General features: G+C 41.6%; 5 protein-coding genes across 5 annotated transcripts; 4 read left to right on the top strand and 1 right to left on the bottom strand.

The window, feature by feature from the left end:
* Positions 1 to 34758: 34758 nt before the first annotated feature.
* Positions 34759 to 58441, top strand: LOC120041344. Its single transcript, XM_038986285.1, is given in 8 exon segments — positions 34759 to 34768; positions 35217 to 36433; positions 36435 to 36475; positions 46792 to 47451; positions 47713 to 48287; positions 51183 to 51337; positions 52779 to 52953; positions 57577 to 58441. Coding segments are annotated over 8 exon segments (3597 nt in total). The 3' UTR covers positions 58341 to 58441.
* Positions 42808 to 49161, top strand: LOC120041345 (piggyBac transposable element-derived protein 4-like). Its single transcript, XM_038986286.1, has 4 exons — positions 42808 to 43036; positions 43560 to 43598; positions 44257 to 44371; positions 46636 to 49161. Exons 1-4 carry the CDS (start codon positions 42886 to 42888, stop codon positions 48431 to 48433), a joined length of 2103 nt encoding a protein of 700 aa, XP_038842214.1. The 5' UTR covers positions 42808 to 42885; the 3' UTR covers positions 48434 to 49161.
* Positions 58442 to 81901: 23460 nt separating the features above from the next.
* LOC120041346 (zinc finger protein 883-like) lies at positions 81902 to 91175 on the top strand. Its single transcript, XM_038986287.1, has 2 exons — positions 81902 to 82650; positions 89208 to 91175. Exons 1-2 carry the CDS (start codon positions 81984 to 81986, stop codon positions 90293 to 90295), a joined length of 1755 nt encoding a protein of 584 aa, XP_038842215.1. The 5' UTR covers positions 81902 to 81983; the 3' UTR covers positions 90296 to 91175.
* Positions 91176 to 92876: 1701 nt separating this feature from the next.
* Positions 92877 to 102051, top strand: LOC120041347 (gastrula zinc finger protein XlCGF26.1-like). Its single transcript, XM_038986288.1, has 2 exons — positions 92877 to 93359; positions 100361 to 102051. The coding sequence occupies exons 1-2, from the start codon at positions 93053 to 93055 to the stop codon at positions 101782 to 101784; spliced, it is 1731 nt and encodes a 576-aa protein (XP_038842216.1). The 5' UTR covers positions 92877 to 93052; the 3' UTR covers positions 101785 to 102051.
* A 27457-nt stretch (positions 102052 to 129508) lies between these two features.
* Positions 129509 to 135193, bottom strand: LOC120041348 (gastrula zinc finger protein XlCGF7.1-like; the record flags this gene model as incomplete). The annotated part of the gene is made up of 2 exons (XM_038986290.1): positions 129509 to 130638; positions 135150 to 135193. Coding segments are annotated over 2 exons (730 nt in total), but the record flags the coding sequence as incomplete, so codon positions are not given.
* Between the last annotated feature and the right edge of the window lie 7918 nt (positions 135194 to 143111).

The following is a 143111-nucleotide window of genomic DNA, read 5'->3' as shown; positions in this document are numbered from 1 at the left end:
CCTGTATTGGCGATTTCCTGTTTTGATGGTTCGACTTAGGGCATAGCAGGATTTCTTATAAGCTTCCGGGTTAGAGTCCCGCACCTTGAAAGCGGCAGCTCTACCCTTTAGCTCAGTGCGGATGTTGCCTGTAATCCATGGCTTCTGGTTGGGGTATGTACGTACAGTCACTGTTGGGTTGACGTCCTAGATGCACTTATTGATAAAGCCAGTAACTGATGTGGTGTACTCCTCAATGCCATCGGAAGAATCCTAGAACATATTCCAGTCTGTGCTAGCAAAACAGTCCTGTAGCATCTGCTTCATTTGACCACTTTTTTATAGACCAAGTCACTGGTGCTTCCTGCTTTCATTTTTGCTTGTATTTATGGTCAGATTTGCCAAATGTAGGTCATGGGAGAGCTTTGGACGCGTCTCTGTGTGTGTAGTAAAGGTGATATAGAATTTTTTCCCCTCTGGTTGCGCATTTAACATTCTGATAGAAATTAGGTAAAGCTGTCTTACTGCCAGCGTCTGTCTGTGGTGGTAAATAAAGAGCCATGAACAATGTTTATGAAAACTCTCGTGAAACCGAAGATATTACAGTTTTTGATGTCCCGTTGGGAGTATATTCGTGATCGTCGTGTAATTTATTGTCCAATGTTGGCAAGTAATGTTGATGGTAAGGGCAGATTTCCCGCTGTCGGCAGATCCTTCCTCTATTCCTGCGTCTCTTTCTCTTGCCTCTTCTTCTCTCAATGACGGGGATGTTGGCCTTGTCGGGTGTCTGAAGTACATCCTGTGCTTCCTGCTCGTTGAAGATTTTTTTTGTTCATATCATAACCAAAGTTACTCAAAGGATTTGATGATCTGATGGGGCGGCAGGTAGCCTAGTGGTTAGAGCTTTGGGCCAGTAACCGAAAGGTTGCTAGATCGAATCCCCGAGCTGACAAGGTAAACATCTTGCCTAGTTAAATAAAGAATATATAGGTCTAGGTATTGTTTTGACCTTCTTGTATTTTAGGTTTTTCCTAATTAATTCTACTTTAAGTTAATAAAGTATTTTATTGTTGAAATCTTTTCTTTGTTTTTTTAAGCCTCACTGCTTTATCACATGGCCACATTCCCATGTTCCAATGTGAATTCTTTAAAACTTCTCTAGGATATGTGGGACGCTAACGTCCCACTTGGCCAAAAGCCAGTAAAAATGCAGAGCGCCAAATTCAAATAAATTACTATAAAAATCAAACTTTCATGAAATCACACATGAAAGACACCAAATTAAAGCTACACTTGTTGTGAAATCCAGCCAACATGTCTGATTTCAAAAAGGATTTACGGCGAAAGCACACCAAACAATTATGTTAGGTCAGTAGATAGCCACAGAAAACACAGCCATTTTCCAGCCAAAGAGAGGAGTAACAAAAAGCAGAAATAGAGATAAAATGAATCACTAACCTTTGATGATCTTCATCAGATGACACTCATAGGACTTCATGTTACACAATACATGTATGTTTTGTTCGGTAAAGTTCATATTCATATCCAAAAAATCTGAGTTTAGGCGGGACGCTACTGTCTCACTTGGCAAAATGCCAGAGAAAATACAGAGCGCCAAATTCAAATTAATTACTATGAAAATTACTATAAAAATCTAACTTTCATTAAATCACACATGAAAGTCACCAAATTAAAGCTACACTGGTTGTGAATCCAGCAAACATGTCAGAATTCAAATAGGCTTCTCGGCCAAAGCAAACGATGCTATTATCTGAGGATAGCACAATAGTAAACAAGGACAGAGAAGCATATTTCAACCCTGCAGGCGTGACACAAAACGCAGAAATAAAAATATAATTCATGCCTTACCTTTGACGAGCTTCTGTTGTTGGCACTCTCTGTCCCATAAACATCACAAATGGTCCTTTTGTTCGATTAATTCCGTCGATATATATCCAAAATGTCCATTTATTTGGCGCGTTTGATCCAGAAAAACACAGCTTCCAAATTGCTCAAACGTGACTACAAAATATCTCAAAGGTTACCTGTAAACTTTGCCCCAAAATTTCAAACTACTTTTGTAATACAACTTTAGGTATTTTTTGACGTTAATAATCGATAAAATTGAAGACGGGATGATCTGTGTTCAATGCAGGATTAAAACCAAATATAGCCAGCTTTCTGCTCACGCGCTTCTATCTAACAGGACACTTAATGTGACTCTCATTCAAGATGGCCGTACTTCTTTATTACACAAAGGAATAACCTCAACCAATTTCTCAAGACTGTTGACATCCAGTGGAAGCGGTAGGAACAGCAAGCAGGTCGATTAGAAATCTGGTTTCCCAATGAAAGCTCATTGAAAAGAGAGTGACCTCAAAAAAAGAAAATCTGAATGGTTTGTCCTCGGGGGTTCGCCTGCTAAATAAGTTCTGTTATACTCACAGACATGATTCAAACAGTTTTAGAAACTTCAGAGTGTTTTCTATCCAAATCTACTACCAATATGCATATCTTATCTTCTGGGGATGAGTAGCTGGCAGTTGAATTTGGGTATGCTTTTCATCCAAACGTGAAAATACCCCTATCATAGAGAGGTTTTAAGAGATGGGTGGGTCTAAGGCTCTAGAGGTTGTGAAAGATGCTAAATGGGTGTGAACAAAGAGCAGCACTGAAGCTATACAACAATAGACAATGTAAAACTGTTAATGGTTTGCCTAATGGGGGAACCTGGTGAGATAAATACTGTTAATGGTTTGCCTAATGGGGGAACGTGGTGAGATAAATACTGTTTATTTGAGATAATGTTCAGATAATCCAGTTAGGAAATTTGGTTAAAGTATTCCTTTTTCTAAATAATATGTTTCCTAAGGATTAATGTTTTGTGAACAAAGAACAGCACTGTAGCTGTACAACAATAGACAAAAAGTAATCTGACACACTGCTTAGGGTTTCAGCAACTTCAATTATTTATTTATAGCCGAGAATAATCCACTATACTACTGTGAAAACAATAAAACAAAATATGTCTATTGTTGCTCACTTGACTGTCTTGTTAAGATAATTGTCAAATAAGTTTATAAAAGCATTTAAATATTCATTACAGATGTAAATTGTTGTACGACATCATGGGCATCACCTTTTAGCTCAAATAAAAATAAACAGTGGATTACTGCTGTTGTGGGCCTTTAACCATCTGTCTGACTTTGTCGTCCATACAGGAGAGAGACGGGACTATTGTGGATCCTCTGGGGAGTCTACAGGAGAGAGACGGGACTATTGTGGATCCTCTGGGGAGCCTCAACTACATCATGAAGCTGACGAGGCAGAAAAGAGTCTCTCCACATCAGAACATCTCAAACTCCAGCAGAGACCCACAGGGAAGAAACCTCACCACTGCTCTGACTTTAGAAAGAGTTACTCAAGATCATATTCACTAAAAGCACACCAGAGAATTCACACAGGAGAGAGAACATATCGCTGTAATCAATGTGGAAAGAGGTTTGCTCACTTAAAAATACTGATATTACACCTGAGAATACACACTGGGGAGAAATGTTACAGCTGCTCTGATTGTGGGAAGAGATGCACCTCTTTAGTAACCCTTAAAATACATCAAAGAATCCATACAGGAGAGAAACCTTATAGCTGCTCTGACTGTGGGAAGTGTTTTGTTTTGTCAGGACATTTAAAATCACACCAGAGAATTCACACGGGAGAGAAACCTTATAGCTGTGACCAATGTGGGAAGAGTTTTACTCAGTCAAACAACCTGATATCACACCAGAGAACACACACAGGCGAGAAGCCTTACCACTGCTCTGACTGCGGTAAGAGTTTCTCAAGAACAGATACACTAAAAGTACACCAGAGAATCCATACAGGAGAGAAACGTTATTGCTGCTCTGACTGTGGGAAGAGTTTTTTTTGGTCAGGACATTTAAAATCACACCAGAGAAGACACACAGGAGAGAAACCTTATAGCTGTGACCAATGTGGGAAGAGTTTTACTCAGTCAAACAACCTGATATCACACCAGAGAACACATACAGGAGAGAAGCCTTACCACTGCTCTGACTGTGGGAAGAGTTTCTCCAGATCAGATTCTCTAAAAAGACACCGGAGAACACACACAGGCGAGAAATCTCATAGCTGTGAACAATGTGACAAGAGATACTCAGATAAAAGATCTCTGATTAAACATCAGAAAATTCATACATGAAGGAGTTGTTCCATGATATCAATTAAATAATAATATGGAGTATTTTAATGATGTTCTATTGATTTCAGTTTAATGTGGATATTAGCCTCATCAGGGGAAAAATCCAGGTTCTGAATTGAAAGAGTACCATTTAACAAAAAAAGTGTTGTGTTACACTTACCGCATTGGTGACCCACTTGAATTCAAATACAACACTTCAAAATGTAGCTAGCTGTTTGCTACTAATTGTTGTTTAACCGGTGATGTACACATTATTCCCAGATTCCGAGTGGTTTTTGATCTGTTCGTTTTATCAGGATATGCAACGTCATCTCCCCCCTCTCGTGAATTTTTTTCCCAAGTTCTATCGATATGAATGATGACAAATAAGTGTTGCTTTTCTCTTCGTTTTGGGGACCCCTACATTTAAATGCATCACCCAAAATGTAGATGACTGTCTTCTGCTAATTGTAGTTATTCCACTACTGAAGAAGCATGACTCAAATCACCTCATATTTCAAACATTCAGCCTGACAACAGATACATGTTTTTTGTTAATTGCTGCTAATACCTATTAACAAAGTGGCTTTGATTTAGAATATTTCATAACATTTTCAATTCATGTTACATTTGCAACCAACTTACAATTTTTATAAATGTTTATAAAACAATGTAGTAAAACAAGCTTATATTTGTGGTTGGATATTACATTCTATTCTTACTATTTTAATCAATGTCATTTCCTTAGAATGCTCATTAGTCTTTTTTATTGTTATTCTTTAGTTTTTTTTATCCTCTGTTGTGTAGTAAATATTTCAGTTTTTATTTTTAATTAAAAAATAATAATAATCCTGTGAAGCACATTGCTTTGCGTCCATGTCTGACGTGTGCTATATAAATAAAGCTTGATTTGATTTGAACATATTGTAGAACAAATTAACCCAATGAACGACCAATCAACAGACTCTTGCAAAACAAAATAACAAATATGCGTAAAAGCAACCCATATCTTGGTCCATCTTAGTACGATAAACTATAAATTCAGTATAGGGCGGCAGGTAGCCTAGTGGTTAGAGCGTTGGGCCAGTAACCGAACAGTTTCTGGATCGAATCCCAGAGCTGACGAGGTAAAAATCTGTTCCCTGGTAGGCCGTCATTGTAAATAATAATTTGTTCTTAACTGACTTAAATTAAGGTTAAAGTAAAAAATAGCTTCCATCATGTAAAAATAGTGTTTATCACTTTTCAACCAATCCAGTACATTTTTGTTGAACATGTTGAAATTGTATTGTAATATAGAAATACTCATCAACTGGCTGAGTCTCCATTTAGTTTGGAAATTATGTAGGTTGGGGGAAATGATCCAACCATTATGTAGGTTGGGGGAAATGATCCATCCATTATGTAGGTTGGTGGAAATGATCCAACCATTATGTAGGTTGGTGGAAATGATCCAACCATTATGTAGGTTGGTGGAAATGATCCAACCATTATGTAGGTTGGTGGAAATGATCCAACCATTATGTAGGTTGGTGGAAATGACCCAACCATTATGTAGGTTGGTGGAAATGATCCAACCATTATGTAGGTTGGTGGAAATGATCCAACCATTATGTAGGTTGGTGGAAATGACCCAACCATTATGTAGGTTGGTGGAAATTATCCATCCATTATGTAGGTTGGTGGAAATGATCCAACCATTATGTAGGTTGGTAGAAATTATCCAACCATTATGTAGGTTGGTGGAAATGATCCAACCATTATGTAGGTTGGTGGAAATGATCCAACCATTATGTAGGTTGGTGGAAATGATCCAACCATTATGTAGGTTGGTGGAAATGATCCAACCATTATGTAGGTTGGTGGAAATGATCCATCCATTATGTAGGTTGGTGGAAATGATCCAACCATTATGTAGGTTGGTGGAAATGATCCAACCATTATGTAGGTTGGTGGAAATGATCCATCCATTATGTAGGTTGGTGGAAATGATCCATCCATTATGTAGGTTGGTGGAAATGATCCATCCATTATGTAGGTTGGTGGAAATGATCCAACCATTATGTAGGTTGGTGGAAATGATCCATCCATTATGTAGGTTGGTGGAAATGATCCAACCATTATGTAGGTTGGTGGAAATTATCCATCCATTATGTAGGTTGGTGGAAATGATCCAACCATTATGTTGGTTGGTGGAAATGATCCATCCATTATGTAGGTTGGTGGAAATGATCCATCCATTATGTAGGTTGGTGGAAATGATCCATCCATTATGTAGGTTGGTGGAAATTATCCAACCATTATGTAGGTTGGTGGAAATGATCCAACCATTATGTAGGTTGGTGGAAATGATCCAACCATTATGGAGGTTGGTGGAAATGATCCAACCATTATGTAGGTTGGTGGAAATGATCCAACCATTATGTAGGTTGGTGGAAATGATCCAACCATTATGTAGGTTGGTGGAAATGATCCAACCATTATGTAGGTTGGTGGAAATTATCCAACCATTATGTAGGTTGGTGGAAATTATCCAACCATTATGGAGGTTGGTGGAAATGATCCAACCATTTTGTAGGTTGGTGGAAATGATCCAACCATTATGTAGGTTGGTGGAAATCCCCATTGACTGAGGATGAGGGGTCTCCATTTTGTAGATGTGTAATAATGATGTTGAATAATAATAATAAACTACATTGATCAATCTGACTCCATTATTGTGTGAATGCTATATATCAGGGCAGCGATTAATCACTGGATGAATTCTTCAAAGAGTCGGTTGGGAAGGATTTACTTCGGACGTCCAACACGGCCCTCATCCCCGTCATTCGCAGGGGGAAAAGACAGAGATATCGTGCACGACTGTCTGGGTGCCTTGTAAGGATCCGTCGCCGCGAGGGTAATCTACCTTTACCATCGGTCCTATTAGCCAACGTACAATCAAATCGATAATGAAATAGACGAACTACGAGCAGGTATAGACAAACTACGAGCACGTATATATTCTACCAATGGGATATTAAAAACTGTAATATCTTATGTTTCACTGAGTCGTAGTTTCACTGAGTCGTAGCTGAACGACGACATGATTAACATACAGCTGGCAGGTTTTAAGCTTTTTCGGCAGGATAGAATAGCAGCCTCTGGTAAGACAAGGGTGGGGGTGTGTGTATATTTGTAAACAACAGCTGGTGCATGAAATCTAAGGAAGTCTCGAGATTTTGCTCGCCTGAGTTAGAGTATCTCATGATAAGCTGTAGACCACACTGTCTACCTAGAGAGTTTACATCTGTATTTTTCGTAGCTGTCTTATATACCACCACAGACCGATGCTGGCACTAAGACCGCACTCAATGAGCTGTATACGGCCATAAGCAAACAGGAAAACGCTGATCCAGAGACGGCGCTCCTAGTCGCTGGGAACTTTAATGCAGGGAAACTCAAATCCATTCTACTTAATCTCTACCAGCATGTAAAATGTGCAACGAGGGGGAACAAATAGACCACATTTACTCCACACACAGAGTACAAAGCTCTCCCTCGCCCACCATTTAGCAAATCTGACCATAATTCTATCCTCCTGATTCCAGCTTACAAGCAAAAAACTAAAGCAGGAAGCACCAGTGACTCAGTCAATAAGAAAGTGGTCAGATGATGCTAAGGACTGAAAATTACTGCTGAGCCCTTAGGAAACACTGGAACTATTGTTCTCTCCTGCAGTGTTTTTTATAACTGTATATGCATGGGCTTGGTCTCATGAGTAGAAGGTGTTAACGTAGGCAGTTGCATCACTAGGAGTTGACTGCAAGCATAATAAAGCAACTTGGACTGTTTTTATTTTGCAGAACTTACTCTGAAACATACGTGCTGTGTCGTCAACTTCTGTCTGCAATTGCATTAATACAGGTTTGATTGATTTACTTAAAGAAGATATTGTCTGATTGTTGATTTCACCAATAAGCCAATGATTGACAAGGAACAAGGAACCTACCCCAACAATACCCTCCGACGAACCATCAAACAAGCGAAAAATAAGCCACTGTAGTTTTTTTTTGAGCGAGAGTTAAGACGACTTTCAAGTGGTAAGACATGCATAACAGCAACAGAAACCATTAGTAAGAAGGGGCTAGAAGCGTCTTATATGGTGAGCTACCGAGTGGCTAGGACAGGCAAGCCCCGTACTATAGTGGAGGACTTAGTTCTTCCTGCTGCCGCGGATATGGCTGGGACAATGCTGAGGGAAAAAGCCCCAAAAAAACTATACAGACAATGACTTTATCAAACAGCACTGTTTCGCGACTTATCAGTGACATGGCAGGAGATGTTTTGAAACAATTACTGCTTCGCATACAAGCCAGTGAATTCTATGCGTTACAGCAGGATGAGACAACAGACATGGCGGGCCTGGCACAGCTCCTGGTATATGTCTGTTACGTTTATGGGGGGTCAATTAAGGAAGACATCCTCTTCTGCAAACCACTGGAAACCAGGACAATAGGAGAGGATATTTTTTAAGTACTGGACAGCTTTGTGACATCAAATGGACTTTGGTGGACAAGATGTGTTGTTATCTGTACTGATGGCGCAAAAGCCATGACAGGGAGACAAAGTGGAGTGGTAACGCGTGTGCAAGCAGTTGCTCCCGACACCACTTGGGTACACTGCAGCATCCAACGAGAGGCTCTTGCTGCCAAGGGAATGCCTGACAGCTTGAAAGACGTTTTGGACACTACAGTGAAAATGGTTAACTTTGTTAAAGCAAGTTCCCTGAACTCTCGTGTATTTTCTGCACTATTCAATGATATGGGCAGTGACCATGTAACGCTTTTACAACATACAGAAGTGTGCTGGTTATCAAGCGGCAAAGTATTGACACTTTTTTTTTTAAATTGAGAGACGAGCTTAAAGTTTTCTTACTGACCATCATTTTGGGTGCTCAATTATGCAGGTACTTTCCCGAAACTGATGACACAAACAACTGGATTCGTTATCCCTTTCATGCCCTGCCTCCAGTCCACTTACTGATATCTGAACAAGAAAGCCTCATCGAAAATGCAACAAGTGGTTTTGTGAAAATGTAATTTAATTAGAAGCCACTGACAGATTTCTGGATTGGGCTGCACTCAGAGTATCCTGCGCTGTTAAGACACGGATGCCTTTTGCAACCACATACCTATGTGAGAATGGATTGTCAGCCCTCACTGGCATGAAAACTAAATACAGGCACAGACTGTCTGTGGGAAATTATTTAAGACTGAGACTCTCTCCAGTACAACCCAGCATTGCAGAGTTATGTGCATCCTTTCAAGCACACCCTTTTCATTAACCTGTGGTGAGTTATTCGATAAACAAATAAGATTTTATATGTAAGATGGTTAAATAAAGAGCAAGATTATTGATTATTATTATATTATTATTTGTGACCTGGTCCTATAAGAGCTCTTTGTCACTTCCCACGAGCCGGGTTGTGATAAACACTCACACTCATTCTTATGTTTAATAAATGTATCGAAAAGTGTGTGTGTGGGAGGCTTACAAGATGACAAAAAAAACATTTGAGAGTGCGCTGACCCTGGTGCTAGAGGGGGTACGCAGCTGGAGGTTGAATGTTTGAAGGGGTACGGGACTATAAAAAAGGTTAGGGAACAACTGCCCTAGACCCACTCCAATTTGCATACAGATCCACAGATGATGCAATCTCTACTGCACTCCACACTGCCCTTTCCCACCTGGACAAAAGGAACACCTATGTGAGAATGCTATTCATTGACTACAGCTCAGTGTTCAAAACCATAGTGCCCTCAAAGCTCTTACTAAGCTAAGGACCCTGGGACTAAACACCTCCCTCTGCAACCTGATATTGCACTTCCTGACGGGTCGCCCCCTGGTGGTAAAGGTGGGGAATAACACATCCACCACGCTGATCATCATAAAGAGGGCCCCTCAGGGGTGCGTGCTCAGTCCCCTCCTGTACTCCCTGTTCACTCAGGACTGCATGGCCAAGCACGACTCCAACACCATCATCAAGTTTACCGATGACACAACAGTGGTAGGCCTGATCACCGACAACAATGAGAGACTATAGGGAGGAGATCAGAGACCTGGCCGTGTAGTGCCAGGACAACAACCTCTCCCTCAACATGATCAAGACAAAAGAGATGATTGTGGACTACAGGAAAAAGAGGACCGAGCACGCCCCCATTCTCATCGACGGGGCTGCAGTGGAGCAGGTTGAGAGCTTCAAGTTCCTTGGTGTCCACATCACCAACAAACTAACATGGTCCAAGCACACCAAGACAGTCGTGAAGAGAGCACGACAAAACTTATTCCCCCTCAGGAGACTGAAAAGTTTTGGCATGGGTCCTCAGATCTTCAAAAGGTTCTACAGCTGCACTATCGAGAGCATCCTGACTGGTTGCATCACTGCCTGTTATGGCAACTGCTCGGCTCCCGACCGCAAGGCACTACAGAGGGTAGTGCGTACGCCCCAGTGCATCACTGGGGCCAAGCCTCCTGCCATCCAAGACCTCTATACCAGGCGGTGTCAGAGGAAGTCTTAAGAATTGTCAAAGACCCCAGCCACCCAAGTCACAGACTGTTCTCTCTGCTACCTCACGGCAAGCGGTACCGAAGCACCAAGTCTAGGTCCAAAAGGCTTCTTAACAGCTTCTACCCCCAAGCCATAAGACTCCTGAACAGCTAATCAAGGGCTACCCAGACCCCTCTTTTACGCTGCTGCTACTCTCTGTTGTTATTGTCTATGCATAGTCACTTTAACTGTACCTACATGTACATATTACCTCAATTACCTCAACTAACCGGTACCCCCGCACATTGACTCTGTACCGGTACCCCCTGCATATAGCCTCGCTACTGTTATTTTACTGCTGTTGTTTAATTATTTGTAACTTTTTTTTTTGTTCTTAAAACTTAAACATTGTTGGTTAGGGCTTGATATAAGATGCAAGTGTCTAGGTTTACCATTATGCAATTATTATTAAGTTGAGGAACAAGGAGCTAATATCTTGCAATTGATGTATTAGCATTAAATGATTGAGTTAACCTTAGCTCAGAGATGCACAGTTAGAGACTGAGCATATATGCTATGTACAGTGCGTTTGAAATATCATAAAAATAATAAATATGTATATGTACATAAATATCATTTCCCCACATATTATTATGTTATTTTTCTAAACGGGTCAAATTATTCTATAATTTATTTAAAAAAATAATAATCCTCATCAATCTACCCAAAATACCCCATAATGACATCACAATACCCCATAATGACATCACAATACACCATAATGACAAAGCAAAAACAGATTTTTATATTTTTTTGCTCATTTATAAAAAATAAAAAAAAACAGTAAATATCACATTAACATAAGTATTCAGACCCTTTACTCAGTACTTTGTTGAAGCACCTTTGGCAGCGATTACAGCCTCGAGTCTTCTTTGATATTGTAACGATCGTCGTAGGTGGAATTAGACCAAGGTGCAGCGTGGTACATGTTCATGCTTTTTTATTTTAAAAAAACAAACACCAAACAAAACAACAAAAGAACAACGAACTTGACGGCTCACCAGAGCTAACAAAAACAACATCCCACAACCTAAGGTGGCAAAACAGGCTGCCTAAGTATGATTCCCAATCAGAGACAACGATAGACAGCTGTCCCTGATTGAGAACCACACCCGGCCAAAACATAGAAACACAAATCATAGAAATAAAGAACATAGAATGCCCACCCAAATCACACCCTGACCAAACCAAATAGAGACATAAAAAAGGCATCTCTAAGATCAGGGCGTGACAGGTATGACACTACAAGCTTGACACATCTGTATTTGGGGAGTTTCTCCCATTCTGCTCTTCAGATCCTCTCAAGCTCTGTCAGGTTGGATGGGGAGCGTCGCTGAACAGCTATTTTCTGTTCAAGTCCGGCCTCTGGCTGGGCCACTCAAGGACATTCAGAGCCTTGTCCCGAAGCCACTCCTGCATTGTCTTGGCTGTGTGCTTAGGGCCGTTGTTCTGTTAAAAGGTGAACCTTCGCCCCCAGATGAGGTCCTGAGTGCTCTTGAGCAGGTTTTCATCAAGGATCTCTCTGTCCTTTTCTCCGTTCGTCTTTCCCTCAATCCTGACTAGTCTCCCAGTCCCTGCTGCTGAAAAACATCCCCACAGCATGATGCTGCCACCACCATGCTTCACCGTAGGGATGGTGCCAGGTCTCCTCCAGATGTGACGCTTGGCATTCAGAGCAAAGAGTTCAATCTTGGTTTGATCAGACCAGAGAATCTTTTTTATCATGGTCTGAGTGGGCTCTCATGTGCCTTTTACTGAGGAGTGGCTTTCGTATGGCCCCTCTACCATAAAGGCCTGATTGGTGGAGTGCTGGAGAGATGGTTGTCCTTCTGGAAGGTTGTCCCATCTTCACAGAGGAACTCTGGAGCTCTGTCAGAGTGACCATCGGGTTCTTGGTCACCTCCCTGACCAAGGTCCAATTCCCCCGATTGTTCAGTTTGGCCGGGCGGACAGCTCTAGGACGAGTCTTGGTCACCTCCCCGACCAAGGTCCAATTCCCCCGATTGTTCAGTTTGGCCGGGCGGACAGCTCTAGGACGAGTCTTGGTCACCTCCCCGACCAACGTACATTCTGGAAATCATGTCTCACACTTGGTCATCGCTCCTGAGTGGCGCAGTGGTCTAAGGCACTGCATCTCAGTGCAAGAGGCGTCACTGCAGTCCCTCGAATCCAGGCTGCATCACATCTGGCTGTGATTGGGAGTCCCATCGGGCGGCGTACAATTGGCCCAGTGTTGGCTGGGGTGGGCCGTCATTGTAAATAACAATTTGTTCTTAACTGACTTGCCTAGTGAAATAAAGGTTAAATATATATATTTTCTTTAAATAGTTAGTAGAATAATGATTGGAAAGATGTTCAACTTTTATAAGAGACAGTTAGCAGCAGCCTCTTCTTCGTCTGCAGTCGCAGAGGTTGGAAATGAGACAGAGAGAGTCAAAGCCTAGAGAAACCATTAACCTGGTGAGAGTCATCAAACGCTGGGAGCAAACCTTCTATTTCTAGGAGCACTATTATACCCTCTGTCCCTGTCCCTCGCTCCTCTCTCTCCCATCAGCCTTATACCCTCTGTCCCTGTCCCTCGCTCCTCTCTCTCCCACCAGCCTTATACCCTCTGTCCCCTGTCCCTCGCTCCTCTCTCTCCCACCAGCCTTATACCCTCTGTCCCCTGTCCCTCGCTCCTCTCTCTCCCACCAGCCTTATACCCTCTGTCCCCTGTCCCTCGCTCCTCTCTCTCCCACCAGCCTTATACCCTCTGTCCCTGTCCCTCGCTCCTCTCTCTCCCACCAGCCTTATACCCTCTGTCCCTGTCCCTCGCTCCTCTCTCTCCCACCAGCCTTATACCCTCTGTCCCTGTCCCTCGCTCCTCTCTCTCCCACCAGCGTTATACCCTCTGTCCCCTGTCCCTCGCTCCTCTCTCTCCCACCAGCCTCTTACCCTCTGTCCCTGTCCCTCGCTCCTCTCTCTCCCACCAGCGTTATACCCTCTGTCCCCTGTCCCTCGCTCCTCTCTCTCCCACCAGCCTTATACCCTCTGTCCCTGTCCCTCGCTCCTCTCTCTCCCACCAGCCTCTTCGAGCTGCTAGAGGTCATGTCTTTACTTACCTTCTTCTTTTAGTAGGAAAGCTAATGTGTTTTTTTATCTTCATACTATCAAGATAATTCTTATTGCATGCTGAATATTTCAAATGCTCTAAAACACATATTTATCATCAGACAGCAGCTCACGTTTTCACAAGAGGCTGTAGTTACATCGTAGATAATAGCACGCCATTGGCTGCCTACATCACCAGGGGTATGTACGGGACTTCTGATTGGTTCCAAGTTTAGGCGTTTGGCAAATTTGCCTGATCAGACAGTGTTAAAATATAATTTTTATGAGAAAATGTGCAATAATTGAAGGTGACAACAAATGTTATAGTCATCATATCAATATTTTACTGTGATATTTTACCCACTCCAATATGGCGATGTGTGACTTTAAGGCGATGCTGCTAGTGTGACGTATAATCTAGTCGACGGGACGCTTCTTTCAACAGCAGCAACAGTCAGCCACCTCGGTAGCTTGCTAGCCAAAATAGACGAACAAATAAAGCTCTTTATAGTATAGTAGCCACTGTGTTTTAAACCCTCTTCTGTCGTCTAGTTAGTTATCCGATTTAATTTAATATTTACGGTGTTGTTATTGGTCAGCTAGCTGGCTGGTTAAGTTAGCATTAGCCTAGCTAGCTAACAACCCCGACCATGAGCTCACTAAGCTACTCTCCTCCTGCTACAGAAGAGGAGGCCTGCTGGACGGAGAAGGAGGCTCTCGTGAAAGAGGAGGCGGAAGAGGAGGCTGTTACAATACAAAAACAAGTAGAGGGTGAGGCTGTTACAGTGAAGGAAGAAGAGAAAGACGTTACAGTGAATGAGGAGGTAGAGGCGTTCAGAGTGAAAGAGGAGGAGGAGGAGGAGATGACTGTCACAACGAAAAAGGAGGAGGAAGAAGAGGAGGAAACTGGATATCTGGTCCCGGTTTCCCAAACGCATCTTAAGGCATCCAATGGTTCTAACGATGAACTTAGCCATAAGATGGTTTTGAGAAACCGTTCCCTGATTAACACTAGTAAGTGCTGTCTTAAAAACAGAGGCATAAACTCTGCAGTTGTTGAACTGATGTGTGGTGTTAAAGGGGGAATCTGCAATTGCATCTATATATTGACTTTTAAATTATTTAGGACTTGCCATCCGTAAGGTCAAAATGATAGGTTTAACCAGGTTGAGGCTATACAGTGTTTTATTACAAACAGTGGCATTATACAAGCTTATGTTTTGGTTTCTGGTGGGGTAAGACAGTTGAAACATTTTAGGCATTTATAAGTTATATTCTTCAAGAATCAATGGCTGTAAGGGCTGACCCCATTTAGTCAGCTGGTCGATTGTTTTGGTCGACAGGCTGTTGGTCGAGCAAGATCTTTTTAGTCGAGCAGTCGCAAATTATATACATGTTTTATACATGGTCCCATCTGGGAATGGATGGTCCATTTACTTCTAAATAAACTGTTCAACTTCTTGGACCATTCAACAGTCTAGATTTACCAGGTTATTACTTCTAAATAAACTGCTGTTCACCAACTGGACCGTTCAACAGTCTAGATTTACCAGGTTATTACTTCTAAATAAACTGTTCACCATCTGGGACCATTCAACAGTCTAGATTTACCAGGTTATTACTTCTAAATAAACTGTTCACCATCTGGGACCATTCAACAGTCTAGATTTACCAGGTTATTACTTCTAAATAAACTGTTCACCATCTGGGACCATTCAACAGTCTAGATTTACCAGGTTATTACTTCTAAATAAACTGTTCACCATCTGGGACCATTCAACAGTCTAGATTTACCAGGTTATTACTTCTAAATAAACTGTTCACCATCTGGGACCATTCAACAGTCTAGATTTACCAGGTTATTACTTCCAAATCAAATCAAGTTTATTTTATATAGCCCATCGTACATCAGCTAATATCTCGAAGTGCTGTACAGAAACCCAGCCTAAAACCCCAAACAGCAAGCAATGCAGGTGTAGAAGCACGGTGGCTAGGAAAAACTCCCTAGAAAGGCCAAAACCTAGGAAGAAACCTAGAGAGGAACCAGGCTATGAGGGGTGGCCAGTCCTCTTCTGGCTGTGCCGGGTGGAGATTATAACAGAACATGGCCAAGATGTTCAAAATGTTCATAAGTGACAAGCATGGTCAAATAATAATCAGGAATAAATGTCAGTTGGCTTTTCATAGCCGATCATTAAGAGTTGAAAACAGCAGGTCTGGGACAGGTAGGGGTTCCATAACCGCAGGCAGAACAGTTGAAACTGGAATAGCAGCAAGGCCAGGTGGACTGGGGACAGCAAGGAGTCATCATGCCCGGTAGTCCTGACGTATGGTCCTAGGGCTCAGGTTCTCCGAGAGAGAGAAAGAAAGAGAGAAGGAGAGAATTAGAGAGAGCATACTTAAATTCACACAGGACACTGGATAAGACAGGAGAAGTACTCCAGATATAACCAACTGACCCTAGCCCCCCGACACAAACTACTGCAGCATAAATACTGGAGGCTGAGACAGGAGGGGTCAGGAGACACTGTGGCCCCATCCGATGATACCCCCGGACAGGGCCAAACAGGAAGGATATAACCCCACCCACTTTGCCAAAGCACAGCCCCCGCACCACTAGAGGGATATCTTCAACCACCAACTTACAATCCTGAGACAAGGCCGAGTATAGCCCACAAAGATCTCCACCACAGCACAAACCAAGGGGGGGCGCCAACCTAGACAGGAAGATCACGTCAGTACCTCAACCCACTCAAGTGACGCACCCCTCCTAGGGACGGCATGAAAGAGCACCAGTAAGCCAGTGACTCAGCCCCTGTAATAGGGTTAGAGGCAGAGAATCCCAGTGGAGAGAGGGGAACCGGCCAGGCAGAGACAGCAAGGGCGGTTCGTTGCTCCAGAGCCTTTCCGTTCACCTTCACACTCCTGGGCCAGACTACACTCAATCATATGACCTACTGAAGAGATAAGTCTTCAGTAAAGACTTAAAGGTTGAGACCGAGTCTGCGTCTCTCACATGGGTAGGCAGACCGTTCCATAAAAATGGAGATCTATAGGAGAAAGCCCTGCCTCCAGCTGTTTGCTTAGAAATTCTAGGGACAATTAGGAGGCCTGCGTCTTGTGACCGTAGCGTACGTGTAGGTATGTACGGCAGGACCAACTCGGAAAGATAGGTAGGAGCAAGCCCATGTAACGCTTTATAGGTTAACAGTAAAACTTTGAAATCAGCCCTTGCCTTAACAGGAAGCCAGTGTAGGGAAGCTAGCACTGGAGTAATATGATCAAATTTCTTGATTCTAGCAGCCGTATTTAGCACTAACTGAAGTTTATTTAGTGCTTTATCCGGGTAGCCGGAAAGTAGAGCATTGCAGTAGTCTAACCTAGAAGTAACAAATGCATGGATAAATTTTTCTGCATCATTTTTGGACAGAAAATTTCTGCTTTTTGCAATGTTACGTAGATGGAAAAAAGCTGTCCTTGAAACAGTCTTGATATGTTCGTCAAAAGAGAGATCAGGGTCAAGAGTAACGCCGAGGTCCTTCACAGTTTTATTTGAGACGACTTTACAACCATCAAGATTAATTGTCAGATTCAACAGAAGATCTCTTTGTTTCTTGGGACCTAGAACAAGCATCTCTGTTTTGTCCGAGTTTAAAAGTAAATAAACTGTTCACCATCTGGGGCCATTCAACAGTCTAGATTTACCAGGTTATTACTGCTAAATAAACTGTTCACCATCTGGAACCGGCAGGAGATCTCCAGCCGCAGGGTTTTCTTCAGGGGGTCGACCACCGTGGTGACACGAAGGCCCCTGAAGGACGGGGTCCAGCCACGGAATTGGAGTCGGTACCCCTCGAGCATTGTGGACAATACCCCAGGGGAACTCCACACCCTCGTCCCAATTTGCCCTTTGAGATTGGGAGAAGCGTCCGAGGCCTGGGGAATGGGTGTGTCAGGGGTCCTGCCGGGGCCCGCCTCTCCTCTGACGCCCCCGAGTGCCTGGGTCCCCCCGGCACATCCCTATGGCGGTGACGGTTGACAGGTCGTAGCTCCACTGCACGCAGTGCCCCCCCCCCCCCCCCCCCTGTCGTCCCCCAGCACAAGAAGATGGGGCAGGAGAGGGACCCCACCGTCGTTTAGTAATTAGCAGAGAACCCACGCTATGGCGGGGAGCAACATAGAACAAGTCAGTCGTCAAGTTGTGTAAGGTCATTTACATTTTGTGGCAGCAAGAGCCACCATACTAATGGATGCACACAGAGTTGTAGTGTAACATTAACAAAAACACAAGTACGACAGATCAACCGCACACAGCGAGTGGAGCACTCAAGAGGAGGGGCGGCCATGTTGTGGCCAGCTGCTCCAGGCTGCAAACAGCCAGTGAGTATACTTCCACGTAAGATATTACACTTACCAGTGACTTACCAAGCAAACTTCAGAAATGTTGTACCTCAAACCATACGGACGTCCGCCGATAAAATGAAAGAGAACGTGTGTCATGGGGTTTATATATAGGGTCGGTCCCCAGCCGTGACACAGGTGTACACGGGAGTGAATCTGTCAATCCTCACCTCGGATGTATCCCTTCGCCTCGGAGTGATACCAATATATTGGAGTGACATACGTACATACCTAACCTTCGATCCAGTATAGCTCACATAACCGTGGTTACATACGTAACCTTGGATCCAATATAGTGAAACGTAACCGTGGTTACATACGTAACCTTCGATCCAATATAGCTCACATAACCGTGGTTACATACGTAACCTACGATCCAATATAGCTCACATAACCGTGGTTACATACGTAACCTTTGATCCAATATAGCTCACATAACCGGGGTTACATACGTAACCTACGATCCAATATAGTGAAACGTAACCTTCGATCCGATATAGTGAAACGTAACCGTGGTTACATGCGTAACCTTCGATCCAATATAGTGAAACGTAACCGTGGTTACATACGTAACCTTCGATCCAATATAGTGAAACGTAACCGTGGTTACATACGTAACCTTCGATCCAATATAGTGAAACGTAACCTTCGATCCAATATAGTGAAACGTAACCGTGGTTACATACGTAACTTTCGATCCAATATAGCTCACATAACCGTGGTTACATACGTAACCTTTGATCCAATATAGCTCACATAACCGGGGTTACACACGTGGGGGAACCTGGTGAGATAAATACTGTTAATGGTTTGCCTAATGGGGGAACCTGGTGAGATACATACTGTTAATGGTTTGCCTAATGGGGGAACCTGGTGAGATAAATACTGTTAATGGTTTGCCTAATGGGGGAACCTGGTGAGATAAATACTGTTAATGGTTTGCCTAATGGGGGAACCTGGTGAGATAAATACTGTTAATGGTTTGCCTAATGGGGGAACCTGGTGAGATAAATACTGTTAATGGTTTGCCTAATGGGGGAACCTGGTGAGATAAATACTGTTAATGGTTAGCCTAATGGGGGAACCTGGTGATATAAATACTGTTAATGGTTTGCCTAATGGGGGAACCTGGTGAGATCAATACTGTTAATGGTTTGCCTAATGGGGGAACCTGGTGAGATAATGTTCAGAGAATCCATTTAGGCAATTTGGTAAAAGTATTCCTTTTCTAAGTAATATGTTTCCTAAGGATTAATGTTTTGTGAACAAAGAGCAGCAGTGTAGCTGTACAACAATAGACCAAAAGTAATCTGACACACTGCTTAGGGTTTCAGCAACTTCAATAATGTATTTATAGCCGAGAATCATCCTCTATACTACTGTGAAAACAATAATACAAAATATGTCTATTGTTGCTCACTTGACTGTCTTGTTAAGATAATTGTCAAATAAGTTTATAAAAGCATTTAAACATTCATCAAGGACGTACATTGTTGTACAACATCATGGGCATCACCTTTCAGCTAAAATAAACTGTGGATTTCTGCTACTGGGGCCTTTAACCTTCTGTCTGACTTTGTTGTTCACACAGGAGAAGGATGTGACTATTGTGGATCCTCTGGGGAGCCTCAACATCATCATGAAGCTGATGTGACAGAGAAAAAATCACAATCACACCAGAGAATACACACAGGAGAGAAACCTTTTAGCTGTGATGAATGTGGGAAGAGTTTTACTCAGTCAAGCAACCTGATATCCCACCAGAGAATACACACTGGAGAGAAGCCTTACCACTGCTCTGACTGCGGAAAGAGGTTCTCAAGAGCAGAGAACCTAAAAGTACACCAGAGAATCCATACAGGAGAGAAACCTTATAGCTGCTCTGACTGTGGGAAGAGTTTTTTTTTGTCAGCACATTTAAAATCACACCAGAGAATACATACAGGAGAGAAACCTTATAGCTGTGATCAATGTGGGAAGAGTTTTACTCAGTCAAGCAACCTGATATCCCACCAGAGGATACACACTGGAGAGAAATGTCACAGCTGCTCTGATTGTGGGAAGAGATGCACCACTTTATCAGACCTCAAAAGACATCAGAGAATCCATACAGGAGAGAAATGTCATAGCTGTGATCAATGTGGGAAGAGTTTTACTCAGTCAAAGAACCTGATATCACACCAGAGAATGCATACAGGAGAGAAGCCTTACCACTGTTCTGACTGCGTGAAGAGTTTCCCCAGATCAGATTCCCTAAAAAGACACCAGCGAACACACACAGGCGAGAACCGTCTTAGCGAGAAATCTCATAGCTGTGAACAATGTGACAAGAGATACTCTGATAAAAGATCTCTGATCAAACATCAGAAAATACATACATGAAAGAGTTGTTCCATGATATCAATGAAATAATGTCACAATGTAGAATGTTTAAACATTGTAGTAGGAGCATTTTAATGATGTCACAATGTAGAATGTTTTAACATTGTTGAAGGAGTATTTTAATGATGTCACAATGTAGAATGTTTTAACATTGTAGAAGGAGTATTTTAATAATTTCACAATGTAGAATGTTTTAACATTGTAGTAGGAGTATTTTAATGATGTCACAATGTTGTAGGAGTATTTTAATGATGTCACAATGTAGAATGTTTTAACATTGTAGTAGGAGTATTTTAATGATGTCACAATGTTGTAGGAGTATTTTAATGATGTCACAATGTAGAATGTTTTAACATTGTTGAAGGATTATTTTAATGATGTCACAATGTAGAATGTTTTAACATTGTAGAAGGAGTATTTTAATAATGTCACAATGTTTTAACATTGTAATAGGAGTATTTTAATGATGAAAAATCCAGGTTCTGAATTGAAAGATTACTATTTAACATAAAAAGTGTTGTGTTACACTTACTTCGTTGGTGACCCACTTGAATTAAAATGCAACATTTCAAAATGTAGCTAGCTGTTTGCTACAAATTGTGCTCTAACCAGTGATGTACACATTATTCACTGATTCCGTGTGGTTTTTGATCTGTTAGTTTTAACAGGATATGCAACGTCATCTCCCCCCTCTCGTGCAATTTATTTCCAAGGGATATCGATATGAGTGATGACAAATAGTGTTACATTTCTCTTAGTTCTGGGGACAACTAAATTTAAATGCATCACTCCAAAATGAATATGACTGTCTTCTGCTAATTGTCGATATTCCACTATTGAAGAAGCTTGACTCAAATCACCGACTCATATTACAAACATTCAGCCTGACAAAAGATACATGTTTTATTATTCCATTCCTCACCATTAAGTGAATTATTGCTAATACCTATTAACCATTATCAATCAATCAAGTTTATTTTATATAGCCCTTCGTACATCAGCTAATATCTCGAAGTGCTGTACAGAAACCCAGCCTAAAACCCCAAACAGCTAGTAATGCAGGTGTAGAAGCACGGTGGCTAGGAAAAACTCCCTAGAAAGGCCAAAACCTAGGAAGAAACCTAGAGAGGAACCAGGCTATGAGGGGTGGCCAGTCCTCTTCTGGCTGTGCCGGGTGGAGATTATAACAGAACTATGCCAAGATGTTCAAAAATGTTCATAAGTGACAAGCATGGTCAAATAATAATCATGAATAATTTTCAGTTGGCTTTTCATAGCCGATCATTAAGAGTTGAAAAACAACAGGTCTGGGACAGGTGGCGGTTCCATAACCGCAGGCAGAACAGTTGAAACTGGAATAGCAGCAAGGCCAGGCGGACTGGGGACAGCAAGGAGTCACCACGCCCGGTAGTCCCGACGTATGGTCCTAGGGCTCAGGTCCTCCGAGAGAAAGAAAGAGAGAAGGAGAAAATTAGAGAGAGCCAAGATTTTCAAAATGTTCATAAATGACAAGCATGGTCAAATAATAATCAGGAATAAATCTCAGTTGGCTTTTCATAGCCGATCATTAAGAGTTGAAAACAGCAGGTCTGGGACAGGTAGGGATTCCGTAACCGCAGGCAGAACAGTTGAAACTGGAATAGCAGCAAGGCCAGGCGGACTGGGGACAGCAAGGAGTCATCATGCCCGGTAGTCCTGACGTATGGTCCTAGGGCTCAGGTTCTCAGAGAGAGAGAAAGAAAGAGAGAACGAGAGAATTAGAGAGAGCATACTTAAATTCACACAGGACACTGGATGAGACAGGAGAAGTACTCCAGGTATAACCAACTGACCCTAGCTCCCCGACACATAAACTACTGCAGCATAAATACTGGAGGCTGAGACAGGAGCGGTCAGGAGACACTGTGGCCCCATCCGAAGATACCCCCGGACAGGGCCAAACAGGAAGGATATAACCCCACCCACTTTGCCAAAGCACAGCCCCCGCACCACGAGAGGGATATCTTCAACCACCAACTTACAATCCTGAGACAAGGCCGAGTATAGCCCACAAAGATCTCCACCACAGCACAAACCAAGGGGGGGCGCCAACCCAGACAGAAAGATCACGTCAGTAACTCAACCCACTCAAGTGACGCACCCCTCCTAGGGACGGCATGAAAGAGCACCAGTAAGCCAGTGACTCAGCCCCTGTAATAGGGTTAGAGGCAGAGAATCCCAGTGGAGAGAGGGGAACCGGCCTGGCAGAGACAGCAAGGGCGGTTCGTTGCTCCAGAGCCTTTTCGTTCACCTTCACACTCCTGGGCCAGACTACACTCAATCATATGACCTACTGAAGAGATAAGTCTTCAGTAAAGACTTAAAGGTTGAGACCGAGTCTGCGTCTCTCACATGGGTAGGCAGACTGTTCCATAAAAATGGAGATCTATAGGAGAAAGCCCTGCCTCCAGCTGTTTGCTTAGAAATTCTAGGGACAATTAGGAGGCCTGCGTCTTGTGACCGTAGCGTACGTATTGGTATGTACGGCAGGACCAACTCGGAAAGATCGGTAGGAGCAAGCCCATGTAACGCTTTATAGGTTAACAGTAAAACCTTGAAATCAGCCCTTGCCTTAACAGGAAGCCAGTGTAGGGAAGCTAGCACTGGAGTAATATGATCAAATTTCTTGGTTCTAGTCAGGATTCTAGCAGCCGTATTTAGCACTAACTGAAGTTTATTTAGTGCTTTATCCGGGTAGCCGGAAAGTAGAGCATTGCAGTAGTCTAACCTAGAAGTAACAAATGCATGGATTAATTTTTCTGCATCATTTTTGGACAGAAAATTTCTGATTTTTGCAATGTTACGTAGATGGAAAAAAGCTGTCCTTGAAACAGTCTTGATATGTTCGTCAAAAGAGAGATCAGGGTCAAGAGTAACGCCGAGGTCCTTCACAGTTTTATTTGAGACGACTTTACAACCATCAAGATGAATTGTCAGATTTAACAGAAGATCTCTTTGTTTCTTGGGACCTAGAACAAGCATCTCTGTTTTGTCCGAGTTTAAAAGTAGAAAGTTTTCAGCCATCCACTTCCTTATGTCTGAAACACAGGCTTCTAGCGAGGGCAATTTTGGGGCTTCACCATGTTTCATTGAAATGTACAGCTGTGTGTCATCCGCATAGCAGTGAAAGATAACATTATGTTTTCGAATAACATCCCCAAGAGGTAAAATATATAGTGAAAACAATAGTGGTCCTAAAACGGAACCTTGAGGAACACCGAAATGTACAGTTGATTTGTCAGAGGACAAACCATTCACAGAGACAAACTGATATCTTTCCGACAGGTAAGATCTAAACCAGGCCAGAACTTGTCCGTGTAGACCAATTTGGGTTTCCAGTCTCTCCAAAAGAATGTGGTGATCGATGGTGTCAAAGGCAGCACTAAGGTCTAGTAGCACGAGGACAGATGCAGAGCCTCGGTCTGACGCCATTAAAAGGTCATTTACCACCTTCACAAGTGCAGTCTCAGTGCTATGATGGGGTCTAAAACCAGACTGAAGCATTTCGTATACATTGTTTGTCTTCAGAAAGGCAGTGAGTTGCTGCGCAACAGCTTTTTCTAAATTTTTTGAGAGGAATGGAAGATTCGATATAGGCCGATAGTTTTTTATATTTTCCGGGTCAAGGTTTGGCTTTTTCAAGAGAGGCTTTATCACTGCCACTTTTAGTGAGTTTGGTACACATCCGGTGGATAGAGAGCTGTTTATTATGTTCAACATAGGAGGGCCAAGCACAGGAAGCAGCTCTTTCAGTAGTTTAGTAGAAATAGGATCCAGTATGCAGCTTGAAGGTTTAGAGGCCATGATCATTTTCATCATTGTGTCAAGAGATATAGTACTAAAACACTTAAGTGTCTCTCCCGATCCCAGGCCCTGGCAGAGCTGTGCAGATCCAGGACAGCTAAGCCCTGGAGGAATACGCAGATTCAAAGAGGAGTCCGTAATTTGCTTTCTAATGGTCATGATCTTTTCCTCAAAGAAGTTCATGAATTTATTACTGCTGAAGTGAAAGCCATCCTCTCTTGGGGAATGCTGCTTTTTAGTTAGCTTTGCAACAGTATCAAAAAGAAATTTTGGATTGTTCTTATTTTCCTCGATTAAGTTGGAAAAGTAGGATGATCGAGCAGCAGTGAGGGCTCTTCGGTACTGCACGGTACTGTCTTTCCAAGCTAGTCGGAAGACTTCCAGTTTGGTGTGGCGCCATTTCCGTTCCAATTTCCTGGAAGCTTGCTTCAAAGCTCGGGTATTTTCTGTATACCAGGGAGCTAGTTTCTTATGACAAATGTTTTTCGTTTTTAGGGGTGCAACTGCATCTAGGGTATTGCGCAAGGTTAAATTGAGTTCCTCAGTTAAGTGGTTAACTGATTTTTGTCCTCTGACGTCCTTGGGTAGGCAGAAGGAGTCTGGAAGGGCATCAAGGAATTTTTGTGTTGTCTGAGAATTTATAGCACGACTTTTGATGCTCCTTGGTTGGGGTCTGAGCAGATTATTTGTTGCGATTGCAAACGTAATAAAATGGTGGTCCGATAGTCCAGGATTATGTGGAAAAACATTAAGATCTACAACATTTATTCCATGGGACAAAACTAGGTCCAGAGTATGACTGTGGCAGTGAGTAGGTCCAGAGACATGTTGGACAAAACCCACTGAGTCGATGATGGCTCCGAAAGACTTTTGGAGTGGGTCTGTGGACTTCTCCATATGAATATTAAAATCACCAAAAATTAGAATATGATCTGCTATGACTACAAGGTCTGATAGGAATTCAGGGAACTCAGAGAGGAACGCTGTATATGGCCCAGGAGGCCTGTAAACAGTAGCTATAAAAAGTGATTGAGTAGGCTGCATAGATTTCATGACTAGAAGCTCAAAAGACGAAAACGTCATTTTTTTTTTTGTAAATTGAAATTTGCTAGGTTGGTGGAAATGATCCAACCATTATGTAGGTTGGTGGAAATGATCCAACCATTATGTAGGTTGGTGGAAATGATCCAACCATTATGTAGGTTGGTGGAAATGATCCAACCATTATGTAGGTTGGTGGAAATGATCCAACCATTATGTAGGTTGGTGAAAATGATCCAACCATTATGTAGGTTGGTGGAAATGATCCAACCATTATGTAGGTTGGTGGAAATGATCCAACCATTATGTAGGTTGGTGGAAATGATCAATCCATTATGTAGGTTGGTGGAAATGATCAATCCATTATGTAGGTTGGTAGAAATTATCCAATCATTATGTAGGTTGGTGGAAATGATCCAACCATTATGTAGGTTGGTGGAAATGATCCAACCATTATGTAGGTTGGTGGAAATGATCAATCCATTTTGTAGGTTGCTGGAAATTATCCAACCATTATGTAGGTTGGTGGAAATCCTCATCGACTGAGGATGAGGGGTCTCCATTTTGTAGATGTGTAATAATGATGTGAATGCTATAGGGCCCATAATCGTATCCAGAGGATTTAGGTTGTGAGTGTCGCGTCACCACTCAGAATACTATAGAGATGATAATGGCGCCGAAAGAGATGGCTGTCGTTTTGCGATCCCGTTTCCATCTACCTTTACCATCGGTCCTATTAGCCAACGTACAATCAATAATAAAATACACAAACTATGAGCACGTATATATCCTACCAACGGGACATTAAAAATAATATCTTATGTTTCACGGAGTCGTGGCTGAACGACGACACGATTAACATACAGCTGGCGGGTTTTAAGCTTTTTCGGCAGGATAGAATAGCAGCCTCTGGTAAGACAAGGGGCGGCCGCCTATGTAGATTTGTAAACAACAGCTGGTGCATGAAATCTAAGGAAGTCTTGAGGTTTTGCTCGCCTGAGGTAGAGTATCTCATGATAAGCTGTAGACCACACTGTCTACCTAGAGAGTTTACATCTATATTTTTCGTAGCTGTCTATATACCATCGATGCTGGCACTAAGACCGCACTCAATGAGCTGTATACGGCCATAAGCAAACAGGAAAACGCTCATCCAGAGGCAGCGCTCCTAGTGGCCGGGGACTTTAATGCAGGGAAACTCAAATCCATTCTACTTAATCTCTACCAGCATGTAAAATGTGCAACGAGGGGGAAAAAATAGACCACATTTACTCCAAACACACAGAGACGCGTACAAAGCTCTCCCTCACCCACCATTTGGCAAATCTGACCATAATTCTACCCTCCTGATTCCTGCTTACAAGCAAAAAGTAAAGCAGGAAGCACCAGTTTTTTTTAAATGAGTAGGTGTGTCCAAACTTTAGACTGTATATGCTGGAAATCATGTCTCACATTCAGCATAGTTAGTAATGATAATAATAATAATGAATGGATTGGTAAGATTTTGGCACGTCAACTTTTAGATTGTTAGTAGGAAAGTCAATTTTGTATTTATTTAATTTTTTATTTAACCTTTATTTAACTAGGCAAATCAGTTAAGAATAAAATTCTTATTTACAACGACAACGCCAAACCATGTAAACCACCTAAATATACTCACATTCACTATACAGTTAGTATTTGAAACTCAAACATGAATTTCTCTACTGTTTTTTCTGTCATCCTAAAGGCTCTTTATCAGTTTCCATGGTATTGGTCAGCTGCTATTTGAGAACTCATGTGGTTTAGAAATCAAACTTTGGTTATCTTATTGCACAGCACTTTGTACAACTGTTTCTTAGAGAAGATTGTACCGCAAGGTATGCTATATGTGTAGGCTATGCTATATGTGTAGACTACGCTGTATGTGTAGGTTACGCTATATGTGTAGGTTACGCTATATGTGTAGGCTACGCTATATGTGTAGGCTACGCTATATGTGTAGGTTACGCCATATGTGTAGGTTACGCTATATGTGTAGGCTACGCTATATGTGTAGGCTTTCAGACTTTCAATAAATTGGATAAATGGTCCATGGAGTTACCTCTTCATACTATCAAGAGAATTCTTATTGCATACTGAACATTTCAAATGCACTCTAAAACATATATTTATCTAATTTCAGTCTTTGGGAGCTAGATACATCTGTTTCTCTTCATCAGCTCTGCCCACTTCCTCGCTTGTTCTGCCCACTATGATTAATTTGCTCCCATTGGAAACGACCGGTTCTGGTCTATCTTGGGTTAGTTTTGAAAGTTAAATCTTTGGCCAAACAGTCCGTGAAGAGCATGATGTGTTGCTGACGTTAGCCACCGAGCTAGTATAAGACCTCCGTAGCACAGAGTATTTCAATTTGACATTGCAAAATTGTGCATTGTGGGTAGTTTAGAAGATATGCGGAAATAAGTTAAATATGTAATAACGCAACAACATAACTGTTTGTACTTATAGGTAACCAGATCGTGACTACATCTCAGTTACTAAGTCTTTAACCAGAATGTGTTGTTACATTGGTGGGTAAAAACGAATGCTTCCTACCCTTTAACTTTTTATCTGAAAATAAAATGTACGTTTTACTCAAATGCGTTACCCACTCCAGTTAGCAGACGGCGGTCTGAGACTTTAAGGCAATGCTGTTAGTGTGACGTATAATCTAGTGGACGGAACGCTTCTTTCAGCAGCAGCAACAGTCAGTCAGCCACGTCGGTAGCTTGCTAGACAAAATAGACGAACCAATAAAGCTCTTTAGACGCTTTAGTGTATATTAGCCACTGTGGTTTAAACCCACTTCTGTCGTCTAGTTAGTTATCCGATTTAATTTGATATTTACGGTGTTGTTATTGGTCAGCTAGCGGGCTTGTTAAGTTAGCATTAGCCTAGCTAGCTAACATCCCGACCATGAGTTCACCAAGCTACTCACCTCCTGCTACAGAAGAGGGGATCTGCTGGACGGAGAAAGAAGCTCTCGTGAAAGAGGAGGAGAAAGAGGAGGCTGTTACAATACAAAAACAAGTAGAGGGTGAGGCTGTTACCGTGAAAGAAGAAGAGAAAGACGTTACAGTGAAAGAAGAGGAAGACGCGTTCAGAGTGAAAGAGGAGGAGGATGTTACAGTAAAAGAAGAGGAGGAAGAGAAAGACGACGATGCAGTTTTTGGAGTGAAAGAGGAGGAGGGGGAGATGATTGTTACATCGAAAAAGGAGGAGGAAACTGGATATCTGGGCCCGGTTTCCCAAACGCATCTTAAGGCATCCAATGGTTCTAATGATGAAGTTAGCTGTAAGATGGTTTTGAGAAACCGGTCCCTGATTAACACTAGTAAGTACTGTCTTAAAAACAGAGGCACAAACTCTGCAGTTGTGGAACTAATGTGTGGTGTTAATGAGGAAATATGCAATTGCTACATCCATATTTGGACTTTTAAATTATTTATTTATAGCCACCCCAAATAAGCTTTTTTTACCCCAATGTTTAGAAACAATGTAAATCAACACTGTATAGACTCAACATGGTTAAAACTATAATGTTGATATCATGGATGGTCAGTCCTGGCATCCATAGGTCTGTCTATGAATTTGAGAGTAGTTACATTTCTCCAACCCCATCATCATCTTATTAGCAAAACAGTGGTGGAATTACAGCTTTGTTATTGTTTCAACTGCAGATTGGTTGATTTGATTGTGGCTTTTTTAAAGGGGCAACCTAGGATTTAAACAGCAACCAAATGTCAGCCCTGTAAATGTCAACCGTAACCCAACACCTAGCGACCTCGTCAAGAAGGTCAGACATCTTGGGATAACGGTTATAAGGCGTTGGCTTGACAGTCACTGAACTCACTATGTATACAAGGACCTTCCAGAAGGTCAAAATGATCGGTTTAACCAGGTTGAGGCTATACAGTGTTTGTTTACAAACAGTGGAGTTATACAAGCTTATGTTTTGGTTTCTGGTGGGGTAATACAGTTGAAACATTTGAGGCATTTATAAGTTATATTCTTCAAAAGTCAAATATACAGTCAGTGTTTACTCTGTGGTCATTTAAGTGTGGCTCTGCGACACGGTATAATCATTGCCGCCACACCAAAAGAAACATCCTATTTCTACCAAACATAGTTTCAATAAAGTTCTGTAAAGCACGTTCGCTTTTCTTGGGTTCAAAGATGAGTTCTGAAGGTTATTCAGCTCTGTGAGCTGCGGCCTGCAACTCCAGAAACCCAGCGTGCCAGTTGTGCCCAGTTCTTAGTACTGACGCTCTGCCAGTTGTGCCCAGTTCTTAGTACTGACGCTCTGCCAGTTGTGCCCAGTTCTTAGTACTGACGCTCTGCCAGTTGTGCCCAGTTCTTAGTACTGACGCTCTGCCAGTTGTGCCCAGTTCTTAGTACTGACGCTCTGCCAGTTGTGCCCAGTTCTTAGTACTGACGCTCTGCCAGTTGTGCCCAGTTCTTAGTTCTGACGCTCTGCCAGTTGTGCCCAGTTCTTAGTACTGACGCTCTGCCAGTTGTGCCCAGTTCTTAGTTCTGACGCTCTGCCAGTTGTGCCCAGTTCTTAGTTCTGACGCTCTGCCAGTTGTGCCCAGTTCTTAGTACTGACGCTCTGTCAGTTGTGCCCAGTTCTTAGTTCTGACGCTCTGCCAGTTGTGCCCAGTTCTTAGTACTGACGCTCTGCCAGTTGTGCCCAGTTCTTAGTACTGACGCTCTGCCAGTTGTGCCCAGTTCTTAGTACTGACGCTCTGCCAGTTGTGCCCAGTTCTTAGTACTGACGCTCTGCCAGTTGTGCCCAGTTCTTAGTACTGACGCTCTGCCAGTTGTGCCCAGTTCTTAGTACTGACGCTCTGCCAGTTGTGCCCAGTTCTTAGTTCTGACGCTCTGCCAGTTGTGCCCAGTTCTTAGTACTGACGCTCTGCCCGTTGTGCCCAGTTCTTAGTACTGACGCTCTGCCCGTTGTGCCCAGTTCTTAGTACTGACGCTCTGCCAGTTGTGCCCAGTTCTTAGTACTGACGCTCTGCCAGTTGTGCCCAGTTCTTAGTTCTGACGCTCTGCCAGTTGTGCCCAGTGCCCAGTTCTTAGCTCTGCGGCTCCTCCACTCACCCTTAAATTGCATCCTGTAAACTATTATCATTTCCTGTATACTATTATCATTTCCTGTATACTATTATCATTTCCTGTAAACTATAATCATTTCCTGTATACTATAATCATTTCCTGTATACTATTATCATTTCCTGTATACTATTATCATTTCCTGTATACTATTATAATTTCCTGTAAACTATAATCATTTCCTGTAAACTATAATAATTTCCCCAATACGTTATTGAGCTCATTTCTGGGGGTGGAAATTATATTTTAGATGGTTTGAGTTTTTTTCCTTTAAAACAAAAAGTCACCAGAACCAAGCTTTTGAGGGACTTATACATATTTGTTTTGGGGGGGAGGACCCCGGAACCCCCCCTTAAACGCCCCCCACCAACTAGCTAACTTTCCCCCAGAGGAAACACTATATACACTGTATATCCCTTGACTTTTTTCACATTCACAGCCTTATTCTAAAAATTCATTCAATGTTTTTTTTTCTCACCTACACACAATAACCCACAATGACAAAGCAAAAACAGTTTCTTAAAGAAATGTTTACATAATAAATATAATATAATATTTTTTTTAAACTGATGTCACATTATCATAAGTATTCAGACCCTTTACTCAGTACTTTGTTTAAGCACCTTTGGCAGCGATTACAGCATCGAGTTTTCTTGGGTATGACGCTACAATCTTGGCTAATGTGTATTTGGGTAGTTCCTCCCATTCTTCTCTGCAGATCCTCTCAGATCATCTCATGTCCGATTGGATGGGGAGTGTTGCTGCGCAGATATTTTCAGGTCTCTCCAGAGATGCTCGATCGGGTTCAAGTCTGGGCTCTGGCTGGGCCACTCAAGGGCATTCAGAGACTTGTCCCGAAGCCACTCCTGTGTTGTCCTGGCTGTGTGCTTAGAGTCGTTGTCCTGTTGGAAGGTTAACCTTCATCCCAGTCTGAGGTCCTGAGCACTCTGGAGCAGGTTTTCATCAAGGAACTCTCTGTACTTTGCTTGGTTCATCTTTCCCTTGATCCTGACTAGTCTCCCAATCCCTGCCGCTGAAAAACATTCCCACAGCATGATGCTGCCACCACCACCATGCTTCACCGTAGGGATGGTGCCAAGTTTTCTCCAGATGTGATGCTTGGCATTCAAGCCAATGAGTTCGATCTTGGTTTCATCAGTCCAGAGAATCTTGTTTCTCATGGTCTGAGAGTCTTTAGGTGCCCAAGGTCCTTCTCCCCCGATTGCTTAGTTTGGCCAGGCGGCGAGCTCTAGGAAGAGTCTTGGTGGTTCCAAACTTCTTCCATTTGAGAATGATGGCCACTGTGTTCTTGGGGAACTTCAAAGCTGCAGAAATTTGTTAGTATGCTTCCCCAGATCTGTGCATTGACACAATCCTGTCTCAGAGCTCTACGGACAATTCCTTCGACCTCATGGCTTGGTTTTTGCTCTGACATGCACTGTCAACTGTGGGACCTTATATAGACAGGTGTGTGCCTTTCCAAATCATGTCCAATCATATGAATTTACCACAAGTGGACTCCAATCAAGTTGTAGAAACATCAAGGATGACCAATGGAAACAGGATGCACCTGAGCTCAATTTCAAGTCTCATAGAAAAGGGTCTGAATACTTATGTAAATAAGGTATTTCTGTTTTTTATTTTGAAAAATAAAAGTCTGTCAGTGGTATGAATACTTGGTAGAACTGTTATACAGAAACCAGCTATTCTCTGAATTTTGCAAAAATATAAACTTGTTTTCGTTTTGTCATTATGGGGTATTGTGATGTCATTATGGGGTATTGTGATGTCATTATGGGGTATTGTGTGTAGATTTCTTAGTATTTTATTTGATCCATTTTAGAATAACGTAACAAAATGAAAAAGTTAAGGGCTCTGAATACTTTCCGACGTGGATCTCCAGCTTAGTGTGTTTAAAGTGGGACAGAAAAACAACTAATTCCCTGTACATTCTGATATACTGTAAGTGTTAAGAAAAAAAATTCTCTGCAAATTACCACATACCACAGGGATTATATATATATATATAGAGCCATTTTATAGGTGGATTTAATGGAATTTGTAAGGGCCTAAAGGCCGTTATGGGGAAAAAGACCTGGAGGTAACAGTTTGGAGAGGAGTAATGGAAGAAAATAGCACAGCACAGTACCGCAGTCAACAATTTCATTAATTCATAACAATCAATTAATTAATTCATGTTTGAACCTATTTTTCTGTAATTTGTCTACCAGTAGAAGGAGATGGTCGAGGGTGAACAAGTAATACTTCAGGTATTTTGTCTTTGTACTCTGAGCTTGTTGCTTGGACTTGGGGGTCAATTCATGTTATTGATGGTATACAGCTTAGAATGACTTAAAAAAAAAAAAAAAACATTTTTAAACATATCCGGGTCCAAAGGGCAGAACAGAAATATGCTCTCAGGCAATTTGGTGAAAGTATTCCTTTTCTAAATATGTTTCCCAAGGATTCATGTAGAGAAAGTGTGAAAACCAAAATGTTTGAATGCCTTTTTGTCCTGAATGGGATTCTAAGTGTATCACCTTTTTGAAGCTGCGTTAGAGGGCACAGCGGCCTGGTACTGCTGGAGGCGTCACTACAGACCCGGTTTCGATTCCGGGCTGTATCACAACCGTCCGTGATCGGGAGTCCCATAGGGCGGCGCACAATTGGCCCAGCGTCGTCCGGGTTAAGGGAGGATTTGCCCGGGGGAGCTTTACTTGGCTCATCGCGCTCTAGTGACTCCTTGTGGCGGGCCGGGCGCCTTCAGGCCAAGCTCAGTCATAAAGTGAACAGTGTTTCCTCCGACACATTGGTGCGGCTGGCTTCCGGGTTAAGCGGGCGGGTGTTAAGAAGCGCAGTTTGACGGGTCATGTTTTGGAGGACGCATGACTCGACCTTCGACTTCCCGACGAGTTGCAGCGACGAGACAAGATTGAAATTGGGGAGAAAAAAGGGGGTACATTTAAAAAAATAAAAAATAAAGCTGCATTACTTCCTCATGTTTCCTCCAATCACAGTGTATGATGCGCCATTTAGAAGCTCTGGGTCATTACTTCCTCATGTTTCCTCCAATCACAGTGTATGATACGCCATTTAGAAGCTCTGAGTCATTACTTCCTCATGTTTCCTCCAATCACAGTGTATGATACGCCATTTAAAAGCTCTGGGTCATTACTTCCTCATGTTTCCTCCAATCACAGTGTATGATACGCCATTTAGAAGCTCTGAGTCATTACTTCCTCATGTTTCCTCCAATCACAGTGTATGATACGCCATTTAGAAGCTCTGAGTCATTACTTCCTCATGTTTCCTCCAATCACAGTGTATGATACACCATTTAGAAGCTCTGAGTCATTACTTCCTCATGTTTCCTCCAATCACAGTGTATGATGCGCCATTTAGAAGCTCTGGGTCATTACTTCCTCATGTTTCCTCCAATCACAGTGTATGATACGCCATTTAGAAGCTCTGAGTCATTACTTCCTCATGTTTCCTCCAATCACAGTGTATGATACGCCATTTAGAAGCTCTGAGTCATTACTTCCTCATGTTTCCTCCAATCACAGTGTATGATACGCCATTTAGAAGCTCTGGGTCATTACTTCCTCATGTTTCCTCCAATCACAGTGTATGATACGCCATTTAGAAGCTCTGCCGAAGGCCTTGAGGCCGATATGTAAAGCTTAATAAAGAGCAGTGTGGGAGTTTCTCCTCTTTTCTCTCATGTTATTCCATTGAATACCAGGCACCTGCAACAAAAACATCAGCTCAGATGTGCAAGTGCCTTTTTCGAAGTTGTGATAGTGGCACAATATGTATTTTGGATGCAGCAGTTGTTAGCTTGAATGCTAACGCTCATTGACATAGGCTGGTAGCAAAGCTAGCCACAGAGCATTTTACTGGTTGAAGTCGGAAGTTTTTTTAAAAAGTATTAAAGCAGTTGATTTGCGACGACACAAACATATTAAGCAATAAGACATTTCAAATGAGCCTTACAATTATAATCCAATAGTGGTGTGAAATGCACTCGTATTCAACCTGTAAATGGAGGCTATTTTTGCTGTCAGCCAATGAGAACTCCACTGAGTTTTCCCCCATGGCGGTGAGTTTGTGAATAGACACAGAGGTTAATGTGCAATTTTTGCAATCACAGAAAGGGGCCTGTATTGGAGGGGCCTATGTTAGTGGGGCCTATATTGGTGGGGGTTATATTGGTGACAAAGTCTGCTTAGGGTTTCAGCAATATATTGGAGGGGCCTATATTGACGGGGCCTATATTAGTGACAAAGTCTGCTTAGGGTTTCAGCAACTGTAATAACTTATTTATAGTCTACAATCATCCACTTTACTACAAATAGGAAAGAAATAAGACAGAATATGTCTATTGTTGCTCACTTGACTGTCCAAGACAATTGTCAAATAAGTTTGTAAAAGCATTTAAACATTAAGGACAAATTATTGTACATCACGGGCATCACCTTTTAGCTAAAATAAACAGTATGTTTCTGCTGTTGTGAGCCTTTAACCATCTGTCTTACTTTGTTGTTCACACAGGAGAGAGACCTGACTATCGTGGATCCTCTGGGGAGCCTCAACTACATCATGACACTGACGAGGCAGAGAAGAGTCTCTCCACATCAGAACATCTCAAGAAACAGCAGCGGAAACGCACAGGGAAGAAACCTCACCACTGCTCAGACTGTGGGAAGAGTTACTCAAGATCAGATGCACTAAAAGCACACCAGAGAATTCACACTGGAGAAAAATCTTATAGCTGTGATCAATGTGGGAAGAATTTTGCTACGTCTAGCAAGCTGACTATTCACCAGAGAAAACACACAGGAGAGAAATCTTTCCACTGCTCAGACTGTGGGAAGAGTTACTCAAGATCAGATTCACTAAAAGCACACCAGAGAATTCACACAGGGAAGAAGTCTCACCACTGCTCTGTCTGTGGGAAGAGTTACTCCAGATCAGATTCACTAAAAGCACACCAGAGAATTCACACTGGAGAGAAATCTTTCCACTGCTCAGACTGTGGGAAGAGTTACTCAAGATCAGATTCACTAAAAGCACACCAGAGAATTCACACTGGAGAAAAATCTTATAGCTGTGATCAATGTGGGAAGAATTTTGCTACGTCTAGCAAGCTGACTATTCACCAGAGAAAACACACAGGAGAGAAATCTTTCCACTGCTCAGACTGTGGGAAGAGTTACTCAAGATCAGATTCACTAAAAGCACACCAGAGAATTCACACTGGAGAAAAATCTTATAGCTGTGATCAATGTGGGAAGAATTTTGCTACGTCTAGCAAGCTGACTATTCACCAGAGAAAACACACAGGAGAGAAATCTTTCCACTGCTCAGACTGTGGGAAGAGTTACTCAAGATCAGATTCACTAAAAGCACACCAGAGAATTCACACTGGAGAAAAACCTTATAGCTGTGATCAATGTGGGAAGAGTTTTACTACATCTAGCCAGCTGACTATACACCAGAGCAAGCACACAGGAGAGAAACCTTACAACTGCTCTGACTGTGGAAAGAGTTTTGTTATATCAGGATATTTAAAATCACACCAGAGAATACACACAGGAGAGAAACCTTATACCTGTGATCAATGTGACAAGAGTTTTAGTCACTCAAGCAGCCTGATAGTACACCAGAGAACACACACAGGAGAGAAGCCTTATAGCTGTGATCAATGTGGGAAGAGTTTTACTGAATCTAGTCAGCTGACTAAGCACCAGAGAAAACACACAGGAGAGGAAATCTTACCACTGTTGTGACTGTGGCAAGAGTTTTGTTTTGTCAGGACTTTTATAAATAACACAGGAGAGAAGTCTTACCTTAACCACACTGCTAACCCTAATGCCTAACCTTAACCACACTGCTAACCCTAATGCCTAAACCTAACCTTAACCATACTGCTAACCCTAATACCTAACCCTTACCTTAACCATACTGCTAACCCTAATGCCTAACCCTTACCTTAACCATACTGCTAACCCTAATGCCTAAACCTAACCTTAAACATACTACTAACCCTAATGCCTAACCCTTACCTTAACCATACTACTAACCCTAATGCCTAAACCTAACCTTAAACATACTACTAACCCTAATGCCTAAACCTAACCTCAACCATACTGCTAACCCTAATGCCTAACCCTTACTTTAACCACACTGCTAACACTAATGCCTAACCCTTACCTTAACCATACTACTAACCCTAATGCCTAACCCTTACCTTAACCATACTACTAACCCTAATGCCTTACCTTAACCATACTGCTAACCCTAATGCCTAACCCTTACCTTAACCATACTGCTAACCCTAATGCCTAACCCTTACCTTAACCATACTGCTAACCCTTATCTTAACCATACTGCTAACCCTAATGCCTAATGCCTAACCCTTACCTTAACCATACTGCTAACCCTAATGCCTAACCCTTACCTTAACCATACTGCTAACCCTAATGCCTAACCCTTACCTTAACCATACTGCTAACCCTAATGCCTAAATAACCCTAACCTTAACCATACTGCTAACTCTAACCTTACATTGTTGTTTTTCATGAATTGAATGCCAAGAGTGTGCAAAGCTGTCATCAAGGCTACTTTGAAGAATATAAAATATATTTTGATTGTTTCAATTTTTTGGTTACTACGTGATTCCATATGTGTGATTTCATCATTTTGATGTCTTCACTATTACAATGTAGAAAATAGTAAAAATAAAGAAATACCCTTGAATGAGTATGAGTGTCGTTATGTTTGGAGGGAAAAGGGGGAGGCTTGCAAGCCGAAGAACACCATCCCAATCATGAAGCACGGGGGTGGCAGCATCATGTTGTGAGGGTGCTTTGCTGCAGGAGGGACTGGTGCACTTCACAAAATAGATGGCATCATGAGGAGGGAAATTATGTGGATATATTGAAGCAACATCTCTTGACATTAGTCAGGAGGTTAAAGCTTGGTTGCAAATGGGTCTTCCAAATGGACAATGACCTCAAGCATACTTCCAAGGGTGTGGCAAAATGGCTTAAGGACAACAAAGTCAAGGTATTGGAGTGGCCATCACAAAGCCCTGACCTCAATCCTATAGAAAATTTGTCGGCAGAACTAAAAAAAGCATGTGCGAGCAAGGAGGCCTACAAACCTGACTCAGTTACACCAACTCTGTCAGGAGGAATGGGCCAAAATCCACCCAACTTATTGTGGGAAACTTGTGAAAAGCTACCTGAAACGTTTGACCGAAGTTAAACAATTTAAAGGCAATGCTACCAAATACTAATTGAGTGTATGTAAACTTCTGACCCACTGGGAATGTGATGAAATAAATAAAAGCTGAAATAAATCATTCTCTCTACTATTATTCTGACATTACACATTCTTAAAATAAAGTGGTGATTCCTAACTGACCTAAGACAGGGAATTTGTACGATGATTACATGTCAGGAATTGTGAAAAACAGAGTTTAAATGTATTTGGCGAAGGTGTATGTAAACTTCCGACTTCAACTGTAAAACCACCGACAAACCCCCCCTGCAACTTACATTTCGATGGACTGACAACATTCAGACATTTGTGTTACAGTCGACAATAAAAAGTCATCAGAAACAGACGTCTTCTCCCTTCAGACGATGACACTCTGACCTGAGTGGGCGGGTGCAGTGTCCAGACGATAACACTCTGACCTGAGTGGGCGGGTGCAGTGTCCAGACGATAACACTCTGACCTGAGTGGGCGGGTGCAGTGTCCAGATGATAACACTCTGACCTGAGTGGGCGGGTGCAGTGTCCAGATGATAACACTCTGACCTGAGTGGGCGGTGTCCAGATGACAACACTCTGACCTGAGTGGGCGGGTGCAGTGTCCAGATGATAACACTCTGACCTGAGTGGGCAGGTGCAGTGTCCAGATGATAACACTCTGACCTGAGTGGGCGGGTGCAGTGTCCAGAAGCACATTTCGAAGCGCTCTGATTGGTTGGGAATGGCAGGGCTATGATGGGTGAGGGATAATTTAGGCAGGCTGAGCAGCCACACTAACAGGACTTAAGGGAAACTGAAGGGACTGCTGGAGGTCATTTTGCAGGGCTCTGGCAGTGCTCCTCATTGCACAAAGGCAGAGGTAGCGGTCCTGCTGCTGGGTTGTTGCCCTCCTACGGCCTCCTCCACGTCTCCTGATGTACTGGCCTGTCTCCTGGTAGCGCCTCCATGCTCTGGACATTACGCTGACAGACACAGCAAACCTTCTTGCCACAGCTCGCATTGATGTGCCATCCTGGATGAGCTGCACTACCTGAGCCACTTGTGTGGGTTGTAGACTACGTCTCATGCTACCACTAGAGTGAAACCACCGCCAGCATTCAAAAGTGACCAAAACATCAGCCAGGAAGCATAGGAACTGAGAAGGGGTCTGTGGTCACCACCTGCAGAATCACACCTTTATTGGGGGTGTCTTGCTAATTGCCTATAATTTCCACCTTTTGTCTATTCCATTTGCACAACAGCATGTGAAATGTATTGTCAATCAGTGTTGCTTCCTAAGTGGACAGTTTGATTTCACAGAAGTGTGATTGACTTGGAGTTACATTGTGTTGTTTAAGTGTTCCCTTTATTTTTTTGAGCAGTGTAGTTCAATGTATTTTTGTAACGTAATAAAATGTGGTGTTTTGTTTGTAAATTTACATTTGTGAATATGAAATTTGCCCAAAATAATAATTGAATTAATTACATAAAATTGTTTCAACTTATTTCTATCGTAAGTAAAGAATCCAAGCAGTACATCTCTCCATAATAGTGTAAAATCTTCATAAATGTGTTCAATTATTATGTAAAGTACTACTTAAGTCGTTTTTTTGGGGTATCTGTACTTTATATTTTAGACAACTTTTACTTCACTTCATTCCTAAAGAAAATTGTGTACTTTTTACTGCATAGATTTTGACAGGAAAATGGTCCAATTCACACACGTATCAAGAGAACATCCCTGGTCGTCCCTACTGCCTCTGATCTGGCGGACTCACTAAACAGAGAACATCCCTGGTCGTCCCTACTGCCTCTGATCTGGCGGGCTCACTAAACAGAGAACATCCCTGGTCGTCCCTACTGCCTCTGATCTGGCGGACTCACTAAACAGAGAACATCCCTGGTCGTCCCTACTGCCTCTGATCTGGCGGGCTCACTAAACAGAGAACATCCCTGGTCGTCCCTACTGTCTCTGATCTGGCGGACTCACTAAACAGAGAACATCCCTGGTCGTCCCTACTGCCTCTGATCTGGCGGACTCACTAAACAGAGAACATCCCTGGTCGTCCCTACTGCCTCTGATCTGGCGGACTCACTAAACAGAGAACATCCCTGGTCGTCCCTACTGTCTCTGATCTGGCGGGCTCACTAAACAGAGAACATCCCTGGTCGTCCCTACTGTCTCTGATCTGGCGGACTCACTAAACAGAGAACATCCCTGGTCGTCCCTACTGCCTCTGATCTGGCGGACTCATTAAACACAAATGCTTAATTTGAAAGTTATTTCTGAGTGTGGGAGCGTGCCCCTGGCTATCCGTAAAGAAAAACATTTAAAATATTTGTGCAGTCTGGTTTGCTTAATATAAGGAATTTGAAATGCTTTATACTTTTACTTTAGATACTTAAGTATATTTAAAACCAAATACTTTTAGACTTTTCCTCAAGTAGTATTTTACTGGGTGACTTTTACTTTTTCTATTAAGGTATCTTTACTTTTACTCAAGTATGACAATTGAGTACTTTTCCCACCACTGTCAATTATACATCTACTGGTGTCTTGCCACAGATTCCTGACATGAATACAATGCCAAAAAAGCAAAAAAGATGCATCACTGTTTCTGGGTGGTCATTACAAAAGGTACAATTTGAAATTATGTTTTTTTTTTTTTTTTTACTTCATATAGTGGTTGGCAGGATAATATTTACGAATAATTTTTAAATAAACTTCCTTAATTTTGTTAATAAGTTGGTTTGTGTGTGGCAACATTCAAACCTTTTCCCAACAGATGTTATCAATGAAACCATTCCAATAAGGTATAGATACAACATCCTGTTGAAACAAGGCTCCTATTGATCTATTGTTGTTGAATGGACCAACATGACATGAGGTATAGATATATTGTTGTTGAATGGACCAACATGACATGAGGTATAGATATATTGTTGTTGAATGGACCAACATGACATGAGGTATAGATATATTGTTGTTGAATGGACCAACATGACATGAGGTATAGATCTATTGTTGTTGAATGGACCAACATGACATGAGGAATAGATCTATTGTTGTTGAATGGACCAACATGACATGAGGTATAGACACAACATTCTGTTGAAACAAGGCATGCATCGTTCTATTGTTGTTGAATGGACTAAAAGAGAATTTTGTGTGGCAACATGAAAACTTTTTTCCAACAGATGTTATCAATAAAACCATTCCAATAATGCATGACATGAGGTATAGACACAACATCCTGTTGAAAGAAGGTTCATATAGATCTATTGTTGTTGAATGGACAAACATGACATGAGGAATAGATACAACATCCTGTTGAAACAAGGCTCCTATTGATCTATTGTTGTTGAATGGACCAACATGACATGAGGTATAGATATATTGTTGTTGAATGGACCAACATGACATGAGGTATAGATATATTGTTGTTGAATGGACCAACATGACATGAGGTATAGATATATTGTTGTTGAATGGACCAACATGACATGAGGTATTGATCTATTGTTGTTGAATGGACCAACATGACATGAGGTATAGATATATTGTTGTTGAATGGACCAACATGACATGAGGTATAGATCTATTGTTGTTGAATGGACCAACATGACATGAGGAAGAGACACAACATCCTGTTGAAACAAGGTTCCTATAGATCTATTGTTGTTGAATGGACCAACATGACATGAGGAAGAGACACAACATCCTGTTGAAACAAGGTTCCTATTGATCTATTGTTGTTGAATGGACTAAAAGAGAAACAAATCTTTCCTACTGATGAGTCAACAGGGGTAATCGTAGGTATGTTCTGAGGGTCTTGACACGTTCCTGAATAATAAAGCAACGCCTGAGGGAATGGCATCTAAAATGATTGTAACCTGTTTAGGTGTTACAGAGACCTTGTGAAGTGATCAGAATTCCTTATAATGAAGTAAAAGACCCTCTGCATTTACCAGTTGTCTCACCAATAGGATATTATTTAGGAACCAATATTATAAAAACAAAGAAGTATTTTCATACAACATGTCCCTATTATTTCATATATAATATATGTGCGGAGTAAAATGTACCAGTTGGCTCACCAATAGGATATTATTTAGGAAACAATATTCTAAAAACAAAGAAGTATTTTCATACAATATGTCCCGATTATTTCATATATAATATATGTGTGGAGTAAAAATTATCCTTAAGAAAAGCTGTCGATGAAAAGCAGAGTTTCAATAGAACGTTCTCAATATTATAAACAAACCAACATGAAGCACACGAACTTTTTTTATTTTCATTTTTTTTCTATTTTTTTTTATTTTTATTAACAACAAATCAATACAGAAAGTACATAAGGGAACACAAGTATATATAGATTATATATAATGGACAATCTAGCACACGAACTCCGTAGTACAGAGTAGATCAATATGACGGTGCAAAATATTGCATTGTGGGTAATTTAGAAGATAGCCGGAAATAGGTTGTAATAACGCAAAAACATTTGTACTTTTGTACATATGGGTAACCAGATCGTGACTGCAACTTACGTTACTAAGTCTTTAACCACAATGTTGTTACATTGGTGTGTAAAAATTAATGCTTCCTAAACGTTAACTTGTCTGAAAATTAAAATATTATTTTCTCTCAACTGCGTTACCCACTCCAGTCAGCAGATGGCGGTCTGAGACTTTAAGGCAGTGATGTTAGTGTGACGTATAATCTAGTGGACGGAACGCTTCTTTCAACAGCAGCAACAGTCAGTCAGCCACCTCCGTAGCTTGCTAGCCAAAATAGACGAACCAATAAAGCTCTTTAGACGCTTTCGTGTATATTTGCCACTGTGTTTTAAACACACTTCTGTCGTTTTGTTAGTTATCCCATTTACGGTGTTGTTATTGGTCATCTAGCTGGCTGGTTAAGTTAGCACTAGCCTAGCTAGCTAACGTCCGCGACAATGAGCTCGCTAAGCTACTCACCTCCTGCTAAAGCAGAGGGGGTCTGCTGGACGGAGAAAGAGGGTCTGTGGCTGAACGTTGTCGTAAAAGAGGAGAAGGAAGAAGAGGAGGATGTCACTGTACAAAAACAAGTAGAGGCTGAAGCCACGGGTATGCCAAAACATATTTTTTTACTGATCTAACTACGTTGGTAACCAGTTTATAATAGCAATAAGGCACCTCGGGGGTTTGTAGTAAATGGCCAATATACCACGGCTACGGGCTGTGTCCGCGATGCGTCGTGCCTAAGAACAGCCATTAGCCGTGGTATATTGGCCATATACCACACCCCCTCGTGCCTTATTGCGTAAATATAACACATGCCTATAACACATGTATCATGAGCTTAGTTCAACTACCAGAATCCAAAATAAGCTTTTTTTACTCAAATAAGGTTTAGAAACAATGTAAATGTAAACCAACACTGTATAGCCTCAACATGGTTAAAACTATAATGTTGATATCATGGATGGTCAGTCCTTTCATCCATAGGTCTGTCTATGAATTTGAGAGTAGTTACATTTCTCCAGCCCCATCCATCATCTTATTACCAAAACAGTGGTGGAATTTCAGCTTTGTTATTGTTTGAACTGCAGATTGGTTGATGTGGCTTTTTTTTTGTTTACTTCTACAGGATCAGTGTCTCTAAATTTGGACAGTTGCTGCTCTGATGGTAAATAATGTACTTACAGTAATCTTGCTCTGATTTGTCATCCTGAGGATCCCAGTAGTTTTGTTTGATAAAATCCATGTTTATATCCTACCCCGATCCATGTTATATACAGTGTTTTGCATGAATTCCGACTCTTTGAACTTGCAACAAAACAATTTATGAAATCTAAATCGGCAAAATGTTGTTTAACCCGGTCAAGTTCGGTTCCTGTGCAATCCCCAGATTCTCTAGAAGGCAACCAAACTTGTTTCATCATTCTACATTATGTATTGGCTAGGCAACACGTCAATTATACCATGAAGGTCAGCCATCATTACTCACCAATGAGACGAGCTGTGTTCACTTGATTGACAGTGTCTTGGTCCAATGACCACCTATCGTTTTGAAATATAACTAGCTAGATAGCCAATGAGCTGGGCTTTCCAGCAGTATGTGAATGCCGTTTGTAGGACAAACAGCCATCATGCTAGAGCTGTGCACAACAGAGTTCATTCTCTGGTGAAAGGAAACAGGACACACTGTAGTTTACGTTACGTTACGCAGCAGTTCCTTCTCTTCTACAAACTTTTCTCAAAACTGAAAAAGTTAAACATGGCTACTAAGAGTGGAAAAGCTAAATCAAAGTCCAAGTATAAACATTTTGATGATATTATTGCAGAAATTGACCGGGAGAGTGACACAGAAGGAATGGATGAGGACTCTGTGAGTGACCAGAGTTTTGATTCCAGCGCGGAAGAAATGTTTTTGGAAGGAAAAGATCCACTTTTAGATCAGTAAGTAAAATAGGTTTTTGTTTCTCATGCTAATGCAGTTGTTTAAATGGTTGCGTATTCATTTGAGAGATTTTTCTTGGATTTTTTAAATATATATATGTGTATGTGTATATTATTAGTTATTTTTTAAATAGTGTATATATATATATATATAACACACAGTACAATCAAAGTTTGGACACACCTACTCATTCCAGGGTTTTTCTTTATTTTTTACTATTTTCTACATTGTAGAATAATAGTGAAGACATCAAAACTATGAAATAACACATATGGAATCATGTAGTAACCAAAGAAGTGTTAATCAAATCAAAATATATTTTATATTTGAGATTCTTCAAAGTAGCCACCCTTTGCCTTGATGAGAGCTTTGCACACTCTTGGCATTCTCTCAACCAGCTTCATGAGGTAGTCACCTGGAATGCATTTCAATTAACAGGTGTACCCTGTTCAACCCTGTTGAGGTAGACACATAGGCTATGCTACTACATTGTATGTTATGTTGGCTATGACATACTGTGGCTTTCTTAACCTTAAACGAGTCACCAACCCGGATCCGGGATCACCCCCCACTCCCCCCCCACTGAGTAGCATAGCTAGCATAGCGTCACAAGTAAATTGTAGCATCTAAATATCATTAAATCACAAGTCCAAGACACCAGATGAAAGATACAGATCTTGTGAATAAAGCCACCATTTCAGATTTTTAAAATGTTTTACAGGGAAGACACAATATGTAAATCTATTAGCTAACCACGTTAGCATAAGACACAATTTTTTTACTCCAACAGTTTTTTCCTGCGTCAGTAGCTATCACTAATTCGACTAAATAAAAATATATATAGCCACTAACCAAGAAACAACTTCATAAGATGACAGTCTGATAACATATTTATGGTATAGCATAGTTTTTTTTTGAAAAATGTGCATTTTTCAGGTATAAATCACAGTTCTACATTGCAGCTGCAATCTGAAATAGTGCTGACGCAGCCAGAACAATTACAGAGACCAACGTCATATAACTAATTACTTATCTTAAAACATTTCAGAAAAATACACAGCGTACAGATATTGAAAGCCCAACATCTGGTGAATCCAAACAATATTTCAGATTTATTAAATGTTTTATAGCGAAAACAAAATGTAGCGCTAAATTAGCATAGCCACGCCAGCCAGAACCAGCTGGGCGCCCCCGACCAGTTCACATGCACGACAGATATATGAAATAACATCGTAAATTGGGTCTTACTATTGCTGATCTTTCATCAGAATGTTGATCAATGTGTCCTTAGTCCTGATGAGTCGTTCAATCCATTCATAATGGCAACTTTCCCTCTTCATTTAGCATATGTACTGGTCGACTGGCCAAAGTAAAAAAAGTCACAGAACGGAACACGGCAAAACTCCCGAAAAAATTCAAATAATCTGATTAAACTATATTGAAAAAACATACATTAAGATGATATGGTCACATGTATCAAACAAACTTCGAGACGGAGATAGTTTTCATCCGTAACGGCAGCAAAACAGTAGACAATCGCACCTCCAAATAGCGCGAATCAGAGAACCGGAAGTTGTCGGTCACGCCAAAGAAATAGGTCTTATTTCACGTCAGTACAAGGTAAACAAAAAATTTCTCCTCTGACGTCCTCTTGACACCCAGAGGAAGACGAATGAAGTGTGTTTCGGGTCATAGGTGGCGTGACCATATATAGGCAGAGCGTTGAAGCGAGCATACACATCTTGCATTCTTCTTCTTGGTCAGGGAAAGTGCTGTCAAATGACTTCTGTTTAACTCAGAGACAAAATTGAAACGGTTTTAGAAACTATAGATTGTTTTCTATCCAATGGTATTAATTATATGCATATAGTAAGAGCAATAATTGAATAAGAGGCAGTTTAATCTGTAGAGGAAATTATGCTAATGCGAAAACAGCACCCCCTATAGTGGCAAGAAGTTTTAATGTCTTATTGGTCAACATATTTCATTATAGTGATTGTGTTCCACCCGTAATGTATTGATGCAGGGCTCACCCGTAATGTATTGATGCAGGGCTCACCCGTAATGTATTGATGCAGGGCTCACCCGTAATGTATTGATGCAGGGCTCACCCGTAATGTATTGATGCAGTGCTCACCCGTAATGTATTGATGCAGGGCTCACCCGTAATGTATTGATGCAGGGCTCACCTCTACTAAAATAAAGGTTAAATAAAATAACAGTAAACTTGAGATCTAACTGAATGTGTTTTAATCCTCAATAGTGGTAGAGACTCTGACTCTGATGACCTCTGGGTGCCACTCCAAAGAGACCACAGTCCTCCATCCCCTACTCATTCAAACGTAGGAACTGGTTCCTCCAGTATGACCCCTGCTGCTGCTGCCTCTGGCTCCACACCCACCCTGGCCCGGCCATCTAGAGGTGTGAAGAAGTCAGCCCAGAAGCGGAGAAGGGCCGGTGAGCCAGCGGCAACTACCACCGAGGCAGAGGACCGCTGGCACACTGTGCTAGAGGATGACGTGGAGCCACTTCTACCAACATTTAGACCGAGAAGGCAGCCAGGACCTCAGCTGGACATGACTGCAAATTACAGCCCCCTTCATCTTTTCCAGATGTTTTTCTCCTTGTCAGTTCTTGATTCGCTGGTGTCTAACACCAACAAGTATGGGGCTAAGAAACAAGTAGGCAAGAAAGAGGCATGGAAGCCCATTTCCATCCAAGACCTGTACTGTTACATCTCACTGGTTATTTACATGGGGCTCGTGAAGTTGAATAACCTGAAGGACTACTGGAGAAGCTCAACACTCTACCAACTGCCTTTCCCCACCACTGTCATGTCATCTAACAGGTTTCTGACTATCTCACGGGCACTTCATATCAGTGACCCACAAGTTGACGACGACAATGACAAGAAGAGAGGCACATCAAGCTTTGATAGGCTCTGCAAAATCAAACCTCTCTACCCCAGCATGGTTGAGGCCTGCAAGACCCATTTTCAGCCCAACCAGAACGTGTCCATAGATGAGAGGATGGAAGCCTCAAAGGATACAAATGGCCTCAAACAATATACGCGTAACAAGCAAACAAAATGGGCTTACAAACTGTTTGTTTTGGCCGATTCTGTGTGTGCCTACACTTGGAATTTGTTTGTTTACGAGGGGAAATCCATCCCAGACACCGGTAAGGGACTTAGTTATGATGCAGTTATGGAATTATTGGATTTTCAACTGCTGGGGATGGGCTACAAACTGTTTGTGGACAACTTCTACACAAGCCCTACCCTGTTCACAGACCTGAGGAAGCTGAATGTGTGGGCTTGTGGCACCATTTGTCCCAACAGAGTGGGTTTTCCCAAAACAAAAGTAAACGACATGCCAAAGAGGGCTGATAGGGGTACCATGCGATGGATTCGTAAAGATGACCTGCTCTTTGTAAAGTGGATGGATACCAGACAGGTGGTCATGTGCTCCAGTATCCACAAATCGTACAGTGGCGATCACGTTGTCAAGCGTGTGAAGGACGCTAATGGGGCATGGACCACTAAAGATGTCCCCATTCCTGCTGCTGTAAAGGATTACAACAAGATCATGGGAGGTGTGGATCTGTCAGACGCTCTGATAGGCTACAACAATGTTCTCCACAAGACAATGAAATGGTACAGGACATTGTTCTATCACTTCATTGACATTGCTGTGGTGAATGCATTCGTCCTTCATAAGGAAATGGCTAAGAGCTGTGGACAGACTCCCATGACACAGCTAGCCTTCAGAGAGCTGCTCATCCAGGAGCTTGCTGGCTACGGCACAAAGTCCACTGCAGCACCTTCTGTCCGCTCTACATCTGTCCCCTCTACTCCTGTCGCCAGTGGTGTTCACCTGCAAAAATACATCACTGCAGACCTGAATGTGCCTCTGGGTAAAAAGAGCACAGCAGGGAGGCGTCGTTGTGTTCTGTGTCACAAGAAATCTTCCATCACCTGCTCTACTTGTTCTGTTACCCTCTGCTTCACAGCAGAGAGAGACTGCTATGGGACTTGGCATCAGCAGCACAATCTGGTGTAGAGGTGTTACCCTCTGCTTCACAGCAGAAAGAGACTGCTATGGGACTTGGCATCAGCAGCACAATCTGGTGTAGAGGTGTTACCCTCTGCTTCACAGCAGAGAGAGACTGCTATGGGACTTGGCATCAGCAGAACAATCTGGTGTAGAGGTGTTACCCTCTGCTTCACAGCAGAAAGAGACTGCTATGGGACTTGGCATCAGCAGCACAATCTGGTGTAGAGGACTGTGGTTTAAAAAAACAAAAAATCAAATTGTAAATAGTTTTTTTCCCCCCCTTCTCACTTTGTGTGTGGTTTGTGGTGCATTTATGACATTAGATCAGTGTTGGCTGCTAACTTGGCCCTTATCTTAAATAGTTCACTTCTGTGTTGGATCAGCGTTCTCGTCTTATGTTAGTACCTTTTACGTAGGGAAGCTAAAGATCCATTATGAATGACATTCCTAGAGGTATGTGTCAACTTACATTTTTTTATTGCCATAGCATTTTAGTATGTTCTCTATAGTCATTAAGTTTTGGGCAAACTCATGAGGGACACCTGGGAGAACTTCATACTAAATATGATGTAGTGCTGTCATTCTTCAACGTATCAGTCTGACACTTTGCTGCCATGTGGTGGACAACAGCTAAATGATCCTTTCAGCTTCCTGTCTCAATGTAAAGGCCTTTTCTTTTGCATTTCAACTTCCTGTCTCAATGTAAAGGCCTTTGCATTTCAACGATGATCAAATAAAAATAGAAGAAAAAATTTCTGTTTGTTTTATCTTATTTTAGATCTATTGGCTCCTGAGTGGCACAGCGGTCTAAGGTACTACAGACCCTGGTTCGAATCCAGGCTGTATCACAGCGGCCTAAGGCACTGCATCTCAGTGCAAGAAGCGGCACTGCAGTCCCTGGTTCGAATCCAGGCTGCATCACATCTGGCCGTGATTGGGAGTCCTCTCACATTCTGAATTCTTGCACTTTCGTCCACCCCAGTTTTATCATTGCAATGTGATACAACAAGTGTCAACGGTTTGCTTTAGGACCGGATTCCACAGAGCAGCTGTTTTCAGTTTACAGTCTGCTGGATTTAGGACTGGCCGTCCAACATTATGCATGCCCACCGTGGTACTGGCCGTCCAACATTATGCATGCCCACCATGGTACTGGCCGTCCAACATTATGCATGCCCACCGTGGTACTGGCCGTCCAACATTATGCATGCCCACCATGGTACTGGTCAGCTGCTATTTGAGAACTCATCTGGTTTAGACATCAAACTCTTATTGCACTTCATATATATATATATATATTTTTTTTACCTTTATTTAAAGGACGACGCTGGGCCAATTGTGCGGAGCCCTATGGGACTCCCAATCACAGCCCGTTGTGATACAACCTGGATTCAAACCAGGGTGTCTGTAGTGACGCCTCAAGCACTGAGATGCAGTGCCTTAGACCGCTGCGTCACTTTGGAGCCGTTGTACAACTGTTTTTAGAGAATATTGTACTGCAAGGTATGCTATATGTGTAGGCTACGCTGTGTGTGTAGGCTACGCTATATGTGTAGGCTATGCTCTATGTGTAGGCTATGCTTTATGTGTAGGCTATGCTCTATGTGTAGGCTACGCTATATGTGTAGGCTATGCTCTATGTGTTAGCTATGCTATATGTGTAGGCTATGCTATATGTGTTAGCTATGCTATATGTGTAGGCTATGCTATATGTGTAGGCTATGCTATATGTGTAGGCTATGCTCTATGTGTAGGCTATGCTCTATGTGTAGGCTATGCTCTATGTGTAGGCTATGCTCTATGTGTTAGCTATGCTCTATGTGTAGGCTACGCTATATGTGTAGGCTATGCTCTATGTGTTAGCTATGCTATATGTGTAGGCTATGCTATATGTGTTAGCTATGCTATATGTGTAGGCTATGCTATATGTGTTAGCTATGCTATATGTGTGCTATATGTGTAGGCTATGCTATATGTGTTAGCTATGCTATATGTGTAGGCTATGCTATATGTGTAGGCTATGCTATATGTGTTAGCTATGCTATATGTTTTAGCTATGTGTGTTAGCTATGCTATATGTGTTAGCTATGCTATATGTGTTAGCTATGCTATATGTATTGGCTGATATGCAGCTGTCGTCTTTAAACCTCCATTCTAGGATACATTACACAAACACTTCTTTCTATATACATGTTTTTATTTGGGTTTCTGTGCAAAGTACATGATTGGAATGTTTCTTTAAGCCTGCAGCTCGATACTTGAAATGAGACATATAATCAGGCCAAAACATGATTCAAAAATACAATTAACTGACATGGATAGGTAGCTAATGAAACACAAATGGACATTTACAGTAACTGGCTATTCAAACTGTAACATTGGCTGGCTTTCAACGGTTTGGCGAGCCCACAATGGTTTGGTGCAACGTGGCCCATCCTGCTCTGCTGAACTGGCACTGGGACCTGTCCTGGATGTTCGCCCATGAGATCCTCCCGGTCAGGGCCGTTATGCATTCCCGAGGCATGGCGAGGACACCCGCGTGCCCCCGACCAGGCTGCGGACAAGATGAGTCGGTGGGCCACTTGCTTTGGGTGTGCAGAGCCGCCAGGGACCTGTGGAAGGAAGCAGGCCCCCTGATCTCCCCGTGTCTGCCAGCAGGGGAGGACCTAATGCCCCAGCTCGTGCTGTATGGGGTGGATCGAAGGCCTATTCCACCGAAGGCCTTCACCTCTGGCCCACCCTCATGTGTCTGAAGGAAGCACTGTGGTAGGTAGCAGAACGAGTAGAGACCAGGCAGTGCCCATGGTAGCCACGGAAGCCCTGGGGTGGTACAGAAGAAAGGGGGCCTCGACCCCAGGCGAAGGGTCCCCCACAACACCCATGGCCCCGGCGGCCATGGACCTGACAGCGGTGCGGCGCCTAGGGCGATGCTCCTAGGGGAGGGATCTCCTCTGGGCCCCGATGGACAGGACGGTAATTGATTCGAAGGAGGCTACTTTGATAAGGACTCACCCCGTTCCTGTACAAAGGACCAAAGACAGCCTGAAAAAAAAAAGACTTTTTAACATAGTTTTCATGTCTTAAACATGTTTTACCTTGTTAAATCATTTGTACACATGTTAAATGGCTTTTACAGAATTTGATGGTTTTTTTACAAGGAAAATTTACTTTTATTTATGGTTGTTTCTATTGTTTTTAAAACATGTACTTTTTAACAAATGTAATAACACTGTTTTATGTTTTAATGCCGTTTTTCTGTGTATAAAATGATGTGCAAAAATATATGAGCTGTTTTAAAAGAACAATAACATTTTTCCCCAAAAAATATGAAAATTGGCTAGCTTTCAATACATTGGATAAATGGTCGAGTTCCCTCTTCATACTATCCAGATAATTCTTATTGCAGCTGAACATTTGCACTCTAAAACATATATTTATCTAATTTCAGTGTTTGGGAGCTAGATATATCTGTTTCTCTTCATCAGACAGCAGCTCACGTTTTCACAAGAGGCTGTAGTTACATCGTAGATAAAAGCAGGCCATTGGCTGCCTATATCATCAGGGGTCTGTACGGGGCCTCTGATTGGTTCCAAGTTTAGGAGGTCGGCAAATTTGCCTGAACAGTGTTAAAATCTACTTTTTATGAGAAAACGTGCAACAATTGAAGGTGACAACAAATGTTATAGTCATCATACACTGTTTTACTGTGATATTTTGCCCTCCAATCAGCAGATGGCGATGTGAAATTTAAGGCCACGCTGTTAGTGTGACGTGTATTCTAGTGGACGGAACGCTTCTTTCAACAGCAGCAAGAATTAGTCAGACACCTCGGTAGGTTGCTAGACAAAATAGATGAACCAATAAAGCTATTTAGTGTATATTAGCTAATGTGTTTTAAACCCACTTCTGTCGTCTAGTTAGTTATCCGCTTTAATGTCATATTTACGGTGGTGTTATTAGTCTGCTAGCTGGCTTGTTAAGTTAGCATTAGCCTAGATAGCTAACATCTCCGACCATGAGTTCACTAAGCTACTCTCCTGCTAAAGAAGAGGTCTGCTGGACGGAGAAAGAAGGACTCGTGAAAGAGGAGGAGGACGAGAAGGATGTTACAATACAAAAACAAGTAGAGGGTGAGGCTGTTACGGTGAAAAAAGAAGAGAAAGACGTTACAGTGAAAGAAGAGGGAGACGCGTTTAGAGTGAAAGAGGAGGAGGATGTTACAGTAAAAGAGGAAGAGAGAGAGGAGGATGTTACAGTAAAAGAAGAAGATAAAGAGGAGGATGTTACTGTTAAAGAAGAAAAGAGAGATGTTAAGGTGAAAGAAGAGGAAGACCCGTTCAGAGTGAAAGAGGAGGAGGATGCAGTTTTTGGAGTGAAAGAGGAGGTGACTGTCACATCGAAAAAGGAAGAGGAGGAAACTGGATATCTGGGCCTGGTTTCCCAAAGGCAACTTACGCTGTACAATGGTTCTAATGATGAACTTTGTCGTGAAATGGTTTTGAAAAGCCGTGCCCTGATTAACACTCGTAAGTACTGTCTTAAAAACAGAGGCACAAACTCTGCAGTTGTTGAACTGATGTGTGGTGTTAAAGGGGAAATCTGCAATTGCTACATCCATATTTTAACTTTTAAATTGTTTATTTATAGCCATTGATTCTTGAAGAATATAACACATGCCTCATGAGCTTAGTTCAACTGTTTTTACCCATCAGAACCCCAAATAAGCTTTTTCTACTCCAATGTTTAGAAACAATGTAAATCAACACTGTACAGCCTCAACATGGTTAAAACTATAATGTTGGTATCATGGATGGTCACTCCTTGCATCTATAGGTCTGTCTATGAATTTGAGAGTAGTTACATTTCCCCGAGAGGCGCAGCGTTCTAAGGCATCACAGTGCTAGAGGTGTCACTACAGACACCCTGGTTCGAATCCAGGCTGTATCACAACCGGCTATGGTTGGGAGTCCCATAGGGCGGCGCACAATTGGCCCAGCATCGTCCGGGCTTGGCCGGTGTAGGCCGTCATTGTAAATAATAATTTGTTCTTAACTGACTTGCCTAGTTAAATAAAATCTTCTTATTACCAAAACAGTGGTGGAATGACAGCTCTGTTATTGTTTAAACTGCAGATTGGTTAATTGATGTGTGGCTTTTTTTGAAGGGGTTAGTTTTTAAAAAGTAACAAAATGGCTGCCCTGACACTTGGTTTGGTAAACAGCTGAGGGATGGGGGCTGGAGAAATGTAACCACTCTCAAATTCATAGAGAAAGCTATTGTAGCAACCTTAACCCAAAACCTAGCGACCTCGTCAAGAAGTTCAAACATCTTGGCGTAACAGTTATAAGGTGTTGGCTTGACAGTCACTGGACCCAGGTTTGAGTTCAGCTCAGGGCAACCCCCTGAATTCACTACACTATGAATACAAGGACTGCACATCCATAAGGTCATAATGATAGTTTTGACCAGATTTTGAGGCTATGCAGTGTTTGTTTATAAACAGTGGTGTTATACAAGCTTATGTTTTGGTTTCTGGCGGGGAAATACAGTTGAAACATTTGAGGCATTTATAAGTTATATTCTTCAAGAATCAATGGTTATACAGTAAATGGGTCTTTCTATAACTGCCAGTGTAGATTTTCTTATGATGTCATAATGATATAATGTCTGCAGGAGGCTGCAGGGACAGTACAAGAAGGGGCGTGTACCATTTTGGCCCTAATTTTAGCTGTCTCAGACAAGTTTTTGAGATCGGAGACAAAATCCCCATGTTGTTGCCTACTTGGGGTGTGCGGCCGTCATCGACGGTCGTTTAATGTGAGCTGGTCAGAGACACAATCACTCTCTCTCCCACCAATTAGTGCGCAAGGCATGTCCGGGTTTGGCCCGGGGTAGGCCATCATTGTAAATAAGAATTTGTTCTTAACTGACTTGCCTAGTTAAATAAATTAAAACAATTGAAATAAGATGCTTTTCTCAAAATAGAAGTTAAATACATTTTAAATAATCTAAATAATATAAAAGGCATGTCTCTCTCCAGATTCCCTCCCACCAATTGGTGCACATTCATTGTTTCCTAACTTCATGGTGTGAATTGTTTGCCCTTTGATTGTTAGTGTCTATCAATTCCCCTGATACATAAATCACCAGTTCTACATTTACCACTAGTTCACTCCCTTTCCTCAGATCATATTAGTGTGTTCAGATGTCTTCATGAGAAGATTTTCCGGATGTCTCCCTGTCTGACAGAGATCTCTGTACCACTTTTCTCAGATCATATTAGTGTGTTCAGATGTCTTCATGAGAAGATTTTCCGGATGTCTCACTGTCTGACAGAGATCGCTGTACCACTTTCCTCAGATCATATTAGTGTGTTCAGATGTCTTCATGAGAAGATGTTCCGGATGTCTCACTGTCTGACAGAGATCGCTGTACCACTTTCCTCAGATCATATTAGTGTGTTCAGATGTCTTCATGAGAAGATTTTCCGGATGTCTCACTGTCTTGACAGAGATCGCTGTACCACTTTCCTCAGGTCATATTAGTGTGTTCAGATGTCTTCATGAGAAGATTTTCTGGATGTCTCCCTGTCTGACAGAGATCGCTGTACCACTTTCCTCAGATCATATTATTATGTTCAGATGTCTTCATGAGAAGATGTTCCGGATGTCTCACTGTCTGACAGAGATCGCTGTACCACTTTCCTCAGATCATATTAGTGTGTTCAGATGTCTTCATGAGAAGATGTTCCGGATGTCTCACTGTCTGACAGAGATCGCTGTACCACTTTCCTCAGATCATATTAGTGTGTTCAGATGTCTTCATGAGAAGATGTTCCGGATGTCTCACTGTCTGACAGAGATCGCTGTACCACTTTCCTCAGATCATATTAGTGTGTTCAGATGTCTTCATGAGAAGATTTTCCCGGATGTCTCACTGTCTGACAGAGATCGCTGTACCACTTTCCTCAGATCATATTAGTGTGTTCAGATGTCTTCATGAGAAGATGTTCCGGATGTCTCACTGTCTGACAGAGATCTCTGTAGCTCTGTACCACCGTAGCTTCAAACACATGTTTATGGGGGTTTTGTATTATAAGATTTCAGTGGAGGTACAGACAGGAACTCTAAGGGGTTAACCTGTCTCCTCCCCCTTCATCTACACTGATTGGACTGGATTTAACAAGTGACATCAATAAGGATCATAACCTTTAACCTGTTCAGTCTGTCATGGAAAGAGCAGGTGTTCATAATGTTTTGTACACTCAGTGTATAAAGTCTTCTGTCCCTGTAAGTTCACATGTGGAACTGCATGAGATGTGTTTTAGTTTCCCATCATTTAGAAATGTGATCCCAATGTCCCACATTGTCCTCTTTATTAATATAAAGACTCATATACAGTTTAGTATTAGTTTTAAAACCAAAATGGACCAATCCTGGATCGCCCCCTGTATTATCAGCCACTGAAATAGGAGAGACTTTGTCCCCTCTCTGTTTGTCTACTCAACCCCCATGTAGCAACCTGATGACTCAGAGTCATGTCAAAAACAAGTACAACGGTCACCGTGGGGGAAAATAACTGCTGTTCACCATCTGGGACCATTCAACAGTCTAGATTTACCAGGTTATTACTGCTAAATAAACTGTTCACCATCTGGGACCATTCAACAGTCTAGATTTACCAGGTTATTACTGCTAAATAAACTGTTCACCATCTGGGACCATTCAACAGTCTAGATTTACCAGGTTATTACTGCTAAATAAACTGTTCACCATCTGGGACCATTCAACAGTCTAGATTTACCAGGTTATTACTTCTAAATAAACTGCTGTTCACCATCTGGGACCATTCAACAGTCTAGATTTACCAGGTTATTACTTCTAAATAAACTGCTGTTCACCATCTGGGACCATTCAACGTCTAGATTTACCAGGTTATTACTTCTAAATAAACTGTTCACCATCTGGGACCATTCAACAGTCTAGATTTACCAGGTTATTACTTCTAAATAAACTGCTGTTCACCATCTGGGACCATTCAACAGTCTAGATTTACCAGGTTATTACTTCTAAATAAACTGTTCACCATCTGGGACCATTCAACAGTCTAGATTTACCAGGTTATTATTTCTAAATAAACTGTTCACCATCTGGGACCATTCAACAGTCTAGATTTACCAGGTTATTACTTCTAAATAAACTGTTCACCATCTGGGACCATTCAACAGTCTAGATTTACCAGGTTATTACTTCTAAATAAACTGTTCACCATCTGGGACCATTCAACAGCCTAGATTTACCAGGTTATTACTTCTAAGTAAACTGTTCACCATCTGGGACCATTCAACAGTCTAGATTTACCAGGTTATTACTTCTAAATAAACTGTTCACCATCTGGGACCATTCAACAGTCTAGATTTACCAGGTTATTACTGCTAAATAAACTGTTCACCATCTGGGACCATTCAACAGTCTACATTTACCAGGTTATTATTTCTAAATAAACTGTTCACCATCTGGGACCATTCAACAGTCTAGATTTACCAGGTTGTTACTTTTTGTTGGGTTCTCATAGGCTTACAATTGTTGTTTTGATTGTTGCTTGAACAGTCGCTAAGATAATATTTGGTTGTGATAGTTGCAAAATACCTGTTTTGGATGCAGCAGTTGTTAGCTTGAATGCTAACACTCACTGACAAGCTGGTAGCAAAGCCACAGAGCATTTTACTGGTTGAAGTGTTTTTTAAGTATAAAGCAGTTGATGTGAGACGATTGCAAACATTTTTGCTCCATGCAGATTTACGACATCCTTATCAAACGGTTTCTGTATTAGCAGGGACGAGTTTCTGCAACTAAATTGTGAATCGCCCTCGTGCGGCAATTTTAGAAAACACAGAAAGGGAACAATATTCTAACCTAATGAGTCTTCAATGTTAAAGTGAAAAAAATAAGACTAAATATGACTGTTGTTGATCACTGACTGTCATGTTAAGACAATTGTCAAATAAGTTTGTAAAACCATTTAAACATTCATTACAGATGTAAATTGTTGTACAACGTCATGGGAATCACCTTTTAGCTAAAAATAAACAGTGGATTTCTGCTGTTGTGGGCCTTTAACCATCTGTCTGACATTCATATTTCACACAGGAGAGAGCGGTGACTATTGTGGATCCTCTGGGGAGCCTCAACATCATGAAGCTGACGAGGCAGACAAGAACCTCTCCACATCAGAACAGCTCAAGAAACACCAACGGAAACCCACAGGGAAGAATTCTCACCCCTGCTCTGACTGTGGGAAGAGTTACTCAAGATTAGATTCACTAAAAATACACCAGAGAATTCACACAGGCGATACAGCTCACTGCTCTGACTGTGGGAAGAGATTCACCACTATAGCAAACCTTAAAATACATCAGAGAATCCATACAGGAGAGAAACCTTATAGCTGTGATCAATGTGGGAAGAGTTTTACTCACTCAAGCTGCCTGAAGGTACATCAGAGAACACACACTGGAGAGAAACCTTATAGCTGTGATCAATGTGAGAAGAGATTTGTTACATCTAGCCGCCTGACTATACACCAGAGAACACACACAGGGGAGAAACCTTATAGCTGTGATCAATGTGGGAAGAGATTTGTTTCATCTAGCCGCCTGACTATACACCAGAGAACACACACAGGGGAGAAACCTTTTAGTTGCTCTGACTGTGGGAAGACCTTTTCAAAATTATATACATTACAATTACACCAGAGAATTCACACTGGAGAGAAACTTTATAGCTGTAATCAATGTAGGAAGAGTTTTAATCGCTCAAGCTTGCTGAAGGTACATCAGAGATCACACACAGGAGAGAAATCTTTTATAGCTGTGATCAATGTGGAAGGAAATGTGTTACATATAGCAGTCTGACTAGACACCAGAGAAACAAATCTTATAGCTGTGATCAATGTGGGAAGAGATACTCTGGTAAATGTTCTCTGATTAAACATCAGAAAATACATACATCAAGGAGTTGTTTCATGATATCAATGAAATGATGTCAAAATGTAGAATGTTTTAACATTGTAGTAGGAGTATTTTAATGATGTCACAATGTAGAATGTTTTAACATTGTAGTAGGAGTATTTTAATGATGTCACAATGTAGAAGCCTAAATGTTTGTCCCCTGTTCTATTGATTTCAACATGATATGAATATTAGCCTCAGGGGGAAAATCCAGGCTCTGAAATGGAAGAGTACTAATTATGTGACTATTTGTGTGATTTAACATAAAACAGTGTTCCGTTACACTTACCGTGTTGGCGACCCACATGAATCAAAATGGAACACTTCAAAATGTAGCTAGCTGTTTTCTACAAATTGTCCTCTAACCAGTGATGTACACATTATTCCCAGATTCCATGTGGGAATGACAAATAAGTGTTCAAATCAAACTTTATTTGTCACATGCGCCGAATACAACAAGTGTAGACTTTATCGTGAAATGCTTACTTTACAAGCCCTTAACCAACAGTGCCGTTCAAGAATAAAATATTTACCAAGTAGACTAAAATAAAAAGTAACACAATGAGAATAACAATAACGAGGCTATGTACAGGGGGCACCGGTACCGAGTCAGTGTGCGGGGGTACAGGCTAGTTGAGGTAATACATGTAGGTGGGGGCGAAGTGACTATGCATAGGTAACAAACAACGAGTAGCAGCAGTGAACAAAAGGGGGGGTCAATGTAAATTGTCCGGTGGCGACTTTATGAATTGTTCAGCAGTCTTATGGCTTGGGGTAGAAGCTGTTGAGGAGCCTTTTGGTCCTAGACTTGGTGCTCCGGTACCGCTTGCCGTGCGGTAGCAAAGACAACAGTCTATAACTTGGGTGACTGGAGTCTCTGGCAATTTTATGGGCTTTACTCTGACACCACCTATTATATAGGTCCTGGATGGTAGGAAGCTTGGCCCCAGTGATGTACTGGGCCGTTCAAACTACCCTCTGTAGCGCCTTACGGTCAGATGCCGAGCAGTTGCCATACCAGGCGGTGATGCAACCGGTCAGGATGCTCTCGATGGTGCAGCTGTAGAACCTTTTGAGGATCTGGGTACCATGCCAAATCTTTTCAGTCTCATGAGGGGGAAAAGGTTTTGTCATGCCCTCTTCACAACTGTCTTGGTATGTTTGGACCATTCTAGTTTGTTGGTGATGTGGACACCAAGGAACTTGAACTTGAAACTCTCGACCCACTCCACTACAGCCCCGTCGATGTTAATGGGGGCCTGTTCGGCCTGCCTTTTCCTGTAGTCCACGATCAGCTCCTTAGTGAGAGAGAGGTTGTTGTCCTGGCACCACACTGCCTGTTCTCTGACCTCCCTGTAGGCCGTCTCATCGTTGTCGGTGATCAGGCCTACCACTGTTGTGTCATCAGCAAACTTAATGTTGGTGTTGGAGTCGTGTTTGGCCATGCAGTCGTGGGTGAACAGGAAATACAGGAGGGGACTAAGTACACACCCCTGAGGGGCCCCATTGTTAAGGATCAGCATGGCAGACATGTTGTTGCCTACTCTTATCACCTGAGGGCGGCCCGTCAGGAAGTCCAGGATCCAGTTGCAGAGGGAGGTGTTTAGTCCCAGAGTCCTTAGCTTAGTGATGAGCTTTGTGGGCAATATGGCGTTGAATGCTGAGCTGTAATCAATGAACAGGATTCTCACATAGGTGTTAGTTTTGTCCAGGGGAGAAAGGGCAGTGTGGAGTGTGATTGAGATTGCATCATCTGTGGATCTGTTGGGGCGGTCTGTGAATTGGAGTGGGTCTAGGGTGTCCGGGAGGATGTTGTTGATGTGAGCCATGACCAGCCTTTCAAAGCACTTCATGGTTTGCGTTTCTCTTCAGTTTGGGGACCCCTCAATTTAAATGCATTACTCCAAAATGTAGCTGACTGTCTTCTGCAGGTTATTTTTTACCTCACTGGTTAGAGGACATCTCCCATTTCCATGTGTTTTTTTAGTTGTGTTAGTTTCAACGGCAGGTACAACCTGATTTCCCCCCTAATCGATATCAGTGATTTTGGATATTACATCCTATTCTTACTATTTTAATCAATGTCATTTCCTTAGAATGCTCATTAGTCTTTCAGTTTTTATTGTTATTCTTTAGTATTTTAGCAAATAGATATCATTTTTTAAATTGTTTTTCATTAGTTTTTTCCTGTGAAGTGCATTGCGTTGCATCCATGTCTGAAATGTGCTGTATAAATAAAGCTTGATTTGATTTGAACATATTGCAAAAGAAATTAACCCAGTGACTGACCAATCAACAGACTCTTGCTAAACCAATGAACAAATATGTGCAAAAGCAAAACATATCTTGGTCCATCTTAGTATGAAAACAGTATAATGTCAATATATCTCCACTGTCAAAATTGTGCTTGTGTGGCATGTAAGTTTAGTATCTCTTTTTAACCAATCAAGTACATTGTTTTTGAAAATGAACAATTTTGAAATCAACAATACGTCAAAGGATTCAACTGCTGAGAACTGAAACAGACAAATGGATCAAACAGATCAATCCCACTGTTCCAGCCTGCTGAAGCTGGTGGAGTGGTAAACACCACCCCCGGGTCTACCGGGGGCTTGAGGTGGTCTCCCACAGCTCTGCTTATGTCATGTTCTGTGGCCTTGCCGTTCCATTTCTTGACTGATATTTAGGGATATTATACTGAAAAATATATAATACGCAACATGTTTCATATAACAATAATAATAAAAGACCCAGAAATTTGTCAATTTTCAACAACAAAAAACGTATTTCTCTCTAATTTTGTGAAAACATTTGTTTACATCCATGTTAGTGAGCATTTCTCCTTTGCCAAGATAATCCATCCACCTGACAGGTGTGACATATCAAGAAGCTGATTAAACAGCATGATCATTATTATCACTTTTTGGTTACTACATGATATGTATGACATATTTGATGTCTTCACTATTATTCTACAATGTAGAAAATAGTTTTTAAAAAGTAAAGAAAAACCCTGGAATGAGTAGGTGTGTCCAAACTTTTGACTGGTACTGTATATATATGTATTGTTACATGTAGGAGCAGTATAGAGCTAGGTGCTTATTTTGATACTATCTGTTTGACTGAATGAATATGAAATAGTCTTAAATGTAAAAAAGACTCATTTACCAGCTAGCTAGTTATTTTAGCTCTGCTCCACAGCAATATCAGTTCCCATTGGCTGTAGTGACCATAACATTGTGGTAATAAAGTAATTTATAAGAGATGTTACAAAATGTTTTCTCAGGACGTTTTGTTGAAGAAAACATGGATGTTGGTCTGATGTGTATCAGGAAGTGGAAGTCCAACGTGGATGTTGGTCTGATGTGTATCAGGAAGTGGATATAGAAGCAGCACTGGAAGAATTTGTACAATTATTCTAATCAATTGTTGCACCTGTTAAGAAACTAACTGTTAGAGCCCCCTGGATTGATGATGAATTGAACAAATGGTATGATGTAGGCCGTCATTGCAAATAGTAATTAGTCTTTAATTGACTAGTTAAATTAAGGTTAACTAAATTAAATAAAAATTAATTATGCAAAAGAGGTGACAAACAAGTCAGGCTCCTCAGCTGATTGGTTAACATACTGTCAATTTAGAAATATTGTGGCTGAACTTAAAAAGAACAATAAATGATACCAAACCAAGTTAAATGATATTACCAAACCAAGATAAATTAAATTAAACACAACGGGGAAATACTTTGGAGTACCTTAAAACCTCTCTGGGATATGTGGGACGGTAGCGTCCCACTTGGCCAATAGCCAGGGAAAATGTAGAGCGCCAAATTAAAAAGAATGATATAAAATCAAACTTTCATTAAATCACACATGTAAGATACCAAATTAAAGCTACACTCGTTGTGAATCCAGCCACCATGTCAGCTTTCAAAAAGGCTTTTCGGCGAAAGCATAAGATGCTATTAACTGATGATAGCACAACAGTAAACAAAGAGAGTGTAGCATATTTCAACACTGCAGGCACGACACAAAACGCAGAAATAAAATATAAATCATGCCTTACCTTTGACGAGATTCTTTTGTTGGCACTCCAATATGTCCCATAAACATCACAAATGGTCCTTTTGTTCGATTAATTCCATCCATATATATCCAAATTGTCCATTTATTTGGCGCGTTTGATCCAGAAAAAAACAGCTTCCAGTTTGCTCAACGTCACTACAAAATATCTCAAAAATGACCTCTAAACTTTGCCAAAACATTTCAAACTACTTTTGTAATACAACTTAAGGTATTTGTAAACGTTAATAATCGATCAAATCTGTTTTCAATACAGGAGATCAACAAACTAACGCTACTTTTCTAGTCTTGCGCAACTCTCAAACAGTACACATGACGTTACACTGTTTCCAGGTGGCCTTACTTCTTCATTGCACAAAGGAATAACCTCAAACTATTTCCAAAGACTGGTGACATCCAGTGGAAGCGGTAGGAACTGAAAACAGGGTGATTAGAGATCAGTATTCCAATGAAACTCATTGAACAGACAGTGACCTAAAAAAAATAATGGTTAGTCCTCTGGGTTTTGCCTGCTACATAAGTTCTGTTATACTTACAGACATGATTCAAACAGTTTTAGAAATTTCAGAGTGTTTTCTATCCAAATCTACTAATAATATGCATATCTTATATTCTGGGGATGAGTAGAAGGAAGTTGAAATTGGGCACGCTATTTATCCAAAAGTGAAAATGCTGCCCCCTATCCTAGAGAAGTTTTAAATGGTTTCATGGGCAGAAAACCCAGTTAATCTCCAGCATTCATTAAAGTTGATGGGTCGTTTATAACAAATATCGCCAATCATTTAAATTACTATTTCACTTCTAAAGTGAAAAAAAAACTCTAAAGTGAAATGACAACATTGAACAGTGAACCATCATATTTTTTTGTATAAAAAGATAAAATAGTGAAAGAGAAGGTTTGCTGTTTTGAATTTGGTCAAGTTAGCTTGGGAGAGGTGTACAGTGGCTTGTGAAAGTATTTACTCCCCGTGGCATTTTTCCTATTTTGTTGCCTTACAACCTGGAATTAAAATTGATTTTTTTTTTTGGGGGGGGGGGGGGGGGGGGGTTGTATCATTTGATTTACACAACATGCCTACCACTTTGAAGATGAAAAATATTTTTTATTATGAAACAAACAAGAAATAAGACAAAGAAACTGAAAACCTGAGCGTGCATAACTATTCACCCCCCCTAAGTCAATACTTTGTAGAGCCACCTTTTGCAGCAAGTCTCTTGGGATATGTCTCTATAAGCTTGGCACATCTAGCCACTGGGATTTTTGCCCATTCTTCAAGGCAAAACTGCTCCAGCTCCTTCAAGTTGGATGGGTTCCGCTGGTGTACAGCAATCTTTGAAGTCATACCACAGATTCTCAATTGGATTGAGGTCTGGGCTTTGACTACGCCATTCCAAGACATTTAAATGTTTCCCCCTAAACCACTCGAGTGTTGCTTTAGCAGTATGCTTAGGGTCATTGTCCTGCTGGAAGGTGAACCTCCATCCCAGTCTCAAATCTCTGGAAGACTGAAACAGGTTTCCCTCAAGAATTTCCCTGTATTTAGCATCATCCATCATTCCTTAAATTCTGACTAGTTTCCCAGTCCCTGCCGATGAAAAACATCCCCACAGCATGATGCTGCCACCACCATGCTTCACTGTGGGGGTGGTGTTCTCGGGGTGACGAGAGGTGTTGGGTCTGTGCCAGACATAGTGTTTTCCTTGATGGCCAAAAAGCTCACTTTTAGTCTTATCTGACCAGAGTACCTTTTTCCATATGTTTGGGGAGTCTCCCACATGCCTTTTGGCAAACACCGAACCGTGTTTGCTTATTTCTTTCTTTAAGTAATGGAAAGAATATGGCACCACAACAAACCTGCCATAGCAAATTCATAGCAAATGGGTTTAATACATATGCACGCACCACTTTTCAGTTTTTAATTCTTTTGCATTTTTTGAAACAAGTTATTTTTTTCATTTCACTTCACCAACATGAAATACAAATAAAAATCAATTTAAATTACAGGTTGTAATGCAACAAAATAGGAAAACACCAAGGGGATGAATACTTTTGCAAGGCACTGTATATAATCAAGATTATCCTACGAACTGGACATTAAAACCGAGTATCTTATGTTTCACCGAGTCGTGGCTGAACGACGACACGGATAATATAGAGCTGGCAGGCTTTTCCATGCATCGGCAGGACAGAGAAGCTACGACTGGTAAGACAAGGGTGGGGGAGCTGGCAGGCTTTTCCATGCATCGGCGGGACAGAGAAGCTATGTCTGGTAAGACAAGGGTGGGGGTGTGTGTATATTTGTAAACAACAGCTGGTGCACAAAATCTAATATTTAGGAAGTCTCAAGGTTTTGCTCGTCTGAGTTATAGTATCTCACGATAAGCTGTAGACCACACTATCTACCAAGAGAGTTCTCATCTATATTTTTTCATAGCTGTCTATTTACCACCACAAACCGATGCCAGCACTAAGACAGCACTCAATGAGCTGTATAAGGTCATAAGCAAACAGGAAAACGCTCATCCAGAGGCGGCACTCCTAGTGGCCGGGGACTTTAGTGCAGGGAAACTTAAATCCATTTTACCTCATTTCTACCATTGTGTTAAATGTACATTTACTCCACAACAGAGACGCGTACAAAGCTCTCCTTCCTCCATTTGGCAAATCTGACCATTATTCTATCCTCCTGATTCCTGCTTACAAACAAAAACTAAATCAGGAAGTACCAGTGACCCGTTCAATAAATAAGTGGTCAGATGACACAGATGCTAAACTACAGGACTGTTTTGCTAGCACAGACTTGAATATGTTCCGTGATTCTTCCGATGGCATTGGGGAGTTCACCACATCAGTCACTGGCTTGATCAAATCAAATCAAAGTTTATTTGTCACGTGCGCCGAATACAACAGGTGTAGTAGACCTTACAGTGAAATGCTGAATACAACAGGTGTAGTAGACCTTACAGTGACAGTGGCTTACTTACAGGCTCTAACCAATGGTGCGGGACAAAAGAAGGTATGTGTGTGTGTGTGTGTGTGTGTGTGTGTGTGTGTATGTGTGTGTGTGTGTGTGTAGGTAAGTAAAGAAATAAAACAGTAAAAAGACATTTAAAAAAAAGAGTAGCAAGGCTATATACAGACACCTGTTAGTCAGGCTTATTGAGGTAGTATGTACATGTAGGTATCGTTAAAGTGACTTGTAGGTATCGTTAAAGTGCATCGATGACGTCGTCCCCAGTGACCGTACGTACATACCCCAACCAGAAGCCATGGATTACAGGCAACATCTGCACTGAGCTAAAGGGTAGAGCTGCCGCTTTAAAGGAGCGGGACTATAACCCGGACACTTGTAAGAAATCCCGCTATGCCCTCTGACGAACCAAATGGGCAAAGCGTAAATACAGGACTAAGACTGAATTGTACTACACCGGCTCCGACGCTCGTCGGATATGGCAGGGCTTGCAAACTCTTACGGACTACAAAGGGAAGCACAGACGCGAGCTCACTGTGTGATCACGGTCTCCGTAGCTGATATAAGACCTTTAACCAGGTCAACATTCTCAAGGCCACCAGGCCAGATGGTTTACCAGGACATGTACTCCGAGCATACGCTGACCAACTGGCAAGTGTCTTCACTGACATTTTCAACCTGTCCCTGACCAAGTCTGTAATACCAACATGTTTCAAACAGACCACCGTAGTTCCTGTGCCCAAGAACAGCAAGGCAAACCTGCTGAAACGACTACCGACCCGTAGCACTCACGTCTGTAGCCATGAAGAGCTTTGAAAGGCTGGTCATGGCTCACCATTATCCCAGAAACCCTAGACCCACTCCAATTTGCATACCGCCCCAACAGATCCACAGATGTCGCAATCTCTACTGCACTCCACAATGCCCTTTCCCACCTGGACAAATGGAACACCTACATGAGAATGCGATTAATTGACTACAGCTCAGCGTTCAACAAAATAGTGCCCTCAAAGCTCATCACTAAGCTAAGGATCCTGGGACTAAACACCTCCCTTTGCAACTGGATCCTGGACTTCCTGACGGGCCGCCCCCAGGTGGTAAGGGTAGGTAACAATTTGTTTGTTTCAGTTTAACAAAATATTTACTGGATTGGTTGAAAATAGATATTAAATGTACATACCATGCACAATTATGTCAGTGGAAGATATACTGAATTTATACTGTTTTTCATACAAAGATGGACCAAGATGGACCAAGATGTGTTGCTTTTGCAAATATTTGTTCATTGGTTTTGCAGGAATCTGTTCATTGGTTGGTCATTGGGTTATTTTGGTTTTGCAATATGTTCCAATCAAATCAAGCTCGATTTATTTAGCACATTTCAGACATGGATGCAAAGCAATGGCTTCACAGGAAAAAACAAATGGAAAACAATGAAAATGAAAACTAATATTTACTACACAACAATCATAAGGATAAAAATACTAAAGAATAACAATAAAAACGGAAAGACTAATGAGCAAGGAAAGCAATTTCTGAGGAAATGACATTGATTAAAATAGTAAGAATAGAATGTAATATCCAACCACAAATAAAAGCTTGTTTTACTACATTGTTTTATAAACAATAAAATTCAGTTAGTCGCATAAATTAATGTAAATATGAAATATCAAAACCAAATGTACACCCCTTTGTTAATATGTATTGGCAATAATTACCTTAATGGTGAGGCATGGAATAATAAAACATGTATCTGTTGTCAGGCTGAATGTTTGAATATATGAGGTGATTTGAGTCATGCTTCTTCAGTAGTGGAATAAAGACAATTAGTACTTGAATGTTGTAAAGAAATACTATGTGTTAATGCTGGAGTGATGTATGATTGTTAATAAAACTGTTCAGACCATTTTTTTTATACTGCAAGTACGTTGAAACTAAGTTGTTTTCAAGTCGTTGAAAAATACGTCTTTTCAACTTTCAACCAAAACCAAACGTAGATTGGACCTTCTTCTTTTAAACATCTTTTCAACAACATTTTGCTTTGGTGGGATCAATGTCAAAACACACTTTTAACGAGTACAAACCAATATGCATAAACAGTTTGATATATTGAAAACCTAAACATAAAATGTACTATCGACACAAACACAATAGTAATTATAATATTTGTATTTTTTTTTAAACAAGCACATTATAAACTGCACAAGCACCAAAAACGCTGTTGTTTTGACAAGTAGCAATAAATCACTGATATCGATTAGGGGGGAAATTAGGTTGGTCGTGCTGTTGAAACTAACACAACTAAAAAACATGGAAATGGGAGATATCTTTTAGCTCACCGGTTAGAGGACAACCTGCAGAAGACAGTCAGCTACATTTTGGAGTGATGCATTTAAATGTATAAAACGAAGACAAACACAACACTTATTTGTTATCACTCATCAATATCACGTTGAAATCAATTGCACGAGAGGGGAGAGATGACGTTGCACTTCCTGTTAAAACTAACAGCTCAAAAACCACATGGAATCTGTGAATAATGTTAGAGGACAATTTGTAGAAAACAGCTAGCTACATTTTGAAGTGTTGCGTTTTGATTAATTTGGCAACGCGGTAAGTTTAACAATATTTATTTTGTACTCTTTCAATTCAGAGCCTGGATTTTCCCCTGATGCTAATATCCATATGACACTGAAATCAATAGAACAGGGGGCAAACATTTAAGGATCTACATTGTGACATCATTAAAATACTCCTTCTACATTGTTAAAACATTCTACATTGTGACATCATTAAAATACTCCTACTACAATGTTAAAACATTCTACATTGTGAAATCATTAAAATACTCCTACTACAATGTTAAAACATTCTACATTGTGACATCATTAAAATACTCCTTCTACAATGTTAAAACATTCTACATTGTGACATCATTAAAATACTCCTACTACAATGTTAAAACATTCTACATTGTGACATCATTAAAATACTCCTACTACAATGTTAAAACATTCTACATTGTGACATCATTAAAATACTCCTTCTACAATGTTAAAACATTCTACATTGTGACATCATTAAAATACTCCTACTACAATGTTAAAACATTCTACATTGTGACATTATTTCATTGATATCATAAAACAACTCCATCATGTATTTTCTGATGTTTAATCAGAGATCTTTTATCAGAGTATCTCGTCACATTGATCACAGCTATGAGTTCTCTGGTGTGATTTTAAACATCCTGAGGAAACATAACTCTTTCCACAATCAGAGCAGGGAAAAGGTTTCTCTCCTGTGTGTGTTCTGTGGTGTACAGTCTAGATGTAACAAAACCATTCCCACATTAATCACAGCTATGAGGCTTCTCTCCTGTGTGTATTCTCAAGTGTCGAGTCAGATGGCTAGACGTAACAAAACTCTTCCCACATTGAATACAACTATAGGGTTTCTCTCCGGTGTGTATTCTCAGGTGTGCTATCAGGTTGCTAGATTGAGTAAAACTCTTCCCACATTCATTACAGCTATAAGGTTTCTCTCCTGTGTGTGTTCTCTGGTGCAGTATCAGACTGCTAGATGTAACAAAACTGTTCCCACATTCATCACAGCTATAAGATTTCTCTCCTGTGTGTGTTCTCTGGTGTATAGTCAGGCTGCTAGATGTAACAAATCTCTTCCCACATTGATCACAGCTATAAGATTTCTCTCCTGTGTGTATTCTCTGGTGTATAGTTAGACAGCTAGATGTAATAAAACTCTTCCCACATTGATCACAACTATAAGGCTTCTTTCCTGAGTGTGTTCTCTGGTGTGCTTTCAGATTACTTGAATGAGTAAAACTCTTCCCACATTGATCACAGCTATAAGGTTTCTCTCCAGTATGGATCCTCTGATGTCTTTTGAGGTCGGCTGAAGAGGTGAATCTCTTCCCACAGTCAGAGCAGCAGTGAGATTTCTTCCCTGTGGGTCTCTGCTGGTGTTTCTTGAGGTGTTCTGATGTGAAGAGACTCTTCTCTGCCTCGTCTGCATCATGAGGTTGTTGAGGCTCCCCAGAGGATCCACGATTGTCACGTCTCTCTCCTGTGTGAACAACAAAGTCAGACAGACGGTTAAAGGCCCACAACAACAGAAATCCACTGTATATTTGAGGTAAAAGGTGATGCCCGTGATGTTGACAATTGTCTAAAGACAGTCAAGTGAGCAACAATAGACATGTTTAGTCTTATTTTTTTAAACTTTAGTAGTAAAGTGGATGATTGTAGGCTATGTAAGTTATTACAGTTGCAGACCACTTAACCAATATAGGGCCATTTCAATATATAGGTTGCAGAAACTGCTCCCTGCTAATGAGGAAACAGCTAGTTATCGATGTAGTATTAACTGCATGGAGCAAAAATGGTGAGTTTAGATTTGAGTTTTTTTACAAGGTATTCTGAATATTGCAACGCAAGATCATCCTCAAGGAAACACACATTAAGTTCTGGTGTCGATATTCACTAATTCACCACCGTGGGGGAAAACTCAGGGGAGTTCTCATAGGCTAACAGCAAAAATAGCCTCCATTTCCAGGTTGCTTATGAGTGCATTTCACACTACTAGTGGATTATAATTGTAAGGCTCGTTTGAATGTCCTGCTTAATATAGTGTTTTTGTAATCCTCGCAATTCAACTGCTTTATACTTAAAAAACACTACTACTTCAACAAGTAAATTGCTCTGTGGCTAGCTTTGCTACCAGCCTGTCAATGAGCGTTAGCATTCAAGCTAACAAGTGCTGCATCCAAAATAGGTATTTTGCAACTATCACAACCAAATATTATCTTAGCGACTGTTCAAGCAACAATCAAAACAAAAATTGTAAGCCTAAGAGAACCCTAAAAAGTATTTTTCTTTAGAAGTAATAACCTGGTAAATCTAGACTGTTGAATGGTCCCAGATGGTGAACAGTTTATTTAGAAGTAATAACCTGGTAAATCTAGACTGTTGAATGGTCCCAGATGGTGAACAGTTTATTTAGAAGTAATAACCTGGTAAATCTAGACTGTTGAATGGTCCCAGATGGTGAACAGCAGTTTATTTAGAAGTAATAACCTGGTAAATCTAGACGGTTGAATGGTCCCAGATGGTGAACAGTTTATTTAGAAGTAATAACCTGGTAAATCTAGACTGTTGAATGGTCCCAGATGGTGAACAGCAGTTTATTTAGAAGTAATAACCTGGTAAATCTAGACGGTTGAATGGTCCCAGATGGTGAACAGTTTATTTAGAAGTAATAACCTGGTAAATTTAGACTGTTGAATGGTCCCAGATGGTGAACAGTTTATTTAGAAGTAATAACCTGGTAAATCTAGACTGTTGAATGGTCCCAGATGGTGAACAGCAGTTTATTTAGAAGTAATAACCTGGTAAATCTAGACGGTTGAATGGTCCCAGATGGTGAACAGTTTATTTAGAAGTAATAACCTGGTAAATCTAGACTGTTGAATGGTCCCAGATGGTGAACAGCAGTTTATTTAGAAGTAATAACCTGGTAAATCTAGACGGTTGAATGGTCCCAGATGGTGAACAGTTTATTTAGAAGTAATAACCTGGTAAATCTAGACTGTTGAATGGTCCCAGATGGTGAACAGTTTATTTAGAAGTAATAACCTGGTAAATCTAGACTGTTGAATGGTCCCAGATGGTGAACAGTTTATTTAGAAGTAATAACCTGGTAAATCTAGACTGTTGAATGGTCCCAGATGGTGAACATCAGTTATTTTCCCCCACGGTGACCGTTGTACTTGTTTATGACATGACTCTGAGTCATCAGGTTGCTATGGGCTACATGGGGGTTGAGTAGACAAACAGAGAGGGGACAAAGTCTCTCCTATTTCAGTGGCTGATAATACAGGGGGCGATCCAGGATTGGTCCATTTTGGTTTTAAACTAATACTATACTGTATATGAGTCTTGATATTAATAAAGAGGACAATGTGGGACATTGGGAACACATTTCTAAATGATGGGAAACTAAAACACATTTCATGCAGTTCCACATGTGAACTTACAGGGACAGAATACTATATACACTGAGTGTACAAAACATTCTTAACTGACTAGTTAAATAAAGGTTAAATAAAAATAAACATTAAGAACTGTAATATACTATAGCTGCGTCTCAGAGTCATGGCTGAACAAGGACAATATACATCTAGCTGGTTTTTCTATATATCGACAGGACAGAACAGCAGAATCTGGTAAGATCAGGGGGGACTAGAGGGAAAAACTAGATCAGAACAGCAGAGTCTGGTAAGATCAGGGGGGACTAGAGGGAAACACTAGATCAGAACAGCAGAGTCTGGTAAGATCAGGGGGGACTAGAGGGAAACACTAGATCAGAACAGCAGAGTCTGGTAAGATCAGGGGGGACTAGAGGGAAACACTAGATCAGAACAGCAGAGTCTGGTAAGATCAGGGGGGACTAGAGGGAAACACTAGATCAGAACAGCAGAGTCTGGTAAGATCAGGGGGGACTAGAGGGAAACACTAGATCAGAACAGCAGAGTCTGGTAAGATCAGGGGGGACTAGAGGGAAACACTAGATCAGAACAGCAGAGTCTGGTAAGATCAGGGGGGACTAGAGGGAAACACTAGATCAGAACAGCTGAGTCTGGTAAGATCAGGGGGGACTAGAGGGAAACACTAGATCAGAACAGCAGAGTCTGGTAAGATCAGGGGGGACTAGAGGGAAAAATTAGATCAGAACAGCAGAGTCTGGTAAGATCAGGGGGGACTAGAGGGAAAAATTAGATCAGAACAGCAGAGTCTGGTAAGATCAGGGGGGACTAGAGGGAAACACTAGATCAGAACAGCAGAGTCTGGTAAGATCAGGGGTGACTAGAGGGAAAAATTAGATCAGAACAGCAGAGTCTGGTAAGATCAGGGGGGACTAGAGGGAAAAATTAGATCAGAACAGCAGAGTCTGGTAAGATCAGGGGGACTAGAGGGAAACACTAGATCAGAACAGCAGAGTCTGGTAAGATCAGGGGGGACTAGAGGGAAACACTAGATCAGAACAGCAGAGTCTGGTAAGATCAGGGGGGACTAGAGGGAAACACTAGATCAGAACAGCAGAGTCTGGTAAGATCAGGGGGGACTAGAGGGAAACACTAGATCAGAACAGCAGAGTCTGGTAAGATCAGGGGGGACTAGAGGGAAACACTAGATCAGAACAGCAGAGTCTGGTAAGATCAGGGGGACTAGAGGGAAACACTAGATCAGAACAGCAGAGTCTGGTAAGATCAGGGGGGACTAGAGGGAAACACTAGATCAGAACAGCAGAGTCTGGTAAGATCAGGGGGGACTAGAGGGAAACACTAGATCAGAACAGCAGAGTCTGGTAAGATCAGGGGGGACTAGAGGGAAACACTAGATCAGAACAGCAGAGTCTGGTAAGATCAGGGGGGACTAGAGGGAAAACTAGATGAGAACAGCAGAGTCTGGTGAGATCAGGGGGGACTAGAGGGGAAAACTAGATCAGAACAGCAGAGTCTGGTAAGATCAGGGGGGACTAGAGGGGAAACTAGATCAGAACAGCAGTGTCTGGTAAGATCAGGGGGGACTAGAGGGAAAACTAGATCAGAACAGCAGAGTCTGGTAAGATCAGGGGGGACTATAGGGAAACACTAGATCAGAACAGCAGAGTCTGGTAAGATCAGGGGGACTAGAGGGAAACACTAGATCAGAACAGGAGAGTCTGGTAAGATCAGGGGGGACTAGAGGGAAACACTAGATCAGAACAGCAGAGTCTGGTAAGATCAGGGGGGACTAGAGGGAAACACTAGATCAGAACAGCAGAGTCTGGTAAGATCAGGGGGACTAGAGGGAAAAACTAGATCAGAACAGCAGAGTCTGGTAAGATCAGGGGGGACTAGAGGGAAACACTAGATCAGAACAGCAGAGTCTGGTAAGATCAGGGGGGACTAGAGGGAAACACTAGATCAGAACAGCAGAGTCTGGTAAGATCAGGGGGGACTAGAGGGAAAACTAGATCAGAACAGCAGAGTCTGGTAAGATCAGGGGGGACTAGAGGGGAAAACTAGATCAGAACAGCAGAGTCTGGTAAGATCAGGGGGGACTAGAGGGAAACACTAGATCAGAACAGCAGAGTCTGGTAAGATCAGGGGGGACTAGAGGGAAACACTAGATCAGAACAGCAGAGTCTGGTAAGATCAGGGGGGACTAGAGGGGAACACTAGATCAGAACAGCAGAGTCTGGTAAGATCAGGGGGGACTAGAGGGAAACACTAGATCAGAACAGCAGAGTCTGGTAAGATCAGGGGGGACTAGAGGGAAACACTAGATCAGAACAGCAGAGTCTGGTAAGATCAGGGGGACTAGAGGGGAAACTAGATCAGAACAGCAGAGTCTGGTAAGATCAGGGGGGACGAGAGGGAAACTAGATCAGAACAGCAGAGTCTGGTAAGATCAGGGGGACTAGAGGGGAAACTAGATCAGAACAGCAGAGTCTGGTAAGATCAGGGGGGACTAGAGGGAAAACTAGATCAGAACAGCAGAGTCTGGTAAGATCAGGGGGGACTAGAGGGAAACTAGATCAGAACAGCAGAGTCTGGTAAGATCAGGGGGGACTAGAGGGAAACTAGATCAGAACAGCAGAGTCTGGTAAGATCAGGGGGGACTAGAGGGAAACTAGATCAGAACAGCAGAGTCTGGTAAGATCAGGGGGACTAGAGGGGAAAACTAGATCAGAACAGCAGAGTCTGGTAAGATCAGGGGGGACTAGAGGGAAACACTAGATCAGAACAGCAGAGTCTGGTAAGATCAGGGGGGACTATAGGGAAACACTAGATCAGAACAGCAGAGTCTGGTAAGATCAGGGGGGACTAGAGGGAAAACTAGATCAGAACAGCAGAGTCTGGTAAGATCAGGGGGGACTAGAGGGAAACACTAGATCAGAACAGCAGAGTCTGGTAAGATCAGGGGGGACTAGAGGGGAAACTACATCAGAACAGCAGAGTCTGGTAAGATCAGGGGGGACTAGAGGGAAACTAGATCAGAACAGCAGAGTCTGGTAAGATCAGGGGGGGACTAGAGGGAAAACTAGATCAGAACAGCAGAGTCTGGTAAGATCAGGGGGAACTAGAGGGAAAACTAGATCAGAACAGCAGAGTCTGGTAAGATCAGGGGGAACTAGAGGGAAACACTAGATCAGAACAGCAGAGTCTGGTAAGATCAGGGGGGACTAGAGGGAAAACTAGATCAGAACAGCAGAGTCTGGTAAGATCAGGGGGAACTAGAGGGAAACACTAGATCAGAACAGCAGAGTCTGGTAAGATCAGGGGGGACTAGAGGGAAAACTAGATCAGAACAGCAGAGTCTGGTAAGATCAGGGGGGACTATAGGGAAACACTAGATCAGAACAGCAGAGTCTGGTAAGATCAGGGGGACTAGAGGGAAACACTAGATCAGAACAGCAGAGTCTGGTAAGATCAGGGGGGACTAGAGGGAAACACTAGATCAGAACAGCAGAGTCTGGTAAGATCAGGGGGGACTAGAGGGGAAAACTAGATCAGAACAGCAGAGTCTGGTAAGATCAGGGTGGACTAGAGGGAAACACTAGATCAGAACAGCAGAGTCTGGTAAGATCAGGGGGGACTAGAGGGAAACACTAGATCAGAACAGCAGAGTCTGGTAAGATCAGGGGGACTAGAGGGAAACACTAGATCAGAACAGCAGAGTCTGGTAAGATCAGGGGGGACTAGAGGGAAACACTAGATCAGAACAGCAGAGTCTGGTAAGATCAGGGGGGACTAGAGGGAAACACTAGATCAGAACAGCAGAGTCTGGTAAGATCAGGGGGGACTAGAGGGAAACACTAGATCAGAACAGCAGAGTCTGGTAAGATCAGGGGGGACTAGAGGGAAACACTAGATCAGAACAGCAGAGTCTGGTAAGATCAGGGGGACTAGAGGGAAACACTAGATCAGAACAGCAGAGTCTGGTAAGATCAGGGGGGACTAGAGGGAAACACTAGATCAGAACAGCAGAGTCTGGTAAGATCAGGGGGGACTAGAGGGAAACACTAGATCAGAACAGCAGAGTCTGGTAAGATCAGGGGGGACTAGAGGGGAAAACTAGATCAGAACAGCAGAGTCTGGTAAGATCAGGGGGGACTAGAGGGAAACACTAGATCAGAACAGCAGAGTCTGGTAAGATCAGGGGGGACTAGAGGGAAACACTAGATCAGAACAGCAGAGTCTGGTAAGATCAGGGGGGACTAGAGGGAAACACTAGATCAGAACAGCAGAGTCTGGTAAGATCAGGGGGGACTAGAGGGAAACACTAGATCAGAACAGCAGAGTCTGGTAAGATCAGGGGGGACTAGAGGGGAAAACTAGATCAGAACAGCAGAGTCTGGTAAGATCAGGGGGGACTAGAGGGAAACACTAGATCAGAACAGCAGAGTCTGGTAAGATCAGGGGGGACTAGAGGGAAACACTAGATCAGAACAGCAGAGTCTGGTAAGATCAGGGGGACTAGAGGGAAACACTAGATCAGAACAGCAGAGTCTGGTAAGATCAGGGGGGACTAGAGGGAAACACTAGATCAGAACAGCAGAGTCTGGTAAGATCAGGGGGGACTAGAGGGAAACACTAGATCAGAACAGCAGAGTCTGGTAAGATCAGGGGGGACTAGAGGGAAACACTAGATCAGAACAGCAGAGTCTGGTAAGATCAGGGGGGACTAGAGGGGAAAACTAGATCAGAACAGCAGAGTCTGGTAAGATCAGGGGGGACTAGAGGGAAACACTAGATCAGAACAGCAGAGTCTGGTAAGATCAGGGGGGACTAGAGGGAAACACTAGATCAGAACAGCAGAGTCTGGTAAGATCAGGGGGGACTAGAGGGAAACACTAGATCAGAACAGCAGAGTCTGGTAAGATCAGGGGGGACTAGAGGGAAACACTAGATCAGAACAGCAGAGTCTGGTAAGATCAGGGGGGACTAGAGGGGAAAACTAGATCAGAACAGCAGAGTCTGGTAAGATCAGGGGGGACTAGAGGGAAACACTAGATCAGAACAGCAGAGTCTGGTAAGATCAGGGGGGACTAGAGGGAAACACTAGATCAGAACAGCAGAGTCTGGTAAGATCAGGGGGGACTAGAGGGAAACACTAGATCAGAACAGCAGAGTCTGGTAAGATCAGGGGGGGACTAGAGGGGAAACTAGATCAGAACAGCAGAGTCTGGTAAGATCAGGGGGGACTAGAGGGAAAACTAGATCAGAACAGCAGAGTCTGGTAAGATCAGGGGGGACTAGAGGGAAACTAGATCAGAACAGCAGAGTCTGGTAAGATCAGGGGGGACTAGAGGGAAAAACTAGATCAGAACAGCAGAGTCTGGTAAGATCAGGGGGGACTAGAGGGAAACACTAGATCAGAACAGCAGAGTCTGGTAAGATCAGGGGGGACTAGAGGGAAACACTAGATCAGAACAGCAGAGTCTGGTAAGATCAGGGGGGACTAGAGGGAAACACTAGATCAGAACAGCAGAGTCTGGTAAGATCAGGGGGGACTAGAGGGAAAACTAGATCAGAACAGCAGAGTCTGGTAAGATCAGGGGGACTAGAGGGAAAAACTAGATCAGAACAGCAGAGTCTGGTAAGATCAGGGGGGACTAGAGGGAAACTAGATCAGAACAGCAGAGTCTGGTAAGATCAGGGGGGACTAGAGGGAAACACTAGATCAGAACAGCAGAGTCTGGTAAGATCAGGGGGGACTAGAGGGAAACACTAGATCAGAACAGCAGAGTCTGGTAAGATCAGGGGGGACTAGAGGGAAACACTAGATCAGAACAGCAGAGTCTGGTAAGATCAGGGGGGACTATAGGGAAACACTAGATCAGAACAGCAGAGTCTGGTAAGATCAGGGGGGACTAGAGGGAAACACTAGATCAGAACAGCAGAGTCTGGTAAGATCAGGGGGGACTAGAGGGAAACTAGATCAGAACAGCAGAGTCTGGTAAGATCAGGGGGGACTAGAGGGGAAACTAGATCAGAACAGCAGAGTCTGGTAAGATCAGGGGGGACTAGAGGGAAAACTAGATCAGAACAGCAGAGTCTGGTAAGATCAGGGGGGACTAGAGGGAAACACTAGATCAGAACAGCAGAATCTGGTAAGATCAGGGGGGACTAGAGGGAAACACTAGATCAGAACAGCAGAGTCTGGTAAGATCAGGGGGGACTAGAGGTAAAGAGGGTAGGTAGCAACACATCTGCCACGCTGATCCTCAACACCCCTCAGGGGTGCGTGCTATGTCCCCTCCTGTACTCCCTGTTCACCCACGACTGCGTGGCCAGGCACGACTCCAACACCATCATTAAGTTTGCAGACGACACAACAGTGGTAGGCCTGATCACAGACAACAACGAGACAGTCTATAGGGAGGAGGTCAGAGACCTGGCCGGGTGGTGCCAGAGTTGCAACATATCCCCCAAGACTAAAGAGATGATTGTAGACTACAGGAAAAGGAGGACCAAGCATGCCCCCATTCTCATCGACGGGGCTGTAGTGGAGCAAGTTGAGAGCTTCAAGTTCCTTGGTGTCCACATCACCAACAAACTAGAATGGTCCAAGCACACCAAGACAGTCGTAAAGAGGGCACGACAAAGCCTATTCCCCCTCAGGAAACTAAAAAGATTTGGCATGGGTCCTCAGATCCTCAAAAGGTTCTACAGCTGCAACATCGAGAGCATCCTGACTGGTTGCATCACTGCCTGGTACGGCAACTGCTCGGCCTCCGACCTCAAGGCACTACAGAGGGTAGTGCGTACGGCCCAGTACATCACTGGGGCTAAGCTGCCTGCCATCCAGGACCTCTACACCAGGCGGTATCAGAGGAAGGCCCTAGAAATTGTCGAAGACCCCAGCCACCCCAGTCATAGACTGTTCTCTCTACGACTGCATGGCGAGCGGCGGTAAGTTTTTACCCCCAAGCCATAAGACTCCTGAACAGGTAATCAAATGGCTACCCAGACTATTTGCATTGTGTGCCTCGCTACTGTATATAGCCTCGCTACTGTATATAGCCTCTCTACTGTATAGAGCCTCTCTACCGTATATAGCCTCACTACCGTATATAGCCTCGCTACCGTATATAGCCTCGCTACCGTATATAGCCTCGCTACTGTATATAGCCTCGCTACTGTATATAGCCTCGCTACTGTATATAGCACTCTACTGTATATAGCCTCACTACTGTATAGAGCCTCTACTGTATATAGGCACTCTACTGTATAGAGCCTCACTACTGTATAGAGCCTCACTACTATATAGATCCTCTACTGTATATAGCCTCTCTACTGTATATAGCCTCTCTACTGTATATAGCTTCTCTACTGTATGTAGCCTCGCTACTGTATATATCCTCTCTACCGTATATAGCCTCTCTACCGTATATAGCCTCTCTACCGTATATAGCCTCTCTACCGTATATGGCCTCGCTACCGTATATGGCCTCTCTACTGTATATAGCGTCTCTACTGTATATAGCCTCGCTACTGTATATAGCACTCTACTGTATATAGCCTCACTACTGTATAGAGCCTCTACTGTATATAGGCACTCTACTGTATAGAGCCTCACTACTATATAGATCCTCTACTGTATATAGCCTCTCTACTGTATATAGCCTCTCTACTGTATAGAGCCTCTACTGTATAGAGCCTCACTACTGTATAGATCCTCTACTGTATATAGCCTCTCTACTGTATATAGCCTCTCTACTGTATAGAGCCTCTACTGTATATAGGCACTCTACTGTATAGAGCCTCACTACTGTATATAGGCACTCTACTGTATAGAGCCTCTACTGTATATAGGCACTCTACTGTATAGAGCCTCACTACTGTATAGATCCTCTACTGTATATAGGCACTCTACTGTATAGAGCCTCACTACTGTATAGATCCTCTACTGTATATAGCCCCTCTACTGTTATTTTTCACTGTCTTCTTTACTGTTGTTTTTATTTCTTATCTATTGTTCACCTAATACCTTTTTTTAACTTAAAGAATTGCACTGTTGGAATGTATGTAAGCATTTCACTGTTGTATTCGGGTATTCGGCGCCCGTGATAAATAAACTTTGATTTGATTTGAACAACAGCCTATCAACCTCTGTTTTTAAGACAGTACTTACTAGTGTTAATCAGGGCCAGGTTTCTCAAAACCATCTCACGGCTAAATTCATCGTTTGAACCATCGAATGCCTTAAGATGCCTTTGGGAAACCGGGCCCAGATATCCTGTTTCCTCCTCTTCTTCTTCCTCATTTTTCGATGTGACAGTCATCTCCCCTTCCTCCTCTTTCACTCCAAAAAATGCTTTCTCCTCTTCTTTTACAGTAAAAGCATCCTCCTCTTTCACTCTGAACGCATCTTCCTCTTCTTTCACTGAAACGTCTTTCTCTTCTTCTTTCACGGTAACAGCCTCACCCTCTACTTGTTTTTGTATTGTAACAGCCTCCTCTTCCTCCTCCTCTTTGACGAGACCTTCTTTCTCCGTCCAGCAGACCTCCTCTTCTTTAGCAGGAGGAGAGTAGCTTAGTGAGCTCATGGTCGGGATGTTAGCTAGCTAGGCTAATGCTAACTTAACCAGCCAGCTAGCTGACCAATAACAACAACAACGTAAATATGTAAGTATACGGGATAACTAACTAGACGACAGAAGTGGGGTTAAAACACAGTGGCTATACGAAAGCGTCTAAAGAGCTTTATTGGTTCGTCTATTGTGTCTAGCAAGCTACCGAAGTGGCTGACTGTCTGTTGCTGCTGTTGAAAGAAGCGTTCCGTCCACTAGATTATACGTCACAGTAGCAGCATTGCCTTAAAGTCGCAGACCGCCATCTGCTGACTGGAGTGGGTAACGCAGTTGAGTAAAATCTATATTTTATTTTCAGACAAAAAGTTAATCGGTAGGAAACATTAGTTTTTACCCACCAATGTAACAACACAGTATGATTAAAGACTTAGCATCTTAGTTGTAGTCACGATATGGTTACCTATACGTACAAACAGTTATGTTTTTGCGTTATTACATATTTATTAACTTATTTCCGATATCTTCTAAACTACCCACAATGCACAATTTTGCAATGTCAATTTATATATACTCTGTACTCCCGAGTTCTATGCTTGCTCGGTAGCTAGCTTAAAACAATGCAAATATTAGAGTAAACCTGTTTTGGGTTAGGACAAGTAACTGAGTAAGAGCCAACATCATGATGAGCTTGCAAGCTGAGTTTGAATAAGACATCCAATTACCATTTTGTATTTATAACGGTTGGTTTTATTATAGATAATAAATAACCACATCATTGATGATAAAATAAATGCATTTCTCTTGTTTGGCCCTGCAAGCCTGTCGGCATACGCGTCATCACATACCCTCATCTGATTGGTCATTTTCCGAGAACAGTAAAGCGGTATTAGTGTCATCACACGAGTAGGCGGGCCTTCAAACGTTGTGACTTTTATGGCCAATATGAAAAAATGAAAAAGAGAATGGACCCCTTTTACAGGTGATTATGTACGGTGCCATTTTTAAATATATATTTTTACCTTTATTTAACTAGGCAAGTCAGTTAAGAACCAATTCTTATTTACAATGACGACCTACCGGGGGAACAGTGGATTAACTGCCTTGTTCAGGGGCAGGGCGACAGATTTTTACCTTGTCAGCTCGGGGATTAGTAGTCTTTTGGTTACTGGCCCAACGCTCTAACCACTAGGCTACCTGCCGCTCCAATACATGATAGGAGTACACACAAAAAAAATGTTGACTATTTAGCTAAAAAAAATATATACATAACAATAAACAAATAAATCCCATTATTTTGCATCATTTTCTCACTAATTATTAATTTATAAAGTTTACAGGGCAGGACTCTTATTCTGAAGGATTCTAAAAATCCGCGACCCGGAAGTACTTAGTTCATTTTACCTGTTTCACGACAGTCTAGTCAGTCACCTCTGTGGTTTGCTATCCAACATAGTCGAAACATTGGAGCTCTTTAGACGCTTTCGGTGTATATTTGCCTCTGTGTTTTAAACTTCTTTCGTGTAGCTAGTTGCCACATTTAAGTTCATATTTACGTTGTTAGTCAGGTAGCTAGCTAGCTGGCTTGCTAAGTTAGCTTAGCACCAGGCTACTCGTTAATGCTAACTAGCTAGCTAGTATCACCAACTATGAGCTCACTAAGCTACTCCCCTCTTGTTAAAGAAGAGGGGATCTGCTGGACGGAGAAAGAAGCTCTGGGGCTGAACATTGTCATGAAAGAAGAGGAGGAGGATATTACAGTAAAAGGGGAGGAAGAAGCTTTCAGAATGAAAGAGGAGGTAGAGGATGTTACAGTGAAAGAAGAGGAATCTTTTAGACTGAAAGAGGAAGAGGGGATAGAGACTGTCACAGTGGAAGTAGAAGTTTTCAGAATGAAAAAGGAGGAAGAGGAGGATGTTACAGTGAAAGAAGAGGAATCTTTTAGACGGAAAGAGGAAGAGGGGATAGAGACTGTCACAGTGGAAGAAGAGGAAGTAGAAGTTTTCAGAATGAAAAAGGAGGAAGAGGAGGATGTTACAGTGAAAGAAGAGGAATCTTTTAGACTGAAAGAGGAAGAGGGGATAGAGACTGTCACAGTGGAAGTAGAAGTTTTCAGAATGAAAAAGGAGGAAGAGGAGGATGTTACAGTGAAAGAAGAGGAATCTTTTAGACGGAAAGAGGAAGAGGGGATAGAGACTGTCACAGTGGAAGAAGAGGAAGTAGAAGTTTTCAGAATGAAAAAGGAGGAAGAGGAGGCCATAACATTGAAAGAAGAAGAGGAGGATGTTACAGTGAAAGAACCTTTTGGAGTGGAAGAGGAAGCTATCTTACGTAAAGAGGAGGAGGAAGACGTATTGGGAGATGAAGAGGAGGTGGAAGGAGAGGAAGAGGAAGCTATCTTACGTAAAGAGGAGGAGGAAGACGTATTGGGAGATGAAGATGAGGTGGAAGGAGAGGAAGAGGAAGCTATCTTACGTAAAGAGGAGGAGGAAGACGTATTGGGAGATGAAGAGGAGGTGGAAGGAGAGGAAGAGGAGACTGAAGATCTGATTAACACCAGTGAGTACTGCACGCAGGGTCACAAACTGCAGTTGTTGAATTATTGTATCGTTTTAATATCTGGCTCTGGGCCTCGCCGTTGATTCTGGGAGAATATAACTTATAAATGTCCACTGAACTTAGTTCAACTGTCGTACCCCATCAGAACCTAAAATATAAGCTTGTTTTACTCCTTTGTTTGTAAACAATGTAATTGTAAATAAACACTATATCCTCAAAACATGGAGGTAGTTCCATTAGGCTGAACCTGAGACATGAGACTGTTATGAAAAGCTTTATGATGTATTAAGAGAATTGGTCCATTTTTTAAAATGTTGAATATTGTTCAAATTCTAGACATTCAGTTGAAATAATCCCCATGTATTGTTAATGGTGCTCTGGCATGGTTGCCGTCCCTTAGTGCATTAGTGCATATGTGCATTAGGGATGTGACAAATGTACAATTTCTCTTAATGTTTAAACTGCCATTTCTTTAAATGTTTAACCTTTTTTTGGGGGGTGGGGTTTATCACCCACTCAGCAACGATGGTATTACTGCTGTCCCCCACCCACTCAGTAACGATGGTATTAATGCTGTCCCCCACCCACTCAGTAACGATGGTATTAATGCTGTCCCCCCACCCACTCAGTAACGATGGTATTAATGCTGTCCCCCACCCACTCAGTAACGATGGTATTAATGCTGTCCCCCCACCCACTCAGTAACGATGGTATTAATACTGTCCCCCACCCACTCAGTAACGATGGTATTAATGCTGTCCCCCCACCCACTCAGTAACGATGGTATTAATGCTGTCCCCCACCCACTCAGTAACGATGGTATTAATGCTGTCCCCCCACCCACTCAGTAACGATGGTATTAATGCTGTCCCCCACCCACTCAGTAACGATGGTATTAATGCTGTCCCCCCACCCACTCAGTAACGATGGTATTAATACTGTCCCCCACCCACTCAGTAACGATGGTATTAATGCTGTCCCCCACCCACTCAGTAACGATGGTATTAATACTGTCCCCCACCCACTCAGTAACGATGGTATTAATGCTGTCCCCCACTCAGTAACGATGGTATTAATACTGTCCCCCACCCACTCAGTAACGATGGTATTAATGCTGTCCCCCACCCACTCAGTAACGATGGTATTAATACTGTCCCCCACCCACTCAGTAACGATGGTATTAATGCTGTCCCCCACTCAGTAACGATGGTATTAATGCTGTCCCCCCACCCACTCAGTAACGATGGTATTAATGCTGTCCCCCACCCACTCAGTAACGATGGTATTAATGCTGTCCCCCACCCACTCAGTAACGATGGCATTAATGCTGTCCCCCACCCACTCAGTAACGATGGTATTAATGCTGTCCCCCACCCACTCAGTAACGATGGTATTAATGCTGTCCCCCCACCCACTCAGTAACGATGGTATTAATACTGTCCCCCACTCAGTAACGAGGGTTTTAATGCTGTCCCCCACCCACTCAGTAACGATGGTATTAATGCTGTCCCCCACCCACTCAGTAACGATGGTATTAATGCTGTCCCCCCACCCACTCAGTAATGATGGTATTAATGCTGTCCCCCACCCACTCAGTAACGATGGTATTAATGCTGTCCCCCACCCACTCAGCAACGATGGTATTAATGCTGTCCCCCACCCACTCAGTAACGATGGTATTAATACTGTCCCCCACCCACTCAGTAACGATGGTATTAATGCTGTCCCCCACCCACTCAGCAACGATGGTATTAATGCTGTCCCCCCCCCCCCCTCAGTAACGATGGTATTAATGCTGTCCCCCACCCACTCAGCAACGATGGTATTAATTAATGCTGTCCCCCCACCCACTCAGCAATGATGGTATTAATGCTGTCCCCCCACCCACTCAGTAACGATGGTATTAATACTGTTTCAGGTTCTCTGTTGTCTCTCCTCCATGTTCTCTGTGTGTCTCTCCTCCATGTTCTCTGTTGTCTCTCCTCCATGTTCTCTGTTGTCTCTCCTCCATGTTCTCTGTTGTCTCTCCTCCATGTTCTCTGTTGTGTGTCTCTCCTCCATGTTCTCTGTTGTGTGTCTCTCCTCCATGTTCTCTGTTGTGTGTGTCTCCTCCATGTTCTCTGTTGTGTGTGTCTCCTCCATGTTCTCTGTTGTCTCTCCTCCATGTTCTCTGTTGTGTCTCTCCTCCATGTTCTCTGTTGTGTCTCTCCTCCATGTTCTCTGTTGTGTCTCTCCTCCATGTTCTCTGTTGTGTGTGTCTCCATGTTCTCTGTTGTCTCTCCTCCATGTTCTCTGTTGTCTCTCCTCCATGTTCTCTGTTGTGTCTCTCCTCCATGTTCTCTGTTGTGTCTCTCCTCCATGTTCTCTGTTGTGTCTCTCCTCCATGTTCTCTGTTGTGTCTCTCCTCCATGTTCTCTGTGTGTCTCCTCCATGTTCTCTGTTGTGTGTGTCTCCTCCATGTTCTCTGTTGTGTGTGTCTCCTCCATGTTCTCTGTTGTGTGTCTCTCCTCCATGTTCTCTGTTGTGTGTGTCTCCTCCATGTTCTCTGTTGTGTGTGTCTCCTCCATGTTCTCTGTTGTGTGTCTCTCCTCCATGTTCTCTGTTGTGTGTCTCTCCTCCATGTTCTCTGTTTGTCTCTCCTCCATGTTCTCTGTTGTGTGTCTCTCCTCCATGTTCTCTGTTGTGTGTCTCTCCTCCATGTTCTCTGTTGTGTGTCTCTCCTCCATGTTCTCTGTTGTGTGTCTCTCCTCCATGTTCTCTGTTGTGTGTCTCTCCTCCATGTTCTCTGTTGTGTGTCTCTCCTCCATGTTCTCTGTTGTGTGTCTCTCCTCCATGTTCTCTGTTGTGTGCATTTCCACATTTTGTTACATTACAGCCTTATTCTAAAATGGATTAAATAGTTTTTTCCAACTCATCAATCTACACAATGCCCCATAATGACAAATCAAAAACAGGTTGTTTATAATTTTTTGTTAATTATAAAAATATAAATAAACTGAAATATGACATTTCCATAAGTATTCAGTACTTTGTTGAAGCACCTTTGGCAGCGATTACAGCCTCAAGTCTTTTTGGGTATGACGCTACAAGCTTGGCACACCTGTATTTGGGGAGTTTCTCCCATTCTTCTCTGCATATCCTCTCAAGCTCTGTCAGGTTGGATGGGGAGCGTCGCTGCACAGCTATTTTCAGGTCTTCAAAAATGTTTGATCAGGTTCAAGTCCGGGCTCTGGCTGGACCACTCAAGGACATTCCGAGACTTGTGCCGAAGCCACTCCTGCGTTGTCTTGGCTGTGTGCTTAGGGTCGTTGTCCTGTTGGAAGATGAGGACCCCGGTCTGAGGTCCTGAGCACTCTGGATCAGGCTTTCATCAAGGATCGCTCTGAACTTTGCTCCATTCATCTTTCCCTCGATCCTGACTAGTCTCCCAGGCCCTGCCGCTGAACGACATCCCCACAGTATGATGCTGTCACCACCATGCTTCACTGTAGGGCTAGTGTTAGATTTCCACCAGATTTGACATTCAGGCCAAAGAGTTAAGTTTTGGTTTCATCAGACCAGATAATCTTGTTTCTCATGGTCGGACAGTCCTTTAGGTGCCCTTTGGCAAACTCCAAGCAGGCTGTCATGTGCCTTTTACAGAGGAGTGGCTTCTGTCTGGCCACTCTACCATAAAGGCCTGATTGGTAGAGTGCTGCAGAGATGGTTGTCCTTCGTGAAGACTCTATATAGACAGGTGTGTGAATTTCCAAATGATGTCCAGTCAATTGAATTTTCCGCAGGTGGAGTCCAATCACCTTGTAGAAACATCTCAAGGATGATCAATGGAAACGGGATGTAACTGAACTCAATTTTGAGTCTCATAGCAAAGGGTCTGAATACTTATGTAAATAAGGTATTTCTGTTTTTTTTTTAAACCTGTTTTCACTTTGTCATTATGGGGTATTGTGATGTCATTATGGGGTATTGTGATGTCATTATGGGGTATTGTGATGTCATTATGGGGTATTGTGATGTCATTATGGGGTATTGTGATTTCATTATGGGGTATTGTGATGTCATTATGGGGTATTGTGTGTAGATTGTTGAGGAACGTGTTTTATTTAATCCATTTTAGAATAAGGCTGTAGCGTAACTTCATGTGGACAAAGTCAAGGGATCTGAATACTTTCCGAAGCCATTGACCCAACTGTTGACTATGTTAGAGCTTCAACCTGACCTTGTTACCTAACGGAACGCCCTGGTTGGTTTAAAACTATGTTAGAGCTTCAACCTGACCTTGTTACCTAACAGAATGCCCTGGTTGGTTTACAACTATGTTAGAGCTTCAACCTGACCTTGTTACCTAACAGAATGCCCTGGTTGGTTTACAACTATGTTAGAGCTTCAACCTGACCTTGTTACCTAACAGAACGCCCTGGTTGGTTTACAACTATGTTAGAGCTTCAACCTGACCTTGTTACCTAACAGAATGCCCTGGTTGGTTTACAACTATGTTAGAGCTTCAACCTGACCTTGTTACCTAACAGAACTCCCTGGTTGGTTTACAACTATGTTAGAGCTTCAACCTGACCTTGTTACCTAACAGAACGCCCTGGTTGGTTTACAACTATGTTAGAGCTTCAACCTGACCTTGTTACCTAACTGAACTCCCTGGTTGGTTTACAACTATGTTAGAGCTTCAATCTGACCTTGTTACCTAACTGAACTCCCTGGTTGGTTTAAAACTATGTTAGAGCTTCAACCTGACCTTGTTACCTAACAGAACTCCCTGGTTGGTTTACAACTATGTTAGAGCTTCAACCTGACCTTGTTACCTAACGGAACGCCCTGGTTGGTTTACAACTATGTTAGAGCTTCAACCTGACCTTGTTACCTAACTGAACTCCCTGGTTGGTTTACAACTATGTTAGAGCTTCAATCTGACCTTGTTACCTAACTGAACTCCCTGGTTGGTTTACAACTATGTTAGAGCTTCAATCTGACCTTGTTACCTAACTGAACGCCCTGGTTGGTTTACAACTATGTTAGAGCTTCAACCTGACCTTGTTACCTAACAGAACTCCCTGGTTGGTTTACAACTATGTTAGAGCTTCAATCTGACCTTGTTACCTAACTGAACTCCCTGGTTGGTTTACAACTATGTTAGAGCTTCAATCTGACCTTGTTACCTAACGGAACTCCCTGGTTGGTTTACAACTATGTTAGAGCTTCAACCTGACCTTGTTACCTAACGGAACTCCCTGGTTGGTTTACAACTATGTTAGAGCTTCAATCTGACCTTGTTACCTAACGGAACGCCCTGGTTGGTTTACAACTATGTTAGAGCTTCAACCTGACCTTGTTACCTAACTGAACTCCCTGGTTGGTTTACAACTATGTTAGAGCTTCAACCTGACCTTGTTACCTAACAGAACGCCCTGGTTGGTTTACAACTATGTTAGAGCTTCAATCTGACCTTGTTACCTAACGGAACGCCCTGGTTGGTTTACAACTATGTTAGAGCTTCAACCTGACCTTGTTACCTAACGGAACGCCCTGGTTGGTTTACAACTATGTTAGAGCTTCAACCTGACCTTGTTACCTAACAGAACGCCCTGGTTGGTTTACAACTATGTTAGAGCTTCAACCTGACCTTGTTACCTAACTGAACGCCCTGGTTGGTTTACAACTATGTTAGAGCTTCAACCTGACCTTGTTACCTAACGGAACGCCCTGGTTGGTTTACAACTATGTTAGAGCTTCAACCTGACCTTGTTACCTAACAGAACGCCCTGGTTGGTTTACAACTATGTTAGAGCTTCAATCTGACCTTGTTACCTAACGGAACTCCCTGGTTGGTTTACAACTATGTTAGAGCTTCAACCTGACCTTGTTACCTAACAGAACTCTGACCTTGTTACCTAACAGAACTCCCTGGTTGGTTTACAACTATGTTAGAGCTTCAATCTGACCTTGTTACCTAACTGAACGCCCTGGTTGGTTTACAACGTGTACTGTAATTTGGACAAGACTAAATACATGTTCTGTAGTTGTGTCCAGGATGTTTCAAATGGACTATATATTTATTCATGAGATGGTTTTCCCATCGATTGGGTTCTTATAAATATCTGGGCATTTGGATTGAGAAAAAAACACATATGGATGAGATAAAAAGTTAAAAAGCTCAGATTTAAACTGGGCTTCTTTTTTTAATTGTATATATTGCTTCTCCCTGAACAGCAGAAAGTAGATTGTACAGTCAACTGTTCCTGACAGTTTTAAAATAAACAAGAGTGTTTCTACTATTTCCCTTTGTGTTTTGAAAATATCAGATTTTCCGTGGTGTTTTAATAACCTCTTGGCACAGTGTGGGTGGGTTTACATTGTTTGTTTTATTATTATTTATATCAGAAAGCCTAAATCTTCCCCTAAAAAAATAGGAAGGATGGAACTTTTAAAAGGCATTACCTGAGATTATCGCGAATAACCAAACCTCATAGCAAGACAGTTTAATCATGTGGAGGTTTCATTCAGGAATATTTGTTTAACAAAATAATCTGTTTTATCTTTGGCAGGAGATAAACCAGACTCTCACTCTGACAGCGGGAAGAGTCCTTCAGGGGATCCAGACCCAGAGATTCCCAAACCAGCAACACGACACAACTGCTCCCAGTGTGGAAAGAGTTTTAAGTGGTTATGTAAGCTCAAAGAGCATGAGAGAACACACACAGGAGAAAAGCTCTTCCAATGCTCCCATTGTGAAAAGAGATTTAACCAGTCATCACTTCTGAAAGAGCATGAGAGGATACACACAGGAGAGAAGCCTTTCCAATGCTCCCAGTGTGGAAAGGGTTTTACATGGTTAAGGCACCTAAAAGAGCATGAGAGGATACACACAGGAGAAAAGCCTTTCCATTGCTCCCAGTGTGGAAAGCGTTATACCCGATTAGCACACCTAAAAATACATGAGAGAATACACTCTGGAGTGAAGGCTTACCTCTGTTCCCAGTGTGGAAAGAATTTTAGGTGGTTAGAGAACCTGAAGCAGCATGAAAGGACACACACGGGGGAGAAGCCTTACCATTGCTCTCAGTGTGGAAAGGATTTTACCACATTAGGGAACGTAAAAGAGCATAAGAAGAAACACACAGGAGAAAAACCTTTACAATGTTCCCAGTGTGGAAAGAGATTTACACATTTAGGAAATCTAAAAAGGCACGAAGGAATACACACAGGAGAAAAACTCTACCACTGCTCTCAGTGTGGAAAGAGTTTTACCCAGTTAGGGTATTTGAAAAAACATGAGAAAATACATTCTGAAGAGAAGCCTTATCCCTGTTCCCACTGTGGAAAGAGTTTTAGGTGGTTAGGGGACCTGAAAGAGCATGAAAGGACACACACAGGGGAGAAACCTTACCATTGCTCCTTGTGCGGAAAGGATTTTACCAAGTTAGGGAACCTAAAAGAGCATAAGAAGAAACACACAGGAGAAAAGCCTTACCAATGCTCCATGTGTGAAAAGACTTTTACGCAGTTAGGGGGCCTGAAATATCACGAGGGCACACACACAGAAAAAAAGGCCTACCACTGCTCTCAGTGTCAAAAGATATTTACCCGATTAGGGAACCTGAAAAAGCATGAGAGAATACACACACTCAGGTGAGGATAAGACCGTCCACTGCTCCCAGTGTAGAAAGAGTATAGGTCAGTTAGGGAACCTGAAAGAGCATGAAACACACATACAGCAGAGAAGCCTTACTGCTGCTCTAATTACGGAAAGACATTTTCCCGGTCAGAGGGCCTGAAATCACATGACAGAATAGAGGCTGTGTTCTGAAATGTGTGTTTTGTTTATACCACATGAAATCATATTGTTTATATGAAATCATGTTGTTTATATGAAATCATGTTTATATGAAATCATGTTTTGATTCTGATTCTGATTGATGGAACCCTTAGATGTTCATAATTGTGTTCCAATTGTTCATTATATATTTTGGCGCTCCCGAGTGGTGCAGCAGTCTGAGGCACTACATCTCAGTGCTTGAGGCGTGCACTACAGACCCTGGTTCGATTCCAGGCTGTATCACAACCGGCCGGGATTGGGAGACCCATAGGGCGGCTCAAAATTGGCCCAGCAGCGGTCGGGTTAGGGTTTGGACAGGGTTTGCCGTCATTGTGAATAAGAAATCGTTCTTACCTGACTTGTTTAGTTAATGGTTAATTATTTTTTATATTTTTTATTATTAGATGTTCATTAATACGAATTGGATATATTCAAAATGTAAATTATAAATGGATGAATAGAATGATATTTTAAATATACTTTTTTTTATTCTAACCTTAACCTCTCATGAGTGTGGCCGTGTCATCTGACCGTGCCACCGATTCTAATCCAAGTGCCAAAGAACTGTACCCAGTACCACAACATTTTAGCCAAAAGCCTGGTTGCCTCTGCCAGGAGGCTGACACTTGAGGCCACTGTGTTCTTGGGAACCTTCAATGCTGCAGACATTTTTTGGTACCCTTCGCAGATCTGTGCCTTCGACACAATCCTGTCTCTGAGCTCTTCGGAGAATTATTTCGGGTTCATGGCTTGGTTTTTGCTCTGACATGCACTGTCAACCTTTATAGATAGGTGTGTGCCTTTCCAAATCATGTTCATTCAATTGAATTTACCACAGGTGGAGTCCAATCAAGTTGTAGAAACATCTCAAGGATGATCAATGGAAACAGGATGCACCGGCGCTCAATTTCGAGTCTCATATCAAAAGGGTCTGAATACTTATGTAAATAAGGTATTTCTGTTTTTTATTTGTAATAAATTTACAAAAATGTAAAACCTGTTTTCTCTTTGTCATTGAGGTATTGTGTGTAGATTAGTAAAAAATAAAAAGTGTTTAATCCATTTTAGAATAAGGCTGTAACGTGACAAAATGTGGAAAAGGTGAAGGGGTCTGAATACTTTCCGAATGCATTGTAGATGGTGATGCTAGGAGTTCTGGATAATGTTTGTGGGTGAAGGATGGGTAGCCTACTTCCAGTCCTTCTTGACTTGTAGCTACCCTGGCTAGCTGTATTATTTTGGTCTGGCTTTTTGAGAGGTTTGGGAGATGAACTGATTAGTCATAATAGAATATGGAGCTCTCTGGTAGTCATAATAGAATATGGAGCTCTCTGATAATAGAATATGGAGCTCTCTGGTAGTCATAATAGAATATGGAGCTCTCTGATAATAGAATATGGAGCTCTCTGATAGTCATAATAGAATATGGAGCTCTCTGATAATAGAATATGGAGCTCTCTGATAATAGAATATGGAGCTCTCTGATAGTCATAATAGAATATGGAGCTCTCTGATAATAGAATATGGAGCTCTCTGATAATAGAATATGGAGCTCTCTGATAGTCATAATAGAATATGGAGCTCTCTGATAATATAATATGGAGCTCTCTGATAATAGAATATGGAGCTCTCTGATAGTCATAATAGAATATGGAGCTCTCTGATAATATAATATGGAGCTCTCTGATAATATAATATGGAGCTCTCTGATAGTCATAATAGAATATGGATCAGAGAGCTCCATATTCTATTATCAGAGAGCTCCATATTATATTATCAGAGAGCTCCATATTCTATTATCAGAGAGCTCCATATTATATTATCAGAGAGCTCCATATTCTATTATGACTATCAGAGAGCTCCATATTCTATTATCAGAGAGCTCCATATTCTATTATGACTATCAGAGAGCTCCATATTATATTATGACTATCAGAGAGCTCCATAATCTATTATCAGAGAGCTCCATAATCTATTATCAGAGAGCTCCATATTCTATTATCAGAGAGCTCCATATTATATTATCTACTCCAGCACCCCCCCCCCCCCCCCCCCTCTAATTCTCTCTCTCGCCTTTCTCTCTCTCTGGGTTTCTGTATATCACTTTGTGACATCGGCTGATGTAAAATGGCTTTATAAATCAATTTGATTGATATAAAGTTTGTTTGAAATTCGTACTAAAAATCAGAACTAATCAATCAACATATTTCTTTCTTTGTAAACGTGTTAATATAATTTTATTTAATAGAAGAAAAAAAATACATTCCCCCAGCTAGGTTTACCCACTCCAGTCAGCAGATGGCGATATGTGTCTCTCAGGCGATGTTTCTAGTGTGACGTATAATCTAGTGGACGGAACGCTTCTTCAACAACTGCAGCCACCTCGGTAGCTCGCTAGCCAACAAAGTCGGAACATTCAAGTTCTTTAGACAATTTCGTGGTTTATTTGCCACTATGATTTCAACATACTTATGTGGAAACAACTAGCTACCCCATTTAATTTCATATTGACGTTGTTGTCAGTCAGCTAGCTGGCTGGTTTAGTTAGCACTAGTTTAGCTAGCATCCCCAACCATGAGTTTACCAAGCTACTCTCTTCCTGCTAAAGAAGACGTTTGGAGGACGGAGAAAGGAACTCCCGTGAAAGATGAGGAGGCTGTTACCGTTAAAAAAGAAGTTAAGGGCGAGGCTGTTACGGTGAAAGATGAGGAAGACGCGTTCAATGTGAAAGAGGAGTCTGTTTCAGTGAAAGAAGAGGACGAGGAGGTTACTGTCACAGTGAAAGAAGAGGATTACGATTTTGGAGTGGAGGAGGAAGATAAGGAGATTACTGTCACATTGGAGGAGGAAGAGGGGGAGACTGAAGATTTGATTACCACCAGTGAGTACTGTCTTAAACAGGAACACAAACTCTGCAGTTGTTGAACTAATGTGTGACAACAACAAAAAAAGGGCACTACACTTGGATATGTTTTTCAGTACTGTAGGAATTGTTAAAGACGTCCTCCGTTGACTTTTGAACTTTTCCTGTTGAAAAGCGATATATAAATACACTAAAGAACAACATAGTGTTTTTTTTTAAAGACACAACTGCAAACTTCAAGACACAATGTCACCAGCTAGAACTCCAGGCAGCGTTCTGCACTCTCCCTACAGATTTCAGCCGTTAGCTTAGCCCGGCGACTGGCTCATATGAACTACAATCAAGAAGCGCGTGTTACAACCTGGTCTCAGAAGGGGAAGGGTTAGCTAACATGCTAAGTAGTTGCAAACTAGCTAAAAAAAAATAGTAAGTAGTTCAAACGTAGCTAATTAGCTAAAAATGCTAAAGTTATCCATGTTGAGATTCGAGTTCGCAACCATTGGGTTGCTAGACGTTCGTGTTATATGCTCACTCACCCACACCAGTCAACCACCGTACCTCCAATTTTGCCTTAAGTAGTCATCTGTAACCATACCAAACATATCATACTAATTTCAGTGTCCTGGATGTACATGTACTATGTTACGTCTAGTCTATGAGACCAGGCGGTGTGTGTTTAGAAAGTTAATCATTGCTGGCGATAAGGCTTTCGAAACAGCAATAAATACTTACTGTAGCAGTTACAGATCCATACAGCTATTGAGCCTCCATCCTATAAACTACACTGTAGCAGTTACAGATCCATACAGCTATTGAGCCTCCATCCTACTAAACTACACTGTAGCAGTTACAGATCCATACAGCTATTGAGCCTCCATCCTACTAAACTACACTGTAGCAGTTACAGATCCATACAGCTATGGAGCCTCCATCCTACTAAACTACACTGTAGCAGTTACAGATCCATACAGATATGGAGCCTCCATCCTACTAAACTACACTGTAGCAGTTACAGATCCATACAGGTATGGAGCCTCCATCCTACTAAACTACACTGTAGCAGTTACAGATCCATACAGATATGGAGCCTTCATCCTACTAAACTACACTAGCAGTTACAGATCCATACAGCTATGGAGCCTCCATCCTACTAAACTACACTGTAGCAGATCCATACAGCTATGGAGCCTCCATCCTACTAAACTACACTGTAGCAGTTACAGATCCATACAGCTATTGAGCCTCCATCCTACTAAACTACACTGTAGCAGTTACAGATCCATACAGCTATGGAGCCTCCATCCTACTAAACTACACTGTAGCAGTTACAGATCCATACAGATATGGAGCCTCCATCCTACTAAACTACACTGTAGCAGTTACAGATCCATACAGGTATGGAGCCTCCATCCTACTAAACTACACTGTAGCAGTTACAGATCCATACAGATATGGAGCCTTCATCCTACTAAACTACACTAGCAGTTACAGATCCATACAGCTATGGAGCCTCCATCCTACTAAACTACACTGTAGCAGATCCATACAGCTATGGAGCCTCCATCCTACTAAACTACACTGTTGTAGTTACAGATCCATACAGCTATGGAGCCTCCATCCTACTAAACTACACTGTAGCAGATCCATACAGCTATGGAGCCTCCATCCTACTAAACTACACTGTAGCAGTTACAGATCCATACAGCTATGGAGCCTCCATCCTACTAAACTACACTGTAGCAGATCCATACAGCTATGGAGCCTCCATCCTACTAAACTACACTGTAGCAGATCCATACAGGTATGGAGCCTCCATCCTACTAAACTACACTGTAGCAGTTACAGATCCATACAGATATGGAGCCTCCATCCTACTAAACTACACTGTTGTAGTTACAGATCCATACAGCTATGGAGCCTCCATCCTACTAAACTACACTGTAGCAGATCCATACAGCTATGGAGCCTCCATCCTACTAAACTACACTGTAGCAGTTACAGATCCATACAGCTATGGAGCCTCCATCCAACTAAACTACACTGTAGCAGTTACAGATCCATACAGATATGGAGCCTCCATCCTACTAAACTACACTGTAGCAGTTACAGATCCATACAGATATGGAGCCTCCATCCTACTAAACTACACTGTTGTAGTTACAGATCCATACAGCTATGGAGCCTCCATCCTACTAAACTACACTGTTGTAGTTACAGATCCATACAGCTATGGAGCCTCCATCCTACTAAACTACACTGTAGCAGTTACAGATCCATACAGATATGGAGCCTCCATCCTACTAAACTACACTGTAGCAGTTACAGATCCATACAGCTATGGAGCCTCCATCCTACTAAACTACACTGTAGCAGTTACAGATCCATACAGCTATGGAGCCTCCATCCTACTAAACTAGTCTTCGCTACACCTCCTGAGTTAGACTTAGGCCTCTTGTCTTCCATTGGGGTTCTGTAAACACTGTAACATGGCCCTGTGGGAACACTGACTAGATGTTGACCGATTATGATTTTTCGATGTTGTAGTGACTGGTTGTATTGATGTTGTAGTGATGTTGTAGTGACTGGATGTAGTGATGTTGTAGTGACTGGTTGTAGTGATGTTGTAGTGACTGGATGTAGTGATGTTGTAGTGACTGGATGTAGTGATGTTGTAGTGACTGGTCGTAGTGACTGGATGTAGTGATGTTGTAGTGACTGGTGGTAGTGATGTTGTAGTGATGTTGTAGTGACTGGATGTAGTGATGTTGTAGTGATGTTGTAGTGACTGGATGTAGTGATGTTGTAGTGACTGGATGTAGTGATGTTGTAGTGACTGGATGTAGTGATGTTGTAGTGACTGGTTGTAGTGATGTTGTAGTGACTGGATGTAGTGATGTTGTAGTGATGTTGTAGTGATGTTGTAGTGACTGGATGTAGTGATGTTGTAGTGACTGGATGTAGTGATGTTGTAGTGACTGGTTGTAGTGATGCTGTAGTGACTGGTTGTAGTGATGTTGTAGTGACTGGATGTAGTGATGTTGTAGTGACTGGATGTAGTGACTGGTTGTAGTGATGTTGTAGTGACTGGATATAGTGATGTTGTGTGACTGGATGTAGTGATGTTGTAGTGATGTTGTAGTGACTGGATGTAGTGATGTTGTAGTGACTGGTTGTAGTGATGTTGTAGTGACTGGTTGTAGTGATGTTGTAGTGACTGGATGTAGTGATGTTGTAGTGATATTGTAGTGACTGGTCGTAGTGATGTTGTAGTGACTGGATGTAGTGACTGGATGTAGTGATGTTGTAGTGACTGGATGTAGTGATGTTGTAGTGACTGGATGTAGTGATGTTGTAGTGACTGGTTGTAGTGATGTTGTAGTGACTGGTCGTAGTGATGTTGTAGTGACTGGTCGTAGTGATGTTGTAGTGACTGGTCGTAGTGATGTTGTAGTGACTGGTTGTAGTGATGTTGTAGTGATGCTGTAGTGACTGGATATGGTGATGTTGTAGTGACTGGATGTAGTGACTGGTCGTAGTGATGTTGTAGTGACTGGTTGTAGTGATGTTGTAGTGATGTTGTAGTGACTGGATGTAGTGACTGGTCGTAGTGATGTTGTAGTGACTGGTTGTAGTGATGTTGTAGTGACTGGTCGTAGTGATGTTGTAGTGATGTTGTAGTGACTGGATGTAGTGAATGGATGTATTGATGTTGTAGTGATGTTGTAGTGACTGGATATGGTGATGTTGTAGTGATGTTGTAGTGACTGGATGAATTGATGTTGTAGTGGCTGGTCGTAGTGATGTTGTAGTGATGTTGTAGTGACTGGATGTAGTGATGTTGTATTGATATTGTAGTGACTGGTCGTAGTGATGTTGTAGTGACTGGATGTAGTGATGTTGTAGTGACTGGTCGTAGTGATGTTGTAGTGATGTTGTAGTGACTGGATGTAGTGATGTCGTAGTGATGTTGTAGTGATGTTGTAGTGACTGGATGTAGTGATGTTGTAGTGACTGGATGTAGTGATGTTGTAGTGACTGGATGTAGTGATGTTGTAGTGACTGGATGTAGTGATGTTGTAGTGACTGGTCGTAGTGATGTTGTAGTGACTGGATGTAGTGATGTTGTATTGATATTGTAGTGACTGGTCGTAGTGATGTTGTAGTGACTGGATGTAGTGATGTTGTAGTGATGTTGTAGTGACTGGATGTAGTGATGTTGTAGTGACTGGTCGTAGTGATGTTGTAGTGACTGGATGTAGTGACTGGATGTAGTGATGTTGTAGTGACTGGTCGTAGTGATGTTGTAGTGACTGGATGTAGTGATGTTGTATTGATATTGTAGTGACTGGTCGTAGTGATGTTGTAGTGACTGGATGTAGTGATGTTGTAGTGACTGGTCGTAGTGATGTTGTAGTGACTGGATGTAGTGATGTTGTATTGATATTGTAGTGACTGGTCGTAGTGACTGGTCGTAGTGATGTTGTAGTGACTGGATGTAGTGATGTTGTAGTGACTGGTTGTAGTGATGTCGTAGTGACTGGTCGTAGTGATGTTGTAGTGACTGGATGTAGTGATGTTGTAGTGATGTTGTAGTGACTGGATGTAGTGACTGGATGTAGTGATGTTGTAGTGACTGGATGTAGTGATGTTGTAGTGACTGGATGTAGTGATGTTGTAGTGATGTTATAGTGATGTTGTAGTGACTGGATGTAGTGATGTTGTAGTGACTGGATGTAGTGATGTTGTAGTGACTGGATGTAGTGATGTTATAGTGATGTTGTAGTGACTGGATGTAGTGATGTTGTAGTGACTGGATGTAGTGATGTTGTAGTGACTGGTTGTAGTGATGCTGTAGTGACTGGTTGTAGTGATGTTGTAGTGACTGGATGTAGTGATGTTGTAGTGATGCTGTAGTGACTGGTTGTAGTGATGTTGTAGTGACTGGATATAGTGATGTTGTAGTGACTGGATGTAGTGATGTTGTAGTGACTGGATGTAGTGATGTTGTAGTGATGTTGTAGTGACTGGTCGTAGTGATGTTGTAGTGATGATGTAGTGACTGGATGTAGTGATGTTGTAGTGATGTTGTAGTGACTGGATGTAGTGATGTTGTAGTGACTGGTCGTAGTGATGTTGTAGTGATGTTGTAGTGACTGGATGTAGTGATGTTGTAGTGACTGGTTGTAGTGATGTTGTAGTGACTGGATGTAGTGATGTTGTATTGATATTGTAGTGACTGGTCGTAGTGATGTTGTAGTGACTGGATGTAGTGACTGGATGTAGTGAATGGATGTATTGATGTTGTAGTGATGTTGTAGTACCTGGATATGGTGATGTTGTAGTGATGTTGTAGTGACTGGATGTATTGATGTTGTAGTGGCTGGTCGTAGTGATGTTGTATTGATATTGTAGTGACTGGTCGTAGTGATGTTGTAGTGATGTTGTAGTGACTGGATGTAGTGATGTTGTAGTGATGTTGTAGTGACTGGTCGTAGTGATGTTGTAGTGACTGGATGTAGGGATGTTGTAGTGACTGGTCGTAGTGATGTTGTAGTGATGTTGTAGTGACTGGTTGTAGTGATGTTGTAGTGATGTTGTAGTGACTGGATGTAGTGATGTTGTAGTGACTGGATGTAGTGATGTTGTAGTGACTGGTCGTAGTGATGTTGTAGTGACTGGATGTAGTGATGTTGTATTGATTGTAGTGACTGGTCGTAGTGATGTTGTAGTGTTGTTGTAGTGACTGGTCGTAGTGATGTTGTAGTGACTGGATGTAGTGATGTTGTATTGATATTGTAGTGACTGGTCGTAGTGATGTTGTAGTGACTGGTCGTAGTGACTGGTCGTAGTGACTGGATGTAGTGATGTTGTAGTGATGTTGTAGTGACTGGATGTAGTGATGTTGTAGTGACTGGATGTAGTGATGTTGTAGTGACTGGATGTAGTGATGTTGTAGTGACTGGATGTAGTGATGTTGTAGTGACTGGATGTAGTGATGTTGTAGTGACTGGATGTAGTGATGTTGTAGTGACTGGATGTAGTGATGTTGTAGTGACTGGATGTAGTGATGTTGTAGTGACTGGATGTAGTGATGTTGTAGTGACTGGATGTAGTGATGTTGTAGTGACTGGATGTAGTGATGTTGTAGTGATTGGATGTAGTGATGTTGTAGTGACTGGATGTAGTGATGTTGTAGTGACTGGATGTAGTGATGTTGTAGTGACTGGATGTAGTGATGTTGTAGTGATGTTGTAGTGACTGGATGTATTGATGTTGTAGTGATGTTGTAGTGATGTTGTAGTGACTGGATATGGTGATGTTATAGTGATGTTGTAGTAGTGATGTTTTAGTGACTGGATGTAGTGATGTTGTAGTGATGTTGTAGTGACTGGTCGTAGTGATGTTGTAGTGATGTTGTAGTGACTGGATGTAGTGATGTTATAGTGATGTTGTAGTAGTGATGTTGTAGTGACTGGATGTAGTGACTGGATGTAGTGATGTTGTAGTGATGTCGTAGTGACTGGATGTAGTGACTGTATGTAGTGATGTTGTAGTGACTGGATGTAGTGATGTTGTAGTGATGTTGTAGTGAATGGATGTAGTGATGTTATAGTGATGTTGTAGTGACTGGATGTAGTGATGTCGTAGTGACTGGATGTAGTGATGTTGTAGTGATGTTGTATTGATGTTGTAGTGGTGTTGTAGTGACTGGATGTATTGATGTTGTAGTGACTGGATGTATTGATGTTGTAGTGACTGGTTGTAGTGACTGGTCGTAGTGATGTTGTAGTGACTGGTCGTATTGATGTTGTAGTGACTGGTCGTAGTGACTGGATGTAAAGAATAATAATAATTAAAATTGAACTTTTAACAGGTATTACCTGGGATTATCTAATGGCTATCTACCAATCAGCATCCAGAATCCATATTTACCATATTTACCATATTTACCACAGTTTAATCATGTGGTTTCATTCATGCCTCTCTGTTTAACAAAATAATCTGTTTACCTTTGGCAGGAGATAAACCAGACTCTCACTCTGACAGCGGGAAGAGTCATTCAGGGGATCCAGACCCAGAGATTCCCAAACCAGCGACACACAACTGCTCCCAGTGTGGAAAGAGTTTTAAATGGTTATGTAAGCTCAAAGAGCATGAGAGAACACACACAGGAGAAAAGCTCTTCCAATGCTCCCATTGTGAAAAGAGATTTAACCAGTCATCACATCTGAAAGAGCATGAGAGAATACACACAGGAGAGAAGCCTTTCCAATGCTCCCAGTGTGGAACGAAATTTACACGGTTAAGGCACCTGAAAGAGCATGAGAGGATACACACAGGAGAGAAGCCTTTCCAATGCTCCCAGTGTGGAAAGGGTTTTACACGGTTAGGGAACCTGAAAGAACATGAAATAATACACACGGGAGAGAGGCCTTACCATTGCTCCCAATGTGGAAAGAGTTTTACCCGATTAGGGCACCTAAAAATACATGAGAGAATACATTCTGGAGTAAAGCCTTACCTTTGTTCCCAGTGTGGAAAGAATTTTAGGTGGTTAGAGAACCTGAAGCAGCATGAAAAGACTCACACAGGGGAGAAGCCTTACCATTGCTCTTACTGTGGAAAGGATTTTACCACATTAGGGAATGTAAAAGAGCATGAGATGAAACACACAGGAGAAAAACCTTTCCAATGTTCCAAGTGTGGAAAAAGTTTTACAAATTTAGGAAGTCTGAAAAGGCATGAAGCAATACACACAGGAGAAAAACCCTACAACTGCTCTCAGTGCGGAAAGTGTTTTCCCCAGTTAGGGTATCTGAAAAAACATGAGAAAATACACACTGGAGAGAAGCCTTACCACTGTCCCCACTGTGGAAAGAGTTTTACCCGGATAGGGAGCCTTAAAGAGCATGAGAGGATACATACAGGAGAAAAGCCTTTCCAATGTTTCCAGTGTGGAATGAGTTTTACCCATTTAGTGAGCCTGAAAAATCATGAAGGAATACACACAGGAGTGGAGAAGACCTACCACTGCTCTCAGTGTGGAAAGAGTTTTACCCACTTAGGGAACCTAAACAAACATAAGCGAATACACTCTGGAGAGAAGCCGTACCCCTGTTCCCATTGTGGAAATACTTTTAGATGGTTAGGAGACCTGAAGGAGCATGAGAAGACACACACAGAGGAGAAACCTTACCACTGCTCCTTGTGCGGAAAGGATTTTACCAAGTTAGGGAACCTAAAAGAGCATAAGAAGAAACACACAGGAGAAAAGCCTTACCAATGCTCCCTGTGTGGAAAGACTTTTACCCAGTTAGGGGGCCTGAAATATCACGAGAGGATGCACACAGAAAAAAAGACTTACCACTGCTCTCAGTGTAAAAAGATATTTACCCGGTTAGGGAACCTGGAAAAGCATGAGAGAATACACACACTCAGGTGAGGATACGGCCGTCTATTGATCCCAATGTGGAAAGAGTTTAGTTCAGTTAGGGAACCCGAAAGAGCATGAAACACAAATACAGTAGAGAAGCCTTACTACTGCTCTAATTACGGAATTACATTTTCCCGGTCAGAGGACCTGAAATCACATGACAGAATAGAGGCGGGGATCTGAAATGAGGACATATACGACATCATATTGTGCCGCTTTCCCAGGACGGCCATGGAATACCTGTAGAGATGCACAAGATTGAACTTCACTTTTTACTTTGCCCCGTTAACACTATCAACGTTTCCCACTACTGAAACGGGGAATTATTATTATACTACTATGGGAATTGTGATTGAATCAACCTAATATCAGCCCCCTTTCAATGCAAAACAAATCTAACTATGCAAGACTCTGTGATTTTCTTTATTTTTTTTAGGCAGAGTGCGTCGGAGGAGGATTCTATCGCACTGAAAAGTCAGGTGCGGCAGTGAGTGGATGTGCTTGTTTTGAAATCAAACCATGTAGCTGCGTGATATTATATCCTGGTGTTCTATCTATTCTACACAGTTGTTCATATTTTTTGCTAGTTATTAGCCCAGTCCTAGCTCATTTCTGGTCAGCAACGGGGAGTGATGGCTTCCTACGGGTACATTTCTAGCCATCTTTGAAAAGCAAGTAAGATTAAAAAATATATATCTTAAAGGGAGAGGGTTGTATTTTGAGACAAGCTTGAATAAGCTAAGTGGCCAATAGACAAAGGGTATCATGTTTTTGTCTGACTCTCTGTATTGGTTATAGTATGGGAATAATAATGACTTTTATTTTGAAAAGTGGGTTCTTGCATCATACATTACAACAACATTTTCAGTCACCTACTTGTCTGAAGGCTAAAAAGTCAAGCCCCTGCATGTTTTCAAAAGTCTCATGGAATGGAGGGCCTACATTGAACACCACACATTGACTGCTACTGTAGGCTGAATGATAGAACGGCTATTTCCATGTTAAAATGTTATGGGATGCATTTTCTCCATTGTTTTTGATGATAGACCACTCTGGTAATAGACCATTTAAAATGATATGAGGAGACAGGAGAAAACTCTACCACTGCTCCCAGTGTGAAGTGTTTAATCTAGCTACAGCACCTAAAATCACATGACAGGAAACACAAAGGAGAATCTACCATGGCCCTCTGTGTGGAAAGAGATTTATCCAGTTCAGACATCTAAATAAGCATGAAAGAATACATACACAGAAGGAGAAAACATACCACTGCTCTCATTGTTTTGGAAAGACATTTTCCCAGTCAGAGGACCTGGAATCAAATGATAGAATAGAGATTCTGTGTTCTGACTTGTGTTTTTGACTGAGAATATAGGTTTTTGTTTATGCCACACAAAACCAAATTCTATATATATGAAAGCTTGCTCAAAAATAGGCCTACATTTGTTTGTCATCTCGAGACATGGTCATATCTAAATTTAGATTAAAATTCTGTGTATTTTATTTTGATTATGAATTTAGTGATTGGATACAAGTATAATCCCTTAAATGTTTAAATGTTGTTTATTATGGGCTTTGCCCTTAATTGTTGTTTTGATATTGACAAATGTAAATTATTATTATTAGCTGGATGGAATTTGCCCTTTCTTGATTCTAACCTGAAAACCCCTTGAATTTAGTTGGATTATTTGGATGTTGATAAATATATTTGATTGGATATATGATTTTGATTTTGATAAATACCTTTGATTGGATATATTACAACAAAAAATGTGATTGGATTCATGATTTGGATATTGCAAAATGTACAGTATTAAATAGATGACTATAATGGGCATAAATTAATTATTACCTTGAAGCCACTTGAATTGAGTCGTTTTGTTTCATTGAGATAATTTGTGTAGTATTCATCAAGCTAAATAATACATGTTTTCACTTTTTCATCATGGGGTATTGTGATGTCATTATGGGGTATTGTGATGTCATTATGGGGTATTGTGATGTCATCATGGGGTATTGTGTGTAGATGGGTGAGGGGAAAATATATATTTTTTAATACATTTTGAATTCGGGCTGTAACAATAAAATGTGTAAGAAGTCAAGGAGTATGATTCTGAAGTTCCTGTACTTCTACAGTATGTACTGTCAATAATGTCAGAACCAACTGTATCTCTACACTGCTCCTACATGGTCTACATTAGGTATTGTTACACCATGTAGGAGCAGTGTGGAGTTACGGTGGGGGACTGAAATTATTGACACCCTTCAAGTTTCAAGTTTATTTTATATAGCCCTTCGTACATCAGCTAATATCTCGAAGTGCTGTACAGAAACCCAGCCTAAAACCCCAAACAGCAATCAATGCAGGTGTAGAAGCACAGCGGCTAGGAAAAACTCCCTAGAAAGGCCAAAACCTAGGAAGAAACCTAGAGAGGAACCAGGCTATGAGGGGTGGCCAGTCCTCTTCTGGCTGTGCCGGGTGGAGATTATAACAGAACATGGCCAAGATGTTCAAAATGTTCATAAATGACAAGCATGGTCAAATAATAATCAGGAATAAATGTCAGTTGGCTTTTCATAGCCGATCATTAAGAGTTGAAAACAGCAGGTCTGGGCCAGGTAGGGGTTCCATAACCGCAGGCAGGACAGTTGAAACTGGAACAGCAGCAAGGCCAGGTGGACTGGGGACAGCAAGGAGTCATCATGCCCGGTAGTCCTGACGTATGGTCCTAGGGCTCAGGTCCTCCGAGAGAGAGAAAGAAAGAGAGAAGGAGAGAATTAGAGAGAGCATACTTAAATTCACACAGGACACCGGATAAGACAGGATAAATACGCCAGATATAACCAACTGACCCTAGCCCCCCGACACATAAACTACTGCAGCATAAATACTGGAGGCTGAGACAGGAGGGGTCAGGAGACACTGTGGCCCCATCCGATGATACCCCCGGACAGGGCCAAACAGGAAGGATATAACCCCACCCACTTTGCCAAAGCACAGCCCCCACACCACTAGAGGGATATCTTCAACCACCAACTTACCGTCCTGAAACAAGGCCGAGTATAGCCCACAAAGATCTCCACCACAGCACAAACCAAGGGGGGGCGCCAACCCAGACAGGAAGATCACGTCAGTAACTCAACCCACTCAAGTGACGCACCCCTCCTAGGGACGGCATGAAAGCCGAAAGGCATGAAAACCCTTGATAAAGATGGGCAAAAATGACTGTATAAAATAAGTATTTCAAACAATGAGCTATATGGTCTGTAAAAACATTTTTGGAAAATATATAATTTGATACTAATACAACTGCTCAGAAAATGAGATTTTGTGTAACAAGTAATTGTGCTCCAGCAACCTCCCCTTGGGGGGATAACGACACACAAATAATTTATGAGTTCTAGAACACACTGGGAGGGATCTTAGACCATTCCTCCATACAGAATCCTACCAGATGTTTGATGAGTTCTAGAACACATAGGGATCTTAGACCATTCCTCCATACAGAGTCCTACCAGATGTTTGATGAGTTCTAGAACACACTAGGAGGGTTCTTAGACCATTCCTCCATACAGAGTCCTACCAGATGTTTAATCAGTTCTAGAACACATAGGGTTCTTAGACCATTCCTCCATACAGAGTCCTACCAGATGTTTTATGAGTTCTAGAACACACTGGGAGGGATCTTAGACCATTCCTCCATTCAGAATCCTACCAGATGTTTGATGAGTTCTAGAACACACTGGGAGGGATCTTAGACCATTCCTCCATTCAGAATCCTACCAGATGTTTGATGAGTTCTAGAACACATTGGGAGGGATCTTAGACCATTCCTCCATTCAGAATCCTACCAGATGTTTGATGAGTTCTAGAACACACTGGGAGGGATCTTAGACCATTCCTCCATACAGAATATTTCCAGATCCTTGATATCCTTTGTCTGTGATTATGGACTGCCCTCTTCAATTAAAACCACAGGTTTTCAATGGGTTTCAAGAGAAATGTTGATTTTGTGCCCATTAACCATTTCTTTGTGTATTTTGATGTGCACTTGGGGTTATTGTCTTGCTGGAAGGTCCACTTGCGGCCAAGTTTAAGCCTCCTGGCAGAAGCAACCAGGTTTTGGTACTGGGTAAAAGTTCATGATGCCATTGACCTTAACAAGGGCCCCAGGATCAATGGAAGCAAAATAGCCCCAATAACATCAAATATCCAGCATCAATTTACAACAGGTACGGACGGGGTTCTTTTGTGCTCATGCATTCTCATTTAGACTCTAAACCCGTGTCACGATCGTCTTGCTGTGAGAGAGACCAAGGCGCAGCGTGTGCAAAATACATCTTCTTTATTAAAAGAAGAGAGAAACAAACAAGAAACGAACAACTATAAACGAACTAAACAAAATAACAAAACTGACGACCGTGAAGCTAAACAGACATATAGTGCAGACACAAACACTACACATAGACAATTACCCACAAAACAGCTAAAGCCCATGGCTGCCTTAAATATGGCTCCCAATCAGAGACAACAATAACCAGCTGTCTCTGATTGAGAACCAATTCAGGCAACCATAGACTTTCCTAGACATCTATACTAAACACTAACCCATCTACTCTACTTAATCCCCTAAACCATACAACACCCTAGACAATACAAAAACACACAAACTTCCCCATGTCACACCCTGACCTACCTAAAATAATAATGAAAACAAAGATAACTAAAGCCAGGGTGTGACAACCCGCCAAGGAGCTCTATTTTAATCTATCACTTAGCAACAGATGTAAAGTTTGTTTTAAAGTCTCACTCATTAAAAATCTGAACTAATCAATCAACACATGCTTTTATTTTTAAGTGTTCATTTTATTTAATAGAAAAAAAATAAAACATTCCAACTTCGTTTACCTACTCCAGTCAGCAGATGGCGATGCTGCTACTGTGACGTAAAATCTAGTGGACGGAACGCTTCTTCAACAACTGAAGCCACCTCGGTAGCTCGCTAGCCAACATTGTCAAAACGTTTATGTTCTTTAGACATTTTTGTGGCTTATTTGCGACTGTTTTAAACGCACTTCTGTGGAAACAACTAGTTACCCCATTTCATTTCAAATTGACGTTGTCAGTCAGCTAGCTGACTGGTTAAGTTGGCACTAGTTTAGCTAGCATCCCTGACCATGAGTTTACTAAACTACTCCCCCTGCTAAAGAAGAGGTCTACTGGATGGAGAAAGTAACTATCGTGAAAGAAAAGGCTGTTACTGTCAAAAAAGATGTTCAGGGCGAGGCTGTTACACATTCGCATTTCATCTCTTTCTCTTTACAGTTGTGTTATATTCCCCAGTTTCTGTGTTTTGTGTATGTGTGTAATTTCAGGAAATAGCTTCCTGGATTCCAAAGCAGCTGATTGGTCAGCCCATCACTAATTGGAGATCTGACCCCGCCCTCTCGTCAGGGGATAAAGTCACACCATGGGAGTGTTTAAGCAAGAGGCCTGCGGGCATACATATACCCGTAGTATGTACTCTGTCTATGCACACTAGGTAAGCCCTGGGCGGACCACCCCCTGTATTTTGGTTAGGGCGCCAGGTAACCAGCGGGTAGGCAGGTAAGGTAGGAGAGTGGGAACTTTAACTTTCTTTGCTTTGGTTCCGTCCAGCCCCTTTTCCCCACATGACCGTGTGAAGGAAGAATAAATTCCCTGTAAACGGTAATATTCTCTGTCTCTGTCATCCTCACTCATGAGTTCTAGAACACACTGGGAGGGAACTTAGACCATTCCTCCATACAGAATCCTACCAGATGTTTTATGAGTTCTAGAACACACTGTGAGGGATCTTAGACCATTCCTCCATACAGAATCCTACCAGATGTTAGATGAATTCTAGAACACACTGTGAGGGATCTTAGACCATGCCTCCATACAGAATCCTACCAGATGTTGTGGGTAGGCAGGTAAGGTAGGAGAGGGGGAACTTTAACTTTCTTTGCTTTGGTTCCGTCCAGCCCCTTTTCCCCACATGACCGTGTGAAGGAAGAATTCCCTCCTCCAAGAGGCGTACATAACAGTTGTATTACATTTACATAACAGTTGTATTACATTTACATAACAGTTGTATTACATTTACATTACAGTTGTATTACATTTACATAACATTTGTATTACATTTACATTACAGTTGTATTACATTTACATTACAGTTGTATTACATTTACATAACAGTTGTATTACATTTACATTAGTTACATTAGATGTATTACATTTCCATTAGTTACATTTTATTTACACTACAGTTGTATTACATTAGTTACATTTTATTTACACTACAGTTGTATTACATTAGTTACATTTTATTTACACTACAGTTGTATTACATTAGTTACATTTTATTTACACTACAGTTGTATTACATTAGTTACATTTTATTTACACTACAGTTGTATTACATTAGTTACATTTTATTTACACTACAGTTGTATTACATTAGTTACATTTTATTTACACTACAGATGCATTACATTTACACTACAGTTGTATTTCATTTACACTACAGTTACATTTTATTTACACTACAGTTGTATTACATTAGTTACATTTTATTTCCACTACAGTTATGACATTTCCACTACAGTTGTATTACATTAGTTACATTTTATTTCCACTACAGTTATGACATTTCCACCACAGTTGTTATTATTTAAAGCTGCAATATGTCACTTTTTTGTATTTTTTAAAAATAAATGTTCAAATGCTCCAATAAGTTGCTAGTGGTCAGCCAATGTGATGCAACAGTAACAATATAGCGCTCCTAGCCTGCCTGAGAACCGTTGGATTCACTGCTATTCATTTTCCCAGTCGGGTCTGGTTTTCCAGACAGATTTTGTGGCACGCACAATGCGTGACATGTTTTCAGTCAGTAAGGAGGCGGTCTGATAGCTAGCTAGCTGAGCCCATGGACAACACTTGTCTAGAGGAGATAGCTAGCTAGCTGAGCCCATGGACAACACTTGTCTAGAGGAGATAGTTAGCTAGCTGAGCCCATGGACAACACTTGTCTAGAGGAGATAGTTAGCTAGCTGATAAAGGAGAGCCGCACACTCTAGGAGCTCAGATGCAAAGATATTTAATTACCAACGTTTCGACAGGCAAGCTGTCTTCATCAGGGTACAATCACAGACACTGCGGGATGACTCGTTTATATATAGTGTCAAGACACACAGGTGTCTGTAATCATGGCCAACAGTGGCCTAATATCATTGGTTAATTACTCATATTAAAACGGCATAGAATGAGCAACATACAATTAATACAAATGGATAGCATACGATCATAGACTCACTAAAGACCACACAAGCCTACAAACAACCACAATGGCAAAGTCACAACAAACACAACAATCACAAGAATGGCTTCAGATCAAAGTCCACATTAAGACCGAAGGGAGCAAGGGTCTTTAAATTAAATATCCAAGCAGCCTCTCGTCTTAACAATAAATTATCAAGGTCACCCCCTCTCCTAGGGAGGGTGACATGTTCGATGCCAATATAACGCAAAGATGAAATCGAGTGGCCTGCCTCCAAAAAGTGGGCCGCAACTGGGTAGGTCAAGTTTTTGCACCTAATGGTGCCCATGTCTCTTTGCTTAATAAAGGGTTATCTTTTGTGCCTACGACCCAGTGCAACGACTTTGATGTTAAGGTAGACATGTTTAAGTTTTTTAGAAACATCCGTTTAAGGGAATACTTTAGCTCCCCTGATCCTGATATTTCTATTGAACCTGTATATTGCTCACCTGCACATACTCTGACTCCTTTTAGAGGCAAGAGTTATTTTATACCTCCTACCAATCGCAATCACTCTATCGAGACATATTGTAGACTTGTTGAAAAAGATGTTGCGCAACTCCTTAAGAACAAACAGGAGTCCAAATCTTTCCACAATTTACATAAGGATGAAAAACACGCGTTGCTTGATTTACAATCCGATACCTCAGTCCTTATTCGTCCTGCTGACAAGGGTGGGTCGGTTGTACTTATGGATAGGGCAGCTTATGTAAATGAGTGTCACAGACAGCTGCTTGATAACACCTTTTACAAGAAACTCAGAAGTGATCCCACTTCTCAATTTCAGAATACTATCTTAACTGTCCTAGATGGGTATTTAGGTTGTGGTCAGATAACCAAAAAAGAACATGACTTTTTGGCTATTCAACACCCAAAAATTGCCACTTTTTATACTTTGCCGAAATTACATAAGAATGTTACTAAACCTCCAGGGCGCCCTATTGTAGCGGGCATTGATGCAGTAACGGCCCCTCTTTCTACTTTTGTTGACTTTTTTATTAGACCACTCGCAGAACAGCTCCCCTCCTTTGTAAAGGACACCAGCAGTATGATCTCTATCATAGAATCTCTTGATCCTCTCCCTGAGAACACATTGTTAGTTACTTTTGATGTTGAGTCGTTATACACTAATATTCCTCACGAGGGCGGTATTGAAGCTATGGAACATTTTCTTCTGCAACGTGACCCCAATAAACTACCTTCCAGTGAATGCATTATAACATTGGCTGAAATAGTACTTACACACAACTATTTCATGTTTCTAAATGATTTCTTTATTCAGACGAAGGGTACTGCTATGGGATCCCCCATGGCTCCTAACTATGCTAATTTGTATGTTGGTTACATGGAGAAACAGTCTATTCTCAATCCTCTCAAAAATGTTTTCTTGCCTAACATCATTATTTGGAAACGGTATATTGATGATATTTTTGTTCTATGGAGGGGTGATGTAAAACAGCTCCAGGCGTTCCATGATTTTCTTAACTCCTGTTCTGAACATTTGAGATTTACTATGCAATCTGATACACGTCAAATCAGTTTTCTTGATCTTCTGATCTTGTGTGAAAATAATGTTCTATACACTGATCTTTACAGGAAACCTACTGATCGTAACAGTTTGTTGAGGGCTGACAGTTGTCACCCACTTCCCTTGAAAAATAGTTTGCCCTACAGCCAATTCTGTCGAATCAAAAGAATTTGCAAAAAACAATCAGATTTCGACAGAAATATGGCTGAGACGCAAAGAAAGTTCAAGGAGAGGGGGTACAAAAATGATCAGATTAATAATGCCATTGAGAAAATTCAAAACAAAACGAGACATGACCTTTTTCAAGGGCAGTCTCGCAAAAAGACGCATTCTTGCATTTTAACTACCCGCTATTCAAAGCGCTCTGAACAAATTAAGGGAATCGTTCACAAACATTGGCATATTCTTAAATCCGATGATAGTCTCGGTAATGTGTTTTCTGACCTTCCCTTGGTCGTATTTTCGCGGGGCAGAAATCTCCGAGACCAATTGGTACACTCTGATTTAACCCCCCAAGATATTCCTGAACAACGTCTATTTGCGCCCCTATTGGATGGTAATTATAAGTGTAATGGCTGTGCCCAATGCAATGGCACTTATAAATGCAGATCCTTCAAACATCCACAAACAGGGACATCGATCCCAATCAAAGGTGTTATTACGTGCTCCACTAAGGCAGTTATTTATCTCATAACTTGTCCTTGTGGTAAAAATTATGTGGGTAAAACAAAGCGTGAATTAAAAGTACGTATCTCAGAGCATCGTAGCACCATTAGGTGCAAAAACTTGACCTACCCAGTTGCGGCCCACTTTTTGGAGGCAGGCCACTCGATTTCATCTTTGCGTTATATTGGCATCGAACATGTCACCCTCCCTAGGAGAGGGGGTGACCTTGATAATTTATTGTTAAGATGAGAGGCTGCTTGGATATTTAATTTAAAGACCCTTGCTCCCTTCGGTCTTAATGTGGACTTTGATCTGAAGCCATTCTTGTGATTGTTGTGTTTGTTGTGACTTTGCCATTGTGGTTGTTTGTAGGCTTGTGTGGTCTTTAGTGAGTCTATGATCGTATGCTATCCATTTGTATTAATTGTATGTTGCTCATTCTATGCCGTTTTAATATGAGTAATTAACCAATGATATTAGGCCACTGTTGGCCATGATTACAGACACCTGTGTGTCTTGACACTATATATAAACGAGTCATCCCGCAGTGTCTGTGATTGTACCCTGATGAAGACAGCTTGCCTGTCGAAACGTTGGTAATTAAATATCTTTGCATCTGAGCTCCTAGAGTGTGCGGCTCTCCTTTATTTTCTAGTTTTCTACTCCGCTAGCCAGCACCTCGCCTACATAGGTGTGCGTTTCTTTTTTCTTCTAGTTAGCTAGCTGAGCCCATGGACAACACTTTAGCTTACAGACATGGCAGAGGCGAGTTGCAAACGACCTGACTCAGCAGCAGTAGTAGTCATGTGCTTTTTACTGAGGAGTGACTTCCGTCTGGCCACTCTACAATAAAAGACCTGATTGTTTGGAGTTCTGCAGAGATGGTTGTCCTTCTGGAAGGTTCTCCCATCTCCACAGAGGAACTCTGGAGCCCTGTCAGAGTGACCATCGGGTTCTTGGTCACCTCCCTGACCAAGGCCCTTCTCCCCCGATTGCTCAGTTTGGCCGGGTGGCCAGTTTTAGGAAGAGTCTTGGTGGTTCAAAACTTCTTCCATTTAAGAATGATGGAGGCCACTGTGTTCTTGGGGACCTTCAATGCTGCATAATTGTGTTGGTACCCTTCCCCAGATCTGTGCCTCGACACAATCCTGTCTCGGAGCTCTACGGACTATTCCTTCGACCTCATGGCTTGGTTTTTGCTCTGACATTGCACTGTCAACTGTGGGACCTTTATATAGACAGGTGTGTGCCTTTCCAAATCATGTCCAATGAATTGAATTTACCACAGGGTGGACTCCAATCAAGTTGTAGAAACATCTCAAGAATGATCAATAGAAACAGGATGCACCTGAGATCAATTTCAAGTCTCATATCAAAAGGGTCTGAATAAATAATAGTACATCTGCATTTCTAAAAACCTGTTTTCGCTTTGTCATTAGTAAGAAAATGTGGGAAAAGTCAAGGGGTCTGAATACTTTCCGAAGGCACTGTATGTATTTTTATATTTCACCTTTAATTAACCAGATGGCCATGATGTCATAATGATAGTTTAACCAGGTGGCCATGATGTCATAATGATAGTTTAACCAGGTCGGCCATGATGTCATAATGATAGTTTAACCAGGTAGGCCAGTTGAGAACAAGTTCTCATTTACATGAGAACATTTTTGGTGTTTGTGCTACAGGATACACATTTCTGTTTTGAAAAAGCTAGCCTTTGCTTTCCTAACTGCCTGTGTATATTGGGTCCTAACTTCCCTGAAAAGTTGCATATCGCGGGGGCTATTCGATGCTAATGCAGTACGCCACAGGAGATGTTTTTGTGCTGGTCAAGGGCAGTCAAGTCTGGAGTAAACCAAGGGCTACATCTGTTCTTAGTTCTACATGTTTTGAATGCAGCATGCTTATTTAAGATGGTGAGGAAAGCACTTTTAAAGAATAACCAGGCATCTACTGACGGAATGAGGTCAATATCCTTCCAGGATACCCGGGCCAGGTCGATTAGAAAGGCCTGCTCCCAGAAGTGTTTTAGGGAGCGTTTGACCTCGGACCCATTACGGACGCAGGCAATGAGGTGATCTCTGAGATCCTGGTTGAAGACAGCAGAGGTGTATTTAGAGGGCAGGTTGGTCAGGATGATATCTATGAGGGTGCCTGTGTTTACAGATTTAGGGTTGTACCTGGTAGGTTCCTTGATAATTTGTGTGAGATTGAGGGCATCTAGTTTAGATTGTAGGATGGCTGGGGTGTTAAGAATATCCCAGTTTAGGTCACCTAACAGTACGAACTCTGAAGATAAATGGGGGGCAATTAATTCACATATGGTGTCCAGGGCACAGCTGGGGGCTGAGGGGGGTCTATAACAAGCGACAACAGTGAAAGACTTATTTCTGGAAAGGTGGATTTTTAAAAGTAGAAGCTCGAACTGTTTAGGCACAGACCTGGATAGCATTACAGAACTCTGCAGACTATCTCTGCAGTAGATTGCAACTCCACCCCCTTTGGCAGTTCTAGCTTGGCGGAAAATGTTGTAGTTGGGGATGGAAATTTCAGAATTTTTGGTGGCCTTCCTAAGCCAGGATTCAGACACAGCTAGGACATCAGGGTTGGCGGAGTGTGCTAAAGCAGTGAATAAAACAAACTTAGGGAGGAGGCTTCTGATGTTAACATGCATTAAACCAAGGCTTTTACGGTTACAGAAGTCAACAAATGATAGTGCCTGGGGAATAGGAGTGGAACTGGGGGCTACAGGGCTTGGGTTAACCTCTACATCACCAGAGGAACATAGGAGGAGTAGGATGAGGGTACGGCTAAAGGCTATAAGAACTGGTCGTCTAGTGCGTTGGGAACAGAGAATAAAAGGAGCAGATTTCTGGACGTGGTAGAATAGATTCAGGGCATAATGTACAGACAATGGAGGTAAACCTAGGCGTTGAGTGACGATGAGAGAGGTTTCGTCTCTGGAGGCACCAGTTAAGCCAGGTGAGGTCTCCGTGTGTGTGTGGGGTGGGACAAAAGAGCTATCTAAGGCATGTTGAGCGGGACTGAGGGCTCAACAGTGAAATAAACCAATAAGAAATAGCCAAGACAGCAGTAGACAAGGCATATTGGCATTAGAGAGAGGCATAAAGCAATCACAGGTGTTGATCAGGAGAGCTAAGACAACAACGGGTAAAAGGCGATGAATGGGCAGAGCGGGACAGTTAGGTCCATACAAAACCTGAGTTCGAGGCTGGGGCCAACAGGTAAACAAAATGAGTTACCGTGTTATTGAAACAGTCCAGGGAGCGTCAGCTGTGTAATCATAGGGTCAAAAGAGCAGCAATAGATGAGTCAGGGTGCTGTTCGGTAGTCACTACTACGCTAGTCGAGCAGAGGACACAGCTTTCAGAAAAGCTAGCGGGTCGAGGCTAGTAGATGGTTCTTCGGCGACATCGTAACAGAATAGCCTGTTGAGACCACATCGGGCGATCACGTCGGCAGTCAAGTTGTGAATGGATCGGCGGGGCTCCGCGATGACAATAAAATAAAGGGTCCAGGCCAATTGGCAAAGGAGGTATTGTAGCCCTAGAATTAGCTGGTATATGGGCCTAGCTCGAGTGTGTAGAGTCCTCTGTGGGTAGAGTCCTCTCAGTGTGTAGAGACATAGTGAGTGTGTAGAGTCCTCTGTGGGTAGAGTCCTCTGTGTGTAGAGACATAGTGAGTGTGTAGAGTCCTGTCAGTGTGTAGAGTCCTGTCAGTGTGTAGAGACATAGTGAGTGTGTAGAGTCCTGTCAGTGTGTAGAGTCCTGTCAGTGTGTAGAGTCCTGTCAGTGTGTAGAGTCCTCTCAGTGTGTAGAGTCCTGTCAGTGTGTAGAGTCCTGTCAGTGTGTAGAGTCCTGTCAGTGTGTAGAGTCCTCTGTGTGTAGAGTCCTGTCAGTGTGTAGAGTCCTGTCAGTGTGTAGAGTCCTCTCAGTGTGTAGAGTCCTGTCAGTGTGTAGAGTCCTCTCAGTGTGTAGAGACATAGTGAGTGTGTAGAGTCCTGTCAGTGTGTAGAGTCCTGTCAGTGTGTAGAGTCCTGTCAGTGTGTAGAGTCCTGTCAGTGTGTAGAGTCCTGTCAGTGTGTAGAGACATAGTGAGTGTGTAGAGTCCTCTGTGGGTAGAGTCCTCTGTGTGTAGAGACATAGTGAGTGTGTAGAGTCCTCTCAGTGTGTAGAGTCCTCTCTGTGTGTAGAGACATAGTGAGTGTGTAGAGTCCTCTCTGTGTGTAGAGACATAGTGAGTGTGTAGAGTCCTCTGTGTGTAGAGACATAGTGAGTGTGTAGAGTCCTGTCAGTGTGTAGAGTCCTGTCAGTGTGTAGAGTCCTGTCAGTGTGTAGAGACATAGTGAGTGTGTAGAGTCCTGTCAGTGTGTAGAGTCATGGTGCAAAACTAAAACAAGGATCAACTCCAGTTCACTTCGATCTTGGTGACATTGTGTATTCAGACCCCTTGACTTTTTTCCACATTTTACTACCTTTCAGCCTTCCGTTTTTTATTTTATTTTAATAAACTTGCAAAATTTTATAAAAACCTGTTTTTTGCTTTGTCATTATGGGGTATTGTGTATAGATTGAGTAAAATGTTTTGATTTTAATACATTTTAGAATAAGGCTGTAACGTAACAAAATGTGGAAAATGTCCAGGGGTCTGAATACTTTCCGAAGGTCACGACTGACCTCACGGAAAAAACATTGTAGTCAGGATGCAATATAACTGCTGCAAATAAGTTCATTTTACTGCAGTTATCCTGCAATTACTGCATCCGAAATACCACAGTCACCACACTTTTACTGCAGTTATTCTGCAATTACTGCATCCGAAATACCACAGTCACCACACTTTTACTGCAGTTATTCTGCAATTACTGCATCCGAAATACCACAGTCACCACACTTTTACTGCAGTTATTTTGCAATTACTGCATCCGAAATACCACAGTCGCCACACTTTTACTGCAGTTATTTTGCAATTACTGCATCCGAAATACCACAGTCACCACACTTTTACTGCAGTTATTTTGCAATTACTGCATCCGAAATACCACAGTCACCACACTTTTACTGCAGTTATTTTGCAATTACTGCATCCGAAATACCACAGTCACCACACTTTTACTGCAGTTATTTTGCAATTACTGCATCCGAAATACTAGTCACCACACTTTTACTGCAGTTTCCAAATCGCAATCTTTGTTGTTGTTGTAAGGGTGTAAACACATCTTGCTTTAACGATTTAACATTTCCAAAACAGCACCGCCGTGGCTACTGTGCAGCCTCACTCTACCCGTGATATCAAAGTAACTTTTGATAAGGCACAAAAAAATGAAATAAAATGCACGACTCCATCTGTGTATGAGAGAGCATCTGACTCAGTTTCCCAGGGGGGAAAAAAATGTATTTTTGTATTCACGCACGCAAATTCAGGAGGAAACTGGAGAGCGGGTGGCTGGACAGCGTTTAGCGAGTGTCGGCTCACTTGACCACAGTGAAACACCGAAGAACTTTGATTTTGCCGCTTTTTTTGGCAACGGAGGTGACCGACTAGCTAGCTGTTGTTGGGTCGTCGCTAGTTACCACAGCCACACAAATAGCTAAATAGCTCCCTATTTCTAAACAAGTTCTTATTAAAATCTGATTTAACACCTAACCTTAACCACAAATAGCTAAACCCTCCCTATTTCTAAACAAGTTCTTATTAAAATCTGATTTAACACCTAACCTTAACCACACTGCTAACCTTGTAGATGGGTTGGTTGTTTAGCAACAAACCCGGAAAGTGCTCAAATATGGGGCAAAACAAGACGGGGTTGGTCTAGATTATTGACAACATGTACACTATATTTCTCAAATTGTTGATTTGAAAACATAAATAAATTGGCACAATGAGCACCTGTTGTCTCTCAGATACATTGTTACAGTTGGTTAGCCAGCTAGCGAAGTTTAACATAGATGTGCCGTCAGTCAAAACACCCCCAAACGAGACATAGAGAACAAGATGAAACAAGCCACCTACGATTCCCCACAAGATGAAACGAGGTGAAACGAGCCACCTACGATTCCCCACGTGGCAGCTTCTTGTCATTGTTCATAGAGATCTGGCCTTCCAGAATCACAACAGGGGATATAGTGGTAGTGTCTGGCCTTCCAGAATCACAACAGGGGATATAGTGGTAGTGTCTGGCCATCCAGAATCACAACAGGGGATATAGTGGTAGTGTCTGGCCTTCCAGAATCACAACAGGGGATATAGTGGTAGTGTCTGGCCATCCAGAATCACAACAGGGGATATAGTGGTAGTGTCTGGCCATCCAGAATCACAACAGGGGATATAGTGGTAGTGTCTGGCCATCCAGAATCACAACAGGGGATATAGTGGTAGTGTCTGGCCATCCAGAATCACAACAGGGGATATAGTGGTAGTGTCTGGCCATCCAGAATCACAACAGGGGATATAGTGGTAGTGTCTGGCCTTCCAGAATCACAACAGGGGATATAGTGGTAGTGTCTGGCCATCCAGAATCACAACAGGGGATATAGTGGTAGTGTCTGGCCTCAGAATCACAACAGGGGATATAGTGGTAGTGTCTGGCCTCAGAATCACAACAGGGGATATAGTGGTAGTGTCTGGCCTTCCAGAATCACAACAGGGGATATAGTGGTAGTGTCTGGCCATCCAGAATCACAACAGGGGATATAGTGGTAGTGTCTGGCCTCAGAATCACAACAGGGGATATAGTGGTAGTGTCTGGCCTCAGAATCACAACAGGGGATATAGTGGTAGTGTCTGGCCTTCCAGAATCACAACAGGGGATATAGTGGTAGTGTCTGGCCATCCAGAATCACAACAGGGGATATAGTGGTAGTGTCTGGCCTCAGAATCACAACAGGGGATATAGTGGTAGTGTCTGGCCTTCCAGAATCACAACAGGGGATATAGTGGTAGTGTCTGGCCATCCAGAATCACAACAGGGGATATAGTGGTAGTGTCTGGCCATCCAGAATCACAACAGGTGATATAGTGGTAGTGTCTGGCCTCAGAATCACAACAGGGGATATAGTGGTAGTGTCTGGCCTTCCAGAATCAGAACAGGGGATATAGTGGTAGTGTCTGGCCATCCAGAATCACAACAGCACACTGACTTCTGCCCCGTGGATGCTGTCAATATACAGGGGATATAGTGGTAGTGTCTGGCCATCCAGAATCACAGCAGCACACTGACTTCTGCCCCGTGGATGCACGCACATCGTTTTCGTCATGTCAGTTAACCTGTCTATGTTTAACCTTTAATTAAGAAGAAGCGTCTCGTCCTCTAGATTATACGTCACACTAGAAGCATCGCCTGAAAGACGCACATCGCCATCTGCTGACTGGAGTGGGTACAGGAATTGTTTAATTTATTTTTCATTTCTTTCAAAAGTGTAATATTATATTGAGAAATATAAAAAAAAAAAATATATAAAATATAAATATAAAATAAATATAAAATATATATATAAATTATAAATAAATTATAAATTAAATTATATATATAAATAAATATTTATATAAATATAAATAAAATAAATATAAAAAATATATTAGAAAGATACGTTTTTGCTGATCGATTAGTGAGAATTTAAAATAAACTTCACATCTACTACACATCTGTAGTCAATGCAAATTCTGATTCATTCAGTCAACAGATAATATCAAAATAAACAACTAGCTCTATACTGCTTCTACATAGTGGTATAACATTGATGGGAACACTCATGTTTTTCATGTCAACAACTTTATTATAAAAACACCACCACATTTTCATAGTCCTTTATCTGGACGACTAGTAAACAAATTAACTAAATGAAAACAAAACGACTAAATTCAAGAGGTTTCAAAGTTAAAAAAATCAAGAAGTGCACATTCTATTAATCCATTTAATAATTTACATGGTGCAATATCTAAATCATGTAATCAAATTAATTTAGTGAAAAGCCAGATCAATATATATATACACAGTGGGGCAAAAAAAAAGTATTTAGTCAGCCACCAATTTTGCAATTTCTCCCACTTAAAAAGATGAGAGAGGCCTGTAATTTTCATCATAGGTACACTTCAACTATGACAGACAAAATGAGAAATAACAATCCAGAAAATCACATTGTAGGATTTTTTATGAATTTATTTGCAAATTATGGTGGAAAATAAACTTTTGTTATTGACCAAATACTTATCTCAATACTTTGTTATATACCCTTTGTTGGCAATGACAGAGGTCAAATGTTTTCTGTAAGTCCTCACACACTGTTGCTGGTATTTTGGCCCATTCCTCCATGCAGATCTCTAGAGCAGTGATGTTTTGGGGCTGTTGCTGGGCAACACGGACTTTCAACTCCCTCCAAAGATTTTCTATGGGGTTGAGATCTGGAGACTGGCTAGGCCACTCCAGGACCTTGAAATGCTTCTTACGAAGCCACTCCTTCGTTGCCCGGGCGGTGTGTTTGGGATCATTGTCATGCTGAAAGACCCAGACACGTTTCATCTTCAATGTCCTTGCTGATGGAAGGAGGTTTTCACTCAAAATCTCACGATACATGGCCCCATTCATTCTTTCCTTTACACGGATCAGTCGTCCTGGTCCCTTTGCAGAAAAACAGCCCCAAAGCATGATGTTTCCACCCCCATACTTCACAGTAGGTATGGTGTTCTTTGGATGCAACTCAGCATTCTTTGTCCTCCAAACACGACGAGTTGAGTTTTTACCAAAAAGTTATATTTTGGTTTCATCAGACCATATGACATTCTCCCAATCTTCTTCTGGATCATCCAAATGCTCTCTTTGTTTCTGGTGCCCTTTGACAGCTCTTTGGTCTTGGCCATAGTGGAGTTTGGAGTGTGACTGTTTGAGGTTGTGGACAGGTGTCTTTTATACTGATAACAAGTTCAAACAGGTGCCATTAATACAGGTAACGAGTGGAGGACAGAGGAGCCTCTTAAAGAAGAAGTTACAGGTCTGTGAGAGCCAGAAATCTTCCTTGTTTGTAGGTGACCAAATACTTATTTTCCACCATAATTTGCAAATAAATTCATAAAAAATCCTACAATGTGATTTTCTGGATTTTTTTTCTTCTCATTTTGTCTGTCATAGTTGAAGTGTACCTATGATGAAAATTACAGGCCTCTCTCATCTTTTTAAGTGGGAGAACTTGCACAATTGGTGGCTGACTAAATACTTTTTTGCCCCACTGTACCTCTAGTAGGACCCATAACTTCCCCATATATATAATGGAGTGTCATTGTTACAATCTTAATTTCACTAACAGGACTGACGTTACCCACTTTGAGGAGGGCTTTCCAATCTTTGGGGATCTCAGACGATACGAAAGAAAGGTTGAACAGGCTAGTAATAGGGGTTGCAACAATTTCGGGGGATAATTTTAGAAAGAGAGGGTCCAGATTGTCTAGCCCGGCTGATTTGTAGGGGTCCAGATTTTGCAGCTCTTTCAGAACATCAGCTATCTGGATTTGGGTGAAAGAGAAATGGGGGAGGCTTGGGCAAGTTGCTGGGAGGGGTGCAGGGCTGTTGACCGGGGTAGGGGTAGCCAGGTGGAAAGCATGGCCAGCCGTAGAAAAATGCTTATTGAAATTCTCGATTATCATGGATTTATCGGTGGTGACAGTGTTTCCTAGCCTCAGTGCAGTGGGCAGCTGGGAGGTGTTCTTATTCTCCATGGACTTTACAGTGTCCCAGAACTTTTTGGTGTTTGTGCTACAGGATGCAAATTTCTGTTTGAAAAAGCTAGCCTTTGCTTTCCTAACTGCCTGTGTATATTGGTTCCTAACTTCCCTGAAAAGTTGCATATCGCGGGGGCTATTCGATGCTAATGCAGTATGCCACAGGATGTTTTTGTGCTGGTCAAGGGCAGTCAGGTCTGGAGTGAACCAAGGGCTATATCTGTTCCTGGTTCAACATTTTTTGAATGGGGCATGCTTATTTAAGATGGTGAGGAAAGCACTTTTAAAGAATAACCAGGCATCCTCTACTGTCGGAATTAGGTCAATATCCTTCCAGGATACCCGGGCCAGGTCGATTAGAAAGGCCTGCTCGCTAAAGTGTTTTAGGGAGCGTTTGACAGGAGAGTATGTTGGAGTTAAGAAGAATATATTTTTTTAAATATGCGAAGAAAAAACATTAAAAGTATATAAAAAGATATATACACGACAAGACAGGACGAAGACTAAAGACGCCTGACTGCTACGCCATCTTGGAATATGAATGAGGATGTTTTTTCAGTCAACTCATAAGGAATATATATTTTAAATAAACCCTGCTACTTTATTTGACACTTACTTTAGTTTATTTATTTACGGTCTTGATAGGAAACTAGTTTTATTTTTTATGAAGTTGAACATGTGGTCTATATGAAAGAATGTAAAAAAAAATTACAAAGTTACACAATTGGTGGAACGACCCAATAATAGATATTGAGGACAACAGTATTACAATCAATGGAAGGCATTTGATTCATGCATTTAGTTGGTGGCCCACTCTTGGGTGGTACACATATTTTACAGTGTAGCTTTAACAATTCCTACAGTACAGAACAACATGTTCAAATGTAAAACTTCAGTTTACGGAAAACAGATGTAAGACAGATGCATACCTGGGCTAATTAGCTATCAGCGACTCCTAACACCTGGGCTAATTAGCTATCAGCGACTCCTAACACCTGGGCTAATTAGCTATCAGCGACTCCTAACACCTGGGCTAATTAGCTATCTGCGACTCCTAACACCTGGGTTAATTATCTATCTACGACTCCTAACACCTGGGCTAATTAGCTATCAGCGACTCCTAACACCTGGGCTAATTAGCTATCTGCGACTCCTAACACCTGGGCTAATTATCTATCTGCGACTCCTAACACCTGGGCTAATTATCTATCTGCGACTCCTAACACCTGGGCTAATTAGCTATCAGCGACTCCTAACACCTGGGCTAATTAGCTATCTGCGACTCCTAACACCTGGGCTAATTATCTATCTGCGACTCCTAACACCTGGGCTAATTAGCTATCTGCGACTCCTAACACCTGGGCTAATTAGCTATCTGCGACTCCTAACACCTGGGCTAATTAGCTATCTGCGACTCCTAACACCTGGGCTAATTAGCTATCTGCGACTCCTAACACCTGGGCTAATTAGCTATCAGCGACTCCTAACACCTGGGCTAATTAGCTATCTGCGACTCCTAACACCTGGGCTAATTAGCTATCTGCGACTCCTAACACCTGGGCTAATTAGCTATCTGCGACTCCTAACACCTGGGCTAATTAGCTATCTGCGACTCCTAACACCTGGGCTAATTAGCTATCTGCGACTCCTAACACCTGGGCTAATTAGCTATCTGCGACTCCTAACACCTGGGCTAATTAGCTATCTGCGACTCCTAACACCTGGGCTAATTAGCTATCTGCGACTCCTAACACCTGGGCTAATTAGCTATCTGCGACTCCTAAATCTGTGTGTAAACGGAATACGGACGCATGTTCAAATGTAAAACTTCAGTTTACGGAAAACATATGTAAGACAGATGCATACCTGGGCTAATTAGCTATCAGCGACTCCTAACACCTGGGCTAATTAGCTATCTGCGACTCCTAACACCTGGGCTAATTAGCTATCTGCGACTCCTAACACCTGGGCTAATTAGCTATCTGCGACTCCTAAATCTGTGTGTAAACGGAATACGGACGCATGTTCAAATGTAAAACTTCAGTTTACGGAAAACATATGTAAGACAGATGCATACCTGGGCTAAAACGGAATATGGACGCCACAAAGGTGTTGTCGCTGAAAAACGCTGTCGGCTACAACTGTGTTAAAACCGGTTTAAAAAAGTGTGCAGTAAGTATATTTGTGAAATTATTTTTGATGTGATATGAAAGTAGAGATATTTATGTTTCTGGAACCGTACCACAATTGAGAATCGATTCACATTTAGATGTAGTATTTGTCTGTTTTGGAGCCAACTCGCCTCAAAGCAGAACATGTCTGGTCCTTGGACTATATTGAGTAACGTCAGGCTTCTTTCGTCCATTATTGGGCTAACAGAGGTTGTGATCCTGTTATTAAGATAGTACTTACTGGTCTTAATCAGATCTTCTGTCTCCTCCTCGTCGTCTTCTTTCAATGTGACAGTCATCTCCCCCTCCTCCCCTGCATCCTCCTCTTGCTCTTCATCTTCTTCTTTCACTATAACATCCTCCTCCTCTTTCACTCTGAACGCGTCTTCCTCTTGTTTTACTGTAACATCCTCTTCCTCTTTCACTCTGAACGCGTCTTCCTCTTGTTTCTCTGTAAAATCCTCCTCCTCTTTCACTCTGAACGCGTCTTCCTCTTGTTTTACTGTAACATCCTCCTCATCTTTCACAACAACGTTCAGCCACAGACCCTCTTTCTCCGTCCAGCAGATCTCTTCTTTAACAGGAGAGTAGTTTAGTGAGCTCATGGTCGGGGATGTTAGCTAGGTAGCATTAGCGACTAGCCTAGTGCTAGGCTAACTTATCAAGCCAGCTAGCTGACTAACAATTTACTAACAATGTACATATAACATTAAATAAAGTAACTAGCTAAACGACAAAACTCTGTTTAAAACACTGAGACAGTCTAAAGAGCTTCAATGTTTCGGCTATGTTTGCTAGAAAGCTACGGAGGTGGCTGACTAGCTGTTGTTGTTGAAGAAACGTCCCGTCCACTAGATTATACGTCAAACTGGCAGCATCGCCTGAAAGACGCTCATCGCGATCTGCTGACTGGAGTTGGTAACGCAGTTGAGAGAAAAGTGCATTTTATTTCATTTAAAACATACTTTCCATCTGCTACATATCTGCCTGCATTTAAGGCGATGTCATATTAATTCAGTCAAACAAACAAATCTGTACCATGGTTTAACAGTGATCTACGTTCTATGAAAGCGGCTGGGAGCAAACTGGAGAATAGCTAGAGGAAAACAAAGCTAACTGTATATACATATGAAGTGTGTAAAACAGTATGTAAACATTATTAAAGTGACCAGTGATTCCATGTCTATGTACATATGGCAGCAGCCTTGAAGGTGCAGGGTTGAGTACCGGAAGGTAGCCAGTTAGCGACAGTGACTAAGTTCAGGGCAGAGTACTGGGTGGAGGCCGGCTAGTGATGGCTATTTAACAGTCTGATGGCCTTGAGATAGAAGCTGTTTGGTGCAGTTGCTGTACCAGGCGGTGATACAGCCTGACAGGATTCTCTCAATGGCATAAGTTTGTGAGGGTCTTAGGGGCCAAGCCAAATTTCTTCAGCCTCCTGAGGTTGAAGAGGCACTGTTTCTCTTTCTTCACCACACTGTCTGAATGGATGGATCATTTTCAGATTGTCAGGGATGTGTACGCCAAGGAACTTGAAGCTTTTCACCTTCTCCACTGCGGTCCCGTCGATGTGGATGGGGGCGTGCTGTCTCCTGAAGTCCACGATCAGCTCTTTCATGAAGATGGACAAAATCAATATGCGCGGATACATTTATTAGACCTAATGGATAAATAGACTAGTCAGTATAGGATACATGTATTAGACCTAATGGATAAATAGACTAGTCAGTATAGGATACATTTATAAGACCTAATGGATAAATAGACTAGTCAGTATAGGATACATATATTAGACCTAATGGATAAATAGACTAGTCAGTATAGGATACATGTATTAGACCTAATGGATAAATAGACTAGTCAGTATAGGATACATGTATTAGACCTAATGGATAAATAGACTAGTCAGTATAGGATACATGTATTAGACCTAATGGATAAATAGACTAGTCAGTATAGGATACATGTATTAGACCTAATGGATAAATAGACTAGTCAGAATAGGATACATGTATTAGACCTAATGGATAAATAGACTAGTCAGTATAGGATACATGTATTAGACCTAATGGATAAATAGACTAGTCAGAATAGGATACATGTATTAGACATAATGGAAGAATAGAATAGTCAGTATAGGATACATTTATGGTAACTTATTATATTATAATGTATTAGCTACCATGGAGCCTTATTCTATTATAATGTATTAGCTACCATTGAGCCTTATTCTATTCTAATGATTTAGCTACCATGGTGCCTTATTCTATTATAATGTATTAGCTACCATGGAGCCTTATTCTATTATAATGTATTAGCTACCATGGTGCCTAATTCTATTCTAATGTATTAGCTACCATGGAGCCTTATTCTATTCTAATGTATTAGCTACCATGGAGCCTTATTCTATTATAATGTATTAGCTACCATGGTGCCTAAATCTATTCTAATGTATTAGCTACCATGGAGCCTTATTCTATTCTAATGTATTAGCTACCATGGAGCCTTATTCTATTATAATGTATTAGCTACCATGGAGCCTTATTAGATTCTAATGTATTAGCTACCATGGAGCCTTATTAGATTCTAATGTATTAGCTACCATGGAGCCTTATTATATTATAATGTATTAGCTACCATGGAGCCTTATTAGATTCTAATGTATTAGCTACCATGGAGCCTTATTCTATTCTAATGTATTAGCTACCATGGAGCCTTATTCTATTATAATGTATTAGCTACCATGGAGCCTTATTAGATTCTAATGTATTAGCTACCATGGAGCCTTATTCTATTCTAATGTATTAGCTACCATGGAGCCTTATTAGATTCTAATGTATTAGCTACCATGGAGCCTTATTCTATTATAATGTATTAGCTCCCATGGTGCCTTATTCTACTCTAATGTATTAGCTACCATGGAGCCTTATTCTATTATAATGTATCAGCTACCATGGAGCCTTATTCTACTCTAATGTATAAGCTACCATGGAGCCTTATTCTACTCTAATGTATTAGCGACCATGGAGCCTTATTCTACTCTAATGTATTAGCTACCATGGAGCCTTATTCTATTATAATGTATTAGCTACCATGGAGCCTTATTCTATTATAATGTATTAGCTACCATGGAGCCTTATTCTATTATAATGTATTAGCTACCATGGCGCCTTATTCTATTCTAATGTATTAGCTACCATGGAGCCTTATTCTATTATAATGTATTAGCTACCATGGCGCCTTATTCTATTCTAATGTATTAGCTAACATGGAGCCTTATTCTATTCTAATGTATTAGCTACCATTGAGCCTTATTCTATTCTAATGTATTAGCTACCATGGTGCCTTATTCTATTATAATGTATTAGCTACCATGGAGCCTTATTCTATTATAATGTATTAGCTACCATTGAGCCTTATTCTATTCTAATGTATTAGCTACCATGGTGCCTTATTCTATTCTAATGTATTAGCTACCATGGACCCTTATTATATTCTAATGTATTAGCTACCATGGAGCCTTATTCTATTATAATGTATTAGCTACCATGGAGCCTTATTCTATTATAATGTATTAGCTACCATGGTGCCTTATACTATTATAATGTATTAGCTACCATGGAGCCTTATTCTATTATAATGTATTAGCTACCATTGAGCCTTATTCTATTCTAATGTATTAGCTACCATGGAGCCTTATTCTATTATAATGTATTAGCTACCATGGAGCCTTATTATATTCTAATGTATTAGCTACCATTGAGCCTTATTCTATTCTAATGTATTAGCTACCATGGTGCCTTATTCTACTCTAATGTATTAGCTACCATGGAGCCTTATTCTATTCTAATGTATTAGCTACCATGGAGCCTTATTCTATTCTGATGTATTATCTACCATGGAGCCTTATTCTATTCTAATGTATTAGCTACCATGGAGCCTTATTCTATTCTAATGTATTAGCTACCACGGCGCCTTATTCTATTATAATGTATTAGCTACCACGGAGCCTTATTCTACTATAATGTATTAGCTACCATGGTGCCTTATTATAATGTATTAGCTACCATGGAGCCTTATTCTATTCTAATGTATTAGCTACCATGGTGCCTTATTCTACTCTAATGTATTAGCTACCATGGAGCCTTATTCTATTCTGATGTATTATCTACCACGGAGCCTTATTCTAATGTATTAGCTACCATGGAGCCTTATTCTATTCTAATGTATTAGCTACCATGGAGCCTTATTATGTTACAATGTATTAGCTACCATGAAGCCTTATTCTATTCTAATGTATTAGCTACCATGGAGCCTTATTCTATTATAATGTATTAGCTACCATGGAGCCTAATCCTATTCTAATGTATTAGCTACCAGGGAGCCTTATTCTATTATAATGTATTAGCTACCATGGAGCCTTATTCTCTTCTAATGTATTAGCTACCATGGAGCCTTAATCTATTATAATGTATTAGCTACCATGGTGCCTAATTCTATTATAATGTATTAGCTACCATGGAGCCTTATTCTAACGTATTAGCTACCATGGAGCCTTATTCTATTATAATGTATTAGCTACCATGGTGTCTAATTCTATTCTAATGTTTTAGCTACCATGGTGCCTAATTCTATTCTAATGTATTAGCTACCATGGAGCCTTCTTCTATTATAATATATTAGCTACCATGGCGCCTTATTCTATTATAATGTATTAGCTACCATGGAGCCTTATTCTAATGTATTAGCTACCATGGTGCCTTATTATAATGTATTAGCTACCATGGAGCCCTATTCTATTATAATGTATTAGCTACCATGGAGCCCTATTCTATTATAATGTATTAGCTACCATGGAGCCTTATTCTATTATAATGTATTATCTACCATGGTGCCTTATTCTAATGTATTAGCTACCATGGAGCCTTATTCTATTATAATGTATTAGCTACCATGGAGCCGTATTATATTATAATGTATTAGCTACCATGGAGCCTTATTCTAATGTATTAGCTACCATGGTGCCTTATTCTAATGTATTAGCTACCATGGAGCCTTATTCTAATGTATTAGCTACCATGGAGCCTTATTCTATTATAATGTATTAGCTACCATGGAGCCTTATTCTATTCTAATGTATTAGCTACCATGGAGCCTTATTCTATTATAATGTATTAGCTACCATGGAGCCGTATTATATTATAATGTATTAGCTACCATGGAGCCTTATTATATTCTAATGTATTAGCTACCATGGAGCCTTATTCTATTATAATGTATTAGCTACCATGGTGCCTTATTCTACTCTAATGTCTTAGCTACCATGGAGCCTTATTCTATTATAATGTATTAGCTACCATGGAGCCGTATTATATTATAATGTATTAGCTACCATGGTGCCTTATTCTATTCTAATGTATTAGCTACCATGGAGCCTTATTCTATTCTGATGTATTAGCTACCATGGTGCCTTATTCTATTATAATGTATTAGCTACCATGGAGCCTTATTCTATTATAATGTATTAGCTACCATGGTGCCTAATTCTATTATAATGTATTAGCTACCATGGAGCCTTATTCTATTATAATGTATTAGCTACAATGGAGCCTTATTCTATTATAATGTATTAGCTACCATGGAGCCTGATTATAATGTATTAGCTACCATAGTGCCTTATTCTATTGTATTAGCTACCATGGAGCCTTATTCTATTCTAATGTATTAGCTACCATGGAGCCTTATTCTATTCTAATGTATTAGCTACCATGGTGCCTTATTATATTATAATGTATTAGCTACCATGGTGCCTTATTCTATTCTAATGTATTAGCTACCATGGAGCCTTATTATATTCTAATGTATTAGCTACCATGGTGCCTTATTCTATTATAATGTATCAGCTACCATGGAGCCGTATTCTATTATAATGTATTAGCTACCATGGAGCCTTATTCTATTATAATGTATCAGCTACCATGGTGCCTTATTATATTATAATGTATTAGCTACCATGGAGCCTTATTCTACTCTACTGTATTAGCTACCATGGAGCCTTATTCTACTTTTTATTTTTCATTTCTTTCAAAAGTTTAATATTATATTGAGACTGACAAAGAGACGTTTTTGCTGATCGATTAGTAAGAATTTAAAATAAACTTCACATCTACTACACATCTGTATTCAATGCAAACTCTGATTCATTCAGTCAACAGATAATATCAAAATAAACAACTAGCTCTATACTGCTTCTACATAGTGGAATAACATTGATGGGAACACTAATGTTTTTCATGTCAACCACTTTATTATAAAAACACCATCACATTTTCATAGTCCTTTAGCTTGACGACTAATACACAAATTAACTCAATGAAACAAAACAACTAAATTCAAGAAATGCACATTCTATTAATCTATTCAATATCTAAATCATGTATTCAAATTCATTTAGCGAAAGCCAGATCAAATCCAAGAGGTTTAAGGTTAGAATCAAGAAATCCAAAACTCCATTAATCTATAAAGTAATTAACATTTAGCAATATCCCAAATATATAATGAACAATATTAGAGGGTTTATACTTGTATGCAATGGATTAAAGTTCATAATCAAAACACATTGTATAGTATTTATCATCTCCAGATGGAAACTAAAACAAAAGTAGGTCTATTTTGTTAATTATTTCATATAAACTATATGATTTCATTTGGCATGAACAAAAACCTAAATTCTCAGGTCAAAAACATAAGTCAGAACACAGCCTCTCTATTCTCTCATGTGATTTCAGGTCCTCTGACTGGGAAAATGTCTTTCCACACTGAGAGCAGTGGTAAGTCTTCTCCTTCTGTGTATGTATTCTTGCGTGCTTATTCAGATGTTTTAAATTGATAAAACTCTTTCCACACTGGGAGCATTGGCAGAGCTTTTCTTGTGCGTGTGTTGTCTCATGCTCTTTTAGGGTCCCTAACTGGGTAAAACGCTTTCCACACTGGGAACATTGGAAAGGCTTTTCCCCTGTGTGTATCCTCTCATGCTCCTCCAGACTCCTTAAGCGGGTAAAACGCTTTCCACACTGGGAACATTGGAAAGGCTTTTCCCCTGTGTGTATCCTCTCATGCTGCTTTAGGCTCCCTGACCAGGCGAAACTCTTTCCACACTGGGAACAGTTGTACGGTTTCTCTCCAGAGTGTATTCTCTTATGCTCCCTCAGGTTTCCTAACAAAGTAAAACTCTTTCTACACTGGGAACATTGGAAAGGCCTTTCTCCTGTGTGTGTCCTCTCATGCCGTTTTAGGGCCCATGATAGGGAAAATCTCTTTTCACATTGGGAGCAGTGGTGTTGTCTCGCTGGTTTGGGTGTCACTGGGTCTGGTCCCCCTGAAGGACTCTTTCCGCTGTCAGAGTGAGAGTCTGGTCCCTCTCCTGCCAAAGACAAACAGATTATTTAGTTAAATACTTAATAGAGAACTGAATCAACGTCTACATGATAAAACTGGCTCCATGTTAGAGGAGGAGCCTGGTGAAGAGCTCCGGTCTGAGTAACTGACTGACGCTGCTCCCTCTGTGACATCGCTGCTCCCTCTGTGACATCGCTTCTCCCTCTGTGGCATCGCTTCTCCCTCTGTGACATCGCTGCTCCCTCCTTTTAAACTACTGCCCAGCCTTTCTGAACTGCCTGGCTGAACACCACCTTATCATCTGAAGCTGTGGAATACCATCACCAAGACCTGCCAGATCTCTACATGTGTTTTGTTAGTTTTTAGTCTGAGATTGTCTTTGTGATGAAAAGTGTTGTATAAAATACATCATTATTATTATTACTACTATTGTTATTCTATCAGGTTTAGTCCCCCAATCACATCACGAATTTAAAGTATTACTCTGCCATTTTTTTTTATTCATGCCCCCCTTCAGTCCTTGATTTTCCCACATAAGTCTATATAATGGACTGCCATTGTTACAATCTTAATTTCACCTACAGGACTGACGTTACCTACTTTTAGGAGGGCATGTAATTTTATTGAATGGTTTTCCCCCCTGCCGTCTCCCGACAATAGGGCCTGCTCCGCTACTTCTCCTGACAGGTTAAAACTTCTTAGGGATAGGGGGCAGTACGTATTTATCTGGACAGGGAAGATAACAGTTTAATGTGGCTCTGTACTCCAGCATTTTAGATTTGAGATCAAATGTTTCATATGAGACAAAGGAACAGAAGGTCACCTTTTATTTGAGGGTATTTTCAGGGTATCTGTTCTACCATTTAGAAATAAAATCACTTCATATATCTAGTCCCCCCATTTGAATGCGTCATCAGGATTTGGACAAATTCACTTATATGTGTATTAAAGTCTTTGGTCCCATATCCCTAGAACGTAATAACTACACCAAGCTTGTGACTCTACAAACTTGTTGGATACATTTTCAGTTTGTTTTGGTTGTGTTTCAGATGATGTTGAACCCAACAGAAATGAATGGTATTGGGTTCTGAGAATATGAAATATACTTATTCATGAACATGAGGGCGAGAGGGTAATGTATAACGTTTACATTATATCAGGGATCCTATTGAAAGCGATCACATGTGGCAGGCATTGATAAGGGGAGAGAGACATGGATTAGTGATGAAGGGGGGTTGAGGTCAGGGCAGGCATTGATAAGGGGAGAGAGCCATGGATTAGTGATGAAGGGGGGGTCGAGGTCAGGGCAGGCATTGATAAGGGGAGAGAGCCATGGATTAGTGATGAAGGGGGGTTGAGGTCAGGGCAGGCATTGATAAGGGGAGAGAGCCATGGATTAGTGATGAAGGGGGGTCGAGGTCAGGCATTGATAAGGGGAGAGAGCCATGGATTAGTGATGAAGGGGGGTTGAGGTCAGGGCAGGCATTGATAAGGGGAGAGAGCCATGGATTAGTGATGAAGGGGGGTCGAGGTCAGGGCAGGCATTGATAAGGGGAGAGAGCCATGGATTAGTGATGAAGGGGGGTTGAGGTCAGGGCAGGCATTGATAAGAGGAGAGAGCCATGGATTAGTGATGAAGGGGGGTCGAGGTCAGGGCAGGCATTGATAAGGGGAGAGAGCCATGGATTAGTGATGAAGGGGGGTTGAGGTCAGGGCAGGCATTGATAAGGGGAGAGAGCCATGGATTAGTGATGAAGGGGGTTGAGGTCAGGGCAGGCATTGATAAGGGGAGAGAGCCGTGGATTAGTGATGAAGGGGGGTTGAGGTCAGGGCAGGCATTGATAAGGGGAGAGAGCCATGGATTAGTGATGAAGGGGGGTTGAGGTCAGGGCAGGCATTGATAAGGGGAGAGAGCCATGGATTAGTGATGAAGGGGGGGGGGGGGGGGGGGGGTCTAGGTCAGGTCACGTTAAGGGAGGAAGAAAAGTGTATGACCCGTATTATTTAGTGTCCAGTAAAGGGCAGTAAAGTGAAGTAAAGTGCAGTAAAGATACAATGCTTGTACAGATGTGCAGGAGGAGGTTTTTTGTCTAAAGCAGCTGGATTGACCCTCTGGGAAGAATAAACTGGTTCAGCTTTTGTCCGTTGGGTTTTAACTCTGAGAATTAGAACCTAACAACGGTAAATAATGTATTGTGTCATACGAGTCACACAAGAATAGAATATGTTTCTGAACATGTAGCCTGGTGGTTAGAGGGGTGGCAGGTAGCCTGGTGGTTAGAGGGGGGGCAGGTAGCCTGGTGGTTAGAGGGGTGGCAGGTAGCCTGGTGGTTAGAGGGGGGGCAGGTAGCCTGGTGGTTAGAGGGGTGGCAGGTAGCCTGGTGGTTAGAGGGGTGGCAGGTAGCCTGGTGGTTAGAGGGGGGGCATGTAGCCTGGTGGTTAGAGGGGGGGTAGGTAGCCTGGTGGTTAGAGGGGTGGCAGGTAGCCTGGTGGTTAGAGGGGGGGCAGGTAGCCTGGTGGTTAGAGGGGTGGCAGGTAGCCTGGTGGTTAGAGGGGGGGCAGGTAGCCTGGTGGTTAGAGGGGGGGTAGGTAGCCTGGTGGTTAGAGGGGGGGCATGTAGCCTGGTGGTTAGAGGGGGGGTAGGTAGCCTGGTGGTTAGAGCGTTGGGCCAGTAACCGAAATGTTGCTGGGTCGAATCCCCGACCTGACAAGTTAAAAATCTGTCGTTCTGCCCGTCCTTCTGCCCTTGAACAACCCACTGTTCACCGGTAGGCCGCCATTGTAAATAAGAATCTGTTCTTAACTGACTTGCCTGGTTAAATAAAATCATTTTGGGGGATAATCATGAATGGATCATGAATAATAATGAGTGAGAAAGGTAGAGCCATAAATATTATACCCCTTATTGGTACTTAAACGTTGTATATCTCCACTGTCCTAATGAACAGATAGGGGAGAGTAGCTGAGGGCTTGAATGAATGGAACAACTCTAATTCAGTCTCCACTGTCCTAATGAACAGATAGGGGAGAGTAGCGGAGGGCTTGAAGGAATGGAACAACTCTAATTCAGTCTCCACTGTCCTAATGAACAGATAGGGGAGAGTAGCTGAGGGCTTGAAGGAATGGAACAACTCTAATTCAGTCTCCACTGTCCTAATGAACAGATAGGGGAGAGTAGCTGAGGGCTTGAAGGAATGGAACAACTCTAATTCAGTCTCCACTGTCCTAATGAACAGATAGGGGAGAGTAGGGGAGGGCTTGAAGGAATGGAACAACTCTAATTCAGTCTCCACTGTCCTAATGAACAGATAGGGGAGAGTAGCGGAGGGCTTGAAGGAATGGAACAGCTCTAATTCAGTCTCCACTGTCCTAATGAACAGATAGGGGAGAGTAGGGGAGGGCTTGAAGGAATGGAACAACTAATTCATAGTCTCCACTGTCCTAATGAACAGATAGGGGAGAGTAGCGGAGGGCTTGAAGGAATGGAACAACTCTAATTCAGTCTCCACTGTCCTAATGAACAGACAGGGGAGAGTAGCGGAGGGTTTGAAGGAATGGAACAACTCTAATTCAGTCTCCACTGTCCTAATGAACAGATAGGGGAGAGTAGCGGAGGGCTTGAAGGAATGGAACAACTCTAATTCAGTCTCCACTGTCCTAATGAACAGATAGGGGAGAGTAGCTGAGGGCTTGAAGGAATGGAACAACTCTAATTCAGTCTCCACTGTCCTAATGAACAGATAGGGGAGAGTAGCGGAGGGTTTGAAGGAATGGAACAACTCTAATTCAGTCTCCACTGTCCTAATGAACAGATAGGGGAGAGTAGCGGAGGGCTTGAAGGAATGGAACAACTCTAATTCAGTCTCCACTGTCCTAATGAACAGATAGGGGAGAGTAGCGGAGGGCTTGAAGGAATGGAACAGCTCTAATTCAGTCTCCACTGTCCTAATGAACAGATAGGGGAGAGTAGGGGAGGGCTTGAAGGAATGGAACAACTCTAATTCATAGTCTCCACTGTCCTAATGAACAGACAGGGGAGAGTAGGGGAGGGCTTGAAGGAATGGAACAACTCTAATTCATAGTCTCCACTGTCCTAATGAACAGATAGGGGAGAGTAGCTGAGGGCTTGAAGGAATGGAACAACTCTAATTCAGTCTCCACTGTCCTAATGAACAGATAGAGGAGAGTAGCGGAGGGTTTGAACAAATGGAACAACTCTAATTCAGTCTCCACTGTCCTAATGAACAGAAAGGGGAGAGTAGCGGAGGGTTTGAAGGAATGGAACAACTCTAATTCATAGACAGAGCTGTGGATGCAAGGACCGACCATGAGATCAAAATGATTGTTTTAAACACGTTTTGAGTTAAATACAGTGTTTGTTTACATTTGCATTGTTTACACCCAACGGAGTTTTACAACTTATATTTGGGGTTCTGGTGAGGAGCACATTTCAGTGCAATGCCCCTTTGGCTTTAACACCACACATTAGTTCAACAACTGCAGAGTTTCTGGCTGTGTTTTTAAGACAGTACTCACTGGTGTTAATCAGATCTTCAGTCTCCTCATCCTCTCCTTCATCTCCCAAAACATCCTCCTCTTCTTTGTTCAATGTTACATCCTCCTCTTCTTTCGAGGTGATAGCCTCCTCTTCCTCCTTTTTCATTCTGAAAGCTTCTACCTCCTCTTCTTCCACTATGACAGCCTCTATCCCCTCTTCCTCTTTCACTCCTAAAGTTTCATTCCCTTCTTTCACTGTAACATCCTTCTCTTCTTCTTTCAATGTTATGGCCTCCTCTTCCTCATTTTTCATTCTGAAAGCGTCGACCTCCTCTTCTTCCACTATGACAGCCTCTATCCCCTCTTCCTCTTTCACTCTAAAATGTTCTTTCTCTTCTTTCACTGTAACATCCTTCTCTTCTTCTTTCAATGGTATGGCCTCCTCTTCATCATTTTTCATTCTGAAAACTTCTATCCCCTCTTCCTCTTTCACTCTAAAATGTTCCTTCTCTTCTTCTTTCAATGTTATGGCCTCCTCTTCCTCATTTTTCATTCTGAAAACTTCTATCCCCTCTTCCTCTTTCACTCTAAAATGTTCCTTCTCTTCTTCTTTCAATGTTATGGCCTCCTCTTCCTCCTTTTTCATTCTGAAAACTTCTATCCCCTCTTCCTCTTTCACTCTAAAATGTTCCTTCTCTTCTTCTTTCAATGTTATGGCCTCCTCTTCCTCCTTTTTCATTCTGAAAACTTCTATCCCCTCTTCCTCTTTCACTCTAAAATGTTCCTTCTCTTCTTCTTTCAATGTTATGGCCTCCTCTTCTTCCAATGTGATACTGATAGCCTCCTCATCCTCCTCTTTCATTCTGAAAGCTTCTTCCTCTCCTTTTACTGTAATATCCTCCTCCTCTTCTTTCATGACAATGTTCAGCCACAGAGCTTCTTTCTCCGTCCAGCCGACAATCTCTTCTTTAGAAGGAGGAGATTAGCTTAGTGACCTCATGGTCGGGCTAGCTAGCATTAGCGATAAGCTTAGTGCTAGACTCAGTATAATCAACACATTTGTACATTTAACAAGCAAATTACTTTAAGTTAAATAGTAGATACGTAAAGAGGATTGTGTTAAAAACACCGAGATCAATATACACAAAAATGGTCCAAAGAGCTTGTTTTCGGTTGTATGTTGGCTACCAGGCTACGGAGGTGGTTGAATGAGTCAGCATCCGTGTTGTTGAAACAGCTTCCGGTGTCGTGTGGTCCACTAGATATGACGTCACCATCTGAAGACGCATATCGCCGTCAGCTGACTGGAATGGGTAAAGCAGTTTAGAAAAATGTATTTGTTTATTAATTTAAAGATGAGCAAATATGTTTTGTCTGACTTCTTACAGCCAATACTTTCGTCTATGCAGACCTGTAGCTACATGTGAACATGTACATTATGAATATATATTGGTAGAATAGTTTAATGCAGACCTATTGCTACATGTGAATATGTACATTATGAATATATATTGGTAGAATAGTTCCGTGTAGCTCAGTTGGTAAAGCATGGCGCTTGCAACGCCAGGGTTGTTGGTTTGATACCCGCGGGGGACCAGTACGAAAATGTATGCACACACTAATGTAAGTAGATCTGCGTCTGCTTTAATGAATAACATGTTAAACAAAATTAAGACCTAGTTAAGGACTTAACTCCAGTCTTGACAACAATATAATGTCAGTTGCAAGCTACGGAGGTGGCTGACTAGCTGCTGTTGTTGAAGAAGCGTCCCGTCCTCTAGATTACACGTCACGCTGGTAGCGTCGCCTCAAAGAAGCACATCGTCATCTGCCGACTGGTGTCATACGTTTATTTTATTTTCAGAACTTTTTTATTTTCATCTATTTTATAAAATACTAATTTTATATTGACATGTATAAAGAGAAGCAAGCAGGTGTTGATTGATTAGACGTCATGACAATTTTAAAACATACTACCCTACTATTTTGTCATTCAGTGAAACGAACAGATAATTGTTTATTAGTTTATTAAGTAAAGCTGCGAAATGGAGAGTTGAAAGTAAAGAGAAGGGAGGGTCACAAAAGTGACGTTTGGGAAAGATTTGCTCAAGTGCTGAAAGAGCAAGATGATAGCTACGTCATGTGTGATGAATGTGAGGCACGATACAACTTTGCTCCCATTGGAAACAACGCCAATGATACATCTGGGGTTAGTTATCAGTACGCTGCATTCATAACCAAGTGGGAATTTACCACATACGACTGGTAAAACTCCACATGATCGGCCATCCAACTGGTATTTTACGACTTTACAACTGGAAAATCCCGACCTCCCACTTGGTTACGAACACAGCATTATTGGTTGCCACACCTCAGGTAACCTCATTCACCTGAAAGGGGTGGGGCTATCTCTTTAAATGCCCCCACCTGCAGTCTTTGGCTGTGTTCCTCTGCTCAGACGTTACTGACACCTGACAGAGCTTACAATGCCTGGACAGGTATTTGCACATGTTATAGCAATGGGCTTGTACAAGTGGATCACTGTTGTCAAGTCACCGCCTTTCAAAGTGTGATGCATTTTGGGGATAAAAAGTGTCCTACATGTCGACTACATAAACTTTACAACAACCATTTGATCAAAGATCATAAAGTCGACTCGACTCCTAACCAGCTGTAACTTACAGCCATTGGCTGCATTGGGGAGGCTATATTGTCAACCAATCATCAGGGTGTTTCTGTTTTGACCCACACAAACAGGACCAATCATTTCAACATTTTGTTACTTTACAGCCTTATTCAAAAATATATTAAATTAAATTGTTCCTCATCTATCTTCACACAATACCCCATAATGACAAAAAAAGGTTTTTAGAAATGTTTGCAAATGGGTCAAAAATAAAATAAAAAAAAACACCTTATTTACATAAGTATACAAACCCTTTGTTTTGAGAATCGAAATTAAGCTCAGGTACTTTGTTTTTACACGGCCGCTACTCGCTGTTAATTATCTATGCATAGTCACTTTACCCCTACCTACATGCACAAATTACCTGGACTAACCTGTACCCCTACCTACATGCACAAATTACCTGGACTAACCTGTACCCCTGCACGTTGACTAGGTACTGGTACCCCCTGTATATAGCCTCCACACATTGACTAGGTACCGGTACCCCCTGTATATAGCTTCCTCACATTGACTAGGTACCGGTACCCCCTGTATATAGCCTCCTCACATTGACTCTGTACCGGTACCCCCTGTATATAGCCTCCTCACATTGCCTCTGTACCAGTACCCCCTGTATATAGCCTCCTCACATTGACTCTGTACTTGTACCCCCTGTACAATATCATATTACACAAGGACCTTAAGGGACATAAACACAGTTATCGTTCAAACAGGCAGAGTATTTAATTGTCTTAAAATACAGTTCAATTTCTTTTTGCAAGGTAATAAAATGTGGTGTTTTGTTTGTAAATTTACATTTGTGAATATGAAATTTGGTCAAAAGAATAATGAAATGAATTACATTAAATTGTTTCAACCTATTTCTATCGTAGGTAAAGAATCCAAGCAATACATCTCTCCATAATAGTGTAACATCTTCATAAATGTGTTCAATTATAAATCTACTGATGTCTTCCCACAGATTCCTTACATGAATACAAGGCAAAAGAAGATGCAACACTGTTTCTGGGTGGTCATTACAAAAGGTACCATTTCAATGTATGTTTTTTAAAACTTCATGTAGTAGTTGGCAGGATAATATTTATGAATAATTTAAAAATAAACTTCCTGAATTTTGTTAATAAGTAGGTATGTGTGTGGCAACATCCAAACTTTTTCCAACAGATGTTATCAATGAAACCATTCCAATAATGCATGACATGAGGTATAGACACAACATCCTGTTGAAAGAAGGTTCATATAGATCTATTGTTGTTGAATGGACCAACATGACATGAGGAATAGATACAACATCCTGTTGAAACAAGGCTCCTATTGATCTATTGTTGTTGAATGGACCAACATGACATGAGGTATAGATATATTGTTGTTGAATGGACCAACATGACATGAGGTATAGATATATTGTTGTTGAATGGACCAACATGACAAGGCAGAGACACAACATCCTGTTGAAACAAGGTTCCTATTGATCTATTGTTGTTGAATGGACCAAAAGAGAAACAAATCTTTCCTACTGATGAGTCAACAGGGGTAATCGTAGGTATGTTCTGAGGGTCTTGACACGTTCCTGAATAATAAAGCAACGTCTGAGGGAATGACATCTAAAATGATTGTAACATGTTTAGGTGTTACAGGGACCTTGTGAAGTGATCAGACTTCCTTATAACTGAGTAAAAGACCCTCTGCATGTACCAGTTGTCTCACCAATAGGATATTATTTAGGAACCAATATTCTAAAAACAAAGAAGTATTTTCATACAACATGTCCCTATTATTTCATATATAATATATATAATATACATATATAAAATGATGCTTATAAATTAAGGTCCGTAACAGGAAAAGCTGCCGATGAAAACCTGAGAGTTTCACAGGAACTCGTAGTACAGAGTAGATCCATATGCCGTTCGAACATATTGCATTGTAGGTAGTTTGGAAGATATCCGGAAATAAGTAAATAAATATGTAATAACGGATAAACATAACTGTTTGTAAAAACTCAATCTTCCTAACCTTCAAAGTGTTGTCAGAAAATAAAATATGCATTTTACTCAACTGCGTTTACCCACTCCAGTTAGCAAAAAGCAATGTGGGACTTTAAGGTAATGCTGCTAGTGTGACGTATAAACTAGTGGACGGAACGCTTCTTTCAACAGCAACAATAGTCAGCCAGACACCTCGGTAGCTTGCTGGACACAATAGACGAACCAATAAAGCTCTTTAGACGCTTTAGTGTATATTAGCCACTGTGTTTTAAACCCACTTCTGTCGTCTAGTTAGTTATCCGATTTAATTTCATATTTACGCTGTTATTAGTCAGCTAGAGGGCTGATTAAGTTAGCATTAGCCTAGCTAGCTAACATCTCCGACCATGAGGCCACTAAGCTACTCTCCTCCTGATAAAGAAGAGGGGATCTGCTGGACGGAGAAAGAGGTTCTCGTGAAAGAGGAAGAGGAGGCTGTTACAATACAAGTAGAGGGTGAGGCTGTTACCGTGAAAGAAGAAGAGAAAGACGTTACAGTGAAAGAAGAGGAAGACGCGTTCAGAGTGAAAGAAGAGGAGGGAGAGAAAGAGGAGGATACCGTTTTTGGAGTGAAAGAGGAGGAAGGGGAGATGACTGTTACGTCGAAAAAGGAGGAGGAGGAGGAAGAAGAGGGGGAAACTGGATATCTGGGCCCCGTTTCCCAAAGTTATCTTAAGGCATCCAATGGTTCTAACGATGAAGTTAGCTGTGAGATGCTTTTGGGAAACCGGGCCCTGATTAACACTAGTAAGTACTGTCTTAAAAACAGAAGCATAAACTCTGCAGTTGTTGAACTGATGTTTGGTGTTAAAGGGAAATCTGAAGTTGCTTTTAAATGATTTATAAATAGCCATTGATTCTTGAAGATTTTAAACTGTGTGGTTCCAGCCCTGAATGCTGATTGGCTGACAGCCATGGTATATCAGACCGTATACCACGGGTATGACAAAACATTTTATTTTTACTGTTCTAATGACGTTGGTAACCAGTTTATAATAGCAATAAGGCATGTCAAGGGTTTGTGGTATATGTAAACCAACACTGTATAGCCTCAAAACGTGGTTTAAACTAGAATGTTGATATCGTGGATGGAATTTGAGAGTAGTTACATTTCTCCATCCATCATCTTATTACCAAAACAGTAGCGGAATGACATCTTTGTTATGGTTTGAACTGCAGATTGGTTGGTTGGTTGGTTGATTGGTTGGTTGGTTGATTGTGGCTTTTTTTTTTTTTACTTCTACAGGATCAGTGTCCCGAAATCTGGACAGTTGCTGCTCTGAAGGTAAATAATGTACTTCTATTCTGTAATCTTGCTCTGATTTGTCATCTTGAGGATCTGAGATAAAATGTAGATCGAATTGTTTGATAAAATCCGTTTTTATATCCTAACACGATCCGTTTTTGTATACAGTGTTTTGCATGAATTCCAGACTCTTTCAACTTGCAACAAAATAATATATGAAATCTAATCGGCAAAACGTAGTTTAACCCGGTCAAGTTTGGTTTCTGTGCAATCCGCAGACACTCTAGAAGACAACCAAACTTGTTTCATCATTCTACATTATGTATTGGCTACGCAACACGTCAATTATACCATGAAGGTCAGCCATCATTAAGCACCAATGAGACGAGCGGTGTTCACTTGATTGACAGTGTCCTGGTCCAATGACCACCTATCCTTTTGAAATATAACTAGCTAGATAGCCAATGAGCTGGGCTTTCCAGCAGTATGTGAACGCCGTTTGTAGGACAAACAGCCATCATGCTAGAGCTGTGTGCAACAGAGTTCATTCTCTGGTTAAAGTAAACAGGATGCACGGTAGTTTACCTTACGCACTGGTTCCTTCTATATATTCCAAGAATATTCCTGAATTTAAACCGTTTTGTAAAGAGGAATGCTCCAAAATTCCTCCTGACCGTTGTGCAGGTCTGATCCACAACTACAGAAAATGTTTGGTTGAGGTTATTGCTGCCAAAGGAGCGTCAACCAGTTATTAAATCCAAGAGTTCACATACTTTCCCCACCCTGCACTGTGAATGTTTACACGGTGTGTTCAATAAAGACATGGACACTTATAATTGTTTATTTGTTATTAGTTTAAGCAGACCATATCAGTGTCCAAACTGTTTGGATGCTACAGACGTCTACGTGAATGAGACAGGGTGCAAGTACATTGAAATGAAGTTAATGCTAACACTCATTGATAGGCTGGTTGCAAAGCTAGCCAAAGAGCATTTTACTGTTTGAGGTATTTTTTAAAGTATAAAGCAGTTGATTTATGACTGACACAAACTTTATATTTTGCAGGACATTCTAACGAGCCTTACCATTATAATCCCAAAGTTAAATGCTCTCATAAGCAACCTGGAAATGGAGGCTAATTTTGCAGCCTACGATCTTGAGCTGATCTTGTGTAATATTCAGAATACATTGTGAAAAACTCAAATCTTCGCTCACCATTTTTGCTCCAGGCAGATATACTACATCCATAACTAGTGGTTTCCTCATTACCAGATATACTACATCCATAACTAGTGGTTTCCTCATTGCCAGATATACTACATCCATAACTATCGGTTTCCTCATTATCAGATATACTACATCCATAACTAGTGGTTTCCTCATTACCAGATATACTACATCCATAACTAGTGGTTTCCTCATTACCAGATATACTACATCCATAACTAGCGGTTTCCTCATTGCCAGATATACTACATCCATAACTAGTGGTTTCCTCATTACCAGATATACTACATCCATAACTAGTGGTTTCCTCATTACCAGATATACTACAACCATGACTAGCGGTTTCCTCATTAGCAGGGAGGAGTTTCTGCAACCAAATTGCCCTCTATTATTGTTAGGTGAAGTTATGGGTCCTACAGTAGGTCTATGTTATTGTTAGGTGAAGTTATGGGTCCTACAGTAGGTCTATGTTATTGTTAGGTGAAGTTATGGGTCCTACAGTAGGTCTATGTTGTTGTTAGGTGAAGTTATGGGTCCTACAGTAGGTCTATGTTGTTGTTAGGTGAAGTTATGGGTCCTACAGTAGGTCTATGGTATTGGTATAACTAGTGGTTTCTGCAACCAAATTGCATGTGCATCTCCCTCTTGTTGTTTGCAAACACAGAAAGGGCCGTATATTGGAAACCGAAACTCATCTGGCACAATGCTTAGGGTTTCAGGAACTCTAATAACTCATCTGGCACAATGCTTAGGGTTTCAGGAACTCTAATAACTCATCTGGCACAATGCTCAGGGTTTCAGGAACTCTAATA

This window comes from Salvelinus namaycush, unplaced genomic scaffold (genome assembly GCF_016432855.1).
Source record: "Salvelinus namaycush isolate Seneca unplaced genomic scaffold, SaNama_1.0 Scaffold448, whole genome shotgun sequence".
Classification (NCBI taxonomy): domain Eukaryota; kingdom Metazoa; phylum Chordata; class Actinopteri; order Salmoniformes; family Salmonidae; genus Salvelinus; species Salvelinus namaycush.
The sequence above is the reverse complement of the archived record's forward strand: the minus strand, read 5'-3'. Positions and strand labels throughout refer to the sequence as shown.

Bases quoted from the DNA above. Each gene is read 5' to 3' on its own strand.
- LOC120041345 (XM_038986286.1), top strand. From the start codon at position 42,886: ATGAGCTCGCTAAGCTACTCACCTCCTGCTAAAGCAGAGGGGGTCTGC. The intron at 43,037-43,559 runs GTATGCCAAAAC...TTACTTCTACAG, and splicing joins AGTAGAGGCTGAAGCCACGG to GATCAGTGTCTCTAAATTTG. The intron at 44,372-46,635 runs GTAAGTAAAATA...AATCCTCAATAG, and splicing joins AAAGATCCACTTTTAGATCA to TGGTAGAGACTCTGACTCTG.
- LOC120041347 (XM_038986288.1), top strand. From the start codon at position 93,053: ATGAGTTTACCAAGCTACTCTCTTCCTGCTAAAGAAGACGTTTGGAGG. The intron at 93,360-100,360 runs GTGAGTACTGTC...TACCTTTGGCAG, and splicing joins TGAAGATTTGATTACCACCA to GAGATAAACCAGACTCTCAC.
- LOC120041346 (XM_038986287.1), top strand. From the start codon at position 81,984: ATGAAAAAGGAGGAAGAGGAGGATGTTACAGTGAAAGAAGAGGAATCT. The intron at 82,651-89,207 runs GTGAGTACTGCA...TATCTTTGGCAG, and splicing joins TGAAGATCTGATTAACACCA to GAGATAAACCAGACTCTCAC.